Source organism: Salvia hispanica, chromosome 3 (genome assembly GCF_023119035.1).
Source record: "Salvia hispanica cultivar TCC Black 2014 chromosome 3, UniMelb_Shisp_WGS_1.0, whole genome shotgun sequence".
Lineage (NCBI taxonomy): Eukaryota > Viridiplantae > Streptophyta > Magnoliopsida > Lamiales > Lamiaceae > Salvia > Salvia hispanica.
Genome location: NC_062967.1, coordinates 43,507,827 through 43,615,764, shown reverse-complemented (window position 1 = coordinate 43,615,764; position 107,938 = coordinate 43,507,827). Strand labels below are relative to the sequence as shown.

The following is a 107,938-nucleotide window of genomic DNA, read 5'->3' as shown; positions in this document are numbered from 1 at the left end:
TATTGTTTGGTCCTGACCGACATGTTATTCGGTTCCACCGAATGAGCCGAAATTCAGTGACAGACAATAAAAAAAAATTGTTTGCATGCGCAGGGATTTGATCTATAATGTTCCATCTTCAAATTCAAGACTTCAAATTGTTAAACATTAAATACAAAATTCATAAATCGTAATCATATATTCATATTGGTAGAATACTGATGGTTTTAATAATAGTTAAACCATAATATTATCACAAACATACACTACAAAATTTAAATACTAAAATATTCATATTAGCAAAATATGCTAATTGCCTAAGCGGGCGGCGAACAATTCTATTTCTATAGGTAGGTTTTTTACTTTTTCATTTCTTTTTTTACATTTCAAAACTGAAATAACGAAACCTCTTATATTGCTTATAGCATCATAAATCCAAAATTAAGACCAAATCTACCCCCCTTAGATTTTGAAATGAATGAATGGCATTAAATCTTACGAATTTTAATGTATAGTAGACAAAATATCAACAAAGGGGTAAGATCGTTATTTTGTTATCATATGATAATTTTCGTGAGTTTTTTTTATATCAGCATAGTGTATTACAAATATCAACACAATGACATGAGTATTTCAACACAAGTACACGAAAATATCAACATAGTTTTATTGAGATTTTATATGCATTATATTAAATTTTTTTATGTATTTCTTGATATAAATCTGTTTATCAACATATACGAAAACAAAAATAAATGATCAAATTTCATCATCTGAACATTATCGGAATATATGCAATTAAGATCTCGTTAGAATCCTTGTAAAATTACCTATAATTTGATATGTTCTTTACGAAAAAATAATGTAAATCGAGAAAGTTACATAAATTTAAAGTTTTAGAATAATTTATGCAGTAGCATCCCGGGGCCGCGCCCAGGTCCGGCACGACAGCGTTGGAGGAGCATGGGTCGTGCCCCAACGAGTCCCTGCCCAGCGTTGAAAGGCCTTCGGGCGGGACCGCAAGCCCCAACCTTTTTTTTTCGAATTTTTTGCCTATTTATATCTCATTTCTTCAACATTCTTCCACCAATTTCTCCATTTTTATCCTCTAAATTATTTCAATATTTGTGGCTGCGATGGAGTGGTTTAACACCGACGAACGATAGATGAACGAGTTCGTCAACGCCAACAACCGGTACCTACCGGCATCGCCCAACCCAAATGCAGCGCCTAGTCCGGGGGTGGCATCCAACATGGACTTGCCATCGCCAGTTAGCACCGATGGGTACGACATCAGTGATATGGAGCCCGCTCAAGGGAGGGGCAAGGCTGCGGCTGCCGATGATGAGGGGCCGAAGAAGTATAGGCCGGAGGAGACATTGTGGCTGGCCAAGAACTTCGTCGACGTCTCTGAGGATCCTATCATCGGCAACCAGCAGAGCAGCAAAGTGTTATGGGAGCGGATTGCCTAGATATATAATATTGGTTGACCAAGAGGGACGTTCGAGCGTAACTACGTGAAGCTACACAAGCATTGAGGTCGGGTCCAAAAGGAGATGATGAAGTGGAATGGCAAGTGGACTAACGTAGTCCGGATGTATCCGAGCAGGCACAACGAGATGGACCTCCTGGCGAAACCCAAGGTTGAGTTTTACTCTGACGGGAAGAAGCACTTCAAGTACTACGATGTTTGGAAGATTGTCGAGAAGAGCCCGAAGTACACCGCTGGGGCAGAACCGGCGGGAAGTGGGGCATCGAAGAGAACCAAAGTTTCCGCCTCCGGAAACTACTCTTCGAGCGAAGGAGGTCCGAAATTCGACCTGGTGGCAGACGACGACGTCTTCATATCATTCCCTAGTACTCAAAGCCGTCCGATGGGAACTTAATCGACAAAGAGAAAAGCGAGGGGAAGGCAACTACAAGTTACCGCTATGCCGCCGCCGCCACCCAATCCTTCTCTGGACAAGATATTCGACTTTATGTTGGATATGAGTATTAGCTTGTGGATGGGCCATCTAACGGAATTAACATCGAGGGATACCTCGACAATGTCGAAGTTCGAGCTCGAGTTGTACCATGAAATGATCGCCTACCTTCGCGCACAAATGAAGAAGAAGTAGTTTTTTCATTCCTAGGAATTGTATTTTTTTTTCTAGGACTTGTAATTTTCATTTTCTAGGTCTTGTAATTTTCATTTTCTAGGACTTGTAATTTTTTTTCGACTGAACAATGAATTTTTCGTGTTTTAATTATTCAACGTATTCTATTTTACGAGTAAAATATGTTGTAGTTGTCAATAGTGCAATTTAATAGTTGTGGCTTGGATGGGGCCTGCAAGGTTAGAGGAATTGTGGCCTGGGACTGAAATTTAGGGGATTGATGACGTGGAAGGGACTTAGGGCCTGAACCGGACCGGGAGTTGTGGATGCCCTAATTAGTTAGCAATTGATCACCACCACATATTTAATATATTAAATACTAACTAATGATAATTTAGGCCATCTAAAACTAAATAATTTAATATGATTTTTAACTATTTAAATAATCCTAACTATATACCAGACGAACCCTTAAGTTAGAGACATCAATGCTGGTTAAAAGTTAAAACCAATGGGTCTTTTCTATAATTTTTTTCAAGTGATAAGAATGCGTAGTATTTTTTTCATGAAACTCTTAATTTTGGCACATTTATTGGTTAGGCATACATCAAGATTTAGCTTTACCAAATTCTTAATTTAAGCAATAATAAAAAGACGACTCTCTATATAAAGTAGCATCAACTCACCACACTTCACACTATCACAATTCACACACACCTCCCATTTTTCCTCATTTCAAGCACCTTGTATTCTTTTTGCTATGGAAGAAAGTAAAATTCTCAAACATTTTGAGGGAAAGACCATTTTAATCACTGGTTCCACTGGCTTTTTAGCAAAGAGTACTCTCTCTCTCTCTCGTTATTGTTCCTAATTTGGCCTGGTTCTAATTAATGGTTTTCTTTTTGATATTTTTGCTGGTGTTTTTTAGTATTTCTAGAGAAGATACTTCGATTGCAACCCAATGTAAAGAAATTATTTCTTCTACTGAGAGAGACCCCTAAATTATCTGTCCAACAACGGTTCGAAGAAGAGGTACAAAACCAATTCAATGCATGGTAGTATTATAAATGTAATTATACATAATTTTTCATTTTTGAATTAGTTACATCATAATGTGAAATGTCGATCTTTGCACTCAAATACTCCGGCCATTCAAATCTATATAGCTACCTGCATGCTACCCATTAGAAAGAAAAAAAAAATACAGGCTCAAATTAAATACTAGTAGTACTAGTATATTTTTGATACATATTTGAAATATCTTGTTTATATTTTCACTCATTTTTTATATCCTTTTTTTTGTGATCAGTATTAATCCATGCATATATACATCATAATTATGGATATGGGCTTTAACCATTCGTCGTTTAAGTTTTTGATTAATTAGTTATAAGTTGGACTGCTAAAGTTATTAAATGCATTAAGAAAATAGGATTTTCTATTTCCAAAACTCCTGTGCTCAATCAATAAGTCAATAGAACCAATGAAAAATATTTTTAAGGTTGCCATTTCTCGATTCTTTGTATATAGGTTGTGGGCACAGAGCTATTTCGAGTTCTCAAAGAAGAATGTGGGGAAGATTTTGAGTCGATAATATCCTCAAGAGTTGTACCGATATTGGGCGATGTTGGTTATGAAAATTTTGGTATAGTTGATGCACAGCTGCGACAACAAATGTGGCAAGAAATTAATATTATTGTCAACTCAGCCGCAACTACCAGATTTGATGAAAGGTATGTATAGTTATGTGGGATAATTTCAGCTAATTAAATCAAATTTAATAAGGGAATTTTTAAAACAACAAACTTAGTATGTTGACTTTACACTTTTATTTTGGTATTTTGAAATATAGGTATGATGTAGCTTTCGAAATAAATTCGTTGGGAGCCAAGAATGTTCAAGACTTTGGCACAAAATGTTCGAAACTAGAGATGCTTCTTCACGTCTCCACCGGTTAGTTAGTTATTTAGGGTTTGAACAAATTGCTATATAAATAGAGTATTTAATTTTTCTCTCTTTCGACTTCGATCATAAAGTTGGTAACAAATGCTGATCAATAATTTTTCCCTTTCTTGGAATCAATAATATAAATATTTGTTGAGTATATATTACTAGTATGTATATTTCTTGATTTCAATTGAATTTTGAATATATGTAGCTTATGTGCATGGCACTAAGGTGGGATTAATGCAAGAAAAGGCTTTTGGTATGGGTGAAACCCTTCCTGGCGCCAAAATACCATACTTGGACATCAACAGAGAGAAGAGTGTAATTCAAGAAAAATTAAGGTCGCTCCATACTCAGAAGCTGTCAGAAAGAGAAATCACTCTAGCTATGAAGGACTTTGGCATCGAAAGGTTGCTTCACTTTCTTGTATTTTTCTCTTGTTTATACATAGTGAATATATATGTATGCTTTGGACTCATAAAATTAATTGGTGTAAACTAAAACTTAAATTTTGAATTGTATGAGCAGAGCTATGATGCATGGTTGGCCTAATACGTACGTATTTACAAAGGCAATGGGGGAAATGTTGTTGGAGAGATTCAACCAAAACTGCAATGTTGTTATTATTCGTCCCACTATTATTACAAGTACTTTCAAAGATCCATTTCCTGGTTGGGTCGAAGGTCTAAGGTGCAAATATTTTCATTACTTAGTTAATTCTAACTTGGACTAAAGTTATTTAATAGAGTATATATATTTTTTGTGAGTGACCAACAGAACTTTGGACAGCATCTTTGTTGCTTATGGTAAAGGGAATATCAAATTCTTTGTAGGTGATCCACACGCTGCAATTGACTTGGTAAGCTAATGTTGATTCTAGTTTTTTTTACCAAATATATACATTTATCTATAAGTAATTATTGTTGAAACAATTAAATTATAGGTACCAGGTGACATGGTGGTAAATTGCATGATTGCTGCAATAGCTTCACATTCAAATCCAATTAGTGAAAAAGAGGGTATAATTGTATACCAAATAGGTTCCTCGAGGCGAAATCCAGTGAAATATGATGAGCTTAAGTGGTTTATGCATCGTTATTTAAACAATAATCCATTGTTTGATAGCTGCGGAAAACCTATCAAAGTTGTCTCTCCAGTTGTTCTAAATACAATGACTAGCTTTCACAACTACATTTCTTTTCACTATTTGCCATTTGTCCAGGTCAGCTTGTTTCTTTTATTTACTATTTTGTCTATTATCCTAAATAAATTAGATTCATCAATAAAAATAAAATCAATCGTTGTTGTTTTGGTGGTTTACAGATGCTTGGATTGGCAAATATTATATGTTGCAACTTTTTTGAACGTGCATACACTAATGCAAAACGAAGAATCAAAAAAGCCATGCGATTAGCTGACCTTTACAAGCCTTACTTGTTTTCACAAGCAATGTATGTATTTCTATTAAATTTATCTAATCATATGGGGAAAAGGATCTTATTTGATTTAATACTATGTTTTATGTTTTATTGACAGCTTTGATGACAGTAACACTGAGAACTTACGAATGAGTGTGAGAGGAAGCATTATTGACATGGAATTGTTTGATTTTGATCTTAAGGGAGTTATGTGGGATGACTACCTATTGAACACTCATTTTCATGGAATAGCCAAATATGTGTTGGGTGGCTAGTTGTGATGTTTTTCTACACTCCCTCTCTCCTAGCTTGGAGAATTTGTACTACTACTATTATTGTTATTATTATTATTATCATTGTTATTAATATAATATTATTATTGTTATTATTATTTGGGAAAATATATGAATTTAATCTAAATTATTACATATGTGATTTTATCGGGTATGGGCCGACCGACCCATCTCAATTTCCATGACAGAAGAAAAGTTTTAAGGGCCTTAAAATGTGTATTATGATGGGCTCTATGCAGTAACTTAAAAGTTGCATTGTTGGTTTTAACAAAGTAATTGGGCTCATTAAAAAAAATCAAATCAATTAATTAGCTCGATTTAAAAGAAAGTGTGAGTAGAATGCGTTATCAATGAGATTGAGATTGTATGGTGATCAATTGTTAACTCATCATTTAATTACTAAATACAACTAATTTAAGACCATAGGATTTTAGAAAATTTGTGATCTACAATTTGCCACGTGTAATTTTTATTTTTATTGATTAAATTGAAAAGGAAAAAAAAACTACCAAATTAGGGTTTTGGATGAAAATGTCAATATATCGTTTCGAGAATATCAACACAATGCTTTGAGAATGTCAACACAATGCTTTGAGAATATTAACACATTGTTTATATTGATATTCTACCTGTATTATATTGACATATTTTATAAAAAAATTCAATTTTTTTCTTCAAATTTTAACGTCGGAACATATGCAAGTGAGATCTCGTTAGAATCCTTATGAAATTATCTTTAATTTGATATATGTTGTGCGAAAAAATAATTTAAATCGAGAAAGTTATATGCGTTTTAAACTTATGGGATATTTTTCAAAAGTTAGTTACAACTAATTTGTTATAAATTGACCTTAATACCTTCGTTCACGTTTTTTTGTTAATCGTATTGACATTTCGGGGTTGATGATGTAGGCCCTTAATTTAAATATCTAATGACTGTTATTTAGTTGTAGTTAGCAATTAAGTGTTGAGTTAGCAATATAACACTCCTCACGAAAGATATTTTGAAATGATATAATAAGATATTTAGTATCCGTTCAGTTTATAGGACAAAATATGATGGGTTTTGCAATGAAAGACTTGTCAAATTAAACGTCAACGGCCTTTGTTCCAGCGACAAGGAGTTTAGACATTATTGTATGAGGTGCCGAGTTCGAGCCCTCTGAATATAATTTATAATTTCCTCCTATATATAGGAGTTTATTTAAAAAAAATTAAATGAATTCTTGATTGAATGTAATAAGTGATCATAGTTATCACGCTAATTCACATAAAGCATACATTGTGCATATAAATCACGTAAAAGAGTAAAACCCTATTCATAATTCTTTGGATTCGATAAATTGTGATTCTGGTTCGCTACATTTAAAATCAATTCCGGATTCACAGCATTTTGATTTATGATTTTGTGAAATCTACAGGGTATTGACGTTTGATTTCTTCTTTCTGATTTATGTTTCACTTCTATCAATTTGATTTATTCTCCTATAGTGATGTGCAATTTGTTTCATTCAATTTTGGATTGGCTATGATACTACAGTAGAAATGAAGGAGTTTACATTTTCAATTTCTTTCTTAACATAGTGATTAAATTAAGAAACATGAATCCAGTTGAGCAGATTATTCTATGGATGAGATGAACCTGTTAGTCAGGAGATTGCCCAGTTTATCCATGAAAAAAAGAGATTAATAATCAAAATACATAGTATATTAGTAATCGTATATCATTAATATTGTCAATATACTTTTTGCTTTTAAGTAATGAATGAATACAATATTCAGTTTATTTCATGTCTTGATGTAGTGTTCAGTTTAAGTATTTCGGTTTATTTCATGTCAACATAATGACATACTACTATTTGATTAGCATTTTAACAAATTCACACAAAATTCTCAAATATTTATGAATTAATATTGATTTGATTTCAAACAAAATTAAGGAGGAAACATGATTTAATTAATCAAGATCAATTAAAACCAATTAATTTAGTTAATGCATTCTCACTTGATTTATTAATATTAAAAATTAAATAAACACAATTTGATTAATGAATATGGATATAGCATACTACTATAATTAATGTTGAATATGCATTTTTCAAAATTGATTGATTGGTGGTGGGTGATGGTTGCACTTTTCAAAATTGATTGCACAAAACACTATTTTTTATTTATTTTTTTTAAATACTTATTTTTAATTCAAATTGGATTCCATTTCCCCCCATTTTTATCTATAAATACCCCCCGTTTTTTTGTTTATGTTTAGACGAGTACGATACTTGTAAATTATGAGTATCACATTGTAATTTGTTTGTAAATTTTCTCACATTGTAATTTGTATATTGAAATTGTACATTTGATATCATTTTCACCTTACTCGTCTTACTTCAATTTAAACTATCCATTTTATTGTTTCAATTTATTTTATAATTTCAAACTACATGGTAAATAAAATAAAGGAAAAAAACCGTGAAACCGCGAAACCGAACCTAAACCGCTACGAACCGTTCGAAAACCTGCGGTTCGGAACCGAAACTAAAACCGTGAAACAAGCTCACGGTTCGATTCCGGTTCCATATTTCCCAAAACCGGAACTAGCGGTTCCGAACCGAAACCGCCGGTTCATGAACCGTGAGCAAGTCTACCCTAAACCATCACTATTGAGTAAGTTTTATTAACCAATCAGTTAACTACCTTATCAATGTTCTCTTACTAATTTAAATATTAATTTGTTTTAATTAATCAACAACTAATTAATTGATGATTTCCTACGTGCATAAGTTATACGAAAGAAACAATTTGAACAAATGGCATGATAGTCATTACGCTTTGTATCTACGATTAAGTGTGTTGATAAGTTCTTGTTTAGATTTTACTCTTACTTACCCAACAACAAAAATAAAAGTCTAACTTGGTCAACTACAAGCTTTCACGGAATTTCCATGGTAACGCAAAAATTTGTAATCTCGATGCTGCAAGCCAGCAAGCTGATGAAGAAATGATATCCGACATATCTTGTCTACCTAAACAAAGAGGAGAAAGAAGAAAGGAAGTTGGAAGAGGTGGACATCGCTTGTGAATTTCTAGATGTGTTTCCTGACACACTACCAGGTTTACCATCAAACAGACAAGTGAAATTCACCATAGACCTAGAACTAGAATCCCCCTGGTATCAAAGACACCATATCGAATGGCCCAAAAAGAACTAGATGAACTGAAGGTTCAACTGCAAGAATTCCTGGACCTGGGATTCATTAGACCCCGCGTCTCGCCGTGGGGAGCACCTGTATTGTTTGTCAAGAAGAAAGACGGGACCATGAGAATGTGTGCGAACTACCAAGAGCTGAATAAGCTAACCCTCAAGAACAAGTATCTGTTGCCTAAAATCGATGATTTGTTTGATCAGCTCAAAGGAGCCAGTGTATTTTTCAAAATGGATCTGAAGTCAGGATATCACCAGCTGAAGATTAAATCAGAGGATGTGCCCAAGACGGCCTTCCGAACCAGATATGGTCATTATGAGTTTACAATGGTACCGTTTGGACTAACGAATGCACCAATGGTGTTTTATGGACCTAATGAACCGCGTTTTTCACCCTTACCTTGACAAGTTTATTCTAGTCTTCATTGACGACGTGCTGATATACTCCAAAAATAGAAAGGAACATAAGGAGCACTTAAGGACCTCCCTAGAGACGCTACGGGCAGAGAAGCTCTACACCAAATTCATCAAGTGCGAATTTTGGCTCGATGAGGTGAACTTTCTTGGACACGTCGTGACTGCAGAAGGAATCTGGTCACCAGTGATAAGACTCGTTTCATGCATTGGTTTTGGGTGTATTACATGCTTATGGGGAAGATAATGCATAAATTTTGAGTTTAAGTGTGCAGGTTGCTGCTAGGTCAAGTAGATGGTGCAAACTGACCGAACAGATGCAGATTGAGCAAATGTGGAGTGAAAGTGCAAGGAAAAGGACAAAAGAGAGAGAATTCGAAGATACCCCTATTTTAAGGGTACAAATGTCAAATCATGGAAGGCATACCCTAGGGATTTGGGCCTCAAGCCTCCCTATATAAAGAGACCAACATTGAAGAAAGAGGCAGCTCTTACAGCCGTTTTTGGGAGTTCCTCTAGTGCTTTCAGTTCATTTTCTAGCCATTCACTCACAGTCATAAGTGGATAGAGTTCCTAGTTAAAAATTCATTTCAACTCTAATTCCAAGCTCTTTGCATTCTAGTTCATAGGGGGAAGCATCTCAGTTTCGACCGTCTATTAGTTGAAATCGTGTTCCACTGCTCTACGGAGCAAAGAAACAATCACTTACATTTTGTTTTGCATCTTTTAGTTCTGTTTTCGCAAGTGTTTTAGTATTTTGAACATCTTAGTTTAAAGATCTTTTGGTATTTCGTTGTTGGGGTTTGAATATTGATGTTAGATTTTGTTCGATCTGGTTTAAATCTGAAGTTATGGAAGTTTTTGTTGGTGTTTCTGTTGGATCTGGTGGAGTTGAGCTTTATTTGTGATTTGTTGGATGCTTTTTGCAATTGGTAGTGTTAGAATGTCTTAAATCTAGTTTGTTAACGTTCGATATTTTAGATCCATCCTAGTTAGTGTTTAATTTCACAGCTTTGGTATGTTCAGTTTCTCTGCGTTAATGGTGTTTGATGCTCGTTCTAACTATGTTTTTAGCTTAGTTACATGAAGAAGATGAAGTAGGAGGTAGTTAGAGTTCAGATCTGCAATTCTACTTTATGCTTTTCACTTTTACAACTTTTCTGCCAACTTAGACTGTTTAGGAAATCTGGTCCCCGCTTTAATTTTTTGTATTGTCTGCATATTTTAAGAATGTTTTCAGCATGATCTTTAGTTGCAGGTGCTCTTAGTTGTTCAATTTCAGATTTAAATGTTTGTTTCAAGTTTAGTCGTTATGCATGCTTTCTGTACGGCGCTTGTCTAGTTGATCAGTTAGGTAGAGTACTCTGTTTAGTCTTCCGAGTCTAGTTGATACTTAACCCACTTAGTTGCATGGCAGCAGCCAAAAATCCCTCCAAAACGTCCTGAACATATGCTTTTCGCCTCCATCCTTGTGGGATTCGATCCTTACTTCCCTATACTAATTACTAGTATTTGTGGGTTAAGGTTTTGAAAGTAGCTTCGGATTGCGCGTCCGATGACACGCTGATAGGTCTAGCGAATCTGCTAGATCAGTTTGGTCCAGTCAGTATGCTTGATCACTCTGCAATTTATATTTTATTTTCAGCATGAGCTTCGTAGCAAGTTTCACCCAGCAAAAATAGAGGCGGTACGAAATTGGAAAGTGCCAACTACACCCAACGAAATTCGAAGTTTCTTAGGACCAGCTGGCTACTATAGGAGATTCTCGAAAATCGCATGGCCAATGACCCATCAACTAAAGAAGGGAACCAAGGTCTCATGGTCCCCTGAGTGTGAAGCAAGCTTCCAGCTATTGAAGGAGAAATTGACCAGCGCACCCGTACTATCAGTCCCAGAACCCGGAACGGAGTACGTAGTCTATACGGATGCCTCCAAGAGCGGACTTGGATATGTGTTGATGCAAAACGAGAAGGTGATCGCTTATGCGTCCCGACAACTCAGACCGCACGAGCTCAACTATCCAACACACTACCTAGAACAGGCGGCAGTTGTCCATGCCTTGAAATTTTGGAGACATCACTATACGGAGTTAGGTGTGAATTTTTCACGGACCACAAGAGTCTCAAATATTACTTCGAGCAGAAGGACTTGAACAAGCGACAGAGGAGATGGCCCGAAATAGTAAAAGACTATGACTGTGACGCCCCGGAATTTCGATCCTTTCCTTCGGGATAAATCGGATTTATTAGCTTAATTAATTTCGTCTGGAAGATGTGTAATCGTAGACGTGGTTGTAATTTTCGAATTTGGAATAATGCAAGTATTTTTCGTTGGATAAAATAAAGTGCAAAGAAGTTTTGTGTCAAGGATAAAAGTAAAGCTATGCTTTTATTAGATAAATAATTGAGGAACAAATTACACAAGAATGTCGAAGAATTTATTCACATAGTGCTTACATAAGTGAAAGTGACAATACACTCTTATATTACAACTCTTCTCTAGAGACTCTAATTACATGAAAATGGAAAGTATGACTATAGCTCCCAAACCAACATTTGGATCTTTCCAAGAAGGGGATCATGAGGATCTTGAGGAAGATCATCTCTTCCTCTCTCTCGACTTCTACACCACCTTGATAGCCAAGCTACACCAAAGAAACCTACAAAGAAATAGCCACCAAAGAGGTTAGAAAGATTCCAATAAAAGAGCAAGGATTTTGGCTTTCACCAATAAGGTATAAGTGATGATCAAGACATCACATTGCTGCCATGGGATCGGAAAAAATATGCCCAAGAACCGAGACATCCCCAATTCTCCACATAGAGCAATAGAGACAATAGTAAACAAGGGATGAAGTCATCATCTAGGCCTAAAAGGGAGTAAGCAAGATCCCTCCTTACACCAAGAACAAGGCTGAAAATACAGCCAAGGATGTCATCCAAAAATTGCACCAAAACGGCAAGAATCTCACAATCATCAAGCTCGAAAGTGAGAGAGCTAGCAAGCCCAAAATAGGAGCCTTTGGCTCCAAGTCTCAAACCTAGCTTTCAATAGATTAGCACCATATAAGCAGCCTCTCTTCACCTCCTCCACCACCACATTCCATCACCACAAATTCCACACAACACCAAGCGCGAAGAGCAGCGAGGGAGGAGGGAGAGGGCAGCGAGTGGTGACGGCAAGGACAACCACCACCGATACAAGTTCAACAAGTAAGGTAAACAACCTCAACACCCATCTCCATCGCATCATGTAGATCAACCAAATAGATAGCCAATAACTTAGATTCATAGAAGCTCAATAGAATAGTCATAACAGTAGCAAGCATAAAGAACCAAGCATCAACAGAGGGTACCAATGCTTAGTCAAGTATGAGATACTCCCAAATCAGTAAACCACAAGTATGACAATCATAGAAATAAGACTAAGTGTAGCAAAAACAATAGCAAGCTCATCCCAGTGATTGAATACAGCCAAGTTTCGAATCAATAAGCGCTAGAGAGCCCCAAAGCTTTCGTTGTTATTGTTAGAAATTGAGTAGAAGGGGGGAGGAGACTTAGCTTAGGCGGAGAAGCTGCCGGGCGACGGCGAGTGTCGACGGAGCCGAAGAACTTCCGCGGAGAAGCTGCGGATCACGGTGGCAGCAGGGGCGAGGCGGCCGGCAGACGGGCGAGTGTCGACGGAGTCCGGAAGCTCCTGCGAAGAAGCTGCAGGCCGCGGCTGAGAGAGGGAGGAGAAGGCGATGCCTCCCCACGCCCCCTCTCGCCGGAAAGCTGCGCTGCAAGGCGGCGGCAGCGGCAAATGACGGGGAACGACGGTGAAGAAGGGTCGCCGCTCGCGTAGTGAAGTGGCGAACGGCGCGAGAACCGGCGCTGGCGGGACTCCAAAATCCCGGCAAGCCTGGCGGCGCGGTTTCGCCGGAGAGGAAAGGCGCCGCCTCTGATTTTGAAGTTAGGGATTTTAATTTTTGATTTGGGGATTTATTGTGGAGATAAATGATGAGAAGAGAAAGGATTTTAAGAAAAGAAGGAGGGAGCTCCGGCGACGCCGGAGATGGCGACTCGCCGGAGAAGTCGCGGGCGGAGAGTGGAGGAAGCACCGCCATTCCTCCTCCGATCTAGTTTTTCCCAATTCTTGTTTTTGAGAAATGTGGGAGAGGGAGAGAGAGAGTTGACCGATGGGTGAGGGAGTATAATGTGGGCTGCCCCATTTCTAAATTTTGGAAGTGGGCCACTCTTTTTTTTTCACTTGTTGGATCCTTGAATAATAAGAGGATTGGGCTCTAATAATTAAATCAACCAATTGGGCCATTCTAAGCTAGTAGGGAGTGTTGGGCTCTAGCATTTAATTAGCGGGCTAAGAAATTAGTAGATTGGGCCAATGATTTAATTATGGGAAGTTGGAATTAAATTAAGGATTTTGAGATGGAGCTCGAAGGTCGAGGAATTAATTTCCGAATGATTTATTTAGACTCCGAGAAATAAAGTAGTAAAGTGGGAGGCGCGAAAGCCGACCGGCGTCGCCCCGCGACGCCATGGGCGGCCTTAAGAAAAATCCGAAGAGAAGGATTTTTGAAGAGACTTTCCAAGAATTCATATTCTTGTTAATAAGTGCCCGAATATTTAAGTTAGAGAAAATAGAATTTCTCCAAGTTAATAAAGAGAATAAATAAACTCTGCAGAGTAGTAAAGCCGAGGTAGGATTAAGAAAAATCCTATAGGCCGAGACTGAGATATAGGTGCTATCCAATAGGATGCATGCATTCTTTCTAAAGAGAAATAATTCAAGTATTAATTAGCGTGCTACGCTATTTATTTTCAAGGGATAAATTGCTCGAGGGCGAGTGAGGCCAAAGCGAGTAATTGAGTTGAGACATAAGCATATCAGGTGGGCTTTCTTTTAATATCCAGCACTATAGTGTGGATATAAAGCAAATACTTTTGAAGTTATGAAAAATCATTTAATCAAAATGAAGCAGTGATTATTTTAAAGTTGTTGTCATGCCATAAAATGTTTGTTTTGAGGCCTATCTGTTGGGGTAATAGCCCGTGGGTTTTGGCGATGCCAGCCCGAGTTTAACGAATTCGGTTCCCAATAGGACCGCAAATCCTGTTCGGAATAATGTGCACGAGAGCCGTGAGCCATCAGCTGTTGGCCGGCGATGTGTCCGCTGAAGGTGGCCACCTTCACGGTACACGATTCTCAGATAAGGCGAGGATCCAAAAGAACTTAGACTGCAGTCGGACTTTTAAGATCACAAGAGAATTTAGTATGCTCGGGCCTTTTAAGAAAAACCCCCGTGCGATACTGTGGATGGATGACAACTATATATTGTATGTTTTGTTTTCGGCATGTGTCCACTGAGTACTCCTGTACTCAGCCCTGCATGTATTTATAAATGTGCAGGTTGAACGTCAAGAGGATGGAGAAATGATCGGAGTCGATGCTACTAAATAATCAAGTGGATCTTTCACGATTCGTGTCTTCATACACGAAGTCGTCTAGTATGGACTTATTCCGCTGCTCTTTTGTGAAGTGAGACATCTTAGAATCTCACCTTCGAACTCTGATTTATTGATGAAATGTTTATTCTAGTTCTAAGACCATGTAATGGCACATTTGACTTCTATTCTATGATATGATCGACTTGGCCTTCGGGTATATTCACAAGTTCTTTCCCCTCTTCTTTCCCCGTTTCTTTAATCCCTCCCATTAGTCGCGATTTACCCGCTTTCGCTATCCTTAGCAAAGTGCGGTCGTGACAATGACTGTGGCATTAATTACCACTTGGGCATGGTTTAACGTCGTGGCAGACGCGTTGAGCCGTAAGACTCAACACCAATTAGCAGTCTTGTTCACCCAGGAAGAGAAACTGCTATGAGAATTTGACAGAATGAGTTTAGAGATAGTGCGAGCACCCGAGACGGTAGAGGACATAATTTCCCCTCTAATAGTTATTCCCGATTTGAGAGGCAGAATTGTCGATGCCTAGAGACGGGACGAGACTCTGGAGAAGTTGCGCCTAAAAGTGAGAACAGGCGAACAAGAGAATTACCGGGAGGAACCGGAAAATGCGCTCACGTTTGAAGGGAGACTGTGTGTGCCGAATCAGGAAGAGCTCAGAAATGAGATAATGAGCGAAACACACGATACTCCATGCACCGTCCACCCAGGAAGTACAAAAATGTATCAGGACTTAAAGAAGAAGTTCTGGTTGGACGGAATAAAAAGAGATGCAACATCTTTCGTTGAGAGATATCTTGCTTGTCAGCAAGTGAAGGCGTTGCACCAACAACCTTATGGGAAGTTGAGATTCCCGAGGGAAATGGGAACATATAGCCATAGATTTTGTCGCAGAACATATTTCTAAATGTACAGGTTGAACGTCAAGAAAAAGGAGTGAAGATTAGAGTCGATGTTAGTTAAATAAGTAAGTAGATCTTCCAACGATTCGTGTCTTCACACACGAAGTCGTTTAGTAAGGACTTTTCCGCTTTACTTTTGCTAAGAGAGAATCGTACTCTCTTTCATTGAAACTCTGATTTATTAGAAGAAATGCTTATTGTGCTTCTAAGTCCTTGTAACTGAATACTTGACTCCTAATTTTTATGATGTCATGTGACTTGGCAATTGCTCGTATTCTTAAGTTCTTCCTTTTTCTTTTCCCCGCTTTTTTAATCCCTCTTATAAACCGCGTTTGCTACCCTTAGCAAAATGCGGTCGTGACATTTAGAAAGTCAAAGAAGTTCAATTTGTGAAATTTACTTCTATATTTAAATGATATAATATTAGTTAGATATAAATTTTAAAAAGTTTAAGAGCTTCAATTTATGAAAGTTGCCCAAATAATGGAACGTTTTTATTGCTATGATTGTTTATAATTTCATACCATACATAATTGTTGTAAGTTAGTAGTGTTTGGGATGTCTTAGTGCTAGGCTATTAGGATGTCCACACTATTTGTGAATGCTCTTACAAATATAATAAAAGGGTAATTTAGTACAAAATAATAAGCCAATAAAAAAACCTATTCAAAGAAAAATCGATTTAAAATTTGAGGGAATTTGTTATATACAAATTTTGTCAATTTATCTTTACTCAGAAATTTATTACAATGTAAAATATGTAAAACATCCTATTTTGTATATACTATTTTTTGTTAATTTATCACTATCCTAAATGAAATTCATATAAATGTGGGGTAACAAGGGTATTTTAATAAATAAATACTTATCTCAAAATAGATTGGGCAAACTTCTAATTTTTGCGCACGCAAATATCTAAAATCTAATGAAACAATTTTGAATAAGGTTCTTTTTTTGGTAAATTGTATTTCTTGAAATGCTAGTAACTGAGTTTAATGACTTAATTAATGGAGCATTTTAATCGGATAATTGCACTCATTACACCGAAGAGAATCACATTTTATTTCATTTATTAAAGTTCATGGGACGACGACTATCTAATACATATAGTATAATTTTTATTTTTACATTTATTTTATGTTATTGCTCGTCTTATCTTATCCAATCATTTTATCTTTTTGGAATATCATTTTATCTTTAATGCTCTCTATGCAAATTCACGGCATTTCATTGTCACTATAATTTAGTAAAATCACTATTTCCGGAGAAAAATGCGTTAATGACGATCATAATCATTTGGAAAAGTGTCGCTTAAAATTTATAACTAATTTGGAAAATTATCCATCACATTGTATGGTGGTGTACCATACGCCATTCTAAGAAATTTCATTTGCTACGATATTAATTGCGATTGATTTAGGTAAATCTAATTGGAGTGGATATATATTTAGGTAAATAGAGTATTTACAAGTACTTTAAATTTTTGTACATAACATCGATACTAATTGAAACATATAAGAATAAAAAACAATGTGAAGTAATGGGGTGGGGTAGAGATTCTTCACAAAATATACACCTTTATCTTTAAATACACATTTAGGAACTGATTAAATATTTTCCATGATGTGACACGCATTATTAAGTCAGCATCTACGAAGGGATTTCCACAGATGCCCCCTACACAAATTGAGCAGTAGCACTACGTGTCAAAGGATAAGGTCGAACTACAAGGGTATTAATGTAAGTTCACGAACCAAACGTATTTGATTATGCAAGGGACGTGTATTAATTATCAAATGACTCCACCTTCGCTTAATTTCTTTATCTGAATTAAATATGAAAATTACTAAAATCGGAAATCAGCCTCATTGCTAGTTGCCACCGCCTTCGGTTTGTTGTTCTTCATTTGCACCATTCAGATTCCTCAGATTTGCTTCAACAATCGCAGATTTTTTTAAAATACCTCTTTCAAAAGCTGAAATATTATGAGCCTCACAATTATCCGCAGCAATTTCTAGTGAATTTAGTAAGTATATATTTACACGACGCAGAAATCCCACAATTGATGTATATATACTGTTGCACACGAGCAAACAAGGCAGAATTTATCACTGTTGGAATGATTTGTGAAGGAGAGCTGCTAATTAAGCAGAAGCTGTGCTGGTTTTAATCGATGCTTTTTTTGATTTTTTTGGTGTTTTTTTAGTGATTAGTTTGGATCAGAGGCTGAATGTTTGTGTAAAATTTCTGAATTTGTATATTGGGGCGATTTTTTTTATTTTCGTATGAGCTGTGATTTAGCTAGGGTTTCAAGTGATGGTGGTATCAGGGAATGATCCGTTGGAATCGTTTTTGAATTCGATTCAAGTGGTTAGGAGTGCTTTTTCTCCTATAGAATCGAATTTTCAGAAGGTTACCAAGACTTTTGAGCATTGTTTTAATGGGGCTTCGAAAAATTTGAACCTGAATGCTGGGTTTGATGATGCTAGTGATGAGGTGGTGGGAGCTCAGTTGGATTTGAATAAGAAGAGTGGGAAGCATGTTAATGGTAATGGCGGTGATCGGAGAAAGAGGAGAGTTCCAATCAGGATATTGGTTGGAGTGTTTAAGGATAGAGGTGTAAGTAGTGTGCATAGTAAAGTACGTGTGAGTCGCAATGACAATGTAAATTCTCCGAGGGAAGGGTTGAAAGAGGTATATGGAAATGAGAGTGGTGGGAATGGAGATAAGAGCTTTCATGGGAACTGTCTGCATCTTGATGTGGCGTTGTCATTTTTGGTAAATGGCTTTGTACAGGCTCTCCCGATATCATGTAAGCAGGAGAAAAGGCAGGTTCCTAAGATGAGTAAGGCAGATAAAGCTGAAGTAAAAATGGGGGTTGATACTGAGATTAAACAGGAGTTGAAGGTTAAAGAAGGAAAAGATTTACCTTTGGAGTATTTTATAGGGTTTGTAGTTGATCAGCTCAACCATTTACCGAAATTTGATGTGGGTGTACAGCAAAATGAGTGTAAGAGTGATGAGTGTAAACCTTCATCTGAACCTTTTAATCAGTTTGACCACTTTAAGGCATTTTTTAGTATTTTAGAAGGAAAAAGGGCAGATGTAAATGGGTTTTTGGGGAATTTGAAGTTTGCTCGTGTGGGAGGAGTTCCATCAAGTATGGTTGAAGTGCCTTCTGTGAAGGATGTCGGGGATGATGGCATTAATAATGCTGTTAATGAGGAAGAAACTGGACGCACTTCACCGCAAAAATCGCCCAATGGGTTGTTAAGTATTCCTCTATCCAATGTTGAACGGTTGAGGTCATCTCTGTCAACTGTTTCTTTGACAGAATTGATCGAGCTTTTACCACAGATAGGGCGACCTTCGAAAGAAGATCATCCTGACAAGAAAAAACTTATCTCCGTCCAGGACTTCTTCAGATATACTGAAGCTGAAGGTGAGCTTTTCACTTCTAGATTACTTCATTTAAAATTAGCGACTATACTGTAGATATTTTATTGGTTCAATGATGCAAATAACTTGGCTCAAATGTTCATAGATTGTATCATAAATTATAATCTACATGCTGTGGCCTGGTCTTGCATGTCGTGATAGTATCACTGTGTAAACACCTAACATCCAATTACATGTATTTTAATGTGGATCATGGTTCCCTCTTAATTTGTGTTTTTGCGGAGGCATATTCTCATTCCAATATTTTCTTTAGTGATTCATTGATTTGTCACTGCGGACTCCAACAAAAAATTTGTCGTCCCTCGTTGGGCTATCTTACATGGTCTAAAAAAGGTTCTGACATTTTCTTGAGTTAGATCAAGCATTGCTTCCTCTATTAATCTGAGTGGGACAGTAAGGTCCTTGTCGGCTGTGAGAGATGACCTGTGAAGTTTATCTCTAGGTTAGCTGGTGATGAACATAGAAAAATTGGGTTCCCACAGTTATCTTTGTGTTTAAACTAGGGCCTTGACTTCTTCTTGAGTTAGAGATGGATTCTAGCATGTCGGGGTAAAAATATTTAAGTGCTCATTAAGAAATTGATATTCCACTATTATGAATTGCTATGATCTCTAGCTTTGACATTGAAGATCTAATGCCTTGTGATTTCTGATGCTGAATATATTCTGCATTTTGGTTCCTCGTCATCATGATACAATCTAAATCATTGTTTTCAGGAAAGAGATTTTTTTTCGAATTGGACAGAGATGGTGATGGGCAAGTTACCCTAGAAGATCTTGAAGTTGCTATGAGAAAGAGAAAACTACCTAAGAGATATGCAAATGAGTTCATGCGTCGTGCGAGAAGCCACTTGTTCTCAAAATCTTTTGGTTGGAAACAGTTCTTGTCCTTGATGGAACAGAAAGAACCAACCATTCTTCGGGCTTACACCAGCCTCTGTTTAAGCAAGTCTGGGACTCTGAAGAAAAGTGAAATTGTGGCATCATTGGAGAATGCAGGACTGCCTGCGAATGAGGATAATGCTGTTGCTATGATGCGTTTTCTGAATGCTGATATAGGGGAATCTATATCCTATGGTCATTTTCGGAACTTCATGCTTTTACTCCCATCTGAACGACTTCAAGAAGATCCAAGGTAAATTGAGGTTTATTATTTTCAGTCCTCTCCTTACTTGCTTCGTTCTCTCCATCATGGACCTGTTAATATGAGTCCATGCTGATTGGATGCTAGTTTCGTGTATTACTTCGACTTGGTTTACTTTGTACCCTCGCAAGATGAATGATTACAGGCACTGTACTAGGTTTCTGATTTGCACTATGTCAGATGGCGTTTATGAATCCATTCTGATTTTAGTATATTAAATGTGTAAGTTTTGGAACTCCTTGAAGATTATACTCCCTCTGTCCCATATAGTTTGTCACTTATTTCTATTTTCGTCCGTCTCACAAAATTTGTCACATTTCACTTTTATCATTTTTGGTAGTGGACCCCACTTCCAGTAACTCATTCTCACTCACATTTTATTATAAAACTAATTTATAGAAGTAGGACCCATATTTCACTAAAATTTTCAACCCACTCTCTATTGCATTTCTTAAAACCCGTGCCGGGTCAAAAATACCAAATTTTGTGGGACGGAGAGAGTATCTTGTTACTGGCATCAACAGTTGATTGTTGAACAGCTCTAACAACAATCCAAGCTCTGTTGCATCTTTGATTGATTCGGAAGAGCCAATTCTGTTTGCGAATATATAGTTAGTGGTATAATAGGTCACATGTCCTGTCAAAATAATGTTATCATTTTTAACATGTATGGATACCCGAGTAAATTGGGTATTCTAGTTCTACTTCTGCTTGTTTGATGAACTCTTTGTTTCAGCCTCTGGTAGCAACTAACACAAACTTTTCTTTGCGAATTTCAGGAGCATTTGGTTTGAAGCTGCTACTGTGGTTGCTGTTCCTCCACCGGTAGAAATACCAGCTGGCAGTGTTCTAAAGGCAGCATTGATTGGAGGACTTTCCTGTGCTATGTCTACAGCTTTAATGCATCCTATTGACACGATTAAGGTAAATTATTGTGAAACAAAACATTTTCTTTTCCTCCAGAAAGTATCTTTAGGTTCCTGAAATGATGATACATGGGCATATTAATTTTTGATGTGTTACTTGCTGGTGGCTGTAATTTTGTAAAAATAGGTCATAGTCCAATATTTATTAGAAAAGATCCTCTAGCAGGAGTCTATAACTTTCCATGAGACAATCTGACTGTTCTGTACTGGCATGTCTGTCAGACGAGAGTTCAAGCATCTTCAACCCTCAGCTTTGCAGAAATTTTATCGAAGCTTCCTCAACTTGGAGTCCGAGGCCTATATAGGGGGTCTGTTCCTGCCATATTGGGGCAATTTTCGAGGTGTAGTTTCATTTATCATCCCTTTTATGTCAAGTTGTTGCTACCTGTCAGAATGTTGATCAACTATTAGTGCAGCCATGGTCTCCGAACTGGAATTATGGAAGCAACCAAGCTCGTCTTGATAAATTTTGCACCAACCCTTCCTGAATTACAGGTTAGAATCATGACGGTCTCCTAAACCTATTTCAAAGAATGGAAAAACTTGGTGTACATCTATCTGGCTCTGGCTTTATCAATCGATAGTCGATACCTAATACAGTGTACTTTTTTTTTATAAAATCTGTGTTCAGGTTCAATCCTTGGCGTCATTCTGTAGCACAGTTCTTGGAACAGCAGTGCGTATTCCATGCGAGGTGTTGAAGCAAAGATTGCAGGCTGGTATATTTGATAATGTGGGTGAAGCTATTGTCGGGACATGGCGGCTAGATGGTCCCAGGGGCTTTTTCCGTGGGACTGGTGCAACTCTCTGCCGAGAAGTTCCGTTCTACGTTGCGGGCATGGGCCTTTATGCTGAATCCAAAAAGGTATTAATCTCTTTATCCTAGTTATGTGCTCTCATTCTTTACGCATGCTTCAAAAAATAGGAGCTTGCCAAATGATAAATATACTATCAGTCATTGAATTGTGTCTTACATGGGAAATAATTTCTTTTGTCGCCATACGTCTCTTCAATTACCTTGAAATGTGATAACACTTTCCTTTTTTTTTTTTTATCAAAAATAAGTAATGGGTGTTTAGTGATTGAGATTCTGCCTTCTTTTTCCATGTAACTTTCAACCTCTAAAATAACTAAACCCGAAAAAGGGAATAATATAAGCTAAAAGATGCGCCTGTCCTGATTGACATTAGATAATGATGCAGGATAAATAAAAACTCGGCCCAAAACCAAGTTCATTATTCATATTTCACCATTTCAGGCTGTCCAACGGCTTCTGGAACGGGAGCTAGAACCTTGGGAGACCATAGCTGTCGGGGCTCTATCTGGTGGACTGGCTGCTGTCTTGACAACTCCCTTTGATGTGATAAAGACAAGGACAATGACTGCTCCTCAGGGACGCACCGTGACATTGTCAATTGTAGCTTTCTCAATCCTGCGCAATGAAGGCCCCCTCGGACTATTTAAGGGTGCTGTACCCCGTTTCTTCTGGATCGCCCCTCTGGGCGCCATGAACTTCGCAGGCTACGAGCTTGCAAGAAAGGCTATGGACAAAAACAAAAATGAGGAAACTGGTGAGCCCCTTCTGCAGAAATAGATAGTTCCACCAGATTTTTCTTTGTTATATAAAAAAGCTGCCTGAAGAATTTTTTGGAGCTGTTCAGTAGCTGTTCAATTCGCCGAAAAAATGTGTTTTTCTCTAGCAACTTTTTTGTTTATGATAAGTTTTTCCGTGCTATGATAAACTAGCTTTTGACTTCGGATTCATCGGTAAAGTTCCCATTTACCGGTGGCGACATCGGAAATTTTACATTGCTGCAATTTTTTAGGGTTGATTCTAGTTTATAACCTGAACTTTCAGCTAATTTAGTTTATTCTTTTTGCATGTCCTGCAAATGATCACATGTTTAAAATCAACAACAAAAGGTCAAGTTTGTGGACGGTCCATTAAGAATGAGATAGTGATATTTATTGAAATGACTGATGTAATATTTACCTAGTTTGTGGACAATTTTCGGTCCTTTTAGAGTATATTGAATATTAAGTAGTGATTTATTGAAATGAGACTTCTAAATAAGATAAGATGGAGATTGAAATGAAATGGAGGGAATAGACATTTCTGAGTTTCGAAATCAAATTAAAATATCGTAAACTTTTTAGACATTCTGTTCCCATAGTTTTAGATTTTGGAGGACTTTGCACTGAAAAGGTAAATGAAATATCGTCTAACATGGCCTACAAGGACTATTAAAAAAAGGGCTGATTATTTGGTGTCGTAAAGAAACCTCTTTGATATTGCTGCGCGCCAAAATTAAATATTGTACACACACGAAAGGTTACAAATATATATACTTTAACATATATTTTTGGATAAAATTAGAGGACTAATTTTGGACTTCTAATAAATAATGATAACACTTTATGAGAACCTATGAGGACTAATTTTCAATTTTACAACCCTCTTATGAAAAATTCTCAAAACACACTCGTACTCATATTTTCGAAATCGCCACATTATATTAAATTATACTACTATATTTATCCCACAATAAGAGTCACATTTTGCAATTTCAGTTCATCCCACAATAAAAGTCACATTATGTTAAATCATACTAGTACATTTGTTCCACAATAAGAGTCACATTTTGTCGTTTCAGTTCATTTCACAATAAGAATCATATCATAAATGATAAGTAGGTCTCATATTCCACCAATTTATTGCACTCACATTTTATTATAAAATTAATATATATAAATGAAACTCATAGTCAACTAACTTATTCAACTCACTTTTATTTATATTTCTTCAAATCCGTGCTCACACCAAATGTGATTCCTATTGTGGGACGAAGTTAGTAATAATTAAGGTCCATATTGTATGAAAAAATTAATCGTAACCATTCAAAATTTCACACTAAACTCGTTTCGATGGAAATTTAATATAAAGAGATCACTTAAATTAAACTATTACACAGTACAAGATTCTTTAGTACAAAGTCAAATGAGTAAGTATAGCCAAATACTAAACAAATCCAATACACAGTAAACTATAATATATTGGTCAAACCACTAATTTTCTCCGTTAGGGTATAGTAAATTGATATGTCTGCTTATTATTTATTATTGAGAATTTAGCATAATAATCCAAGCACATGAAACAGTGGAAAACTAACTAAATATAGACATTATTGCAAGGATTATTTATTCCAAGGTAGTAGTTGCCCTTATACGCGTCGATTGGTCATTCCACGACTATTTAAATATCAAGCACTGTATAGATAATGTTTTTAATTATTTTTTACTAACCAAAAATATATAGTCAATAATTATACCTGGTTAATAATTAATCAGATTATATTCCATCTCACTTTCCAATTTGTTTGGTGGAGTTTGATTAAATATGTATTATATTCTGAAATGAGGTTAACTCCTCCTAATATGGTAGTATGAATTATTTCTCATGGACTGAAGTATAATAGGTTCGTGATGAAGAAGAAAATAATTTGTATATTTACGAATCTCATCCGAAAAACTATATTAAAACACCTAATTTGATCCAATTCTGCTGTTCAGGAATAAGGCGCGGAAATGCATATAATGGAACTCTATGACCATATTTAGGTACATTAAATACATTATACATATACTTATTTATTAATCCTCACGGTATTTGAGTTGAATAAAATGCCAATAATAGAGTTGTATGATTTGATAACCTCTTACTTAATTTTGACTTCTTATTTCACTAATATTCCCTCGCCTAAGAAATTATAAAGTCGTCATTAGACTCACTACATAACAAAAATTTTCTTTTTTCTTCTGTTAGGTGTGTATATGTTTTTGACTTCATTGAACTAGTATATTATGCTATAAGATATTATAAGTGTCTAATCACATGTTATTTATAAGGATAATCTATTAATATGTATGTTCCATACTCTCACTCTTTCCGAATTACTACTATACAGAGACATATTGAAATTTAACATTTAAAAACCAATTATCTCCGTACAATAAATAAAATCCGTATAAATCCAAATTATATTTTGACGATGAATTAAATAAGGCTATACTAATAAATTTAAAAAATATTACTCCATCCATCTCAAGGTAGTTGGGACATTTATTTAGAGCATGAGATTTATACAATTGATATGTTAAAGGTTAAAGCGAATAGAGTAAAGTAAAAGCATTCACAATAAGGCGTTGATTGGCTGCCTTATTGATCAGCGCCCATTGCGGCCGATCTGCAATTGAAGATTATGAAAAATCAAATACAAAATAGATAGGAGTACTTGCTAAATTAAATATATTTTTCGTGAATAGTTAGAATTAGAGCTTATAAAAGGTGGTGTAACCATCGGAAAAAATCATTCAAGTCGAATACAATATGCTATAAAGTTTTTTGTTTCTTTTATAATTTTACTTTTCCACAATATTAAATTTATTGTTAATACCAAAACTAACCAAAATAAAAGCTTCGATAATCTTCATCTCTTATCTAAGCGGTAGGCCGACATATTTAAACCGAAAAAACGACATGCGATGGTCTTTAAATGTGATATTATTATGAATTCACACATACATATAAGACTTTTGCATTTAATTTTGACATAAAAGTGTAAATGTGTGTGCAGTCCAAATTCTTTGTAGCCAACATGTGTGAGACACAAATTAACCGAATTCTCATTGAGCAAACTAAGTCGTTTACAACAATATCTTGACTAGTGAAAAATCAAGAAATGTAATCATGAGTGACTTTATCTTTTTCGTAAACTCCGGTTTTGTAATTGATCTCTCTTTCAAATTCAATTTATCTTGACTTAATTAGACAGTCGTATGTCCAAGTTATAGTATACTCAATTTGACCATTAATCTTTGCATAATCTAGAAGGTCATAAACCCATTATTGTCAATATATGTAATATATTATTGTTATATAGAAATTGTAGTATTCAGCATAAAAATCAATTACTCATTCATTTAGTTTAGATTTATGTGGCTGTGGCATTACAATAATGGCTCTATTTATGACCATTGTAGATTATCCAAAAATTATTGGTCAACTGACTCAAATTGATAAATTTTCCCATGCAACACGAGACTCCCTAATTAAGTTAAGATTAATTGAAAGGAAATTATATAATTCCGCTTCAATTAATGTTAACTCAATGAAGTTTCCGATACAAATATGTTTTGTTATACTTTTGTTTCTGAATTAGGCATGTTCAAAATATAAATGCACGGTTTCTTTGTTTATTGATTTTCTGAACGAACTGATGTCGGTAAAATTAAAAATGCATATTAATTGTCTGTTACAGAATTCGAAAATTAAAGGCATATCACACTTGGTCTTCTTTTTTGGTTCTCATATGTTGTCGGTTCTGGAATATTTGATAAGCTATCTAGTGGTTGCTTGATTTAAATATGCTTGATTTAAATATACTGACATTGACATTCGTTGCTTGCTCATGAAATCAAACAAATTTGGAAATGTGAATTTTAGTGAAATTATATTTGTTTGAGTTGTGAATAATACTCCATCCTCAAAAAATAGACAAACTTGTAGATAACATAGATTTTAATTTAATGTGCAATTGATAAAATAAGAAAGAGATACGGGAAATGAAAGAGAGATGAAAAATATAGTGGAAGGGTATAGTGTTAGTGGATTGTAGGATCCACATTATAAATGATGTGTAAGATTATTTCTCTCTTTGTTCGTCATTAGGAGTCTCATTTGAGTTTGACACGAGTTTTAAGAAATGTAAAGTAAAGTGGACGAGAAAAGATAGTGGAATGTGGAGTCTATTTTTTTATGTTAATTTTATAATGGAATGTGAGTGGAATGAGTTATAGGAAATTGAGGTCTACCTATCATTTATAGTAAAAATGACCGACACTCCTAATGACAAAACGATTGAGAGTGTTGGTAATTAAGGTTAAGGAGGTTAAGGAGAATAGAAATGATGGTGGTGAAGGAATATCACAAAGCACTGAAATAAAGTTCGTTAACGACGTTATAATTGCTGCCAAGACGATGGTTGATAGTGTTACAAATCTGAATAGACACAAAGATTTCAAATCCTTCTTAAAATCTTCATTTTCCAGAACTGTTTTTGAGACATTCTTAAAAAGTTTACTCATCATCATGTGCCATATGCACCAACAATGTCTGGTACCAAACAATCAAAACTCTTTCGATTACAAGTTTCCTTCCCCAGTCTTTCAATTAACTTTGGTGCGACACTCATGCATTCAACAAATAATCGAATAACCATGAAAATGAGTGTACATTCTCATTAGATACAAATTCATCTATAGACGTTACAGGGCAACCATGATTATGCTTAGCAGTAAATAGACCAAACACCACATAATACTTGTTGAATAAAACATTCAACATGAACATCAATCAAAATATTAATACGTAATGCTATAAATGTATTAAAAACCATGTGAATAAATCGACAAATAAATAAAAAGACGAATGCCAATTCAATATGTGCGTAATACTAATACACAACCAAAAATATGTCAACAAATTCGTATACATGTTTGTTGCGTTCGTATTGTCGAATGCTACAACATCTCCAAACATGTGATTAGTATCACTTGAACTCAGCATCCAATCAAAACAAACTTGTTAAGTTTACTTCATATCCTATTTGGAATTTGTAATAAAATCTCTTACACAATTCCTTTTTCTCACACATTTGATTCAGAATATGAATTGAATATTATGGTAGACCGATTTTGTAGTGGGATTTGAAGTCATGATATTCAACCACCACTTCATCACCAGCCCATCCCCAATGATAATTTTTCTCTATTTAATGCATATAATTTCAAGGTTTTTTGAGTTTCCAAAACATGAAAAAGGACATTTCTTGCATGTGCAACCTTATCTAATGAATTTCATGTCTTATAATTAAACTTGCATTGTTCCATCATGGCATCTCTTCTCCATCTATTTTTCACTCTTGTCTTGTCATTGGTAGACAGGTTCTTGATTATTTCTTTTAGTCCCATGATCTGATCTCTTGGATACTCATACATATGTATGGTAATGAATGAATACTTCTTCTTTTTCTCTAAATAAAAAAAAATACTTATCATCATCAAATATGAAAGCATTAGGTCACCAAAAGATGCCAAATACAAGACTTTATACATACAAAGATCTAATAAGGCGATTCCTTTTTTAAAGTAATAGCAACTTTTCTTGATTCACTTCTTTTCCTTTGGAAAAGTTGGAGAAATTCACATTGTGATAGTACTACATTTCTATGATTATCAAACTACCCCATAACCTCAAATATATTAGTAAAATAACTAAATTTAAGAACCCCCCTTCCCCCCATTTATTTTTATGAAGTATATATATGTTAAAATTAAAATTATCCTTAACTAAATTGATCGATGAAGTATCACGTCAAGAGAGGATCCGAAGCCATCCCCGAAACACTGTCATCAAAAATGAAAACCGGACTATCATAGAACGGAAGCATATTTTCCTCAGGCGACATTTGCTTGCAAATGAGGTCGAACAAGTTGGAATTCTGGCATTGCATGTTGACGATTTCAGCTTGAGCTTTGGCTACTTCGGCTTGAAGCTCACTGATCTGCTTTTGCAGCTGGCAAATTGCACCCGCGCACCCGTACACCGGATCCCTCAGCCGAGCATTTGCCTCATAAACCATGCTGCTCACAGCATCTGCTCTTTGATCCTCAGGCAGCTCCTGAATTTTTCAAAGTAATTTTTTTTATTAATTTCAAAGAATGAAGTTAGTGCTAGTTTTAATTTAGTGTATAAATTAATATTGATTCTTGCAATCATTAAAGCTAAAACTTGTACCTGAGGATAATTGTGTTAGTTATAAACTGTAGATGATTAGTGATATTTTCACGTAGTTTAATTTCATATTGAGTAGGCGCCTAAACCAATTGACCTTAATAAATGTCATTTTCAGTTTGTGAGTGGTCAATATATTTAAGTCTAGATGGCATATAGTATAAACAAGAAATTAAGTGAAGAAGAAAGAAAACTAGAATTAGAAAAATCAACTACAAAACCCCCCTTTTTCTTGATTTTTGGTGGAAATATGTAGTAAAAAAGGACTCCAATAATTAGTGGATCATGGAAAATTTCCCACTTACATATTTTAGAATATAAACCCATTTCAGTATTTTCAGCCACCAAAAAGGTAATTTCACACTACCTTATATGTTGTGAAAAACAAAAACATGCACAATGATTATTAATATATAATTAATTATAGCGACGTCATGGTAGAAATTGGTTTGTCCATCACGATTTGAGATAAATTAATGAAATGGAAAATAAAAGACAAGTAAAGTAAATATGATTAGATTTAAATGTGAGAAAGATATATGAAATTACCTGCAAGAACTTGATAATGTTACTAGCGCCAAAGACGCGGTGAGCAATGGTGAATTTGAGGGGGTCGGTGGGTGGGAAGTAAGGGGCCAAGACGCATTTGTCGACGCAGCGGCGGCGGAGGATCTTGCAGGCGGCGCAGGGGGTGAGAATGGCCGGAGGAGAGGAGGGCGGCGAAGAGGAGGAGCTCGTGCTGTATCCCATTATTATGTATGAATGTGTTTTTGATTTGGAGTTTAATGGTGCTGTAGTTTGAGCTATTTATACTATCCAATATAAGGGTGGGGTTTGACTTGTCCACTTTTTTGAGTTATGAGCTCAAATCAAGATTCTAATTTGATGTGCGTGTACACGTCATTAAGCCACTCGGATGACGTATGACTATTAAGTTAAGGGTATAATTATGCTTAATACGAGTATATTAAAGAATGCGTCTCATTTATGGTGGAATAGAGTAAACGAGTATAATATTTGAGAGTTATATGTGTATTTTAAAATATTTTAGGATTGGCAATTGTTATTGAATATGACAAGTGGTATTAAAGATTAAAAAAAAAACTATAACATTACACGAATCGAGTTCATTATATACATAGTATCCACAACATTACAATAATAATACCGTTGATTATTCCCACTATTAGTAAATGATTTCCTAATTTTCCTTTATTGCATAAAATAAATCTTTAAAATGTGCCATATGACATAACTTACATATCAATGTCATGTTTCTTTATATTCAACACTACATATATAGTATTAAAATTGAGTATTAATATACTAGCCGTGTCATACTATCGGAGTATATATTAAGATTGAGTATTCTATAATTACGATGAACAAAAATATTTAAACATATAGTTTCAACGATAAATTATTGATTAAAATCTATAATATATCAGAACAATTTTTATCTTACTATTAAATATACGAAAATTATACTCCCTCCGTTCATGAAATGTTGTCCAATTTTACCATTTTGGTTCGTTCGTAAAAAGTTGTTCACTTTGCTTCTTTAGAGAAAAAAAAATGGTAAATGAATCATACTTTCCACTAACTTTTTACACTCACATTCTATTATAAAACTAATATATAAATATGTGATCCTCATTTTACTAACTTTTTTAATTCACTTTTCTTCACATTTCTTAAAATTTGCATCAGAGTTAAATTTGGACAATATTTTATGGACAAAGGGAGTTGAAGGATAATATTGATGGAAGAAAATGTACATAAATTGCCTTTTTTAATTCAAGACTAGAATGCCACGTGGCCTAGGTTACGTGTCTGTGTCCAATTAGGTAGATAAGAAACCGCTGAGGTTTGTGCCCGGCGAGAATGCGACTCACGTTTGAAGTCGTTGAAGATTGAAAAAATATCTTGTCAAATTTTTATTTCAATGCATTACTTGTGTTAATTTTCTTCTTAATTTTGAAAATAGTGTCAATTACAGTTGGTAAGGTGAGTTTTATGATAATTTACTTTTCTTCTTTTTCTTTTTATTAAATATTTTTCTTGAGTCTGCGCCTAACAAGAATTGACACACAAGGAGAAAAAGTGCATGTAACTTGACTAATGTGGGTGTGATCTATCTTCCCTTCGCTTGGATAGTAAATTAAATGTTTTGTTAAGATTAACTAAAAGTGAATTTGGATGCATTATTTATGGTTGTTATAAAAGAAGGCAACAATAGGAAAATTTGAAAAAAGAACCATTTTTTGTCAATCCTACAACTTTTATTTAATCTTAACTTTAACGTTTATCCTAATCGTCTCATGAAAATTCCGACATGCTACTTGTCCAGATTTATTACATGACGTGTGCATGTATAAAAATTAAGGAGGATGTATTAAAGGACGTCGTTTAACTAGCAGAATATTTGTATTTTCCATTTGCCCAACCATACATAATTTCCTTTAAATATGAAAATTAGAAATGTTATTTTAAGTGACGACAAATAATTGAACTGAGTAAATAGAACAGCAATTATTCCGAAACCAAAATGAAATAAATATTGGTGAGTAGCCAAATTCAAAAGACGGTTTCCTAAACTTCATGACAAGGCCCGACTTTAGGAAGCCACGCAAGGATGCATTAATCATAGTCAACATCAAATTAGACAAGTGTTACCAAACTGCAAACCTAATAAATTTGAGTAAACCAGTGTTGTGAATTTATGATTATTCACTCCTTAGCTAAGCACGAAGGAAAATGTTTCCAGATAGATTGGTTAAGTAGTAGTATGAATGTATGATGATATTTGTTGCGCATCAACAAAAAAATTAGCACTATTGATACTAGGGGTGGCAAATCGTGCGTGTCGGTCGTCGTTATCGTATCGACACGATAACGACACGAACACGATAACAACAAACACGAACACGACCCGTTAAGAAAACCTCAAACACGAACACGAACACGACCCGCTACCCTCAGACACGAACACGACACGAACACGACACGAACCCATTAACGACACGAACCGTTTCGGGTCAACACGACACGAACACGACACGAACCCATTAATGACACGAAAATAAGTACTGAAAAATGAAAATAATAAGAATAATAATATTAAAATATTATGTGTTAATAAGAATAATAATATTAAAATATTATGTGTTAACGGATAACACGAACACGACACGAACACGACACGAACACGCATTGTTAACGGATAACACGAACCCGACACGAACACGACACGAAATTTTCGTGTCCTTAATGGGTCGACCCGATAAGGACACGAACACGATAAGCTCTGACCCAAACCCATTAATTTCGTGCCGGTTCGTGTCGTGTTATCGTGTCGTGTAAAAAATTGCCAGCCCTAATTGATACTTCTCATCTAATATTAATAGTCTTGTTAATTGACAATATACTCCCCTCGGGCCTTACTAAGTGTCCAGTGTCCTGTATAAAATATGAATGAGAATAAGTTTGTGGAATATATTTTTTACTACTAAAAATGATAAAAATGAAATGAGACATTTATTAAACATCGTCCCGAGGAAGTATATTTTATTGCAAAATGGTCAAGGAAAAGAAACTAGTATTAAAAGAAAAACATTTTAAATATTATTAGTAAAAAATATGAATCATCTTGTTAGAATGATAACATACCATCAATAAAAGAAAACTAATTTTTATGGACGAGGATGGTTGGGTGCATTATACAACTGCAAAAACGATTATTATGTGGAAAAGCGATGGTGAAAAGGGAGGTAACCAAGACGGCATGGGTACGAGTGGGTGTTGGTGTTGGGGAGAAAATTATTGTGGAAGAAAATCTGCAAATCCTGTCACAAGGTTAGAAGTCATTGAAGATTTCCATAATATGAATGATGGGTCTAGAACAAGTATATAGAACCAAATCACTAGTATTAACTGCTTCAACAATGAAATCCAAGAAATATCTAGAAGATGCATTAAGGTGAATTACCCGAAGTCGATTTTATTGCATAAGAAATACTCGGTATGGTCTCGATTTGATGAGAGGTTTGTTGGGTGCAATTCCATACCATATCGAAGAAAACAGACAATTGGAAACAATAAATAAGTATTTCCCAAGTCTAATTAGTTTGAGACCTTTTGAGAGTGACTCAAATAACAAATCCATGCAAATTTAGTCTAAAGTAGTGAACAATAAACTAATATGCAGTCGACGATCATAACAACAAATGACCTATGTTAGAGTGAGTGCAAGAGGTTGGTATGTTTGTATGATTTTGCTAGGGGGATTTGTCTGACGCTGTGGATATTCTTACCTTGGATGAGCCTCTTTTAATTTTTTAATTTCTTGGATATGTGAGTGGTTGGTTCCTCTTGTTGGTCTTTGTTATTTCTTGCTAGTTTAATTTTGCATCTTCTATTGGCGTGCTTGGAATATTGTGGATGCCCATGATAATGTTGCTTACATTTTTTCTCTTGTTGAGTTCTTACCGTATTGTTGCTGTATTGTTTTTATGAGATCCTTTACTCAATTTTTTGGGTTAGATTACTTTACATCTATAAAAAATAATACTTCATTCGTCCGTCATTAGGATAGATTACTTTACATCTATAAAAAATAATACTCCATTCGTCCGCCATTAGGAGTCTCATTTATGACAGCACGAGTTTTAAGAAATGTTAAGCAAAGTGGGCGGAAAAAAGTTAGTGGAATAGAAGTCTCACTTATATATATAAGTTTTAAATAAAATGTGAGTGGATAGTTAGTGGAAGGTGAGACCCTATTTACCATTTATGGTAAAAGTGAACTAGGACTCCTATTCGCGGATGGACTAAAATGGAAAAATGAGATTCCTATATGCGGACGGAGGGAGTAAGTACAATGTAATATTTACGGAGTACTACATATTCCAAGCGATGAATTTTTCATTCTCAAAATATTCTATAGGAGTAATTAGGAAAGTCTTGATGTTGATCTAAATATTCTATATCTAGGTTTGTTGAATGACTTAATTATCATAACAAATACCGTGTAGGGTCTCCCACATATGCATATGCTATCTCTCACTTGCTATATTAGTCATATTTTGCGTTAAAATAAAATAAATTGTTCTACGATTGGCGCATTATTTCAAACAACGTGGGGCATTCATTTCTAATATTAAAAAAAAAAACTTGTATATTTATGTATAGTTTTCAACATTGCCGTACCATTTATATCATAATTATATATTATATGACATTATATTCTGCAAGCATTCCTAAAGTAGGCCCAATTATAAAACATGTATGGTGAAAATTTCAGATTGAAACTTCCTCAATTTGTCCAAATTGAATGATAAACTTGAAACTAATTACGTCAATTGCAATTTATACAATTTATACTTCTGGTGTCTTTGTTTAATTTTGATGCTAATTAACAAGGGTTCATTTTGATATATAATTGCATTATAAATGAGATACCTAAAATATTGGGACACTTTAACTGAACTAAAGAAAACGAAAAAAGGTATTGAACTATTGATTGTGAGAGTGACATATCACATATATATTGTTTACATGACTTTGGTCTTTTCAATAGACAGGAATATACAAACATATATATTAAGGATTTTAGTGTTGGATGATAATGTGAACGCTTGAAACTGTGAACTAAACCGTGTTATATACATACTTTAAGGTTGGATTCCACTTTCCCAAGTCCCTACTACATTTTCATTGATCTTTTGTACAACGTTTTCAGACTAAGGAATTGATCACTTTCATGTACGCATTTTTCTATACAAATTTTATCATGATGAGTAGAAATATTCACATCTACCATTTGGCGAAGAGTTCTAGATAAAGTTTATTCTTATACAATAGTCACATCCACATATATAGAAAAGATGGATATTTACAATTATGATTTATGTATATAATAAAGGAATTAGTAGCTTAGAGCTGACTTTGGCAAGATATGGAAATAGCCATAGATTCGGATTAAATAATATGGTATAAATAAACATTCTGTCGGCCCCTCCAATCCATATCCACAAGTTTTTTTATTTTATATATCCAACCAAACTTTCTTAAATTCTTTTATTAGTGAAGAAAATATAGTCGTGCAATCAGTTAATCATATCGCTTGAAAGTTTGTTCAAGTTCAACTAGTTATATAAACTCAACAACCTTATGGGCTCAATAAGTACAAATGGATAAAACAAATGTTTTACTTAACTATTCTATAGTTAGTTCGATTCATATTAATTTCAACTCATTCAAATTTGACAATGCAATATAAAATGAATCCACATACGAGAAACAAGTAGTGATGGTAACATATTAATTTTAATCAACTTAGAGTACCCATTTTACAACTAGTCTAATTAAAGGATGAGGTGACATTTTCAATTTAATTTAGTACGTACATAAATTAAGCTAAAAAAGGTTTAGTAGTCATGATTAGTGTTGAAAGTGTAGTGTTGAATAATAGATGGGGCCAGGGATTGAGTCTAATTAAATTGGGGATGAATTCTTGTAATGAAAAGAAAAATAAGTCCTTGTTTGAATACGACACATGTATTCTTAGTCATCTCTAACACAGTTAAATGGGACTTATAGTAATGTATTTCCACTAACTAAATTGACGTAGAATTCCCAAATTCATGGGCAGTGATATCATGTATGCCATCATCAATCTATTATACAATCATGATTAGTGAAAATACCCTTTTAGATAAGAATCAAGAATTAATTCCAACCACTAACTTAATTAGATTGTATGGACATGCATAATTAATCTTGAAAAGAAATTACAGCAATTTACTACTCCGTATCTTATCATTGCATATTAGAAAGTCGGAAAATGTGTAAATAACATAATTATTTGTTGTATAATATTATATATAAGGAAAGAATGAAAATTCTGAAAATAGATTTAATTTTTGTTTAAATCTGAAGGCTAATCAAAGTACTTAATTAGTTAGTGGACCTTTTGTTTCTCATGTCGTCAACATGCTTAGGCCTGTCAAATTGGGTACCCGCGGATATTCGATCCGAAATATTCAGATACCCGATCCCAAAATTCCTAAAATTCAATACCCGATACCCGACCCGAATTTGATTTCGGGTACCCGGATACCCGACTCGGATATCCAGTCCCAATTGTGATTTTGATTTTTTTTTTAAATTAACTACAAACTTTTAGAATTTATTTAATATTATTTAATTCAAATTTAATACAAAGTTGAAGTACTAATATTCAAATAAAAATAATCACAAACTTTTTAAAAATACAAAATTCTTATAATAAGAGAAAATAACTACAAACTTTTAGGAATACAAAAATTCTTATATTAGTGAAAATAACTACAAACTTTTAGGAATACAAAATTCTTATATTAGTTCGAATTTCAAAGAAAATAACTACAAACTTTGAAAAATACAAAATTCATAAATTATACATATTAACATCTTTCATTCATCCACAATAAGTCAATAACCATCAAAATTCATAAGTTCAAACATTTATCCTTTATAAATATCACAATTCAATAATTTATAAGAATCAAGATCTAACAATAATTAATATCATAAAAAAATTCAAAATTATAAATATCACAAGTCAATGAAATTAAAATGTAATTAAAAAATTAAATTACACATCTTATAAGTATTAATTAAATTATAGTTAAGAAATTAAATTACATTTAATTATAATAAAAAATATAATTTATTAATTTTAGAAAATAAATCGAATAATTCGGGTATAACCCGATACCTGATAATCCAAAATTCTCACTACCCGATCCCGATCCGATACCCGAAAAATCGGGTTTCGGATATCCAATTATCCGACTTTTTCGGGTTTGGATATCGGATATCCAATACCCGATATCCGTTTTGAGGCTGGTTTACGTGATTATCAAATTGATCCATCTGATAGTTTTGGGCGCAAGTATATTCCATAAGGCCCTAGATTTAAATTTTATGTTTTGTCAGGGGTTATTTCAGTTTAATGTTTATATGACTAAGATCATCTCCAATCATTCCACTAAACTCAAACCCATTTTAATGTAGCCATTCCACTAAACTCAAACCCATTTTAATGTAAATCTCACACTAAATATTGATTTTACTCCAACCATTTACACTAAACTCAAACCCAAAAGAATATTCCCCACTCACTTTTATTTTATACTTTTCAATCATACCTATATATTTTATCTAAATTACACACTAACCGCAGGACGCTTTGTCAATAACTTAAATTATATTAAATAATATGTTAAGAGTAATTAATATAACTATATATGAAATCTATTATTTCTTAAATAAAAAATAATTATATAATTTAGAAAATTTAAATGCAATAAAAATACTACAAATATATTACAAGGTACATATAAATAACTAAAATTTATTATTAAAATTCATTTAAAGATATCACAAATATATAAATCAGATATCGTTAGTATATTCAGTTTGATATTAGGAATAAGGCATAATACTTAAAGAGTTTTTGTCAATTCTTAGACTAAAATAAACCAATTGTTAATATTAAAAATTAAAAGCTACCAAATTATGTAATTTACTAAAGCATAACTATTCAATATTAATAGGCATAACTAATTAGTATTTATATTTGTTAACTTAAAAAAATGGTGGGTAGTATTTTTAACTAATCAATAAATGTGTATTATATTAAAATGGCCAAGCCCGCTAATTAATTACTAATCAAATATTAATAGAAATCAAATTAGGTTATTTCCATATCTTCTTCTCCTAGCAGCCGCTGGAACGCTCTTCCGGTAAGTTTTCTATCTATGTCTTTTGTAATTTTACTTCTCTTCCTTCCCTTCTTTCTTTCCTTTTTCTATTTTGATAAAATAAAATGATTTGGACTATCAAAATCAGAAAAAAAAAAAAATTGGTATAGTTTTAGTGCAAATCTAAACATAGATATTTTTTTCTTCAAAATCCTATAATAGGATTGGTTTTGCATTCTGTTGGAGGAATTATTCTACTGCATTTTAAGTTTTGCAGTACCGTTGAAGATGGTCTAATATAGCATTATATTCTCGTTTACCAATACCACTAACTCTAGTTAAAATCACAAAAGTATACATTAACTAATTACGATATTAATTGAATTTATGAGATTATCAAAATTAGAATTGTTTAAAAGTCCTTTTTAGTACACACATCAGATTTTTATAGTGATTTTCCTCAAATAATGACAGTTATATTAATAGAGATATGATCAAATGCAAACGGTTAATATTGTACGAACTCCAAACTTATCACGGTCCTATATTAATAAACAAACATATTATGAAAATATAGCTAATCATTAAAAGTAATAAACAAACATATTATGAAAATATAGCTAATCATTAAAAGTGAAATATACGAATTTTCAAAATTAATCTGAATTTGAAGTTTAATGGATATATTAGTCTGTGGTATGGAGTACTACTTTATGTAACATAGGAACACAGTTATATCATGTTATAAGCTTAAAAGGCCCACTTATTTAAACTATAGCTTATACACTTTCCAAAAATATCCCAATAAACTAGAACCCCACATCGTGCTTTAACCCAACCTCCAAGATTTCAAGACTCTCAAGTAGGAGGGCCCAAATTCATTTTTCTAATTACAACTATAGTTTCAAGATTGACGAATAAAGAATATATCAACATTTATGGCTTCGGATAAATACTCCGGTTGTTTCCGTTAAAATGACACATTTTTTAATTGGTATTAGATTTTAGGAGTTTTTGGTTAATAAGTTTAATTGGAGAGGAAAATGTAAATGTAAATATTAAATAGAGAGAGAAAGACAGGTGAATATTTTAATTGAAAGCATCCCCATCGCGGCGTCCGTCCGTCCGTGCCAGTGGCAAGGATGAGCTCGTCCGCTGCTGCGAGCCGTCCGTGCGTGCCAGCGGCACTGCGCTGCTCTTAGCTAAGAGCACGTCCGTGCCGCTGAGCACCCTTACGTGGCGTGTTCTGATTGGCCAACGGCCTAAACCCATATTCAATTTTTTAAAAAAAAATTCAAAATTAATTTAAAAAACATTTTGAAATTAAAAAAAAAAATCCCACTTCCCAAAAAATTATATCCATTTTTACCCACTTTTATTTTATTTTTTCAATTTTTTCTCCCCAAAATTCACATTTTCATCTATAAATACCCCCACTTCAACACAAAAAAAAAATCACATTCTCATCTATTCTATCATCTACATTCTCTCATCTTTTTTCTCATATTTTCTCATCTAAATTCTCATCACATTACACAATGTCCGGCTCGGGCGATCACACCTCCGGCAATCGCGTTTGGAACCACGATTGGTTCAACCCCGACTCATTCCCTAGTTCGGAAACGCAATTTTTGGCCCCTCCTCAAACCCAAGGTTTGCAAGTTGCGGGTGGCTATCGCCCTTACCCGGTGGACGACCAAAATGCCTTGGGGTTCGGGTGGGCACCCGAACCCGGATCAGGAGGGAGCGACAGCTCTACTCCTACTCCTACTTCTATTCCTACTCCTACTCCTCCTACTCGTGGCACCCGCACCCCGTACACTCCGGGTGAGATGATGGCGATGTTCAAAGCCTACTTGGCAGTCTCTAAAGATCCGGAAGTCGGCACGAACCAAACCGGAGAAACGTATTGGTGGCGCATCACTCGTCTTTACAATGAAACCCGACCGGGGGAAACCATCTATCGCAATGATAGTATGGTGCGCAATTGCATCTTCAGATGCAATGACACAATCGGTAAGTTCCAGGGGTATTACCTCCAGGAAGAGCGGTCGGCGGGGAGCGGCATGAGCGAGCTCGACATCATCAGTGCTACCTTGGTGACCTACCAACACATGGAGTTGAAAGCGTTCAAGTACATCGATTGTTGGCAGGAGGGGCGCCTTCATCCGAAGTATAGGGGCGGCGTAGTAGCATCCTCCTCCAGCTCCTCCAGCAAACCGTCGAGGTCGGTAGCCCTATCCGATAGCGCCTCCGATGATGTGGCTACCCAGCTTGCCGGAACTAGCTTGGGTAGCCCCGACGCTGGCCCGAGCAGTTCCCGCCGGCCGCAAGGAAGGAAGAAGGGCGGTCACGCCGTCGCGCCCCGACTACCCCCGCCCCCGCCCCGCTCCCTTTGTGCCTCCTCCACCCCCAAACAACACGTTGTGGGCCCTTTTGGGTCAACTCTATATGAACGATACGTCTAAGATGACTCCGGAGCAACTTGCAACACATGAGCAAATGATATGGGGTCTCAAGAGAACATTGGGGATAGAGGACTAGTCTTCCACGGGGGTATTTTTTAGTCTTTAATTATGTAATTTTTAATTTGTAGGATTTTAATTATATATATTTTTTATTTTCTAGGATTTTAATTATGTATTTTTATATTTTAGGATTTTAATTATATAATTTTTATTTTTTAGGATTTTAATTATGTAATTTTTATTTTTTAATGTATTTTTATAATGTAGAAATATTTTTAGTAATTGAAGTATTTAAATTGAATAATAGAATGGTGGGACCCTTGAGCTTGTCCTTAGCTAAGAGCACGGATGTGAGTGTTGTGCTCTTAGCTAAGGACAAGGAGTAAAAGTGGGTTCGGGCCCACTTCCGTGCTCTTAAATAAGAGCATGGATAGGAATGCTCTAAAGATACAAAATGGTTATGTGTATTAATTTTAAATAAATATATTACCTTATTGTTTTTAAAAATCAGAATATATTATTTTATTTGTGCATTTACAACTAAAAAAGTTATTATCTTAATTTAGATGGAGGCAATACATGCATATACCATTAGATTTATGCCAGTAACATCTCAAAGAGATGATTGCTTCTAAAAAGTTGTAAATCAACTAAGAACTCGAATCAAGATAAATGAGGCGACTATATATATAGTCCTACTTGAGAAATTATGTAACAGGTGTGGTATTATACTTTATCAAACGACTGTTTCATATTCACTACAGCGTTGAAGAATGTATTCATTGAATCGGTCTATTTTTTAAAGTGGAAAATTTCTATTTCAAGATAATAGACTAAAAAGAAGAATTTTTATTTTTAGGAAACGGATAGAGTAGTATTTATTGGAATTTTCAAAATTATTGATAATAAAGTTAGTGTCAACTGGTACTAGCAGCAACAATGTTAAGAAGTCTATCAACATAGTCAATAATTTGTGACATATTTTTCGAATGTGAAAACAATCCTCACGAATATACTCTTTGTAAAATTATCAATTATGCACTAACAACTATAATGTCAACTTCGCAATATATAAATGTCAATTTTTTTAATAACTAGTATCACGCATGTGCTATGCACAGATTAATATATTTTTAAAAATATTAATTTTTAATTTTAAATTAATTAAACAAAATTAGAATCAATATTAACAATGAACGTAACAATTTTAGTTATATGAGAATAAAAATTCTATACAAATTGAAGCATAATAAATTTGAAACATATCACATAATATAATGTTTAAACATTAAATCATAGAGTAGGAAGATAAAAAATCTATTACAATAAAGAATTAAACACAATGAATAATTACTCATCATTTTTATAATTTCTTTATACACTACATTTAACTTTAAAATTAAAACCAAACTCATCATTATAAACTAAAACCTAAACCTCCCACTCACTCCAAATACCTAGGGTCCAATTCTTCCAGAGTCAATCTTGCATATTCATCCGCTTGCTTCTGAATATTCGACAACTTGTTCGCGGAGGCACTTATTGTAATAATCTGCAATTAATTATATTATGAATTATGATGATCGAGAGTCAGTGTATAAACATTAATAAATCTAGACAATAAAAAAATAGTATAGTGGATTATTATTGGTTCTCACTTTCACACTAAAATTGTACTATAAGAAATGCATACACCAATTGTGCGGCAAGGAGAAATCCAATCACACGTTTTTTTATTCTCCAAAGAGATCTGTTCGGTCATATATGTAATAGTAGATTAATAGGGCACCAAACTCTGACATGCATAAGATATTCCCAAATCATAGGAATAAACAAAAGAAACTAAATCCAACTCATTCCAAATCTGGATTTATAAAGCTAAGAACTTAAAACTACACGCATACATGGCTCTAAAAGTCAACCGATTATCCAGCAAGAATGACTCATCCAACGTAAGAAACCTGAAATATAATGAAGTCAGTCGCATAAGGTGGCATACCATGGCATACCATCATAATATGTTTAGATCATATGTCACAAACCTTATGAATTGTTAAGTGCAATCATTAAGAGAAGAAGGAGAAAAAGAAGGGCAGGAAGAAGAAGCCATCTCCTCCTTACGTGTTGGGGTGCAAAGACCAGTGGAATGAGGTATGGTTCGTTCAATTGCGCCATTTCATCTCTCATCTTGTGTTAATAAGCCTCTAAATATACCACTAATTCACTAACTATGTAAACTAAATAACCAACTCCCATCCACTAATTATGAAACTAAATAATTGACTCTAAATTAAAACACGTTGTCTTCAACATTCATGTTTATATTTAAATAATAATATCTATTTTAAAAGAGTATTTCCCAAAATACCCCAAAAACTCCCCTTATTTCCCTAAATACCCCCAAAACTCTCATTTTATATATTGTATATATAATATCAGCAAACACTAGCAACAATGTCAAGAGATACTAACAACAATATTAACTTATATCTATATATAATGTTGTAACATAATAGAATAATTGTGTAATCGAGACAAGCAGAAACGTAAAAGAGACAAAGATTTACGTGGTTCACCAACGTTGTGTTGGCTACGTCCACGGGCAGGAAAGAAGAACAGATTGTGTGTCTACTTCTATATAAATAAATAGGTACACAGACCTCGTTTGGCTAGCGGCAAACAACAGATTCAAGACATACTAACGTATATAAAAAATAAAAAAATAAAAAAGAAAAAAATAGTTCGCTGCTCTCGATATTCATAATGCATGTATTAATGTGGATCGTACCACCAACGTTTCTAATTCATAATGTACTCGGAAAAATCAAGGTTTCTATTTAAATTGTTTAAGTCTTTTAGATGAATTACATTGAATCCAATAAACTACTAATACAATTATCAATTACGTAGCAAACAAATTAGGTTCGGTGTTTTCGGTAAGAAGAAACATATTTGAAAATCAAAATAACCTTGTGACATTCTTGTATTTATTTGAAGTTACCTCATTTTTTTTCACGGACCTTCTCCATCGCCTGCCATATACTGATGCTATCATATTCCATATCGCTATCATCTTCCACTTCTCCCAAATCAATATCATCATCATATGAATCAAACATATATTCATCTTCATTTTCGTATCTATCTTCATCTTCATCAGACATCTCTTCTTCTTCCTCATAATCTTCACTCAACAAAGGACGAGAGCAAGTCTGACGCTGTAACAAAACTACTCGAAGTTGACTCATCAGAAATCATATGGATCTACATGAAAATAGAGACTCTTATATCCAAATTTCAAATTTAATTCATGTGAATGAATACAGAGAGAGATTACCTGAAGCAAAGAAACCCATGACAGTGATAAAAAGGAGACCAAAGACGCCAAAGATTTTCATGAAAACTTTGGATTTTACCAGAATGATTATACCCAAAGCAACTAGAAAAGCAAGCCAGAAGATATTCATCTCGAGAGACATAGTGTTGAAAACACCCCGGAAAAATTTTTTGGGGGCTCCTTCTAGTAAATCATGGATTTCACTGTTTTTAGTAAAAGGTTATATTGCCCAAAGAATGGAAAATAATAGGTGAATGCCACCTAGTGAAGGGCAATTTTATTTTAAAAAAATTTAAAAGGAAGATGAAAATCCTTTTATTTGTTAGAGCTCGATTTATGGCATAATAGATTGGGACATGTAAATCTAAATGTTTAAAAAAAGATTAGTAAATCTTAATTTTCAAAAAGTTGAAAATTTTCCAAGAAAGGAATGTGTGTTGAACCCAAAAAAGGCTCCGCCATTGGGAGGGGAGCACAAAACCTTTAGTTGATCCCGGGACGAGGGATTTGAAATTTTGTGAAACAAGAGGTGGAAAAAAGTATTTATCATTTTATAGATGATTGCACAAGGTATTTTTTTTTGTTGTAAAGATACAATAACGAAAAGACAAAAATGAAGAAAAATCAACTTAATTGTCGAAAAAGGTGTTAAGTGATGGAGGTGGTGAGTATGTGAAGTTTTAATTTATGCCTCGTGGTATAATTCCCCCCCCAAAATATTCCCTTATGATGTGTTCAAAGCAAAAAAAGACTTAAAGAGATGATAAATTATGTTAATTAATTGGGTTTACCCAAAAAACATGGGGGGGAGGTGTTAACCAAATTATATCGATTAAAGATTCCATAAAAGTAGGGATGTGACTCCCTATGAGTTGGGGAAAAGCAAACCTTTTATTCATACCTAGGGGTGACAAGGTGAATCCCCAACAAGTTGCAATAGGTCCTAAACATTGATTGCATCTTTATTGGTCATGCACTTAATAGAGGCCCATATTTCCCTAGTCCATAAGTCGGGTTTGCAGCGGGGGAAAACATTAACAAGAACTATATTTTTGAGAATGTTTACCCTTGAAAGAGGTAGGAGGATCGTTCGGAAAAAATATGGATAAATCCACTGTTCAATCCCCCAAAAAGGCGAGCAAGTCCGGGGATGTAAAACCCAAAACTTTAAAAAAGGTTAAATTCAAGATTTTGGCCCCGCTTCATAATTTTGGTTTTGGATAACGAAAAAAGACGTTGGGCGGGTTTTGGGGCCGTGCCATTATGGCAAAAAGCAACAAAGTGAAATTGAATAAATTTGAAAAAAACAAAAGGGGTGTTTAGATTTCCCCAAAATTTGGAAGACCGGGGAAGTCCCCAAAGGAAATATCTAGGGTTTTATTAAAAAATAAAAAGCCGCTATTTGGGAAAAGGCTTTAAGCGAAAAAATGATTGACTTCTTGCATATATTAAACCCACGAGAATCTCTTCCATTGTCTTTTCTTTGCGCTTTGCTTTTAAATTCCCCAAATGGAGTAAAAAAAAAAAAAACGCTTTTTAAATGGTAAACTAGGGAAAAAAATTTATATGGAACAACGAAGGGTTTATCCCGGGCCCAGAACGAAGGTATGAAAGCTAGTGAGGGCTCTTAGTATTAAAACAAGCCCTTTGCAATGGCACTTGAAGTTTGGATGGATGTTCCAAAAACCCCTATCAACGAGGATAAGTGTGATACATTAAGAACACAAATAATGGGTTCGTTTTTGTGCTTTTTTGGATGATATGTTGATTTGGGCATCAAATGTCATTATCAACGAGATCAAAAATATGTTGGAGAAATTTCACATGAAAGATATGAGTCTAGTGATTCTCAAAAACAAGATTAAAAAGGGAAACATGAGGGAATTTTCTAACACAATCATAAATTGGGAAAATCTTAAAAAAATTTCTCCTTTTTTTTGAAACCCAAAACTCCCTTTGGGGAAAAGGGATTTGAGTAAAACGGGTGAGCTATCAAAAAAAATATGCAAAGATCATAGGGAGTTTGAAGTTTATCCCTTTAACCCCCTTTCCCTGTCGGAATGGCGCATTCCCCCAACCCAAGAAAAGGGAAAATTGGAAAACTGCGTGGGTTTTAGATACTTAAGTATACTCTTAACTTTTGGAAAGGACACAAACTATCCCCAAGTATGTTTTGATGCAAATTGGGTCTATTAAAAACTCATTTCAAAGGGATATGTGTTCCCTTTTGGGGGAGAGCTATTTCGTAAGTCCCCAAACGAAGTGTATAGCTGATCCACCTAAATCGAGTTTATGCTTTTGACAAAGTAGGGAAGAAGCCGGTGGGTTAGAAACTTTTTAGAAAAATACCATTTGGAAGAAGCCGGGAAAGGGGGTATCGTGATAGTCAGGCATAGGGGGAGACGTAGTGGCTTTTTCAATGGAATCTCAAACTTTAAAAGGGTTGATCACAAGTGGTGTTATCGAGTTGACTATGTAAGGTCGTGGATAACTTGGATCCGTTAACGAAAGTTAAACCGGGTCAAATGCATAAGTTGCTAAAAGGAATGAGTGAAAACCACTCTTAAAAGATGATTATAGTGGAACAAACTTTGGGGATCATGGGCTTGGTTCAATGGGAAAAAAAAGCTATTGACTCTTTTAACACTCAAAAACGGATTATTTTGTCACTAATGCTAACATACCATTTATGTTTTCTGTCATTTAGTGGATTAGTAACTTTAGTCACTTACAAATCCATCACTAAAGTTTTATTAGTGACAAGTTTTTTAATGACGCACCTGCCAATACCTATTCTGCCACTAATCATGTTAAGTGCCACAATTTTGCTAATTAGTGACGGAATTATCCGTCACTAATTAGCGAGTTTTTTTAGTGTAAATGACATCACAAAACTTATGACATATGAAATCATCTCTCCTTCTGTTTATCGATAAACGTCTTATTTAACCATTTTCGTCCGTCCATCAATATATGTCTAATTTAATTTTTACTATTTTTATAATGGACCTTACATTATATTAACTTTATCTCAATCATATTTCATTATAAAACCAATCATACTTCCTTTGTCCCATGGTAGTTGTATTGTTTCATTTTTTACCCGTTTTATAGAAAATGATACCCCTCCGTCCCACAAAGATTGTCTCACTTTGATTGGGCATAAGTGCTATGAAATGTAATGAAAAGTGAGTTGAAAAAGTTAGTGGAATGTGGATCCAACTTTTATATATTAGTTTTATAATAAAATGTGAGTAGGAATAAGTTAGTGGAATATGGGGTCCACAATAAAAATGGTAAAAAAATGAAATGAGACAAATTTTGTGAGACAAACGGAAATGAAAATATGGGTCAATTTTTATAGGACGGAGGGAGTAGTAATAAATAGTTAAAGTGGTGAGAGTGTAAAACAAGAGAGAGAATAATATAGACAAGATTCTTTTCTACATTATTCTCTCTCATACACTACATTCTCTCCACTTTAACTATTTGTCATTTTTGCAAAACTAGTGCAAAAAAAATGACTCAATTGTCTTAGAACAATAGGAATATAAAAATAGAATTCACCTTTTCACAAACTTTTTTCCACTTATTTCTACTATATTTTTTTAAAATCCATTTTCACTAACCTTTTTCTACTCATTTCTACTATTTTTTTAAAATCTGTGTGCCACTTGTTGACTTCTATAAAAATATGTGCTGCCACGTTTGATCGTTTTCATTTAATAATAGAGTAAAGGTCAATTTTGGTCCTAAACATATGACAAAAATACGAATTTTGTCCAGAACATTCATTTTATGTAAAACAGGTCCGTAACAAATGAAAATGAGGCCGAAGTAGTCCTTTTCTTGACGGTTCCGTCAAAAAACTAACGGTTAGTAATAATTGCACAGTGGCATGACCGTTAGTATTTTTATAGAACCGTAAAAAAAGGACCACTGCGATAAGAATTTCATTTGTTATGGACCTGTTTTTCAAAAAGTGAATGTTTTGGACCAAATTCGTACTTTACTCATATGTTTAGGACCAAAATTGACATTTACTCTTAATAATAACTACGGTGATTAGCAAATAAAATTAAATCTTTATTAGGGAAAAATGCACCGGATATTAGAAGTAGTGGCACATGGAGATATAGTGGCACACCGGATATTAGAAATAGTGGATTTTTTTTTATCTCCATGGACAACTACGGTGATTCTTGCTGCCCTCGCGGCGTTAGGAATATCTGCCGGTCAGCTCTACTTTGCCGTGTATCCTAATTCCCAAATACTCGAGATTGAAGATTGATTGGCATATGCCCATCTCGTTTCATCTGTGTTTGCATAAACTTATCTATTAAACTTGTATCCTTTGTATAGTGCCCAACGACCTGCGCTTTATTCAACACAAAGTTATATCCGCAAGTTTAGACCGTTAATATAGTTATGGACAAGTAAGAGTACCGTATCCACGTGGACTATGTAAAGATCTAATTGCCAAAAACCAATCTCAATTACTATTCAAGCAATCATTAAAGGTTTGGTTTATATTCTAACACTACCAAACTCAATATTAAACAAAGATGAATTAACAGAGTAAAAATTTCTTACCGAGAAGGTAGAGTTCTATGGTCTGATATCAATTAATATATATCTATCGACCGATGTAATTTCTATGTCTTCATGCGTCTCAAGAGTTATTAAACGAATCACTATTGTAGGTTATGTCTCCTCTCTAAGTACTCAACCCGTAGATTACACACTAATCACCAGAGTCTAGTGATTAACATCTATATATCCTGATAGTTTGTAGGATTCAATTCTTTCACACAAAACCCAACTTTCTCAATTATTATCAATCACGGTGTTGATTCTTCGCAATTCACCCAATTAAATCCATCTCTCGAATCTTATAATAATGCAATAATTCATATGGTCAATCAAATAGTTGTGAAAGCACAAGAAGAACCAAAACAACATCAAGATCTAGGCATAAAATCACAAATTTTATGATATTTTGATTTTTCTTTCAAAATTCGGATTTTTGGATCCAGTCTGAGTCGATTAGGTTTGGTGCCATTTATATACTGAGGCAATTTTTGGTAGATGAAACATAATTGAGAATTAAAATAACCATATGGCATTATGATAGAAATTATTGAATTCCATCTAAAATTAATTGGTGATAAAATTGATTTAAGTTCTCTCATTCCTTTGATGTAGAATAATACTATAATTATTTATATCACAATGCCACATGGTAAAGAGAAACATAAATGACAAATCAAAATAACCATATGACATTATGATAGAAATCATAAAATCTAAATTTAAAATCAGTTGGTGATAAAAGGAATGACCATATACTTATAAAGTGGTTTCAGTTATTTTCTTACAATCTTTTGTCTAATTAGTGTGGGGCCAAAAAAATATTAGTACTTCATATATATAAAAAATAAAGGAACCGTTAATACAAAATTCACATTCGAATTTATTCTCAGAGCCATTGACATCTACAGATCTCATTTCCTTTTGTCGGCCTTCTGCATCGCCTGCCATATATTGATGTTATCATATTGCATGATGTCTTGAGGTGAACTGGACGTTGTGACCAAATTGTTAATGGCTTGATCACGTAGTGGCCGATATGGCTCGCTCTGAAACAAAACTACTCAACGTTGACTCATCAGATATCATATCAACTGGACTAGATCTAAATATAGGTACTAGATCGGGTTAGGTTGCTAACTGCAAACTATGTCAATAGTCTATATTATAGACGCCAACACGATGGCATTTGCATGTCAACTTAAATTTTGTTTACATAAAAAATTTAGTTAACATAGAAATGTTTTCGTGTTAGCATCTACTTCAATATAAGCGGTTGACATAATTATTAATTAGCAATTACAATAGCAAATAATTAGCAATTAATCACATTACTATAGATGATTTGTCCAAATCTTAATTTTAAATCATGTTCGAGAGAGTTTACCTGAAACAAAGAAACCTCTGACATATGGATACACGAGAGCAAAGAAACCTGACATTTTCATGATAGCTTTTGATTTTAACAGAGAGGTTATACACAAAGTAACTAGAAAAGCACAATAAAAGATATTCCTCTCGACAGCCATAGGTGTTTTTGCGAGAATATGATGATTCAGAATGACAAAATTTATAGGCATATTAAAGTCATAAAATTAAACAGGTTAGGTAAATGACGTCACAAAACTTATGATACATGTGATCATTTCCATTTATTAATTGAGTAATCTAACAACTGCGAGAATGTGACATCACGTAAATCGGTAAATTGTACTCCCTCCGTTCCAAGGAAGATGACCCCTTTCTTGGGCGGCACATGATTTTATGCAGTTATATTTTGTGTGTTAAGAGGAGATAGTAAAGTAAGAGAGGGGAAATAAAGTAGAGATAAAAGTATTTCTATTTTAAGTAATAAGTCATCTTAGGACAAACTAAAAAGGAAAGTGGGTCATCTTCAATGGGACGGAAGGAGTAGTTGCTAAATGCAATTAATTAATTCATGACTTCTAGAAAATTATGGGCTGCTAATATACGTGTGATCATTTCCATTTATTAATTATAATCTAACTACTGTGATTATGTCTTGTACGCTTAGGATATTAGGATAACATCAACTAATGTGAGTTGAAAAAAGCAACAAAGAGATTAATGCTTGTCTGAAATCAAAGATTTCATATTCAAGTCTTATTTGGCATACTCTCAAATTTAAATTTATTTATCCATTCAAAAAAAAATAAACGACAACATCAACCAACTTATACATTTGGTGACAAAATGTAGTGGATAATTTATTTTCATAATCGAAAAATGGGGAAAAAAAACCCCAGTAAGTATGTCAGAATCTTTATTCACTTAAGAAAATGGCACTTTAATCAACAAAATCCTTTTATTTTAATTGAATTGAGATATTTACGTATTCGAATTAATAACGAGAATTGTATAAAGTGTGGCGTGTGTCACTAGAAGCGGCACGTGACACCATGCAATCTCAATGCGCACCTCCCTTCCAACGCTACAAGCCCGCAGTGCACTGTCAACGAGAAGTGTTGCTCTGTATTCTATTATCGTTGATACTCTAAAGTCATGTTTGGTATGATGTAATGGAACGGTGGAATGGAATGTGATTCCAAAATAATAATATATGACGTTTTCATATAACAGACAGTTTGCATTTTATTCCATGTAATTGCTATATGCTTACTACTGGCTATACTATTTCTAGTTTCTACATTGTATAATTGCAATACTCCTACTAAATAGTTAGCAATTGATCACATCCCTGCATATATATAATCAAAACTTGGAGGACTAATATAATTGTGTTAAAAATATATTGTATTGCATAAAAGTTAAAACAACCTAAAATCAATAAATGAATAATGTAACAAACACATTACTCTTTAATATTGATCAAGACTTGGTGAGTTTGAGCCAGAGCAACTACATATTTATTAAATATTGACGAAGACTGGTAAGCTTGATCTGCAACACTTTTTTGAATATGGACTACGACTTGTAAGTTTTGAAGTACTACACATTGTTTAGTTGGCAACAAAAAAATGTATAAAATGCTTCCACTTTTACTACCGCTGAGATTCTTTACACATAGATGCAACAAGGACAGACATATAATTAAGATTAAAATAGTTAGAATTTTATAATCAGCCATTAAATAAGTAGTTGTGTAACAACCGGGACAAGGAGGAAACCTATTGCGCATTTAACATTACTGACTTTTTATGCAAAACTTCTGATAATGTATTTATTTGTATCCTATAGTTATACAAATTTTATTATTATTGTTCCTAATTCACATGTACTCTTCTCAATTTCACACTAACAGAAAAAAATTATATATCTCCCACTTGACATCAAAAGATAATTGACATATAAAGTCAATTCGTCCAATTCACCTCAGTCAGACTGTAATCCACCTTAACATAGTGTTATGTTGCCGAACATTTTTTTGTCAAATAATGTCAAGCAGGACATGTCGAATTTTTAGCTAAGTATTGTTGGAATCGTAACCAATTAAATGTAGTTTGACCAGGTTTAGTTGAGTTATGATCGTGGTATATTCGCTTTCTCTAAATCGATTATCAGCAATTGAGAAATTATGAATCTGAGTTTGTAACTTGAATGTGGAGCTTATGCAACCATGTACCTAGACATGGGCCTAGTACGTGGACTTGGACATGTCAATTGACCTTTGAGATGTCTGTGTCTTGTTTGTTAGGGCTACAACTTGCCTAACATGAGGATCTGATAAAATTGTGCTAGTTGTTCGCAAAAACATGTGAATTATATTCAGATGCATTTCGGTATTGAAACAAGAGTTGCCCTACCATTGATGATCTTTGCGTGAGAATGCAAATGGTTCTCGATTGTTTCCCCCGTTTATCTCTTCCCCTCCCCTTTTAATTTGATAAATGTTGGTTGATTCTATATTTCATTATAGTTCTCGATCAGATCGATTCATTAAAGAAATTGATTCAATACATTTCTTATGTACCCATAGGTACTATATTGGATTTGAATCAGATTTTGGATCAAATCTATATTTATTGATGGCCTCCATTATGTTGTTGCTAGCAAATACCACTATTTTTGGTTTCGGATCTTCCAAATCACTCCCGCAGTACATCGGGCCCTTTTTTTGGTCCTTTGAGAAAAAGATTCATTCTCTTCATAAAAAATAGGAGGTAGAACCAATAAAGATTTCATTTTCGATTCATCCATGGCCTATTCAAAATTGTTTTTGATCCAATCCGTAGGAATCAACAGAAAAGGCAAACAAAATTTTCCGCGTCTCTTTCATTCCCTCGAACATTGTTTGAATCATCTCCCGTTATTCTGTCCTAGATGATTCAAGAGAGTCAAAGCCATTGTTGTTATATATAGGTAAAGATCTTTCCCAAGTTACTATCGTAATGTGGCTCTTGATACCAATTGTTGAGATTGAAGGGCTTCGGCTGATCAGTTGAAATATGTAAGACAAGTTTATCCTAATAAATATATTCTTTCCATGTACTCCCTTCATCCTAAAAAATGCTCCATTTGTCTCATACTACTTGCACATTTTATTTACGGACTGTCCCGAACTATTTGCACTTTTCTATTTTAAGTAAAAATTATGGTATTTAATTTAGATATTAGCGTTAATTAGTGTTTCCTTATTAAGTGTTGTCTTATTACACTTCATATTCTAATTTAATTACTCTAATTTCTCATGTTCAAATTTACGTTGTCAAAGTGAAAAGTGCGAGTAGCAGGACGGATGGAGTAGACAACATTTGAAATGACACAGGTTTTAATGTACAATTAGTAAAGTAAGATAGAGATAGAAAAAAAATTAATTGGAGTATTGTTCGGCGGTTCCAATTCCAGTTCAAGAACAACCGGTTCAGTGGGCGGTTTTTGGGTTGAAACCAGCAGTTCCGGACAGTTCAGCGGTTCATCTTTTTTCTGTCTATTTAAATTTTATTTATCTACAAAAGGCGCATAAATAAAATTCAAACAATAAGAATGAAAGTTGCAATTTTATTCATATAAATTTTAACGGGACTACAGGTTACAATTATAATGATTACAATTTACAAATGACTTGAAGTCTTAAACAATAAATTTAAATATACTTGTAAATTTCAACAAGTCCTACAAAAAAGACTTGAAGTTTTGAATAATAAATTTATAAGTATATACCCTTAGTTAGCAATGGAGATGTTTCTACATAACTAAATTGAGAACACATTTAGCAATTCAACCTTAAATATTGAGTTTAGTCTAACAATCAACAATTGTGGTATAATTGTCAAAATTTTCCCGAATTTAGTCTTATAGAGAAGTCTCCTTCACCGAATAGAGTATATACAAATACAATTATTTAATCGTATTTGCATATTTTTACAGTTTAACCAAATGAAAAAAAAATTAAGAAAAAGGACTTGAGCTCAATTTTAATTTAAAATTTAAGTTGAGGTGTCTATGTATCTCCAATGCTCAATTGCATTGGGGGATCAAAGCCCACGTAGTTCTCTTACCTTACTTACCTATTTGGCTTGGCCGGCGGTTGACGGTTGACCTATGCTTCATCCTCGGTGTATTCTTCGCCTTCCTCCTCTACACGAGTGTCCCAATTTGGTTCTTTGTTCTCTCATGTTAGCTTTGGCTCAATTATCAAGTAACATCACAACTTCCATATTTCTCGTGGAGATGTTATTTCTTTTTTCGTCTAAGACACATGCTCCAACACTAAAAGAGGACTCGACGGCGACAATAGAAGCCGGAACAGAAAAAAAATCTCCTTGGCCATTGACGCAAGTATGGGAAAATCTTTCTTGTGTATTCCCCACCAGTCAAGGACGTCGATTTGGGCAGGAGTAGGACCTTCATTATTAAACGAAAAGCGTGAATCGTAATATAAATCTAACTCACTTACAGTACCTGTCGAGCTCCCTCCGTCGGTGTTGTAGCTGTATAGATAAGCTAATTGGAGTGCGCATCGCATCATAATGAAATCCGAAGCCAATATCAAGTTGTTGTTATACTTGATTTCATATTCGGTATAAAGAGTACGCAAGTTATACTCGAAGGTATGTTGGACAACTGAACAATTCGAGGGGTTTATTTGAAATATTTCAGATAAATTTACTTTGAATTCGTCATTGGTATCCGTTTGCAATGCTTGAAGTGGATCAAGATCAATAGTATTCAATTTGTTATAATAAAAATCTAAAATCTTGGAGGCACGGGCTAATTTCCATTTCGGATCCAAGACCTTTGCAATCAAAAACACCGCTGGAATCTCACTGAAATACTTAAGTCATTTGTCAATTACATAATACAAAATACACATCAATTCAAGAGACGATGTAGCATTTTTCATTGTTTTCTTAAAAGCAAGTGATATATACTGCCTCCGATCCTTCATAGTTGAGTCATTTTTCCATTTCGGGATGTTTCCTTATAGTTGAGTCATTTCCATATATAGTAACTTTTTCCTCTTTCATACTTTACTCTCTCTTACTTTATTCTCTCTACTTTATTCACTTTTTACTTTATTCTCTCTACCTTTTTCGCTTTCTTACTTTTTTATCTATTTATTTAACATACTCAACATTCATTTCTTAAACTCCGTGCCGAAAATTTCCGCCTCAACTATGAGGGAACGGAGGGAATATATATGCAGTGCTCTAAAACACTAATAAACACCCGATGATTCAACTGTCGCATTTTTTAAATTTTTGAACAATTTAAATAAACTCATGTTTTGCTCCCAATAACTATGCAACATATATAAATCAACAACAGTATGAGTTCTAAAAAAACACTCAAAGAATCTTTATGCCCCAAAGTAGAATTCAGACAATCATATGTCGAGTTCCATCTATGAGACACATCCATGACAATATTTGTATATCTGACCTTCTTTTGATGGCAATATTTTTTCCAGGCTTCGCCAATAGGCGGCTTTTGGTGGACCAATCTAATGGCAGTTCTAATAGGAGTAACATGCTTTTGTTATAATTCAAGCGCATCTTGTACACATAAATTCAAAATATGACATATGCATCTTTGAAGAAAATACTTATCACCAATAACCGGAGAACAAGCCGCAATCAACACACTAATACTTGCAGTGTTAACCGTTGCATTATCAAAACCAACAGAAAATATCTTATTACATAATTGAAATTCATCAAATACTTGAATAATTAAAAAAAAACAATTTTGGGTGTAGTGTGTGGTGTAGGAAATTCTCTAAAACCAATTAACCACTTGTTCAAAGTCCAACTATTGTCCACAAAATGAACTGTAATGCCCATGTACAAATGTTTATTAAAACAATCGGTCCATACATCAGAGCAAATGTTCACTTTGTGTCCTTAGTTGACTAGATAACGTGATAATTCAATTTTTTTTTCTCCAAACATTGTCGAACGGTACATCGTTGAACGATAAATCTGCTTATTTTTTTCAGAAACATTAAAAGCACCTTGCATAATTACCTCATATTTTTTATAATTAAAAGTATCAAAAGGAAATGCTTCATTGCAGCCATATAGTTATAGCTTCAGTCATATTTTTAGGATCATATTTAAAAAGAGGCCCACCTAATTGAGACAAATCTGAGCCTCTGGGAGGGAAGTTTAGTTGGGTTTGGGTAGCGTTATTGCCACATTCTACCGGAAGCTTTTTCGTCGATTGGCGACGGAGAGTGCCATATCCCCCACCACTCCCAAATATGTAGACTTTGGGACAATATTTACATTATGCATAAAACACCAATGTCTCTTCTTGAGAGAGCGTATCTTCAGGACTTGGAACTACCACCGAGATCTTCTGTAATGTTTAAAATAATATCATATTGAATGCCTTTTTATAAGGACGACTAGTTTGATCTTGGGCAATTCCTCTGCTCCGATCACCACCACGAGAAGAAGACATATTCAAAAGTAAAAGTAGTATGGAATACAGAGTATTAAATGGTAAGTAAATAACAGCTTAAGTCAACTATGAGCACAACAACAAGTAAAGTAGTAAACAACTTGGACAAATTAGAGAAAATGAGGATAGAGAATAGAGAAATCGAGATTGAGAAGATAAATCCTTATCAACACAAGAATGAGGTGAGTAAAAATGATGAGGAACGGGGTATTCATAGGAGAAAATTTAGGAGAAATTAGATTTTTAAAAAATACAAATTTCAAATTTCAAATTTAGCCTATTCACTAGCGAAATCGGCGTTTAAGGCTGGTTGAACTGGCGGTTCAAGTCCACGGTTTCTAACCGGTTTTCAAGCCTACGCCTGCCACCTGAAAAGCTGTCGGAACCGGTGAAAACCGGCATGAATCGGCAGTTCAAACCGGCGGTTATAAATATCATATTTCAATGCCTTTTTATAAGGACTCCTTAAAAACTATCATATTTCAATGCCTGAAAACCTATATCCTGGGCCGGAATCCTACTTTGAACCATTGAACCGGCGGCAAACTGGCGGTTTCGGTTTCTCAAAATGTTGAACCTGAACCGAACCGTGTGAACCGCCAAACCGTCCGACGGTTCAAAACCGCCTCTCCAGTTTCGGTTTCGGGTTACGAACCGACGGTTAACCGCTAGTTCGGTTCGGTTTGTGCAAGCCTGAGAAACTCCATTCCGTTCTACATTGGAATAGTCATTCCTTCCATTTAGCTAAGGAATTCCATTTATTTCCCATTTCTTCTTATTTTAAATTTAACAAAATTGTATACGTATTATCTTATACTATTATATTTAAATTTAATATCATCTCAATTTTATAATAAAACTAAAATTTTAGAATTTTTAATATTTGAAAACACACGCCACATATGCCCCGCACACACCACCACACATGTATACACACAACACACACACAAACACACAATTGAGTCATTTCCTTTTTTTTATAAAAAATTTATCATCTCTCATACTTCCTTCTCTTTTCATTTCTTACTTTCTTTTCATCTCTTACTTTATTCTCTCTCTTACTCTACTCTTCTCACTTTAACTTTTAACACATCAATTTATTAAATCTCGTGTCCAAAAGAAAAAATAGTCTCTAACTACCCTGAGACAGAGGGAGTTCTACCACATGGAATCTCGCTAGATATAAGGAGAGAAGTACGACTAAAATAATTAATAGTATAAACCAAGACTAAGTAATTAATATTGACCAAGACACAGTTGGCATTTCAGATTTTACAAATTAATTACTCCATTAGACAACATAAATTTTGTCACAACCAGCATCAATGGCTGCGACAGGCAAAATGCAGAAGGTGCAGCCTCTTTTACTACAGTTGGAGACAAACAAGGAGGACTACTTTCCGGTGGCTGTTTCCTTCGGCCCATACCACCATGGCGAACCGGAGCTCGCTTTTGTGGAGGCCTTCAAACCTAAGGCCGTTCAATTATTCATTTCAGGCGCCCCACAAAGGTATGAATTCTACCACAGCAAAGTAGTTAATATCATTGGTGACATAAGAAACTGCTATGAAGAAACCTCGGTGGCTAGCTACTCGGACGATTGCCTAGCCGAGATGATGCTTCGCGACGCTTCCTTGATGATAATTTACATGGAAATCTCTACATTGGACGAGACACAGAAGATAGATGACGTGATGTTGGACAAGCTTTGGGCGATGAGGGACGAGCTTGGCATGTTGATCACACTGGCGATTTTGTCTCGTGACTTACTTTTGCTTCAGAATCAAATCCCTATGTTTGTCATGGAGCTTTTGATGGATTTGAGATATGGTGCTGGAAAATTCGATTCCTTACTTAACAGGTACTCCATGTGTTTTTTTTAGCAAAATATAATACAATTATTCTCTCCTACTTTCCTATCTCTATTTAACTCTCTAAACATCATTTTCTTAAATCACATGCCCGACAGAATGTCTCACTTATGATAGGACAGAAGAAGCATCACTATTAGGTAATTTTGTTGTAGTGTCGCCTCTTATTTCCTTCGAAAATGACAGATACTTGTGTATGGCGATCTACGGAGAGTATCGCGAAAAAATAATATGTACGAAGCCTGTGCACCTCGTCGAAGCCATCCATACGCTGCTTGTCTCAGAGCCCGAGAAGACCAGCCACGGATGCTGCAAATGCGCATTGCTTTGCTGCTTCAAGGTTTCATGCAAATTGCTCTGCTGCCCAAGAGTTAAGAAAAATCTAGAAACTGGTGCTCCTCAAGAAACAAATCCTGGTTTAATGCACCAGCTTCTAAACTTTTGCACTTGCAAGAACAACAGAACAGCAAAGAAAGACAACATCAAGAAATTCGTCCATTCGTTCCGTTCAGTGACCGAACTCAAGGCGAAGGGCATCCACTTCAAGCCAAATTCAACTCAATCTCTGATGGATGTCAGCTTCGAATCTGGCTTCTTCTATGGCAGCCTTCATCTGCCAGAGTGGGGAGTTTCCAAGAAAACAAGGGTCACCTTTATGAACTTGATTGCCTATGAATTCAGCCCTAAGAGCCCGGCAAGTGGCCAGGTGGCGGCATACATAAGTTTTATGAAGTCGCTCATTGAGAAGCCCGAAGACGTGAAGGAACTGCGAGAGAAGAAAATCTTCTACAACATGCTTGGAAGCGACGAAGAGGTTTTCAACATCTACAAAGATATCAACACCTATGGGGCCGAAAATCCAATGCAATTCAGCAAAGTGCGGGACAAGATCCAAGAACATTATAACAGCCGTGCAAAGACATGGCTGGCTGAGATCTTGCACACTAATTTTCGATCTCCATGGACGGCTACAGCCTTTCTTGCTGCCCTCGCAGCTTTAGGAATATCTGCCGGTCAGCTCTACTTCACCATGTATCCTAATTCCTAGTTGCAAGATTGAAGATTGATTGAAAATTAATGAGGCCAAAATACCGCCATTTATGAATTTTGAGTATATGTTACCACTGTATTTAGTGGCCATGGTCTCATTTATCTTTTACTCCATATTTATGTGCCACCATTCCACGTTCACTTTCATTTTATTTGATAAACAAAAAATTGTGACAAATTTCATTTACAGCGTAAATTTCTAGTTGGCATCTCAAAATTCAAATCTAGACGCAAATCAATCAAAAATCATGAATAGGTTATATCAATATTATTACCAAAATGCTCATAGTCATTAAGCAGTTTCGACAAGCATTTTAACTGTTAGCACAGCATGGAGCTTTTAGATCACTCGCGGCATTAAATTTACTAAATAAATACTCAAAAGCAATTACAAAGCAGACTATTGAGATTGTGGCAGCATCCCCAGATATACAATTGTATCATAAATAGCCAAGGATAATCACACAAACTATACTTCGTCCACATATATTTTCCTATATAAATCCCAGCCACGTCAAACGATATATCCTGCGGGACTCAGCCAAAAAGGAGCTGCACTGTATCTTTGCAACTATCTCACCATTTCAGAGAGCCAAACAGCATTATGCTTCCTGTTCAACCCCCAAAAACAAAACGGTGTGGGTGTATAGATATGATATGATTTGTGTTAAATGGAGGAGTGGTTTTTCTAAATCTATAAAACATGCATGGAAATAAAATAAATGTAACTTAAGAGGGCTTAGTTTTATATTATTTCGGGGGAGGGGGTGGTTTGGACTTTGGAGAAGGAAAACTTACTTAATATTCGATATGGGAGTTTGAGTAGCCAAAGCCTTGAGCAAAGGAGTCTTGATGAGTAAACTGTCATAGTCATCCATGGGTCAACAGTTGAGGGAAATGTACAAATTTTTAGTGAAATAGTAATTCACAACTGTAGGAGATAAAGAATGACAGTGTCAGATGAAATTTGAAAGTTACCTGTGCATCGGAACCTAGCTGAGTTCCGATTGTATCTTTCTTAGGAGCTCCATCTGCACCCCTAGCAGATCCTTTGGTGTCACCCTGCCCATAGGTCACAACTTGGAATGAAATCGTGAAATAATTAGTAACTTAGAAAAAATGGAAAATCGTTGAAAAACAGGAGAGATTCAGATACCTCTCTGTACCTAGCCAAGTAGACCTTCAGTGGAGTAATATAATCCTCAAAGCCTAAGGTCGCCATAGCCCACAACAAATCATCCCCGTTTATTGTCTTTCTTTTCTCTTTCTGGCATTTATCACTAGCTCTATAAGAAGCAGAAAAATTGACATGTTATTATTCGATAAAGTAAAAGTTTCATCAAAATAGATCTTCAGTTACATATCACTTGCAACCAACTATGAGGCACTCATATAAATCGAATTATGAGCCAATTATATCTCATCATACATTCGAAGAATATGACACCGGATATTTTATCAGAAAGCAGTCCCGAATAGTTGTTGAAAGCTCAAATTTTACCATATAAGTCCTGAGAGGAGATTTGAAGTTTATGGAACAAATAGATCCACGAAGAATTATAACTTACACAACCAAAAAGATCTGACTGGATACCACAAGTAATTACTCATTTAATTATGCATGCTGCATTTTACACTCGTTTTTGTCAATAATTTCATGGAAAAATATTATTTTGGCAAAGATCCATACAGAAAAAGAAAGGTAAATATCCAATCACAGAATAAATAAGAGAGATACATATGAGATAAACTCACATAATGAAGCATTCATAATCTAATACAACAACTTATTATCAACAACACCAACACTATCAAAGTATCAGCTTATAAATTCAAAAACTGGTGTCCAACAACGATTTCATCTGACATGTCTCATGACCTGATCAAAACCTATTGGAGACAAAGTACTACAAGTTTAATGGGCAATCTCTCCCTGATTTCACATTCGTGAGGCAAACTCATAGCATCGAATAAATAAAATCAATACGGTAAAGGACACAATGTTGACTTTAACACCAAATCAAACACAGGATCAGTTACGCTAGTAATAAAACGAAGCAGCAATCCACCCACTCACATATGCTTATACAAGAAGCAGTAGGTTTGCATATTATACATCGTGATTGGATTGAAAAACCTAAGAAAGGAAAGCTCTAACATTCAACGCGATTGAAATCCAAAGGCAAAAACAGAAAATTCAGCACAGACCACGAAAACATCAATCAGAAAAACTGAATCAGAAGTAATTAGAAAAAGGAATGAGCTCATACTCGCTGGTAACGAAGCTAATGAACTCGGAAACACATTCCTGAACGGTATCCTTAGCATCCTTGGCAATCTTCCCATTCGGCGGCAGTCCTTTCTTCATTATGCGGCCGATGTTGGCAATCGGAAGAAAACGGTCCTGCTCCCGCACGCTAGACTTGGGGCTGAGGTCGCCGTTGTCGTGGCTGCCATCCGACATTTTTCCTCAAAAAAAAACCCTAGAAACATATGCGAAACGATTCAAAAGTTCAACCGATGAATAAATCCTCGAATTAGGAAACACGCAGAAGAAATCGATGAAATAAGCTGGATTCACCATGTGAAAACGTTGATACATGATCAGTAAAAAACTAAAAATGCAGATTTTTTGTGTGTATATAATTCAGCATTTAAGTAATAATAATCAACGCATAGATATATATGTATAGGCAGGAAGAAGAAGAGTGGGTGTGAGTACCTGGAAGATTTGTATTTGGCGCGCTTGGAAATGGGAGAAGTGTGATTGGGCGAAGAGGGCGAAATCTGAGAGAGGAGAGAGAGAGATCGGACGACGGAGAGATGAGGAAGGAGCTTATTTATTACGGCTGCGCTATTTTCTCATCTTTTTAAAATATTTATACTTTGGATGACTCCAATTATGTTGAGAATATAGACTAATTACTGCTGCTTTTACTGAGGTAAGTTTTGGGAAAGTAGTTATTTCGAATATTCGGTGTATATATTATATTATACTCCTAGTATTGTTTTTTTACAGTATAAATTTATGAATAAACTATATACAGAAAAAATATGTACGCGTTTTAAAAATTATTTTTATTATTAAAACTAGAATAAATGTCATAGCTGGTCCTGAACATAACCTATTAAAATTATTAAAATTAATTTTTGGGTTAAAATTGTTTAAAAATCAATCAAAATCGGATTAAAATCGCTTAAAAATTGACGGAAATATTAGTGTAGGACCAATTGTGATCCGGGTTAAAATGTTCAAGATGCAAAAATTCAAAAGATAAAGTATATGACCAAAATCGTAAAATAGGCATATGTTCAGGACCAATTTTGGCATTTACTCTTAAAATTATACTATGCCATAATCTTATATACTACTAGTATAACTTTATAGTTATTGATGCACTATTTATTAGCACTAAAAATACCTGCAAGCATACAGGATAGATCTAGTATAGCTAAAGGTCAGCACCGGGATATCAAACACAGGGAATAAGATTGCAACTGACTACCATATACCAAGCATCATATACTATCTAGAGACACGGAGGTTTTGGGTTGATTTATTAAACTAGACAAAAATAAATAAACAAATAAGAGGAAGCATAAAAACAATGATACAAAGCAGGCGAATAAATGTAGAATTTTAGGATTCAAAACACAAATGACTTCCTTGAATTACGGTTCTAGAGTTATTAAGTCGGTTACTTAACTAGATTAAACCCCCTTCCGAGGTGAGAAATCCGTAGATTAGGTGTAATAATTGAAGTCCCCTTCTAATTCTTAGACCTAACTCCTAAAAGATCGTTAAGACCAATGACCTCACGTGAAACCTCAACTCTCCCGAGTTCTATTGCATTAAAGTGTGAATTATCTCTTTTCCAAGTCAACTATTTCGTCTCCCGAGTACTCTAATCAACTCTAATATGTATTCAAGAGGTAGCTAATCAATTGAATATAAAAGGCACAAGGATAAATCAAATAGCTCCAAGAGCTAACAAGGAAAATCAATTTAATTCTTCACCAAAAAATCCACAAAAGTTATTCTACTCATAGACAAGTAAAAACTACAAATAAAGTACGAGACATAAAAGAAATAGATAAAACCCAAGGTTGAATCTTCAATCTTTAGTCTTCTCTTGTCTGGATTTGCAGAGCTCCGCTCCAATGGAAGGTGGAGGAATATATGTGTGGAATATGAGATGGAAGAAGGTGTAGAGACGGAGAAAGATTGGAGGCTCTGAGATGGAGAATATAAATTTGGTTAAGAGTTTTAATTTCGACCCAGTCTCAATACCCGACGGGTTTTGGGTACCCGAAATTATAGGTTCGGGTACGGATTTGGGTAGTTAATGTTAGGATTCTCCGGGTTTAGGGTACCCGAAACCCGTATTAGGGTACCCGACTAATACCCGATTAAACCCGATTAATTATGTATTTGTGATAAATATTTTGGATTATAAAGTTCTTAGTTTACTATTTGGATTATGTTTGGTTGCTTTGACATTATTTAGATTATATGTTTGGTTGCTTTGACATTTCATTGTTCTATTATCTCGACTTTAATACTTCTTTACATTCGTGTTCGGTTCATGTTGCATTATTTATGTTCTTTCTTGTTATCTTTTGAAAATATATAGTTAATTAGTTATGCTTTCTCCATTTTATTTAGATGTTCAGTTAATGTCTTAAAAAATTAATCTCTCTTATGTTTCAATTTATACCAAAAAAAAAATATTTTAAAATTAAGTAGTGTCTATTTGTCTAATGTCTATTTAATATAGGAGTAGAATTATAGGCAATAAATATAAGTATTGTGTTATTTTAATAATTTCTATTCTCATCACAATTTAATTTATATAAAAGAATAAATTTCAAATATAATAATTCCGGGTTTATGGGTACCCGATTAGTTGGGTTTGGGTACCCGCATAGGGTATTAGGGTACCCGAATTCACATATGGGTCGGGTATTAGGTATGATTTTTTTGAGATTTCGGGTTCGGGTACCCGAATTTTTGGGTTTGGGTACCCACGGATACTCGAATTTACACCCCTAATTTTGATGAAGCTTGAGGGCCTATTTATAAGGGAAAAATCGCCTCTCATCCTAGAAGGAAAGATCGGCAAAATATGGTAAATCTTAGAAAGAAATCTAGGTCAAATCTGCTTTGCCGCTTTTCGTGGCGGGCCGCCGCACTTCGGCCGGCGGTCGCCGGGCGTGGAAATGAAACTCTTTGACTCATTTGTGGCGGTCGCCTGACGTGACTTAGTTCCAAGGCGGACCGCCACAGAATGATGGTCGCCGGGCGCCACCTGAAACTCTAGATTTTCAGGCTTCGCGTTTTGACTCCCTTTTCGGCTCAAATATGCGCATTTCTCACAAAACATGTCAAAATACCAAAATAGATAAAATATGCAAATAATGGACATGTAATGCGACTTTGACATTCAAAACGGACCAAATAATGGCCTTAAAACAGTACAAAATTCGAGCGTATCAATTACCCATAACAAATTATAGGCCATCGCATAATTCCTATGATCTTAAATTAGTTATAATTAGCAACTAAGGGGTGAGTTAGCAATTTATTAAACCCTCGTATGGTATTAACTAGTTGTGTTTTATGCAACTTTTTGGTGTTGGAAACTGTTGTGGGTGTTGTTTGTATTATTCATTAAATTTATAAACTTTCTTGATAATATTTATGTAAAAATCTCTTCTGATTTTGTTTTCGATACTTCTAAAGTTTAACTCAATTTCGCAAAAATAAATGTATTGCTCCGTGTAGACTTAATCAGATCTTTCAATTTATGTAGACTAAATTATCTAGGGGTGGGAATATGGATATCGGGTATTAGAGTTATCCGTACCTGACCCGATATCCGCCGGATATTGGATATCTAATATCCAATTTTATGGGATTGGGTATTGAAATTTAAGATAAATCGGGTATTGGGTAACCCGAATGGGTATCGGATATTACCCGAATATCCAATTTATTATTTAAATCATTATTTAAATTAGATTTTGCTATTTTGGGCTTCAAGAGCTGGACTAATTTATTTATTAATTACAACTTACTAGGTTAACTTTATCTAAACTTATATATAACTAAGTCAATCTCTCTTAAAAGAGGTCATGGCTTCTCCAAACTCTCATGTTTTACATTTTGCATAACCAACTCATGTGGTTTTTATATTTTAGTTAATTATTTTGACTTTTGAATTATATTATTGGTTGCTTTTACAATTTAGTTAAATGCATAAATTTTATTATTTTACCTACATATTGCATAATCAATCTCGGATATTACCCGAATATCCAATTTATTATTTAAATCATTATTTAAATTAGATTTTGCTATTTTGGGCTTCAAGAGCTGGGCTAATTTATTTATTAATTACAACTTACTAGGTTAACTTTATCTAAACTTATATATAACTAAGTCAATCTCTCTTAAAAGAGGTCATGGCTTCTCCAAACTCTCATGTTTTACATTTTGCATAACCAACTCATGTGGTTTTTATATTTTAGTTAATTATTTTGACTTTTGAATTATATTATTGGTTGCTTTTACAATTTAGTTAAATGCATAAATTTTATTATTTTACCTACATATTGCATAACCAATCCCGGTAAATATAATCATATACTTTAAAATAAAAGTGACCCATTTTTTTTATAGTTTTATACTACAAAATAAATGCAACATTAAAGATATCAGTCGATTTAAATATTTCTATATATGTATTCAAATACTTTTCATAATGCCACGTGTCATTTAATAATGCACATTTTCATTCTAATAATGCACAGCGGCTAATAATGCAACATTATAGACTAATAATGCACATTTTCATTCTAATAATGCACATCGGCTAATAATGCAACATTATAGACTAATAATGCATTGATCACAACCATCCAATTCAAGGATCCAAGGGCTGAGATTACGAAGGAAATAGGACACTTAGGGTGCAAAGGAGTCTAACGCACCCCTATATGGTATATATATATATATATATATATATATATATATATATATATATATATATTAATATATAAATTTGGATTTTTTTTTATTAGTTATTAACACATGTAAAGAGTCGGCGGGTATTTGGGTACCCGATACGTCGGATATGGATACCCGGGGCAGGTATTGGAGTATCTGAAAATATATCGGGTCGAGTTTTGGATAGACATTCAGATGATTTTCGGGTTTGGGTACCCGGTTTTTTCGGGTCGGGTATCCACGGATACCCGTATTCTCATCCTTAAAATTATCTACCTCTATCTGGACATGTTTATAATTCTCGTAGTATAGTTATCTAATTTATAGATATCTAATTTTAACTTTTCCGTGTTACGAAATCATTTTATTTTAAGATTCTAAGTTTAACCATTCTTTTTATCTTTAATTTGATGTCATTAGTAATATAAAAATCATATTATAAAAAATGACTAATGCATAAAATTTCAAAATTTAAAGGCGTGTTTTATACAGTTGAGATGCAACTAACTTATTCAAAGACGAGGATAGAGAGTAATGAAATGGTTGTTGCTTTTAATTTTTGATTTGTTTTTTTATTGATATAGTCAAAATATGATTTTTATTTATTTTATATGCAAATAACCTCCCTTTTATATCATTTTACACTAGATTTTACTGAAATCTTTTATATCATTTTACACTAGATTTTACTGAAACTATATTATCAGAAGCTTGTGAAATGTGGAAGAACTATCATTATATTGACTGCAACTCAATTTTTTTTCCTCCCTCCCACATAATAGCACACATTTTGTTATTTCGTTGTGTCTTGCAGCATTTTAGAACTATTTTTCTATATTTACCCACAAAGTATCTAGATATCTACATTATAGAAAATTCTACTACGTTACTTCTAGATTTAGATAAAATCTAGATACTTATACTATAAAAATAAAGTTTAATAAAATCAGTTTATACTAGTATTAAAAAAGTGATGCTTAAAGATTCAAGTTTTATAGCTTTGCATATGTATTTTTTAGGAGACTCGTGCTCGTGCATCTAATTGTCTCTCTAGTGTATCAAACAACTTATTTATTTTCTCAATTCTGGACTGTGTTATCTATGTGATGACTGATGATGATGAGTACGATGATAATAATAATAATATAGTAATATAAAAGAGAATAAGAGAGAGTAAAGAATATGTATAATTCATTAATACTAATGTGACTTATGCAACCCTCTTCTTTGCACAGATCCTCAATCTTGGTATTATTGAAAAATGAGTAAGGAATACCAACAAGATGAACAACCCGATACTTGCATTGTTTATATCTTTCATATACCAAACAAGTATGAGAATATTAGCAATGAAATCGAGTTTAACACGAAGACGAAAAGATATCCCTGAGCATGAACATGGCATTCCTGGCATAGGAAAGAGTTTTCTAACACCATAAGGAAAAAAAGATCGATCTTTAGTACATTTGACAGAAAAATCCGCAGGGTAATTTTATTATTACAAACTCACAAGATGGAGGATGTTTTTGCTAGTTATCAGAAGGGGCATGCTTTCTCGAATGACTGCTGCTCCTTGCGACAAAGTTCAAATTCATTTGTGTGGTAATACATGCATCCTGCATAAGTGTCCATTTCTTTATTGCAGTTCTGGTGGAGATCTTTCAGCCTACAAACACATATTACAGTTAGCTTTTCTGTTGATTAGAACATGATTAAGTGCCTTAGAGATGGTAACAATCAAACATATGAGCTTTAAATTTAGATGGGAAATGACAATTATGGTTTCACAACAAATTAATTAGCTACGCTTTTCCAGCAGTTCTATCCAGCCTGTACAGGTTCCCTTTCTGATTTGTTCATGGCAGTTTCCAATAGTAGACATAGTACAAAATAATAGTGAAAACGACGACAATGATGATGGAAACCAAGAAGTTAAAACTGGGATAGAAAGCTCAGGACAAGTTACATATATGAGAACCTTCTTTTAAGATCAAGTGTTTATTAATTCCATATTATGATAGCTTGTTGCAGATTTACTTTTGAGTACTTGGTCAATACTTGAGTCTACATAAGACCTTTAAGATGTAAAATTCAGGTAAAAAAAAACAGATCAAGGATCAACAATGGTGATTGAGAAGCACATATTACCTCTAATAGTCCTACTACAACATTCTAAACCTTAATGTTTGCTCATATCTTATATCTGTATCAGACTTGTCATTATGGACATGGGCTTCGTATTACATTTCTACTATATCTGTCTTTCAAGGTGAAGGGCCATGTAGGGGCCATGAAAAAGTGCCAGAATACCTACTAATAGAATCTCTACAAGAGAAGAAAGAGGATAGACGGAAAGTCAGAGGAGGAATAAACATCAGAGGAGTAGTTTTTTGTGGAACTGTAGAGCTTATACATATAACAGAAAGAGCCTGTCTTGCAACCATTCTACAAGTCACAGATTTTAACTTACAGGTGAAGCACACATTCAGTCACTTGACGTCCTTTATCGAGGCATTTCTCAGGGTTGGGATCATCCTTCTTGCACTTCAAAAATGCTATGTTCTCACCACGGCACCTAGTCCCTATATGCTTCGCAGCTGCCATCAACACCGACGATGTTGGGATTGGTTCTCCTGACGCATCCACGGTGCTATCCATCCTATACAACAACTACAAAACTATCAGCAAAACGCAAAAATGAATTTGGATTTACAGTATAATTAAAGAAGTTTTCTATACTATAAATGAGATTTAATTTATGATTGAAGATAGTCTAAAACACCAAAAAATTCACAAGTACTATTTGACTGGCTTATAATGAATGCACTAGTTGGTGCATCTTATATTGCATAAATACATTTTTTAAAGGATAAATGAACACAAATTTAAAGGCCATGCGGACTCGAATCTGAAATCTTTGACCTCATGTATTAAGCTTTCTACCGCTTGGTCAATTCACACACTCCGTACATACATTTTTCGAGTTATGTATGATGGAATATTATAGTACTACTAGATTAATACTCCCTTCATCCCATAAAAATATGTGCACTTTCCATTTTCGTTCGTCCCACAATAATATGTGCATTCCATTTTTGAAAAGTTATATTATCAATTTAATATTGTAAGTTACACTATCCATTAACAGTACTTTAACTATCATTCTCCTCATTTCTCTTATTTTATCCTATCATTCTCCTCTTTTCTTTTACTTTATCAATTTTATTTTAATTCTCGTGTCATATTCATTGCTCATATTTTATAGGATGGAGGAATAATACATATCAAGTGTATCAGTGTATGCTTTGGCGATATGCATCATATGTTGAGATTAAAGAAATTCTATAGCACACAAGTTTGATGTTGTGCAGAAATTAGTTTAGATGAAAATTGAATTGATATGGAATAGTCATATTCCTGTGCCTGATATTTATACGTAATAATTGGTGTTATCATTTTATTTATATATTACTACTATTATTAGTATGCCAAAATTTAAAATTTAACTTTAATTTATATCATATTCATGTAAAAATGTAAAAGAGGAGAATGGCGAATTAATTGCATGTTCGAGGAAATGGGCATTTCATGTGGGAATGATGATGGTGATTGCTACTACAAACATCACACCAATCATATGCAGAAATAGTTACTCCGGCCATTCCTGCATAACAGCCATGTTAATCGAGGTTATGTTAAGACACAACTACTACTAGACAAGTCCTATAAAATTAATAAGGTCGTTTTTTTACCATCATTCTTTACTTAGAAAACAACATTTATAACCCATCACTCATTCTACCTTTTTATCTTATTTCTATTTCTTTTATATTTTTTGTATTTATCTCAATTTAGTTAAAATGCAAAAATTCATTAAATTCCTAAGTTTACGTTTATTGTAAGCCGAAAATTACATAATTAAAATCTCAAAATTACATTCGTTCAAACCTTTTAATGATAGCGAAACGTCGATCACCTCGGTAGACTGTAGATATCTTTTGGCGTAACTCTTCAGTGGCGGCAACTATTTTCTATCAGAGTAAACTTCAAAATTAGTCCTTGAAAAATGGAATTAACATCTTTTAGGTCTCTAAAGTAGTACTTTATGATAAAATCATCTTTATTGTATTTAATAATGTCATATTTCTTCAAAATTGCATTGATTTTCTTATTTTATTTTTTCCTCTTAAATACACATCCATTTTAGTATCATATTATGTTTCACTACTAAATTAATTATTTTAATAATATCTATTGCAAAAATAAATCATATTATTATAACAAAACTTGATAATAAAACCTTATTGTGTATATCTAAACACAAAGCCCAAATTCTATATCTTTATGTTCATATCTTCTTAAAAATGTTCTAAAAATGTTCATAGGAACTCAAAATCATCAAGTAAAATACACACAATTAACTTTTGAAGATCTATTTGTGTTTGATACACATCAATAACAAATAATTCTTGGATTAAAAATCATCATTATTTAACAATATCAATAAATATAATATGCTACTATTAATAAAAATATAAGAATAATAAAATAAAGAGGTAAAGTTGGATAATAGAAGAATGAATAAATGAATATCATACTTTAGTGCAGCAATAAATTGTACTCCTACAACAATAAGTTATATTCTAGTACAACATAAATTCCATAGAATACCCCTAACCTCTCTAATTAAATATACAACCCTGCCATGTGTCGCAACATTATACATCCATTGGCCAATATTTGTTACCAGATACACTTTAAAAAGTTTTGAAATGAATACATGCACCAATTGCCACATGAATAAATCAGGCTTAACAAATCTTATTTCGTATGTATGTGTTCTTAGTTATATTCCAATAGAGTTATTTTCAACACAGAAAAGGCTATGCCATAATAAATACAGTAATACACGGATCTCTATCCAAATAAACTCATTTCCTTGGTTATGTATAGGGGTGGGTAGGTACGGTATACATTATCGAAATCACCATACTGTATAATAAATATGGTATGTGAAAAAGTCATACATTTACCTTATCAAAGTTTTCGGTATACCAAACTTCGATATATCTTATTTCCGGTATGACAAATTTTCATACCGATACCGTACCTCATTTTCGGTATACCATACCGAAGTTCGGTATACCTTACTTTTGTGGTATACCCGACTTTTAACATCAGTTAAAATAGAAAATTAGAGTTTTTAGAATATTATTTTTATTTTATAATTTTAAAAATAAATTAAATATAATTTATTCGTAATTATATTTATATTTCACAATAGATTTTATAATTTAAAAATATATAAAATATATTTTATATATAATTGTGTTTATATTTTTGTGGTATGTACCTTAGTTTACGGTATATACGTTAATTTATGGTATTTATCGAATTTCGGTATGCAGCGGTATACCGCGGTATTTGAAAATTCATACCGTTACCTTACCGGAATCTTTCGGTAAGGTATCATACCGTACCGAAAGTCACGGTATACCGAAAATTTGGTATTTTCGATATTTTTTCGGTACGATAAGGCCTATATTTCGGTCCAGTCCTAGTTCTACACAGTTCCACTGATTCAAGGAAAAAAATTTTAATACAAAATACTGTATAATATGGAGTAGTATTTTGTTTGCTATCTTTATAATGTAATTTAACCAAAAAAATTCAATTTAATAAAGTGATTTTTACTTCAATTTTTTCTATTATTATACGTGCTTAAAAAATACTATTATAAATGGACAATCTTTAATTGAATAGTTTAGGGTCGTACTGAATATATTTTGACAATAAACTAACAGTAAAATTTTATCAACTAAATATAGGAATTAAATAATTGGAACTATAAGACAATCCTTGTATGATGAAATTGTTATAAATAATTAATGCTACAAACTACAATACTAGAATTTTACCTGAACTAAACTACCACATAGATGAATTAGTTAGTTAAGCAGCATAGTATTGATGATTGATTTGCATTAACAAATAAATTTGGGGATGTGATCTAAAAATTGAAGATCTTGGATCGAATTAGTTGCACAAAAATAATGTCAAAGTTCATATTTACTTCATCCATAATCCTCCCTCGATAATGCGTCTACATTATAAAAAAAAGATTGCAAACTTGCAGTAGTTGAATAGTTCAATGATTTCTAATTTTAATACGTTCCATTAATTTCATAATAATTAAAATACTATGAATATTAAAAAATAAATATTCTGTTAGAATATAGTAGATGCTAAATAATAATAATGAAATTTGTATAATAAATTATAATTTAATAATGGAGTGTAAAATAATATTATTTCACTTTTCTAGAATTAATTTTTAGATTCGAACATAGAAATGAAATGAAACAAGAATTTGACCATTCAATTTTATTTGTATTTATAAGATGGAAGTGTCTCTTTTCAACCAAATTAGAATTGACAATTAAATAATTAATTATTATTTAATTATTAGATATATATATATAATAAACTCATTTAGTTTTACTTGGTCGAGAGTATCTAATGTAATGTTATGTCTATCGGCAACCCAAGTGAAAATGTCAACATATAAAAACAATTTTGATTAAATATCAAGTCGACAATAACTGATATTCATAAAAGAAACATTGAATCAATAAACTATCAATGGAAGCGACTTTACGAAAATGCAAACAAATGAGTGGTTAATTGCCGAGAAACAAACACTTGAAAGAGGAGTGGAATGAGAGCCCAAGATGTACAGAATGAAGCTCACAACATCTATAAAGCAGGCGAGTGCAATTCCAGAATTTGAATGTAATTAATGAAGTTATGATTAAACATCCAAAGTGGAGTCTTCGTCATACAGCAAAAAGTAAATAAGTTTAATGATAAGATGGAAATGTATCTTTCCAACCAAATTAGAGTTGACAATTGAATAATTAATTACATCTTTAATTATTATGTATATACAAGTGAATAAACTCATTTTATTTTAGGTGGTCGAGAGTATCTAATGTAACGCTATGTCCATCGGCAACCTAGGTGAAAAGGTCAACATATAAAAACAATTTTGATTAAATGTCAAGCCGACAATCCAACTGATATTCATAAAAGAAACATTGAATAATACATGTATTGTCGATGGAAAAGAATTAAAGAAAATACAAACAAATGAGTGTCTACTTGCATAGAAACAAAATACTTGAAAGAAGAGTGGAATGAGCGCCCAAGATGTAGAGAATGAAGCTCACAACATCTATAAAGCAAACGGGTGCAGATTCCATAATTTGAATGTAATTAATGAAGTTAAGAGTAAACATCCAAAGTGGACTCTGCATGATACAACACAATATCAATGAAGACACGGATGATTAACAAAGGGGTGTCAACTTAAAAAGATCAAGGACTTCCCAATCTCGAGAGTTTTCTATCCCTTCAAATTCGGAAATTCCCACATCTGGATAAAACTAGTCCTTGGCTTACCGGTAGAGATAAGATAAAATTTATCTGTAGAATTATTAATACCACCAAACATAACATTATTTAATTTCGCAACATTGATCTATGTGATTCAAACCACTGAGAGTTTACTTCGGATATTAATTCTTAGGGATTCATGATATTGTAGGTTAACAAATTATTATTGTCAATTCCAAAAACATTAAAAAATGAAAGAACAAAAAAAATAATAAAAAAGTATTTTGTTTAAAATTTTTTGGCCTGATTAGCATGAAACACGAAAGGTTAGAATTAAAAATTTATAATCCGAAAAATTTACAACCCGAACATCCAGACAATCCAAATGAGTTGGCCCGATTGACATCCCTACGAATGTAAATAGTCTAAATGCGAGAGAAATGAGTTAAATAGTGAATAATTTTTTGAAATATTTATTCATGTAAATAGAATAATAAAGTGAAGCTATTTTTTCGTTTTCCTTCTTTCCACAATATATAGTTCTCCCTATTCTCTAAACAAATTAAAAATTTAATATATTAAGCTGAAGAAAAAAAAATCGAAAATGAGACATTTGTTCCTTTTCTCTCAAAAAATAATTTAAATTTTAAACTATTAGTCGAACCCTAAAAATTGACACTAAGACGATCTAAGTTGTGCAACCAAGTTCCATATAGAGCACAAACGCCTATAATGCTGAGACTTTGTATATAACTCTCATTGCACAGATGTCACATGGGGATGTAGATCAGATGGTAGAGCGCTCGCTTAGCATGCGAGAGGTACGGGGATCGATACCCCGCATCTCCAATTATATATTTTGTATTTTAAAAAAAATTATGTACCCTTTAAATTAATTGATAAACGTAATTAAAAAGATAATAAACTTATTTCCTAATCTAAAAAATTAAGCTACCTTAACGAAAAGGCTTGCATTTAATTACTAGATCTTTGGTAATGTGCGACTGTATTATTTTTAATTGACTATTTTGCCTCATTGTTAAAGAATTACTGCTATGTACTTCACTTTTTTCATGCACATATTATTTTATTACTATATTTGAATTAAATGTCACATGTACTCATTGAATAACTAATTTGAATGTATAGTCAACTGGTTTTTGTTTGAGCTCGTAAATAAGATGATTATAATTCTTATCCCATGCCCTCACCTTAGTAACCAGTAGAATATTCTCTTTAAAGATTATATAAATATATTAATTATTATCGAACTAAAAATAATATCAGAAGAAAACATTTATTTAAAATTTCTATGCAGAAATACTAGAAACAAATTTTTTTAGAGGAATGACTAAATTTTCAATTCAAAATGAGTGTTGTGGATTAAAACTGAAACGTGTAGTAATAGAAATAAAAAAAAAACTTAAATTGAAATAATAAAAATAGTTGTAAAGCCTTGATTAATATAGAAAAGTGAGACACACACACAAAGACACACAGACGCAGGTACACGTATTTGTAGGTGTATATAGATAGGCTTGTGTAGTTAGAGCATTAAAAAGGCCATCCATTAAAGGCTGTGGTTTTCAATCATCACTCCTCTCCCTCTGCCGTACAGACTCCTCTCTCTACATCGCTCTCCCCTTGGGTAAAATCTCTCTGCAATTTTCTCGTTTTGTCTCCATTCTTATTAATGTAATCTCTAAACCCTACATTATTCGTTCCTTTTGTGCGCCAGATGTGTGTGTGTGTCTCTACTGTTTCTGGTCTATTGTACGTGTTTTTTAAGTGTGTAGCTTCTTAATGTGGATGACCTGCTCACGCATTCTCTTGCATTTTCATAATCTCGAGCTACTTTCTTTTTTTTTCTCCGTTTCTGATTTGAAAATCGCGAGAAAAAAATAATTAGGTTTTTGTCGTTTTTTGTGAATTCTGGTAATGGCATTGTACCTTCCTGCTAGGGTTTGTGTTTCGTCTTTTTTCTTGTGTGTTGTTTCTTTTTTGTAATGTGGAGAGGGAGGAAATGTATATGCATGTTGTAATGTGGTGTGGTTTTAATGCGGGTTTATTTATTTATTTATTTTATTTTGAATTTGCGTATTGTGATAAATAGTATAGTAACTAATTTGATGGCATTTTATTGTTTCTTTTGTTGAGCTTTCTTGGTTGTGCAAAGATTTGGTGAAGGCGCCGAAAGGCAAAGATGAGTAACGAAGAAGAGAAGAAGTGTCCACTTTGTGCTGAGGAGATGGATTGGACTGACCAGCAGTTCATGCCCTGCAAATGTGGTTATCAGGTGATGATTTGTTACGTTGGAAACTTTCCTCTCTTTGTTCGTAGTTGGAGGTAGCTCTATGTGCATACTGCGTCGTCTATTTTGTTTTCTATTTTTGGAGGTAGTGTTGCTGATTTCTATGTGGAAGGAGTTTCATATGATATCTGATGCCATATAGTATAAATTAAATGGAAAATTTGGGATTATTACTGCCTCAAGGATTACTTTGATGACCTTCGCTTATCCATTTCATTTAAAGTTCGCTGGATTTGTGGATTATGTGATCAGTTATGCCTTTGATTTTGAGAATCTTTGAACTTTTAATATGTGACAGCTGCAACGGCTGCTCCAGATTTTTATATTTATGTTGCAAGAGGTGATCTCTGGCCTAGGGGATCCAGTTATGAGATTAGCTATGGTTTAAGAAGCATTTTACAAATTTGGTCATGCTGCAGAACTGGCATATATTTTCACTCAAAATAGTTGTTTGTATGTATGCCAGAAGTTACGTACCATATTCTATCATCATTTTCATGTTTACATGAAGAGGGATAATGTTATCTAAATCCTTGTTTTCCTTGGAAACTTGTTGCTGAGTTTCCATTCTAAGCATGTAATTGTTTGCATTACAGATATGTGTTTGGTGTTGGCATCACATAATAGACATGGCAGATAAAGATGCAACAGAGGGGCGATGTCCTGCTTGTCGGACAATCTATGAGAAGGAGAAAATTGTTGCAATGCAAGCAAATTGTGAAAGGTGGTTACAATGTTGTTTCTTGTCCCCCTTTTATGTAAATCTAACAGTTCAATTAATACTTTTATACGACACAGGTCAATGTCAAAAGTTTCTAACAGGAAAACTAAACAACCAAAGGCCAAGCCAAAGGCTACTGAAGTAAAGAAGGATTTGACCAATATCAGAGTGATTCAACGGAAAATGGCATATGTGATTGGACTACCTCTTACCCTGGCTGATGAAGATGTAAGTAGCAGTTTTATTAAATTGGTTGCAAGATATCCAGCTACATTCTGATAAAAAGAAATTGCTTTCATATTCTCGTGTTTTGTTTTGATGAACTTCTACTTGTCATTGCTTGTTTCATGCTAGTTCTAATTAGATATGACTTGTGATCTGCCTCAACAGTTGTTGCTGCGGAATGATTATTTTGGTCAGTACGGGAAAGTGACCAAGGTCTCACTTTCACGGACTGCTGGTGGGGCCATTCAACAGTTTATCAATGATACATGCAGCGTGTGAGTTTACTCTAGCAAATATGTTAATCTTTCTTCAACTAATGTAGGCGGTTATACTCTGTAAAATGTCACACTATTAAATTTTAAACTTGTTCCTGTCAGCTTTATCATGCATCCTTAACTTCTATGCTCTGTAACAGCTTGGTCCAAGTACCATTGTCTTTATATGATTTGGCAATATTTGGCCAAAAATTATTAAGATAACTTAGATTTTTGATCTAAACTAGATCCCTCTATAGATCTAGAAATGAAATCGAAATTGAGAAATGCATTCTTTTTATGTTGTTTATATTTCAAATCCCTGGCTTTATGTTTTAAGGTAACTGATGTGGTAGGAAGTATCTTGCTTGTGGTTTTCCTCAAATACAGAATTAAGATTTGAAGATGATTGTAGACTTGCATCCACCCTAGCTAGCCTTCTCAAATGGGTGAATTTTTTTTTTTTTTGTTTTTTCACCATCCATCCACCCATTCAGTTGATGATCACATTGAAGGATATGCTAGACTAATGCTTATACAACATATTAAAACTGTCATGAGAGGACTTTCATGTTTAGTACTCCCTCTGGGCCATAGAAACATGAAGATATAAATGGGTAAACTTTTAGGAAATCTAGTGTTGTTTGTACTGTGAATGGGGAAAAGGGTCTATTTTTAAAATTACTTTTCACACAATTCCAGAACAAAATTGTTTCTCATACGATTCCATTTTTAAATTTGTTTATTCTCTCTATTCCTAATTCTTTTTAATATGGATCTTCAGATACATAACATATGCAAAAGAGGAGGAGGCATTGCGATGTATTCAATCAGTTCATGGATTTGTCCTGGAAGGTAGATTTTTGAGGTAAGCATCTTCACCATTCCTTTCTTGGGCCATAAAAATGCATCCAACTTTGAACTTTATATTTAACACTACTTGTGCAGAGCATCATTTGGAACTGCAAAATACTGTCATGCTTGGCTAAAAAACATGGTATAGAGATGTTTTATTTGTTATTTATTTCATTTCATATCGTACCATGAGGTTAAACAATTATTTTGGTTTGTTGTTATTTTGTTTCAGCCTTGCAACAATCCTGCTTGTTTATATTTGCATAGTATTGGGGCTGATGAAGACAGTTTTGGAAAAGATGAGGTTGCTGCAGTTCACACGAGGTATCATGATGTGTACAAACATTTCTCTTTTCTCTGCTCTGACTTCCAGCATTGGCCTCTGTTGGGTCTGTCTCTTTCGATAATCATTTGCATACAACCCCATGAACTCAGTGCTTGTGATATGATCAAACTGCAGTTTAGGACGTGGTAATCTTTTTTTTGTAGGAGTCAGACTGTACCTGGATTATATAATAGTTCCTATTTCCAGAAAATTAACTTTATTTAGAATTATGATGCAGCTGATATAAGTGCGTGTCTTTTCTCTTCTTATTTATGTTAAAAGCATGAGAACTAGACACCATTTATATGCTAACCCAGGCTGATATATGGTCTTCTGTTAACCTGTATGTAGTTTATGTCGCCTGGTCTTTAGTATTTTGGAAATGCGATTCAACATGCATTTGGCACCAATTCTTCTGGAACAATAATGGATCACAAACTTGTCAGCTAGCATCCTCATAGCAGTGATGTTGTAAATATGTACTCATTAATTGGTTATTGGTGCTTTTCTTTTTTACTTTGGCTTGACCTATTTTGTTGGATGATTTTCTTTACCAGTTGTTTAGTTTGGGTATATATTCATGAGCAATGGGTGAGCTTATTAGATTTATTTCTTCATATGAAAATTAATGTGCTGTATTTTTACTGTCTCTGAAATGTCCATTTTGGTTTTGAAGGAGTAGAGTTCAACAAATTGTTGGTGCTGCCAACAATGTCATAAAGCGCTCTGGCACTGTGCTGCCTCCTCCGTTAGATGATGTCCATATTAGTTCTGATACTTTTAGTGATAAATCTACCACAAGAAGTAGCATATCTGTAAGTCCCACTTACGGGAATGTATCATCATTATTGTGGATGCCATGTTTCAAGTTTTGCTGAACCTTCATCGTTTCTGATATCCTTGTCCAGGATGGAGCTCATGGTTCTGGCGATAGCACCAGTGATGTGTATCCCTATAAAGACAAGGAAGGGCCTATTGCAGTACCCCAGAAAATGTCGTCTTTTGTAGATATTGTTGGGCGGTCTAGTTCTGCTGCTCCAGAAAAAGATGGAACTAACCCTGAAGATCGGAGGATTCTTGATTTATGTTCTGAAGTATCTTCAATCACAGTTGGTGGTGAAATGCATGCAGAAGCCTCATATTCTGTTTCTTCCCTTTTTAAGATCCCCTCTTCTGATCATGGTGCAAATGGGTTTATAAATAGTGCAGAAAAACCGCTCGGAGGAGATTCTTTGTCACATAGTCACAGATATAAGGGTACATGTGGTTCAAGTCATGGGGCTTCTTTTCTTCATCCATTGTGTACTTCTCACGATTTGGAGGATTCTGATGGTGCTGCATTACACAGAAAGGCACCTAGTTTGACTGGTTTTACTCTGGATCACAATCCTGTAAATATTCAAGATGATGAGGCTTCTTTACCTATCAGATGTGTAAATTCCATATCTAATGACTCATGCCAGGAGATGAAGTTTCAAAATTCTGCTAAATCTGATAGAATATATAGAAGTTCCCAGTCATTTTCCAATGAAGAAATAGTTGAGCACTTACGGAGAATAGATAATGATAACTTGCACAATGATGATGAAAATTCTGTTTCAGATGCTGTAAAGAGCAGTATAATTTCAAATATTATGTCGATAGATTTTGATTCATGTGAAGATTCTTTGGGAATGCCTAATGGTTTATCCAGGTTACTTGATGAAACTGAAGTGTTGGGTGGTTCTTCTTGGAGTTCCCTAAATAGTGATCAATCAGGCTACTCATTTTCCAAACAAGATGGCTTTGCGAGTCAAGTGGCTGCCTCTATCCTTCCGGAATATGGAGATATCAAGGAGCCTTACTTGTGCAAGCCTCAGTTTCCAGGTAACGGAAATAATTATTATAGATTTTCTCTTTCTACTTTTGCTAAAAGGAATTATGTTCTATATTCATATAGTATATTGTTTCAGATGTGCGTACTCTATAAGAATGTAGGTTTTGCTTTATAAATCTCAGTTGCTTACAAATCACCATGATTGTTCTGTCTCTTTTATTATTCCCATACACTCTTTGACATTCATTATTGTCAAATTTGATATTAAGTTTAAGAGCTGTGAGGGAATGCCTAAAGAAAACATTTATAAGCATAATAGTATACAACTTGCATTATTAAGGATCCAATTAAGTGTGATGGCCTTATTTTGATGCTGCCAGATTGAGATTACAGCAGGCAGGGTTCTCATGTCTGCTTTAATATATTCTATTTTCTACAGTAAATAGAGCTCATAGTTTGGCTCCACCTGGATTCACGATGCCCTCCAGGGATCCGCCTCCTGGGTTTTCCAACTGCGACAGAACTGGCTCTTTGCCCCGTCCTTCATCAGGTTCATGCCTTGACCATATCTCCCACACATTGTGGCAGAGTGCTACTCCATTATTAACTCACGTTTGGTTAATGTGTTTTCTTTGTTCATAGGTGGTCGTCTGGCCAACACTTGCTCTTTCTCGAGCAATTTGTTTCAACCATCAACAGGCTTCAATGATGCTGATTTCTTTGATCCTGCAATGTTACCCAGCGGAAAAAGTAACCAAACAAATGGTTTTCAAAACACAATGTTTGAAGCTAGGCCATCCGGTACTCATGGGTTAAATGCATTTGAGGAGGAGTCCAGATTTTTGCTTATGATGCAACAGTCTGCATCTGCATGTCAAGACTCCAACTTCTCTCATATCTTTGCACCCCAGATTCCACCCTCGCAACAGGGCCTGAGTTTTGCCGGTGGTCAGAATGGCATGACCGGACTAAATGATGTATATGGCCTATCCTCAAGACTACCTGATGAAAACCAAAATCATGGTCCATCTTTCTTCACCCAGATGGAAAAGTATGGAAATGGGCATGCCTCTAATAGCAATGGTTTTGATGGGTTGCAACATAAAGGTGAGTCGGGGTTGGCAGAAGTTCAGAGAAACGAGAGACTAGGAGCGAATTACTTTTCTGGGTATGGAGGAGATCTAATGTTTAGTTCAGGCGATGTATACACCAAAGTGTTTGGACTGTAGTCGATGATCGGATTCTCGTTGCAGAAACTCTGTAGTTTGGGCAAAAAATGAAGTGTATTAAGATCGATCCAATGGAGTGCCCCACCTTTTATCTTGTTCGCCATAATTTCTGCTCTCTTCCTCTCTCTTTTCTCTCTATATGCATATGTTGATTATGTCATCTTATACATGTGTTAGAGATAGTTCAACGTCTTATGACAGAATCCCTTCCAAGTTTGTTGGGAAAAAGGATTCGATGTTTTCAATTTTTTTAAGACACTCTCCCCTCACCTTCATCTAACCCTCACCGCTGCCAACATCTCCTCCACCTTCGCTGTCGCCTTCTCCTTCCATCGTTGCTCGGATTTGCGTGTGCTCACGGCAGTGTCCCTCAATTTTTAGATGCTAGGCATAAGGTAGTATTCCAGCCTATTCCAAGGTGGGAATTTTAGTTTTATTTCAATCGTTTTCGAAAAATTCTCTCTTTTTCTCTAAAACAAATTGCCCGTATATTCTTGTCGTCAAAAAAATATATCCACCAACGTTTAATATTGAAAATCACATAAAATAAAAATTCATTTACGTTTCTGCAAACAACCACTTCCAAACATGGCCTTAAGCTGTCATCATGGCATTATCCATTACACTTGCAACAACAAAGTTAAATCTCGCAACTTCTTTCCGAATTCAGGATTTGCTTGCATCAAGAAACCGCTGATTTATCCCCTTCACATTTCTGCTGCAACGGCTTCTGGGTTCGTCTTTTCCCTCAAACCATTTTTATGAATGTTAATTACAAATAATGGGGTTTAATTTTCTTGCTATTTTTGGTGGCATAGCAATGTGAAAGAAGTTCTTCCACCTGTTCTTGATTCCTCTTCGGACCCACCAGCAATCTTTGATGGAACCCCAAAGTAATCCATTCAAAGTCGATTCTTTTTTCTCTCTTTGCTTAATAGTTTTGAATTTTTATATTCTAATTGGGTTCATTTCTTCAATTTTAGGCTTTATATTTCTTACACATGCCCCTATGCTCAACGTACCTGGATTACCAGGAACTGTAAGGTTGTGAGAATTTAGAGTTTGTTTGTTATAACTGATGAATTAGTATGTTTTGTAGTGGAATTTAAGGTTATGAGAAGCTGAATTTCCTTGTTTTAGGGACTGCAAGAAACTATCAAATTGGTGCCTATTGATCTCAAGAATAGGCCTAGTTGGTATAAGGAAAAAGTATATCCTGAAAACAAGGTGAACACTTTTGTGTTAATGTGAGTTATTTTAGATTTCAAGATAGTGAAAACTAGTTGATTTCAAGTTATTTTAGAAATTTGTTTGCATTCCCTATGTAGGTTCCATCACTAGAACACAACAATGAGGTTAAGGGGGAAAGTCTTGACTTGATTCGTTATATTGATCAAAACTTCCCAGGGCCTTCGCTTTTTCCTGATGTAAGATCTTCTACTATGTTAATATCACATATTTGATGTTTGCTTTTGTGGTAGCTCAAGTGCTGAATGACTGCAGGATCCATCCAAGGGGGAGTTCGGAGAGGAGTTGCTCTCATTCACGGGCTCCTTCCATAAAGCTGTGACTACTTCATTGAAAGAAAACAGAATCGATGAAGCTGGTGAGTTTGGATTCTAATGACAGAATTTACATCGATGAGAAGATGTAGAACTAAATACTAATTTGATTTTCCTTCCATAGGTGCTGCTTTTGATGATATTGAGAGTGCTCTCTCCAAATTCGATGATGGGCCATTTTTTCTTGGCCAGCTCAGTTTGGTGAGTGAGGCACTATACAATATTGATTTACCAACTTCTGTATGATATGAAAGTAAGACGATTTGTGGAAACCCCAATAGGGAAAGACTCTAAACATTAATTGTGTTCTTGCAGTGTTTTAAGTCTATATTCGATTCCAATGACATAATTTGAGTTAGTGATTAATGCGGGAATTGGATAGAATGCTTCATTTCATGATTTGTCTCAGGTGGATATTGCCTATGTTCCTTTCGTTGAAAGATATCAACCCTTCTTCTCCGAAGTAAAGAAGTATGATATCAGAGTAGGCAGGCCAAAACTTGCACTGTGGATTGAGGTACGTAAACAAACTCTGTGTGTGCGTGGACAATTTTATGCTTGTATTAATCATTTCATGAGAACGATATCTACAAAAAGAAAACATCAATGTTTTCCTCTAGAAATCGACATGACATTACGAGTTTCACAGGAGATGAACAAGATAGAAGCGTACAAACAAACCCAAAGAGACGCCAAAGAGCATGTCGAGAGCTACAAGAATCGTTTCTTGAAGGTTATTTTCTTAAACTCTACTTTGTTATTCTAATCTATTATCATCCTATGAGAGACATTGCTCTCTATCTGATCTGCCACCCTTTCCCTTTGCACGTGCAGTCTCCCGTCTCTTCGTGAAGTTTTTGGGTGCTGCCTAAACTCGAAAGCTGTATTGATTGAGCTCCTAATGTTACATGATCTCTCATAGGTGGTGTTATTAGAGTTCATTCCTTTTAGTGGATGTGAAGAAGAATATTTGCATTTCTCATTTAAAAAGATGGATGCAAACAAGAGATCACAACGTGTTGTAAAAGAAAATTAGAATGTGACTAAAACTAAATTAAAGATTCCATTAAAAGATAAAGCTACCAATAACATTTGAATGATTTACTAGATGGAGTCTACAAAACGTAATTAAAGGGATATTAGGCAAAATAGATATGAACAAATCCCCTACCATTTAGTTTAAAATATATCCATCTCAATAAGAAGCAATCAAAGATGGAGTATATATTTATATTGTAGAAAATAAATATATATTGTACTTGATTGACTGGAAATTGAATTTACAAGATCACTAAGAGGGATTTCTTAAAATTTTAATTATCTCTAAATAAGATATTATAATTATGAAATATATAGGAGTATAGGACCACAATGCCAAAATTAGAAATCGCACGGGATTGATTGTAGATTATAGGAAACGGATTGTAGCAACAATTAACAAAATGAGATTATTACCAAAAAAATTGTCATTATAAATGATGTAGTCGGGTATATATCACTACTATTATACAACGAAATGCCAAATTTTGCCAATATAAACATTGCCTCATCTATACTATATAATAATAAATATACATCAATCAAGTCATATTCTAATGCTTATAGCATCCTAATCCAAAATCAAGACCAAATCTCCATCTTTAGATTTTAAAATGAGTGGATGAGATTAAATTTTGCGAATCTCAATAAATAGTAGACAAAATATCAACAAAAGGGTAATATCATCATTATGTTATCATATGATAATTTTCGTGAATGTTTTTTTATATCAACATAGTGTATTACAAATATCAACAAATATCACATAAGAATATCGACACTAGTACAAGAAAATATCAACACATATTTATTGAGAATTTTATTTTATTAAGATTTTTACATGGTTTTATTGAGATTTTTTATGTATTTGTTGATAAAAATCTGGTTATCAACATTCACGAAAACTAAAATAAAAAATATCAAATTTCATCATCCGAACGTCGTCGGAACATATGCAATTGAGATCTCGTTGGAATCCTTATAAAATTATCTTTAGTTTGATATATTTTTTGCGAAAAAATAATTTAAATCGAGAGAGTTACGTAAATTTAAAGTTTTAACATGATTTTAATGAAAGAGAATTGACATTAATATCCTTTAATTTTATTTATTAATTTTTTTAATTAAAAATATAATCCACGTGACATTATTTCAATCGTTAGATCTTCTAATCTAATAACTAAAATTTAATTTTTGTTTGAAATTGCTAATGAGTTAATCACTGCACTACATCAATATATTGAATAATGAAATGACAAATGTTCATGCATTTATATAGTGGCTTCAAAGACAATATAATGAAATGACAAATGTTCATGCATTTATATAGTGGCTTCAAAGATTTGATTTTGTTGTCTACTGAATTTGGTATGCCTTAGTTTTTAAATAATCAGTTTGTTATTTTGGGCTGAAGCTGTTGTTTATTTTGCATAAATTATCCGAGAAGAAGCAAAATCTCCCACTCCGATAACATTTTCCATTGGTCGATTCAGATAAAGATTCGTGATTTTTCTAGTGACTTCAATGATTTGATTTTGCTATCTGTTGAATTGGGTATGCATTAGTTTTCTAATAATCCCTAAGTTATTAATTTTGGATTAGTTAATTTAGGATTTGAGATTAGTTTTAATATTTTTTTGAAATTTATGAATTTATAATTATTGTTTTTTTTAATGTACGTCGCAATTCCTTGTAAAGTTCTTTAAAATGGAAGTGTACAAATTTAACTTAAAAATGCTAAAATGTTAATCAGGACGAAATTTGGTACAAGAAAATTTCACTTAGTTTTTTTTTTGTGTGAGAAAGCAGATCACTGCTTGATTATAAAGATAAAATAGCGAGCATAAGAAATACCAAGTCTATCGTGCAACATCCAAATACTAACTCCTTTAGGAAAACTATATGCGTAATGAGATTGAAAATCCGCAGCAAAATTTGCCTCCATATGCAAATGGTTTGACCACCACCGAATCAAAATCTGGAAGCAAGTCACGCACGCCTTGCACTATAGATTTACAATTGATGGACACTTCAAAGTCCCTCTTGATCATTGAGATTCTAATAAAACTGTCACTTTCCACCTCCAAATTTCGGAAGCCCAAAGCTTTCGCGAACGTAAACCATGGGAGCAGGCAGGCACCAGAGTTCAGCCAACAAAATGAAGCATAACCCAATATTTACCACAAAACCATACTCCAAGAACCTGTTGCATCCCGAAAGAGGCCACCTTTATGCTCTTGTATTTCCACTTTAGACTTGGTCATTTGTGGTACTTTTAGTGCTGAGATTTCAGGTTCATGATATATGATATATTCTATTTCATTTTAATCGCTATTTATAAAATTTATAAGTAACCTCTACCTTTAATTATTAGTAGTATCTCACCCCTGTGATAACACAAGAAACTCCCTCCGTCCCAAGGAAGATGACCTCTTCCTTGGGTGACATGGAATTTTATGTAACTTTATTTTGTGTGTTAAGTGCAGAGAGTGAAGTAAGAGAGAGAACAAAATAGAGATAAATGTGTTTCCTTTTTTGGCAATGGGTCATTTTGGTTAGGGCAAACCAAAAAAGAATGTGGGTCATCTTCAATAGGACGGTGGGAGTACTTTATATTTTTTAAAAAATATATTAACATTAAATTTTTATGTATCAAAAAATATAAAATAAAAAAAAAATCATTAAAATTAGCTTAGAAGTGTAAATTAAAATCTCTTATACATCAAATTAGCTTAGAAGTGTTAAAATGTTGAATTAATTGTCAAACAAAGCGAACTATAAAGTACAGATTTAAGGTGGCCAACTCAGAACGCCTTCCCTTCCCTTTCTTGATACTTTACTAATAAAGTTTTCATCTTACTAAATAAAGATTTATTATTGAGGGATGAAGCAATATTGATCTTATTAGCAATTCGAAACAAATGTTTTTAAATGTAAATGCACATGCATGAGACATGTCAATTGTAATTGGAAAGGTAAAAAAATTTATAACTCATTTTTTTATAAATTTAGTTTATCTATACATATATAAAAGAGTAGTTTTCTAAAAATTTACATGAATGCAATGGTAATTAATTCAAATTTATATAATAATTTTGGATACAGTTTTGAAGTCCTAATTCAAACTAAATATACTTATGTGGTTCTCCTCCCATAGTTGCTGACTTGCTGCTTTTGATGAGATTGAGAGTGCTTTATCCAAATTTGATGATTGACCATTTTGTCTTGGCCAGCTTAGTTTGGTGAGTGAGACATTATGCAGTATATTGATTGATTTACCAACTTCTATGTGATATGAATGTATGGAAACTGCAATAGGTGAAGATGCTAAACATTCATTGTGTGCTTGCAGTGTTTTAAGTCTATGGTAGATTCAAAATGACATGAATTGAGTTAGTGAGAAAATTTGACATTACGAGTTTCATAGGAGATGAACATGATAGAAGCATACAAAGAAACCCGAAGAGACACCAAAGAGTATGTGAGAGCTACAAGAGTCTTTTCTTGAAGGTTTCTACTTTGTTATTCTAACATCATCTTATGAGCGACACTGCTCTCGAACTGATGACACTCTTTCCCTTTGCACGTGCAATCTCCCTAGTCCCGTCTCTTCTGTCAAGTCTTTCGGTGCTGCCTAAACTCGAAAGCTGTATTCATTGAGCACCTAATGGATGATATGAACAATCTCTCTTAGGTGTTATCATGTTTATTTCTTTGACTAGAGGTAAAATTCCCATTTGCAAGTTGCAACAATGGGGTTGTCAACAGCAAGCTGGATGTAAAGAAGAATATATGCATTTCTCATTTATAGCTCAAAAAGATGGATGCAAACAAGATTTAACAATGGTTTGTAACAGAATCGAATCTACACAGTATTCAGACTCTTGAGAATCATCGTACCAACATATAATTTGGTCAATCTATTATTTGTGCTATACGTATGGCTGCTGAGACGACTCACCCCAGTTGGCATGGCTTCTTTTGCTAGCCAAATCTCAAACAGACTAAAATGAGGCTGTTCCGCTCCTGTTACTGATAATAGTTGTGGCTGTTGTGATTCGAACTTGCAAGGAAGGGTCACTGAAGGCTGTGGAAAGCTGTTGTAGGAAATTGTGCCCGATTGGTCAATGGCACGGCAGAAGTGAAGTATGGAGAAGTTGCGGAAGAGAATCCTGATGATGCTGCAGAAGAAGCCAATATGGGGACTGGGGTGGCCATACCATGGCTTGGCATTTTCCATGGCCAGTTTGAGCTGTATCCAGGCAAAGGAACAGCTTCACCACTCATTCTTGTAGCTAATTCCTGTCAAAAATATAATTATTACTGTTATTCTTCAGCAAGTTCATGACTCAAATTATGCATCTTTTATTATAGAAATGAAGCTTCGTTTCGACTTATATCCAATGTGTCAATGTTTGTTACTACTACTTGCGTCACTAGCTTTTTTTTTAGTTTCACCTTATCGTTTGGGGTAAAACCAGAATAGATGCCAGCCCACATGGTAGGATACTTTTGTATTAGTTCTTGAGGGACAGAGATTGGCTCGACCTATAAAATTACACAGATCATAAGATGAAGGAAAACTACTGTCCTAGCATCGGTGAAGACATTCATTTTCTTTTTGAAGCCAGCAACAAAAATGCATATCCATGAAATGAAGCTCTCCAGCTTTAGTGAAATTTTGAAATGAATCTAATAGCTGTATACCTTTAATCTCTTCCCATCGGGAGCAGGATAATGCTGATTTCTGGTAGTGTCATTCCCATCGGAAGATAAAGACATCCCGAGGTTGAGATCAAGACTGCTGCCATTACCTAGAATTGCAGCAAAAAGATACCAAGTTAGCCACTGTGCGGACAAGACAAGAAAAATTGATATTCAGTAAAAACGAGGTTGAAACTAAGATAGTGATTTGCCATATACCTCCATTTCTGGAGCTTAAGTTCATCTCCTTGTCATAGTTGCTAAACTCAAATTTTGCAATGGCTTCTCTCCCATTAGATTTGATGGCTGCTTCATCATATGCCCTGAATCCACAACATGAAACGGAAGCTTTTTATGCGAGACAACAAAAATGAATTCGTCTTAGCACAACACAGCGTCTAATGACATATGAATTCATGATCACAAGGACCTTGCAGCCTTTATTTTGCTCTCGAATAACCGTTATAGTATCGTATCATACAGATAAAAGGGATTCCTCTCTCCATTTAATTAACTATCCTAAACAAGTACTCCAAAACCAGAAACCTTCATGCATTAATCATGATTAGATGAATGCATAAACATCTCACAAACACCATGTATAAGGAATTAAATCAAGCTCTTGTAATCAGTCAAATGAAGCAATGAAATAATCCAAGAAAAGCGCTTACTTCTTTCCAACGAATTGACCCATTCTTGTATCCCAACGACCACATTTGTGCAGAGTTACGCCTCTATACTTGGAGCTTCCCCGGGCGAACCCATTGCTCTGGCGACGCAGAATGTGAACAAACTCTTCCTTCGACAAACTCTTCATCTGCAAATCTCCAACCGCATAAGCACAAATAGAGTGACAAGATTCCAAATGTTGGCCACAAAAGCTTAAACACCTCCAAACCTGTTTCATCTCCTCATCATAATCACTGATGGTGAAATTGATGTCAGCATCAACCCCACGGAACTTGATTGCAGCTCGATCATATGCCCTAAACAAGTATTCCAAAATATGATCAGTATTAATAACTAATTAATCAAGAACACACATCCAAAATTCTTATTATGAACCAAGATTCTTACCGAGCTGCAGCATGTGCTGTATCAAACCCTCCTGATAGAAATCAATAAACGAATCACTAAAACAGATACATAAATTGATATTTGCAAACCAAAGCTATACAATAGCTCCGTGTTCTTACCCAAATAGACTTGTTTTCCACAATCCCTGCAACAAAAGGCCAATACTCAGTAAAAGGACCACATAAAACAAACAAATCCACCACCTAACTCCATTCAATCAGTGATCTCATCCGCAGATTCAACACTCATCTTTCCACAGATCACAGTCCACCACAATTCAACCGTTTAATTTGAAAAGCAATTGAAAAGCAAAACAGAATTTCTCCAAATTAGGCATGCATGGAAGGTAAGCAGACAAGCAGACCAACCAAATATGAGATTCCCATCTTCCAGTCCTACGGTAGAAGGTAACTCCACGATACTGAGAGCTCCTGGAGCGGGGCCCACGCCTGCTCTTCTTCGGCTGCACCGGAGCAGCCTCCGGCAACTGCGCCTTATAAATCCCCAATTCCACCCTGCCGGAGTCCTCCGGCACCGACAGATTCAGCCAATACTTCTCCCTAACCAGCGGCGGCGGCGCCGAATCGGCGATCGGGAACAGCTGCAGCTCGCTCCCTCCGACGCTGACGTCATTGAGCGTGGAGACGGATTTCGCCGGAGTCCAGGTGCTGCTGTCGACCTCGGCGGCGGCGGCATTATTGGTGGCGGAGGTGGTCGTGGAGGCGACGGAATCGGCGGTGGTGGCGGCGTTGTGGAAGCTGAGCTCGTCGTCGGAGAAGGCGGCGCCAACATTCAGATCCAACATTTCACTCTCTGGTGCGTGGAATAGTGTGAAATGATGGTAGTTGAAGAGAAAATCGTTGAAATCAGATGAAGAATGTAGAGAGAGAAAGTGAGGAAAACGGAATCTGTAACTGTATATGCATTTGTTTGAAAAAATTGCAACAAGAAAAAACCGAGGGATATAGATACAGGCAGCGAGGTGTATGTAAATATGTATGTATATGCAGAGAGAGAGAGAGTTGGAAAAGGGAAGTCAGAGGAGTTGCATTTTAATTGGGTGGTTTGCTTTAATGAAGAAGAAGGAAGAAGAATAAAAAAGAAGGGTTGATTAATAATGTGAAATAAATGTAGCTCTCTTTCAACTTGTTCAACCTTAGCTTTCTATTCTCATTTTTCCTTGCTAATCAAGGTGGCCTCCAATTAACATTATTTGGTCTCATTTTTCTGAATACATATCAAGGAAAAATATTGACATTTTTTCACAGACGGACCAATATAACAAAATTGTACAACGCTTCACAGACGGAGGGAGTACTTCATTTTCTCCTATTAGCCTTCTAGTAACCTTTAGTATTAGGATTTCTCATTTTATCTTCCCAAATACATCAAACCTAACTGAGATTTATTCGAGAATAAACGATTCATATGAGATGTCTTAGAACTAATGTGAAAGGATGGTGTCTTCTGGACATCCCTTTGCACCAAGGTTTTTATTGAATGTTGTTAGGGAATGTCCATGATCAAGAGTTTCATGAAGAGGTATGTTGATTTGGGTGTTGTTTTAGACTTTTTATATTTGTTTGCTTTTTCCGATCTTTGCTGTGTTAATGGTTTGTGCTTGCGTTTTTGTTTAGTAAGTTATCTCTTGTTGTTGTTGTTTTATTCGCATCTTGCTAGTTTTGTCCTTTGATGTCTCAATTTTATTAATTATCGATATTTGGTTTGAGTATTTGATTTTTTTTTAAAAGAATTCATAGTTAGTAATTTTGTACCTAACTCAAAATAGTGTTAATCGAAACACTAACCACAAATTAATGCTTTGCAATTGTCAACTTCATTTATACCACACTCTTATTAAACTTCTTAATAACCAAATTTAGGTTTCGGTTTACAAAATCAATCTTCATTTAGGTAATTAATTATGAATCCAGCATTATTATAATATCTAACAAGTATGATTTCATACATTTAAATGGATTATATCATAGACATATAAACATTACTACTAGTAAGAATGGACTATAGATTAGATCATAGAATAAGAGTGGCATAACACACATTCCTCCAAATTTATTTAATGCACGAGTACATAAATGACAAGTGCAGCACTAATTTTAGAAAGAATATTTAACTTCGATATTTATGAAAATTATAAAATAAAAATGTTAATAACAAATTTTAAAATATTAAAATCAAATTTAATTATAAAATAAAATAAACAGTGGAGTAGTAACAAATATACTAAAAGTCCATTAAATAAATGTGGTGCTCACATATATTTGCTCTTTCCCTTTTTCAGCAGCCGGACCATTATGGAGTAGTTCTTGACTAACCCATTATCATATTATTTTCTCCATTTAGAAATACATTCAGTTGCAATAACCAATTAATGTATTATTAAAATGGATGACGACTTGGTGCAGATAAGTAATTATAGTTGACAAATAATTTTATTTTTCAGTAGAGTTGAGGCGAAACCAACCTAACCTATTACTTGGGGATACTTTGTATTACTACTATATACACTAAAGTGTGCTACAAGTTGAGATTTACAAAAATACTCACCTTAAAATATTCAAAACCAAGCAAACTTAATTAATCTTGTATTTAGAATAAAACTTAAATTTATTGGCCACTAGTTTTTCATTCTCATATGTATGAAAAATTGAAACACGGGAATATTTTGAGTTAATTAACTAAAAAGTATATTTACCCCCTTAAAATGAAATACCTTGGTTGGCAGGATTCTATCTGAGAAAGTAATCTGATTTCTTAAATTTTAAATTTCTACGTTTGTTTCGGTTTTTAATCAAACTGGGAAAGTAATCAGAATCCGAGAACAAGGAAAGTTAGTACAACTTTCCAGGATTCTGAATTCTAACTTTTCTTAGGTATTCTTTTTTCCAATTTTAGGATTCTTACATATTTAAGCAATATAGTATATTATTATTATTATTATTAGTTACTATATTTTAAAAATAATTTAAAATTATAAATTATACTTAATTTCACTATAATAAATAACTATAATTAAAATTATCATAATTATAAATATATTTTATAATAATTCATAATATTAATTAATAATTTATTAATAATTAAAATAAAATTATATATATAAATTGTATAATGAATAATAATTATTATATTTTATAAACTATTATTAATCAATAAAGTTATAGTGCAATTTTAATTTATAAAATTTATTCAACTATGATGTCTGTAAATGTTATAATTACAATATAATAAATGAGTATAATAATCCATGTAATTATAATTATAATTATATTATTATATATTATGATGGATAATCCATATTTAAACTATCCATTGTAATGACAAATATAATAATATAGTTATAATTATTTATAATTAATAATATATTAAAAAAATTTACAATATTATTCGTTTTTATAAATAAAAAAATAAAAAAATAAAAAGTATATTTTTAGTTTGGTGTTTAAATTAAGTATAAATTTAAAATTTTGATATTCCCCGAACACATGAAAGTAATATTACTAGGATTCATATTCCCGAGATTCATTTTCTCAGGAATCATTTTCCTTGCCAACCAAACATGGCCATAGTACTACTTGTAAATATTGTAGAGACAATGCTTGAGACTAGAAATTTGGTCTAATTCTGATATTTCCTACACAATTGGTCTAAAATTATAAATTTTATATTTCATGTGTTATTTCTCAATCCGACTCAAATAAGATATTTTCCACGAAAACTTATTCTAAGTATAGAACTGTAAAATGTTTATGTTATTCTTTTTTATCCCTTCTTAGGTTCATGGCAAATGAGATAAAAAAAAATCACATTGATTTAGTTATGTCAAATAGGATAAAAAAAGTCAGGTGTGTTAGTCAGAAATAACATTTTGGAATAGGTAAAATTATACTCTCTCACAATTTAAAGAGTCATTTTGTCATTTTGGGTTGTTCATGATTTATAGAACCATTTACTAATTTATTCTACTTTTAGTATGCAGACCTCATATTCTACTAACTTTCTGTACTCACAACCCATTATAAAACTAATATTAAAAATGGGTCACACATTCCACGCACTTTCTCTAAACTTTTTTCACAAAGTAAAATAATTTCTTAAAACTCATCCCGAGTTAAAAGGGCTTTTTAAATGATGGAGAAAGGAAGTATATACTCCCTTCATCCCATAAAAATATGTGCACTTTCCATTTTCATACATCCCACAAAAATATGTGTATTTCATTTTTGGAAAGTTACATCAATTTTATAATTTAGGTCTCACTATCCACTAATACTACTTTAACTACAATTCATATCCTCTCTCTTACTTTACCATACCATTCTCATCCGCTCTCTTACTTTATCAATTTTGTCTTAATATTCGTGTTATATCCATTGTTTATATTTTTATGGGACGGAGGGAGTATATTTTTTAAATTTACGAGAAATACTATAACTAGTCAAAAGTTTGTGAGATATACCATCAAATATATGCATATTGGCATGATTTCATGCCTCCGTATCATTACTAAAGAAACAAGTTTAAAGAAGTTTTTTTTTTAAATTAAATTTAGGTTTGCATATTCATCATTTAAATAGTAGAATGTTTTGACTATCAGCCCTACTAGTTACTTATAAATAGGGACGTTAATGTAGCCCGCAATCCGTGGATGTAATAGCCTGTCAAATTTTTAGGGTTAGGGCTGAAAATTTCTAGCCCGATAAAATAACAGCCCGACTAGTCCACACCCGATTAGCCCGCAACCCGTTAGGGTCAGATCCGAAAACCCGATGGGCTGGCCCGAAAACTCGATAAAATTTCTATCGTTCTATTTGTTTGACTCTAATTCAACACTTCATTGGTTATTTTATGATATACTCTCTCCGTCCGCCATTAGAAGTCTCATTTATGGGCGGCACGAGTTTTAAGAAATGTTTAGAAAAGTGGGTGGAAAAAAGTTAGTGGAATAGATGTCCCACTTGTAAATATTAGTTTTAAATGAAATGTGAGTGGAATGAGTTAGTAGTAGGTGGGACCCTATGACCATTTTGGTAAAAGTGAACTGAGACTCCTATTCACGGACTGACTAAAATGGAAAAACGGGACTCCTATTCGCGGACAGAGGGGGTAGATTACTAAAAAAATAACTTTCAATTTTATATATTAAATATATAAATTATATATTAAATTTTTATTAACATAATAATAGATATATAAATTAGAAACTTCAAATTCACTAAAAAATATATTTAAATTTCTAAAGCATGCTTTAAAATTTCTTGATGTTTATGTTTTATTTTGCATAAATCTCAAATATTAGTGTATGATGGTGTTTATGTTTGATTTTAAGCATATATCTAAAATATATCATAATTAAATATTTTATATTTTATAAATATAACTAATTTTCACCATTATTTATTGGATTGATCACATGTTAATTTTATCGATAGCAACCCGATTAGCCCACTGGGCTAGCCCGAAACCCGAGCTTCTAGGGTTAAGGTTGAACTTTTATAACCCGAAGAAAATCACAACCCGATTAGCCCGCACCTGAATGACCCACAACCCAAATAGGATTAGCCCGAAACCCGATGGACTGGCCCAATTTACATCCCTACTTATAAACATTGATCCTTTAACCCTAAACCTCAAGAAATATGGAAATTTACCCATATAAAGTAAGTACACTACATTTAGTCTATAATCTATTGCTGCAAAAAAATTAATAATGAAAACTAATTAATTTCTTGGACACCGTCCAAGGAAATATATGCCTGAAAAAAGCAAACGATTTTCTTTCCAAAATTGGAATTCTTTATTATTTTCCCATAGAGACAGCGACGTGGCTTGTTGAGATAGGCTGGAAACATCAACAAATAAAATGGACGGAGATATCATAGAAGCATAATAAACAGTGTATAAACGTGTAGGAAATGCTACAAATGGGACTAATATTTTAGGATACTATATATTGTACTTGTTGCAGAATATTTACTAGTACTTATTTTCACAATGAGTAGCATAGTAATAATTTAGTACTAGTATAATTTTAAAGCAGCAATTAGTTTGATGGTCCCCGTTATAATAATAATAATAATAATAATATAGGGTTGGTGAAGTGATGGTATATTTTACAATTAGAGTTTTAACTTTCTTTTAAATGGGAATACCTAGTTCTAGCAAAATTTAATGAATATACTGTTTGTATTTACATTCAAAAGATATGTTTTTATTTTTTTAATATTTTTAAGAAAAAGCAAAATTACCCCAATGAGTCCAAACATTACTAATAAATCGTTTCTAACTTAAACCAAAACATATATATATTCTAATAAGGTCAAAAAAGGTCTACGATGCGAACATCACTTTCTCTTTATCTCGTTGCCACACATGATTATCATCGATCCACTCAATGAAATGATCGAGCTCATTGTTGAAGTAAAAGTTCTTTCTTCACACACACACTCACATATGTATATATATGGTCGCGTTAAGATCGTAAAACGGTCTACGATGCAAACATTACTTTCTCTTTATCTCGTTGCCACACATGATTTCATCAACCCACTCAATGAAAGAATCAAGCTCATTGCTGAAGTAAAAGTTCTTTCTTCACACACGCACTTACACACTCACATATGTATATATATGGTTGCGTTAAAATGAATATGCCCCTTAAATATTTTTTTTATCCATACAAAATATCAATATTATAAATTTAGGTTTAAGACTTAGTCAAGAGTTAGTGGAAATTGGAAATTGAAAATGTTTTTTTTTGTAATGCCCTAAAAGCGAATAATGAATGTGAAGGTTTAAGACTTAGTCGAGAGTTAGTGAAGCTAAATTCTCATACCCAGGTGTAGGGGTGTCAAAATGGATACCGGGTATTGGATACCCGATATCCGAACCCGAAAATGTCGGATAATTGGATACCCGATATCCGAATCCGAAAAAATGTCGGATAATTGGATATCCGAAACCCGATTTTTCGTGTATCGGATCGCGATCGGGTAGTAAGAATTTTGGATGATCGGGTATCGGGTATTCCCGAAATACCCGATTTATTTTTTAAAATTAATAAATTATATTTTTTTTATAATTAAATGTAATTTAATTTCTTAATTATCTTTTAGTTAATACTTGTTAGCATATAAGTAAGATATTAGTGATTTAGATTTATGAATTGTGATAGGTGATTGTGGATGAATGATTGAACTTTTGAATTATTGAATTGTGATGTTTATTAGGGAGGATGTTATTGTGATAGTTTTTTTTTGAAATATGGACAAGTTTATTCATATTAGATAAAGCAAATATTACATGGGTTTTAAAAAATAGTCGAGTGCCACAATTTGGTAAGGAATGTGTTCACTCTCAACCTCTGCCATCCACATCAAAACCAGCTCTAGTCCAACCAGGTGCATGCCCCTTAGGTACTGCCCCTATTCTAACTAAATAATATGAAATAAATTCTAAAATTTTATAGTGATTTTTTTTTTGAAAAAAGTAACAATCTCAATCGGGACTGGATATCCGATTTTTCGGGACTGGATACCCGAGTCGGGTATCCGGGTATCCGAAATAAAAATCGGGTCAGGTATCGGGTATGTGATTTAGGGAATTTCGGGATCGGGTACCCAAAAATTTCGGATCGGGTATCCGCGGGTACCCGATTTGACAGGCCTACCCAGGTGCTTAGAGTTAGCGAAGCGCTTCTATAATGCTAAACCAAGGACGCTCGTTTTATCCACACAAGAGATAAATATTACTATAAATTTAGGGATGTCATTCCAACCTGAATAACCCGGTAAAATTAGTGGGGGTTAGGGCTGTTATGTTGTAACCCGATTACAAAACGGGCTAAACAGGTTAGCCCGAATGGGTTGCGGATTGGCTCGATGGGTTGCAACTTTTAATTAAAAATTACTATTAAGTTTTAGGGGTTTTTTGTAATTTTGAATTTTATGTGGCACAATCATTATCCTTTTTCAATCTTCATTCGACACTTTTCTACTTGATCTCACGATATCAACTTTCTAATTCCACCTCGACTCATTATTCCATCGTCTCATCATCATATCATCATATGATTTTTAATTTTCATAAAGAATTAATTATGAACAATGCCAAAATAATGACACGAACACAAACTTTAATTTATGTTGTAGTTGATCCAGATGAAAGGCATTTTTCCAACTATTATTGAAGAAAACTATGAAAATTTGAAGATTTTATATGATTCTAAAACTAAAAAAAAAGTATTTAAAATTTAAAATCGAAATTTTGATACAAGAGATTATTTTCTAAAGCTTTTAGCCCGAATAGACCAATGGGTTAGCCCGAAACCCGGCGGGTTAGGGTTGAAAATTTATGACCCAAAAATTCATAACCCGAATAGCCCGCACTCAAATAGCCCGGTAACCCGAGTGAATTGGCCTGAACCTGAACGGTTTAACCCGATTGACATCCCTAATTATGATATACCTGATCCGTCCTTGAGAAATTTAGTCAATACATTGAAGAACACATTAATCAACACACAAATTAATTGTGCAATAGTCATGTACTCCATATCTTGTAAGTACTAGAATGAACAAAACTCCCCATCGATACGATGTTATCTGCAATTATATTTGATGTGATGTGTTTCATATTTTTTTTTATAAAATCCCAGTGTTTGTGTATGAAAACTGAATATACGTACAATATTCTAATTTTGAACTTCCATAATGCTTATCTCTAAATAAAAGTGGAACTTGTATATTTTTAATTCATAATTATTTCATGAAAACTGAAAGTTTACATAATTTGTATCGTAGACAAAGATAAAAAAAAGAAAATTGGACATTATTTTACGATGAAATTTTGAAATTAAACACTTTCCGACAGCAAAATTAGTCTATATAATGTGATACCTTTCCATTGCAGAGAGGATAACAAAACCCTAACCCACATGCAATTCAGCTCAATTAACCAAACCATACACGTTCCCCGACATTTTGGAGTGACAAAATTCTTGAAAACTCTTTGCAAATCAATTAGCCATAGATCGCATATATGATTCGAAAAAAACTCTCCCATATGTAATTACACACTCCTAGCTAATTAATCAAGATATGAATTGAAGTTCATTTTCCGTTTATTTACAATAACTTTTTCTTAAATAGTTTTCAACGTTGTTAATTGTCGCATGTTCCTCTTTCCACCATATCTAACCTCCTAAATATCCATAAATTGCAAAACAACAAAGATGAAGAGCAAACACGTGCAATATGTGTGTGTGATTTAAATTTATGGCCTTTCCATTGTATGAAAAGGCAATCACCAATTATTGAAGTAGATGCGTATAGATATTGTACTTACGTTGTGGGTAACGGTTGTCCATATATTTTGTTTGTTGCACAATTGCCACTCATCATTTTACAATAGCATTTAGAATTTTTATTTTCTTCAGTGATTTGATTGGGTTTTTATTTTATTCCGATCATACTAAGTTACATTTTATTAATTTTCTCCAATCTGTCATGTAGCATGTGGGTCTACGATGTAATGTACAAGTATGATTGTATGATTGTATCTGTTTCTTTCAACTAATTTTGAATTTGCACATAGGCGTTCATTTTGCTATGGCTTGGTTTTGTGAATTTGCATCTGTAAAACTAGGACAATGTAATTTAATTGTAATTAGTATACTTGTCTTCTTGTTTGGACATGCAATGAGTTCATTTAAGAGATATTAAGCATAAATGATTTTATAAATGATGCAAAGGCCACAAATTTAATTCACCATTGAGTAATTTAACCTGAACTTTCATGCTGTAAATGAATTTTTAAAAAATAGTTCCCTTTTCACCATTTTTAGTCCATTTTGACTCAACACAGGTTTTAAAATATTATTTGATATTGTGAAGAAAAATGGTAAAATTGATTTATGGAACGTGGACCCTATTTTTATATATTGATTTTATAATACAATGTGAGTGTAATGATTTATGTGGATGATATGGTCAACTTACTTAGAATAGAAAAGACGAATGAACTTTAAATCACAGATATCTCAAAATAGTAAAATGAAATATTTATATCTAAACAGTTAGAAAATGTCTCATATAATCAGATGTACGAACACATTTCAATTTAGTTGAGTCTCATTTGGTGCACATCCTCAAATTGAAAACACAAATTAGTCTCATCTCAAGAGTAAAAGGAATTTACAAAAAAGAAGAAGAATAAAGGAAATATATCAACTGCAACCGGCAAATCTATTTTAATTATTTCTATTTATTATTTCAATTCAGTAACTTTGTGTCAAGTTATAGAGAGAAAGTTGTTTAAAAAAAAGAGAGAAAGTTGTTTATTTCTTTGTGAATTGAAATGATTGGCAGATTTTATGGGTGGAGATCATAGTGTGAAGCTTTTATCCGCTACCTCGCTATGATTTCTTCGAATTTTTTCTTTAGAGTGTTGCCCTCCCTTTTGTATTAAGAAAATAGCGTGAAGTTATAATTTTATTTTCAATTTAAATTTAAAAACATTCTCTCAATAATTATGAAAATTTAGTTTCGAATAAAATATATATCTATCATTAAAGTTATTACAATCTTCAAGGAATAATTATAAACAATTATATTACAATTTTGTCCACACTACAATAGCTCAAACTTATCTCTCGACATATCAATTCTCTTATTCTTTGTATAATATAATTATAATGTACTTAGTAATCCAAAATCATTATCTTAACAAATTTAGAATATTATATTCGAAGTCATCGAGGATACTAAAAATATTATAAGTGACTTGGCGATTAAAATATTTGACTCTATTAAATTAATAATTATCGCTATAAGATGTCATGAATGATGTCAAATACAACATACTATATTTGTAAAATCATATTCACATTTTCATCGCCAAGTCACAATACCTATCCACATACAACATAAAAAAGAAATGAACTTCTCATATCACATCTATATTGATAAATTATTTAGAAACATAAAAAATCTTTTTTAATTGAATTTAAAAGACGTCATTTTTTTTTCTTGTAGTGTATACCATATATACTGATATACACAATTAAAAGTTTGAATAACTAATTTTATCAATACAAATTAAAATATTCATGCTACCCAATATTCTCCTAAAACATGAAACATGAAAGCGCCATAATCACATCTAATCTTAGTATGATCAAGAAAACAAATTCCATGTCATCCTCAAATCTTGTACTACTACTATAATTATAAACTTTTGAAAAATGGTCAACTAAATTAATTATACTAGTACTACAAAAGATTCTTGAAAGAACATCATGGATGATGTCATTTTCCAAGAGGAGGATACATTAGTCATTAGTCATTCCACACTGCTAATGTCCTAGGGAGATAGTACATGAAGAAAACCTTAAACAGAGAATTACCAAACCATAAGCATATCCAATCACAGTGATCAGCTACAAAAATAAGAAAATAAATCTGGACCGTCAAATTAGTATTATTTCGATTTCCAATCAATTCAGTGTCTCATTCACACTTCCAGACAGAATATTTAATGAAAGACGATAGATAACAAAGAAAGTTGATTTGTCAATAAACATTGATAGATGCCCACGAACCAAGAATCTAGACTGTACTAACTTTCCCCTTTCAGGCAAACCATTACCTTAAAATTTTCTTAGTTGCATTCCCTTTTGGGTTAGAATACCTACTCCACTCACCCATCCCATTTATATATTTTACAAAAGCTTTTTGTTTTGAAAATTTCTACAAAAGTTGTCATCACGGTGACAATTGATTACTATTGGAATGTAAAAATATTATTTCAGAGCTTTTTTAGGTAGTACTCCCTCAGTCTCGGCTAAAATGATACATTCCTTAGCCGACACAGATTTTAAGAGTTATTGGTTAATGTGTTTAATTAGAGAGAGAAAATGTGGATGAAAGTATTAAAATAGAGAGAAAAAGAGAGATGAATATTTAAATAGAGGTAGGAAAAAATGATTGGATGTATTAATTGGAGAGCAAAAGTTTCCAAAAAAGGAAATGTTTCATCTTAACTGGGACAAACTAAAAAGAAAAACGTATTATCTTAAGTGGGACAGAGGGAATACTTAATTATTTGGAATGTAAAAATATTATTTACATAGTTTTTTTAGGTATATTTTCACTTGCTTTTAGATTTATTGAAAGAGATTCATTGGGCAAATTAATGGGTCCATCATTCAATGTGGGGGTGGTGTCACTTAGAGCATCAACAACTATGCCGTCTGGAAGAACACGTCCTGCGTCCGGGATGACACTGCATCGACACACCATTGCGGGGCTTCTACTAGAATGAGCGAGTGGACATCTTTTATATCGGTATAAATTAGTTTTATTTTAAAAAAATAAGAGAAAATCAAAAAAAATATAAAAAAAGATTTTCACTTCCTCAAATATGACCTTTTTATGATTGTTTTTTTCAATAACTTTTTTTTATTTTTTTCATATTTTGATTCCCCAATTCATCCATTAATCATCTATAATTTTATTGCTTTCAATAAGTTAATTAAATTTTGTAATTTTATTTTTTATTTAAATCTTGTGTTTAATGTGATGACATTTTTAATATAAATGTACTTTTTATAATTTTATTATTAATGGTTCATTGAAATTAAATTGGTTGAGTGAAAATTAAAATGAATAATATATGAAATAGTGAGATCTAGCAATAAAAGGAATGGATTATTGTGAGTAGAGTAAAGTTGACCTTATATATAATAAGTTAACATATCTTTAAATAATTAATAAGAATATATGAATCTTATGCTTATATATTAATTTCATAACAAACATTTATAAAATGTTAAAAAGAGTTTTGTAATAGAATGCAAGACCAATTTATTAAAATTATTAAAAATAAAATGAGACATATAATGATGAATATCAGATATTTAATTACGGTCAAAGGGAGACACCTAATCAACCATAGGTTAAATTGCCAATTAAATTGGAAGAAATTACAAATTTTGGTCAATCACTGCTTTTAAAAACATAATAGTAAAGCACCAAGTTTGAAAATTTTGCAACTATACCATATAAAATATTGTATAATATTTCATCCGTTCCTGAAAAATATGAACATTCGATTTGATACGAGTTTTAATGTATAATTGGTAAAATAAAAGACAGAAAAAAAAAAGTTTTAAAATATTATTAGTAGAGATTCATCATCTAGTTAAAAAAAATGAATTTTAACAATAAAAAATTTAAACTTTTTAAAAATAGATTAAAAAAATAGAGTTCATGCTATTCAAGAACGAAGATACCTTTATATAATCCGTATGAACTCAAAACATTTCTTTAAACGACAGATTGGGGGCAATACCATTTTTCATTATTCAGTATACATTTCATATCACGAAATCCCTGGAACTCAAATTTGATGAGTCAAACCGAATAGTAATTCGCCACGTGTAGATATAACAGTGGATTTAGATAAGGTACGGTTGGCCCATGGACCCTCGAATTCACGGTCAAAACACGCGCCTGGTTGAGCGTGGGGCTTCTTGCCCGAAAGATTGGAGATCGAATCAACGGCCAAGATTTCATCAAACAAACGACTTCTTTTTTTTGGTCCCCACTCTATTATGTACTGCCATTATTATATGATTTCTGACAGTGACATCAAATATGTGATTACTACTTTTGTTTAATTTTGGATTGCTTTAACTCTGCCGTAGGATCTTCATTCCTTGTTGTTTTCGCAGCAAACAAACTTAGACAAGCAACTCATGGCCTCATTAATAAATTATCCTTGATATTTTTGGTGCAATATGAAAAATGTGGACATAATACATTTGCCAGCTGCCCCATACATAATTTCTAGCTAAATTATTAAATTTTTGGATCATTGCACGTACTAATTTTTAAAATGTGTTCCAGTACATTACTAGTTTTTTTTAATTAATTCTATTTGGTTTTCTAGTAGCAATTGTGGTTATGGATTTTCAATTTATAGGATAGCATGGGTCATGGGATGCATGGCACTATGGTAGGAGAGAAAATCACATATTTTTTCCGGAAAAAAAAATCTCATTTGTAGATGACACATGTAAGAGAGATGAAGGAAAAAGTAGATAAAGTAAGAAAGATAAAAAAAAATAGATACAATATGAGAGATGGATGAAAAATTGGGTAAAATATGAAAGAAAAACTTTCTATACTTATAAATGAGACAATTTTTTTAGAACATCACAAAATAACAAAGTGAGGCAATTTTTTGGTGAATGTGGAAAGGACCTTGATTAAGTATGCTATTTGATTTATTTATAATTTCAGAAATCTAGAACCGCCTATTCAAATGAATTGGCATTACTAGTTAAAGTAGACAATATTTTGGTAAGTAACATCGATCGATTATTACAAAGATGAATTCAAAAGTTTAATAATGATTATGTATTTTTAAGTTGTACAAAATAACATTAATTTACAGTCTACTCCATACTATACAATAAAACAAAGCGCACACTGCAATCTTGAGATTTGAATAATCTTTCCTAAAATGGCAGAACCCCTTTTTCTGTTTGTTTCCTACAAGAATTAGAGTATAAGAAAAGTAGCACATTCCTTAAAGATTGACAATAGCCCTCCCTCTTTACTTAATGTAGTCTTGCAATTATCGAATGTGTTTGTCTTGGCAACAAAAGTATATGTACCATGATATATGATTCAAGTTATACAACACTACCCCCCCAAACTAGGAAAGGGTGGGGTTGGCCCATCCAAATATTTTATGCATATATATTCTGCAAGTGGGCATATGATTATAAAGATTTTTTGGCTACTATGTAATAAAAAAATAGTTTGTTGCACAAAAATCTGGGGAGAAAAATAATAAACAATTGATGGCAAAAAGTAGATAAGAAATCAGCGTAGAGAGTGTAATTGTCGGTAGGGGTACGAGGTTTTAATGATTATTGGCTGTCAAAGGCGACGTGGCCGCTTCTGCTCCTTTCGTACGTTGAGTCCTCTCTTTTTATGGTAGTGAATTTCCCAACATGTCCCTACCTATCTCAGCTTGGGCTTTGTGTTGATTTACATGGTGGGCTCATTTAGTGAGATGGAAATGATGGCATGTTTAGTATAGATCTCTCCAAATCGACCCAAGAATGCCAATATAATCAAAAGATGTTTTTTTTATGTCTGGACATTGAAATGAGACATGAGTTTGTATTGTAGTAATGAATTATGAATATGATGGTGCAGGTATGGGATTTTATCTTATGTTTTAAATTGGCTCAAAGTTAGAACCCAAGCCCAAGCCCAAGCCCAAGCCTAAGCCCAGTTTTTTTATATTGACGATGGCGACGTATTTGGAGACCATTTCCTAGACCCGAACCCAATGCTTGCAAATACGGTCCCAATCGCGTACTCATGCCCAATTTGGTTTGTTCTTGTTTTACACTTCGACAATTCTCTTCCAAAACCTAAGCATCCTCTGCCGTTATGGATAGTTGAGTCCTCATAAATGTCAACGAAGAACATCGCAATCGTCTTTGTCTCCTACATTCAATACTTGGTTCAGTGATCGAAATCTAGTAGTCATCCATTGAGAGATAAAAAGAGATAGTGTAAAGACCAGTGAGAGTAAAAAAATGTTGAAAATGAGAGTATTGATGATGAAATTAGAATTTAATATAATTCAAAAATAATTAAAAAAATAAAAATAAAAAATAGTTTCACAGCAGCCGCTGTCCCATTTAGCTTCATGCGGCTCTGTTGTGATTGCCTGAGGCGTCGTGCAACAGTTTCCGTCTTCTTTTCCGGTATTATTTACGCTCTCACACCACTTCTGAATGGGGAATAGCTTTGGTTTGTTGCCTCCTCACCATGATCATGTTGCACAATGCTGAGAAAAGCCTGAACCTGAAATATTAATCGTTCCAACTTGTTCCGTCGTTTGAGCAGAAATAACATCAACTTCATGTCTGCAACGCAGCAAAATATTCGTCAGACATGATGTGCAGCGAGCGTTTCTTCTGCTACGGCCTCTATAACTCAAAACAGCTGACACCATCTCGAATCTACCAATAGTCTCTACACGAGCAAGAGCCATTGTGAAAGTGATGGAACCTATTGGTATCTCTCAAGATGATTTCCCTACCAACCAACTTTGACACAAACTTGAATGCATTGTGGCAATCCCCACACACTCTAATATTTTTCTTGATCGACACCGAGCCCCCCTCTGGCGTGTTCAGCAGCGCAAACGCCAGAGCCAGCTTCTCGCTATGCAGCTGCAGCCTCTCCTCCCTCTCTCTCTCATCTGCATACCACAGCACATGGCTTGTATCTGCTTCATACCCCATTTTCTTGATCTCCTCTCTCAACTTCTCCCACTTCGCACGAATTTCCTCCCTCTGCGGGTGCATGTCATCATTTGCAACGAAAAGATGCACAGAGCTCCCAATCTCCACCCAACTACAAGCCGGCTCCTTCTTCACACCGCTCTCAGCCATTACCTTCCTCACTCTTGCAGCCTCGTTGCGCCTCCCATGAGAGGCGTAGATGTTTGAGAGCAGCATGTGGGGCCCGGATTCGTAAGGATCAAGCTCAAAGACGCGCTCAGCTGCATATCCGCCTAAAAACATGTTCTTGTGCACCCTACAAGCTCCAAGCAGAGCCTTCCAGATTGCTGCTGTAGGCTCAATCGGCATACTCAATATGAATCTTTCTGCACGCTCGAGCTCCCCAGCGCGACCAAGAAGATCAACAATCGCTACATAATGTGTAATCTCCGGAACACACTTATTTTCTTTCATCAATTCAAAATAATGCAGCCCTTTCTCAACGAGCCCAGTGTGGCTGCAAGCATTGATTACACAAAGGTAACTAATCTCATTCGGCTCGAGCCCCAAATCGCGCATTTTCTCAAAGAGATCAATGGCCTCCTGGCCATGTCCATGCTGTGCGTAGGCAGTGAGCATTGAGTTCCACGAAACAACGTCCTTCTTCACCAACCGATCAAAAACCTTCTTTGCGCCCTCAATGCTCCCACCCTTGCCATACATGTCAAGAAGCGTGTTGCCAACAAACGCAACGAGCTCCACTCCCATCTTAATCATATCCGTATGCGCCCATTTCGCCTGCTCCATAGCTCCATTGCTCGCGCAGGCTGCAAAGATGCTCGAGTATGTGAAATGAGTGGGTCTAAAACCTCCCCTTTTCATCTCTGCGAATAGCTTAAGAGAACAATGCCCCTCTCCTTCCCTTGCGTATGCTGCAATCAGCGCATTCCAAGAGACTTCATTCCTAATCTTAAGCTGATCAAATTGAACTTTCGCTTCGTCTATTTTACCACATCTTGCATACATATCCACCAATGCACTACCAACATAGACATTATCCCCGAACCCGAATTGGATGCAAACACCATGAATCCCTCTACCCATTGATACACTCTGCATACCACCAGCCGATTTCAGAGCGCTTCCGAATGTGAATTCATTAGGCTTTAATCCCATCTCCACCATCTCCACGTACAACCTCAACGCTTTATAGAACTCATTATTCTGCGAATAGCCAGTGATTAGCATAGTATAAGAAACCATATCTCGTTCAGTCATTTCATCAAACACCTTGCGTGCACTCTCCATATCACAGCATTTCGCATACATATTCACAACTGTATTCTGCAAAACGACGTAGTTTCTGAAGCTCGACGTCGCGAAGTGAGCGTGGGCGATTAGGCCCTCTTTGAGCTTCCGCTGATCAGTGCATTTCTTGAAGAGGTCCACGTATAATTTGGCGTCGGGTTGGAGAGCGCGGCGATCGATGAGGTCGAGGACTAGGAGATTGCCATTTGGGGATTTTCTGAGAAGGTCCTTATCATCGATTACGCCATTGAATTGACCGGATTCTGTAGCTTCTACCGTGTCTGAGCATTGAACTGAGACTGATGCGGAGTGGGAATTGCGAGAGGAGACAGATATGAGTGATTTGAAACGTCGGATGTATGATATTGAGCGGAAAATTGGCAATTGTGCGGCTCCTTTCATGTCATCACCGCCGCTTCTTGCAATTTGATGACTGAATAGTGAAAACGATCAGCTGTACTGTGAACGATGAGTTTTACTTGGGCACTGTGATCGATGAGTTTTACTTGGGCTAACTAGTTCAGGTCCGGGCAACCCACTCGAGTTGCCGGGCTATTTAGAGCATCCGCAACGCTGCCTCGTTGCGGTCTCAGTCTCGTTTCGACGAGACGAGACGGCATCGAGACAGCATTGCGGCTCCCGTCTCGTCTCGACGCCCGACGCGTCCATATATTTTATATTTTTTATTTTTTTTTAATTTTTATACTGGCAAGTTGCCAGTATAATGTT

The 107,938-nt window shown here is 34.1% G+C and overlaps 10 protein-coding genes and 1 long non-coding RNA gene across 15 annotated transcripts; 5 read left to right on the top strand and 6 right to left on the bottom strand.

Moving 5' to 3' along the window:
- The first annotated feature begins 2,802 nt into the window (after nucleotides 1-2,802).
- Nucleotides 2,803-5,742, top strand: LOC125208987 (fatty acyl-CoA reductase 1-like). Its single transcript, XM_048108544.1, has 10 exons — nucleotides 2,803-2,917; nucleotides 3,007-3,110; nucleotides 3,609-3,811; nucleotides 3,931-4,031; nucleotides 4,237-4,435; nucleotides 4,554-4,715; nucleotides 4,803-4,884; nucleotides 4,969-5,247; nucleotides 5,349-5,476; nucleotides 5,562-5,742. Exons 1-10 carry the CDS (start codon nucleotides 2,839-2,841, stop codon nucleotides 5,716-5,718), a joined length of 1,494 nt encoding a protein of 497 aa, XP_047964501.1. The 5' UTR covers nucleotides 2,803-2,838; the 3' UTR covers nucleotides 5,719-5,742.
- A 12,039-nt stretch (nucleotides 5,743-17,781) lies between these two features.
- On the top strand, nucleotides 17,782-23,009 carry LOC125214003 (mitochondrial substrate carrier family protein C-like). Its single transcript, XM_048114836.1, has 7 exons — nucleotides 17,782-19,159; nucleotides 19,893-20,310; nucleotides 21,099-21,243; nucleotides 21,468-21,586; nucleotides 21,662-21,740; nucleotides 21,877-22,110; nucleotides 22,504-23,009. The coding sequence occupies exons 1-7, from the start codon at nucleotides 18,034-18,036 to the stop codon at nucleotides 22,837-22,839; spliced, it is 2,457 nt and encodes an 818-aa protein (XP_047970793.1). The 5' UTR covers nucleotides 17,782-18,033; the 3' UTR covers nucleotides 22,840-23,009.
- Nucleotides 23,010-28,628: 5,619 nt separating this feature from the next.
- On the bottom strand, nucleotides 28,629-29,858 carry LOC125216000 (LOB domain-containing protein 1-like). Its single transcript, XM_048117594.1, has 2 exons — nucleotides 29,647-29,858; nucleotides 28,629-28,984 (listed from the first exon to the last, which is right to left on the bottom strand). Exons 1-2 carry the CDS (start codon nucleotides 29,845-29,847, stop codon nucleotides 28,673-28,675), a joined length of 513 nt encoding a protein of 170 aa, XP_047973551.1. The 5' UTR covers nucleotides 29,848-29,858; the 3' UTR covers nucleotides 28,629-28,672.
- Nucleotides 29,859-49,045: 19,187 nt separating this feature from the next.
- On the bottom strand, nucleotides 49,046-49,763 carry LOC125209591. Its single transcript, XR_007174332.1, has 2 exons — nucleotides 49,627-49,763; nucleotides 49,046-49,299 (listed from the first exon to the last, which is right to left on the bottom strand). It is a non-coding gene; the product is annotated as an uncharacterized LOC125209591 (long non-coding RNA).
- Nucleotides 49,764-57,429: 7,666 nt separating this feature from the next.
- LOC125217073 (UPF0481 protein At3g47200-like) lies at nucleotides 57,430-59,103 on the top strand. Its single transcript, XM_048118897.1, has 2 exons — nucleotides 57,430-57,987; nucleotides 58,184-59,103. Exons 1-2 carry the CDS (start codon nucleotides 57,452-57,454, stop codon nucleotides 59,043-59,045), a joined length of 1,398 nt encoding a protein of 465 aa, XP_047974854.1. The 5' UTR covers nucleotides 57,430-57,451; the 3' UTR covers nucleotides 59,046-59,103.
- A 188-nt stretch (nucleotides 59,104-59,291) lies between these two features.
- Nucleotides 59,292-61,897, bottom strand: LOC125215203 (nuclear transcription factor Y subunit B-1-like). The gene is made up of 6 exons (XM_048116553.1): nucleotides 61,770-61,897; nucleotides 61,318-61,530; nucleotides 60,204-60,333; nucleotides 60,030-60,109; nucleotides 59,846-59,911; nucleotides 59,292-59,658 (listed from the first exon to the last, which is right to left on the bottom strand). The coding sequence occupies exons 2-6, from the start codon at nucleotides 61,509-61,511 to the stop codon at nucleotides 59,619-59,621; spliced, it is 510 nt and encodes a 169-aa protein (XP_047972510.1). The 5' UTR covers nucleotides 61,512-61,530; nucleotides 61,770-61,897; the 3' UTR covers nucleotides 59,292-59,618.
- A 5,443-nt stretch (nucleotides 61,898-67,340) lies between these two features.
- On the bottom strand, nucleotides 67,341-68,745 carry LOC125212426 (NADH dehydrogenase [ubiquinone] 1 alpha subcomplex subunit 8-B). The gene is made up of 2 exons (XM_048112598.1): nucleotides 68,527-68,745; nucleotides 67,341-67,722 (listed from the first exon to the last, which is right to left on the bottom strand). Exons 1-2 carry the CDS (start codon nucleotides 68,712-68,714, stop codon nucleotides 67,593-67,595), a joined length of 318 nt encoding a protein of 105 aa, XP_047968555.1. The 5' UTR covers nucleotides 68,715-68,745; the 3' UTR covers nucleotides 67,341-67,592.
- A 6,260-nt stretch (nucleotides 68,746-75,005) lies between these two features.
- Nucleotides 75,006-81,303, top strand: LOC125213735. Of its 3 annotated transcripts, none has more exons than XM_048114442.1 (12): nucleotides 75,006-75,099; nucleotides 75,609-75,747; nucleotides 76,359-76,486; nucleotides 76,561-76,711; nucleotides 76,874-76,983; nucleotides 77,747-77,830; nucleotides 77,911-77,959; nucleotides 78,050-78,141; nucleotides 78,819-78,957; nucleotides 79,051-80,008; nucleotides 80,398-80,508; nucleotides 80,601-81,303. In XM_048114442.1, exons 2-12 carry the CDS (start codon nucleotides 75,655-75,657, stop codon nucleotides 81,185-81,187), a joined length of 2,502 nt encoding a protein of 833 aa, XP_047970399.1. In that variant the 5' UTR covers nucleotides 75,006-75,099; nucleotides 75,609-75,654; the 3' UTR covers nucleotides 81,188-81,303. The 3 variants fall into 3 exon arrangements, with proteins under 3 accessions (XP_047970399.1, XP_047970398.1, XP_047970400.1); XM_048114441.1 differs by having other exon boundaries at nucleotides 75,008-75,146; XM_048114443.1 differs by lacking the exon at nucleotides 75,006-75,099 and having other exon boundaries at nucleotides 75,155-75,747.
- A 435-nt stretch (nucleotides 81,304-81,738) lies between these two features.
- Nucleotides 81,739-83,754, top strand: LOC125213736 (protein IN2-1 homolog B-like). The gene is made up of 10 exons (XM_048114444.1): nucleotides 81,739-81,921; nucleotides 82,006-82,080; nucleotides 82,171-82,231; nucleotides 82,328-82,414; nucleotides 82,516-82,614; nucleotides 82,691-82,793; nucleotides 82,874-82,950; nucleotides 83,159-83,266; nucleotides 83,399-83,482; nucleotides 83,584-83,754. Exons 1-10 carry the CDS (start codon nucleotides 81,776-81,778, stop codon nucleotides 83,599-83,601), a joined length of 858 nt encoding a protein of 285 aa, XP_047970401.1. The 5' UTR covers nucleotides 81,739-81,775; the 3' UTR covers nucleotides 83,602-83,754.
- Nucleotides 83,755-87,566: 3,812 nt separating this feature from the next.
- LOC125216910 (ethylene-responsive transcription factor RAP2-7-like) lies at nucleotides 87,567-90,682 on the bottom strand. Of its 2 annotated transcripts, XM_048118696.1 has the most exons (9): nucleotides 89,937-90,682; nucleotides 89,688-89,713; nucleotides 89,569-89,599; nucleotides 89,390-89,477; nucleotides 89,163-89,308; nucleotides 88,711-88,814; nucleotides 88,495-88,601; nucleotides 88,246-88,335; nucleotides 87,567-88,089 (listed from the first exon to the last, which is right to left on the bottom strand). In XM_048118696.1, exons 1-9 carry the CDS (start codon nucleotides 90,371-90,373, stop codon nucleotides 87,865-87,867), a joined length of 1,254 nt encoding a protein of 417 aa, XP_047974653.1. In that variant the 5' UTR covers nucleotides 90,374-90,682; the 3' UTR covers nucleotides 87,567-87,864. The 2 variants fall into 2 exon arrangements, with proteins under 2 accessions (XP_047974653.1, XP_047974654.1); XM_048118697.1 differs by lacking the exon at nucleotides 88,246-88,335.
- A 14,564-nt stretch (nucleotides 90,683-105,246) lies between these two features.
- On the bottom strand, nucleotides 105,247-107,719 carry LOC125212439 (pentatricopeptide repeat-containing protein At3g24000, mitochondrial). Of its 2 annotated transcripts, XM_048112611.1 has the most exons (2): nucleotides 105,718-107,719; nucleotides 105,247-105,541 (listed from the first exon to the last, which is right to left on the bottom strand). In XM_048112611.1, exons 1-2 carry the CDS (start codon nucleotides 107,609-107,611, stop codon nucleotides 105,387-105,389), a joined length of 2,049 nt encoding a protein of 682 aa, XP_047968568.1. In that variant the 5' UTR covers nucleotides 107,612-107,719; the 3' UTR covers nucleotides 105,247-105,386. The 2 variants fall into 2 exon arrangements, with proteins under 2 accessions (XP_047968568.1, XP_047968569.1); XM_048112612.1 differs by having other exon boundaries at nucleotides 105,411-107,719.
- Nucleotides 107,720-107,938: the final 219 nt, after the last annotated feature.

Coding starts and splice junctions, on each gene's coding strand:
- LOC125213735 (XM_048114442.1), top strand. CDS start 75,655: ATGAGTAACGAAGAAGAGAAGAAGTGTCCACTTTGTGCTGAGGAGATG. Junction 76,984..77,746: donor ATCAATGATACATGCAGCGT/GTGAGTTTACTC, acceptor ATGGATCTTCAG/ATACATAACATATGCAAAAG. Junction 78,958..79,050: donor CCACAAGAAGTAGCATATCT/GTAAGTCCCACT, acceptor ATCCTTGTCCAG/GATGGAGCTCATGGTTCTGG.
- LOC125212426 (XM_048112598.1), bottom strand. CDS start 68,714: ATGGATAGCACCGTGGATGCGTCAGGAGAACCAATCCCAACATCGTCG. Junction 67,723..68,526: donor ACTGAATGTGTGCTTCACCT/GTAAGTTAAAAT, acceptor ATGTGTTTGTAG/GCTGAAAGATCTCCACCAGA.
- LOC125214003 (XM_048114836.1), top strand. CDS start 18,034: ATGGTGGTATCAGGGAATGATCCGTTGGAATCGTTTTTGAATTCGATT. Junction 21,244..21,467: donor ATCCTATTGACACGATTAAG/GTAAATTATTGT, acceptor CATGTCTGTCAG/ACGAGAGTTCAAGCATCTTC. Junction 21,741..21,876: donor CAACCCTTCCTGAATTACAG/GTTAGAATCATG, acceptor ATCTGTGTTCAG/GTTCAATCCTTGGCGTCATT.
- LOC125213736 (XM_048114444.1), top strand. CDS start 81,776: ATGGCCTTAAGCTGTCATCATGGCATTATCCATTACACTTGCAACAAC. Junction 81,922..82,005: donor TCTGCTGCAACGGCTTCTGG/GTTCGTCTTTTC, acceptor TTGGTGGCATAG/CAATGTGAAAGAAGTTCTTC. Junction 82,951..83,158: donor TTCTTGGCCAGCTCAGTTTG/GTGAGTGAGGCA, acceptor GATTTGTCTCAG/GTGGATATTGCCTATGTTCC.
- LOC125215203 (XM_048116553.1), bottom strand. CDS start 61,511: ATGTCGGATGGCAGCCACGACAACGGCGACCTCAGCCCCAAGTCTAGC. Junction 59,912..60,029: donor ACTCAGCTAGGTTCCGATGC/ACAGGTAACTTT, acceptor GGATGACTATGA/CAGTTTACTCATCAAGACTC. Junction 59,659..59,845: donor ACTCCCATATCGAATATTAA/GTAAGTTTTCCT, acceptor GGGGTTGAACAG/GAAGCATAATGCTGTTTGGC.
- LOC125216910 (XM_048118696.1), bottom strand. CDS start 90,373: ATGTTGGATCTGAATGTTGGCGCCGCCTTCTCCGACGACGAGCTCAGC. Junction 89,600..89,687: donor TGGAAAACAAGTCTATTTGG/GTAAGAACACGG, acceptor GATTTCTATCAG/GAGGGTTTGATACAGCACAT. Junction 88,602..88,710: donor CTTAAGCTCCAGAAATGGAG/GTATATGGCAAA, acceptor CTGCAATTCTAG/GTAATGGCAGCAGTCTTGAT.
- LOC125208987 (XM_048108544.1), top strand. CDS start 2,839: ATGGAAGAAAGTAAAATTCTCAAACATTTTGAGGGAAAGACCATTTTA. Junction 5,248..5,348: donor ACTATTTGCCATTTGTCCAG/GTCAGCTTGTTT, acceptor GGTGGTTTACAG/ATGCTTGGATTGGCAAATAT. Junction 5,477..5,561: donor TACTTGTTTTCACAAGCAAT/GTATGTATTTCT, acceptor TTTTATTGACAG/CTTTGATGACAGTAACACTG.
- LOC125216000 (XM_048117594.1), bottom strand. CDS start 29,847: ATGGGATACAGCACGAGCTCCTCCTCTTCGCCGCCCTCCTCTCCTCCG. Junction 28,985..29,646: donor ACATTATCAAGTTCTTGCAG/GTAATTTCATAT, acceptor TGAAAAATTCAG/GAGCTGCCTGAGGATCAAAG.
- LOC125217073 (XM_048118897.1), top strand. CDS start 57,452: ATGGCTGCGACAGGCAAAATGCAGAAGGTGCAGCCTCTTTTACTACAG. Junction 57,988..58,183: donor TTCGATTCCTTACTTAACAG/GTACTCCATGTG, acceptor CGAAAATGACAG/ATACTTGTGTATGGCGATCT.
- LOC125212439 (XM_048112611.1), bottom strand. CDS start 107,611: ATGAAAGGAGCCGCACAATTGCCAATTTTCCGCTCAATATCATACATC. Junction 105,542..105,717: donor GTTTGTGTCAAAGTTGGTTG/GTAGGGAAATCA, acceptor GCTGCGTTGCAG/ACATGAAGTTGATGTTATTT.